Genomic DNA, 121,896 nt, shown 5'->3' with positions numbered 1-121,896 from the left:
AACACATGCAAGAAACACACTCCTACGCTGGCAGTCCCTATTCACTGCCATCCTCTAGGTTTTTACATCAGTACCAACCAGCCAGAGAGCAGCTCAGACCCCTGAACAAAACCTCTCTGTGTCAGTATGCAGCTGCAGCTTCCGAGATGCCCTACTCGGATACATGACCCAGTGTGGAGGGGCTGAGGACTTGAGCCAGAAAAGAGGGGGGGATCAAATTTTTAAGGACGCCCATCTGACGTGTCTCTAGTGTTGCATTAGGATCATATTTAAGCTACTTTACTGTTTACTTTACCCTGTTTAATTTTTTCCCTCTCACTGGCTTCAGCCCACCAATAGCAGGAAGGTCTGGTACAAAGTGTCTGTCATCACTGTCCACCCCCCTCAAGTTTGGACTGGTCCGTCGTTTCGCATCTGAAAAAACCTCATAGTTGGAAAAGAGTTCTTCATGTCAGGGACTGCTGTAGCCTCGGCACACTGATTACCGCAGCTCCTGGATAATCTAAGGTAATATTTTCCTGTTAAGTTTTATTCTTAACCCCTTCATTAATTATTTTACTGTAACATACTCCTAAAATCCTTCTTCCCTAGCAGCTCTCTGCACCTGTCTCTTCCTGAAGTATTTGTGTGTTCAAAGATAAACACACATTTTTGTGTTTACATTTAAAAACATCTCAAATCTAACAGTGAGAACGAGAACAAAAGACTTTGTCAGGTCTGTTTGGGGTCTTTTTAAGCAATATTAATTTCATTTAAAGCTTTCTTTCTTTATCTGTGCATGTGATATGTCTTGTTTTTTTTGTTTTGTTATGTTGTTATAGATAAGAAAATGGATGAGAAAGAGCTGAGTGATCCCTTGAATAACGTATCTGTGATTAAAGGTAAATATAGACACCACTGTTTTGAAGCGAATGACTTTGCATTGTTTTGCTCCTCTAATGGCTCCTACCTGACACAGCACATCTCGCTAACTGAGTGTGGAAAGGGGGGTGGAAAACCCTGAGTCACACTTAAAATGAGTGCCTGGCCCTGTAAGGACAGCTGGATGGCTTTTAGAGCTTACGGTGCTGTAGATGGCCTTGTTTTAGAGGCTAATGTCTCCTGTGTCAACAGCTTATTAGAAGATGGAGTCTCTTTGCACAGAGGGCATGTCAGCTGACTGATGTGTGTTAGCTATGACATTTAGGGTGACTAATAAGAATAGAATGCAAAGGACAGCGCAATGATGGCGCAATATAGCGAATATGAAAATCGACGGGGACATTCATGAGGAAAAAGTGCAAGCACGTTGGTGACTGAATCAATTTTGCATGATGAATGAATTTGTAATGCTTCACTGCACAATATATAGGGAGCACAAAGCAAACAGTGTCCTCACAACAATAGTGTATCTCAGTAATTCAGAGAGATGAAGATATTTGAGATTCGGCTGCATAAAGAATATATTTTAGCTGTAAAATGATCTCCCTTTATGATCAGCAGTTTTAAAGGGAATACTGTAGACTTTCAGTGCGAGTGGTGCTAACCCCCTGATTCAGTTAAAGAATGCTGTCACATTCAATGAGAAGGAAACAGACAGCAGGCAAAGATGGGCCACGATGGGTCTAGCCTTCAGCACTGGAGCTAAAAAAAGACTTTCTCCTACATTTTTTTTTCTTTCCTGTCGTCACTTGAGGCAGTGTGATGCTCAGTATTCCCAACTAGTCTGCAAGGTATTTTTACACACAGACTAATTCCATTACTATGCTGGCAGGTGTCATTCTGTGACACTAAGACATTTTTGCCGTAATAACTAATCTCGCTAAAGATAACATGTTGCACCCTCATTTGAAATACCCTTTATTCCCTGTGCTGTCTTTGTAGGGCATTCATCTTTCACACAAAGTGAATACAGACTGCATACTCACAGGGAGCCCACTCACTCGCACATGAAGGAACACACAATCACACTGTCCTCCCATGCTTTGTCTGGCACACAGCGGGGTGGTCATGTGCTCGAGTCAGAGGGTGTCACCAGCTCTCAGCCTTTGTTTCACACCGCTTCATTTTAGGGACACTTATCAATACCGCCTGCTAACATTTTTACAATCATGTGGATTTTCATGTGTTTATGTAGCCATGTTTGATGGATGTAGACACAGTTTTCACAATAAATATTGGATTTCAGGGCAGTTCAGGTTCTGGTGCGTCTCCATTTATGGTGCACATGCTTGACCTGTCCCCTGCCAAATGTTCGTTCTGGGATGAGGTCATCTCTTTTCCTAGCTGTGGTAGATTAGGGGCTCGAGATATTCACTAGGCATTTGCAAAGCACAAGTATTTGTGGAGCCTGTTTCCACCTCCAGGAAACACAACAGACCCTTGACAACGCTGGCAAGCCTATTCCCTTCGTGCATTGTTTAGTTACTATTAATGAGTAATGTAGAATCGCTACAGACTCGTATGTGGCTGGGGTAATGGATAATTTGGAATGAAAAGTGTAGATAAGACACTTGTTTCTATTTCTGGGTTAGCAATTATTTTATGTAATAGGCCCATTTTGAATATCTTGGGAAATCATCTAGTATGTCAGTCCTGGTTAAATATTTGGGACTGCAGTAAAAGTAAAACTGTCAAACATTTCATTATTTTTGTAGTTTTATGGCAAATGTATGGAGCCTGTCCATGTTAAGCTCATGACTCTTCTAACTGGGATCACCATTTTTTTTCTTCTTCATTAGATGATCTGACCAAGGCAAACATGGGCTCCTCTGGTGACTCTGAAAAAATCATTCAGCGCTTGACTGATGAACTTCGAGAGGCCAAGGATCTAGCTAACACAGAGAAACATAAATGCATGGAGCTACAAGGTGACACGCCACATCTCCAATGTTAAATAGGACCATCCAGTCCATTTTCTATTGCATTCACACATGTGTGCATGCACCCAACACCAAATAAATGACATGACTGGTACAATTAAATGCTGTGTAGGTATCCTGGAGGAAGAGAGAAAGGAGAAGAAAAAACATGCTGATGATTCTGCCAAACAGATAAAACTTCTTGAAGGTACATCTATCTGTGGATTAGAAGCATATGCATAATATTAATCTTTTTTTAAAATTGACACTGTCTCTAATTCAAACACTGACTCCGGTTTGGACAGGCCAGCTGCGGCAGCTCCATGATGAGATGGCTGTTCTCAGAGAGCAGATAGACGTCTCCTCCAGCTCACGCGATGAGCTACAAAGCGCACGTGATGAAGTGAAGTTGCTGAAACGTGCCCTGGAGGCAGCAGCTGCCGAGCGGGACCGTGACGTTGCTGCTGTCCAGTCTAACCTGGCAAATGTCTCCAATGATCTGGACAAATGGCGTCAAACGGCCAACAAGTACGAGCGTGACATTGACAACCTGCAGCGTGACCTTCAGCAGCAGAGCAAGCAGTGGCAGAAAACTGCAGAAATACAAGGTACTACACGGTGCCCCTGGTAGTTATAAACGCATGAAATGGAGCATTTGCACTGAAAATAATTCTTACATGGAAATGAACTGTGTATTAATAAATCAAATAATATTACCATTCCTTGTCCAAGACATGAGGCCTACTCGCTCTCTATGTATTTTGTTTCTAACAAGCAGACTTCTCTTCATACTTGTACACTGGTGATTCAAAGTATAACTAAAAACATGTTTTTTTGATAGTTTTTGCTTTATCTGTAGGCAAATCAAGGACATACAATCTGTTAAAAAAACAGTATTGTTACATAAACCTTGTTCGTTTTCTTTTTACAGCCAGTGAACTTCAGTCCATGCAGGTGGAGTGTAATGGCCTTCAGAAAGAATGTTCTGTTCTTCGATCTGAGAAACAGGATATTGTGAATAAGCACCAGAAGGAAAAAAGCAGTCTGCAGAGTGAATGTGCTTCCCTCAGGGCTGAGAACGAGGAACTCCTGAAGACTCACCAGAAAGACAAAAGCAACCTGCAGAGTGAATGTGCAGCACTGCGCACTGAGAAGGAGGCAGTGCTGCAGAAAAAGCAGCAGCTGGAGAAGGACCTTGCCAGGTCGGTGCACTGATCTACATTACTGGGAGCTCTTACCCCCACCTTTGTGCTCCCTCTGTCTCATCTGTTTTAATCAGCACCCACGTGTTTTGATTTACATGATACTACATAATTTTTTTCTCTCATCTTTTACATATTGAACTCAGTTTTGTTTTGCTTCTGGTAGTTTCCGTGACCAGAACACTGAGCTGAAAAATAGCCTTGGATCCCTTGACCAGACCAAGCAGGAGATGGAAAAGAGTCTGGTAGCCCTGCAGCTCCAGCACCAGCAGGATACCACCACACTGCAAACCCAACTGGATGAGGCAGACAGCCGCAGCAAGGCTCTGCAAAAAGAGGTACGCCCCTCAAAAGTTGAGACATCAACCTTAGGGGTCCAGTATCTTAGTGGGTGTCATGCAGATGAATACTTCTATCTCAAATGTGAAAAGTGAACCCTCTCTGACCTGGATGGCTTTTAATACAGTCCTGCAACTGACAGGCCTTATAAGCACACACGTGTTTTACTCATTAATGCTGTCCAATGTTGATTTGGACTTCAGTCCTGTTTAGTTTTCACTTGAATGTTTGCATTTTAGTTTTTCTAGCTAAATGGTAGTGGTTCTGAATATATATCTGTGGCAGAACTGCTCCAGTTTAGAGGCTATTGGAAGACTGCAGCTGCTGCCAGTGTGCTGCTGACCGTGCTGCTTTAGAGGGCCAATGCTGACAAGCTGTTGCAGTATTTATGAAATTACTTTGAGACACTGTGGGAAAGGGGAGGTTTTGAAAGTTTTTGAAAGAAAGTCAAATTACACTCTTATTACATTGAATGGCAAGTCACCACAAAGCCTAAGAGAATTAGAAATACAAGGACAAAGTATTATCAAGATGAGGCTTGAGGCTGCCGGACACTGGTGCCACCGGGCCCTCTGACCACCACCAGTAGGCAACAGGTGAAGTGTCTTGCCCAAGGACACAACGACCGAGACTGTCCAAGCCGGGGCTCAAACCGGCAACCTTCCGATTACAAGGCAAACTCCCACGATCAAGAGTTGGGAGCTAAATTTACATTTAGCTTTTTTAGGTAATGTAAAGTCATGATTTCTGGAAAATTCCCAGTTCTCCCATTTTTTTTCAGTGTTTTAAGTTTAAATATGAACACATCCTGGTTATGATAACACATTAGTCAAAACTTTTTATGTTGTTGCTTCAGTTTCATGGTCAAACTGCCATTTGACTAAAAATCAAGACTCAAGCACATATATGTGTAATTGGTGCTCTGATATGATGCGCTTCTCAGTTTTGTGTGATTTTAAAGTGAGCAAATTAAAATCACTTGATTTGTTTTTGGCATTATTAGCAGTAGCAATATCCAACAGAGTTACAAGAATCTGTGGTTTTTACTCAAATTATTAATGCAGGACAGTAAAATCAACTTGGAGCTAAAATAACTTTGAGCACATTGAGACTGAAGTGTCTTGAAGAAACCTTTTAATGCATTCATTTTATTTAATCTCATGTAACATAATTTAAAGAAATTTGCTGTTAACAACCAATTTACAAAAACAGTACTGCAAATTGTTGCCACTCAGGACATTTACAGCTGTATGAGACAGGCAGCTGCTCTCAAAGTCGTCTACTCGAGGTACTTTATTGTATTTCTTCTCATCATCTAAGATTGCGCTGAACACCTGATGATGGGATGATGAGGATAACTGCACTATTTTAGAAAACTATTTTAGAAAACATTCTCCCATGACTAAAAGTGTCTCTGAGTGATCATTGCTGAGAATTTAGAGCTTTCTATTTTGAGACGATGTTGGCGTCATCTAGGTCAGAACAAAGTCACATCCACCACAGTTGAATGGTGAAGCCATCACGGAGCCTTAATGACTTTCTCTAAAGCCTTTTAGACACTTGTGTCAATAAATCTATGACTCTTACTGACATCACAAAGAAAGCTGATGCTTCTTCCCAAAAAACAGCAACAACGAAAAAAGATCCCACCCAGATATTTCACAGGTTGCTGTGTGCTGTCCAGGGGCAATACCTACTCTGTTTGTATGGGGATCACTGGCTGCTGTCAGTTAATGAGGAGTGGCAGTGCTAAGTAGTAGAAAGCATAGTTGGGTCATCTTTGACCCAGTGAATGACTGAGGGGGGGAAGGAGGCAATAATGTTGTCCCTTATATAGACTGCACCTCACCCTAATTAGCTAATGTATAGAAAAGTCAGCAGTTAAGCACTGCAGGAAAGACTGGTTTATCTTGTAAATGGCAATAAACAGAAACTGTTCCTCAAAAGCATTACACAATACCATCAAACTAAAAACTTTAAATTAACCTAAACTGATGAGAGTGTATATTTGAATTAAATGTTTAATTTGCTTCGTGCAGTACGAGGAGGCTAGGACGGAGCTGTCAGAACTCAAGGAAAAATACGAGAAGGTTGAGCAGGAAAAACAATTGGTTACAGATGAACTCGAGGCATGCAGAGCCAACATGGAGGAACTGCAAGGAAAAGGGACAAAGGTGAGTACTGATCTATCAAACGCACAGCAAAAACAGGAAGGCATTTTACCCTAATATATGAATGGCATTGTGTATAATGATATATAAGAGGTTTAAAAAATAATCTATTGAGTGTGGAAACAATCATCTGCACTTTTATTTTCAGAGGCAATAACTTCTTTAGCAGTTTCTGTTTTGGGGGGGCATGGGCTTCATTTCCAATGTTTCCCTTATGTTCAGCATCTGTTTGCGCAGCATCTCCAGATATAAAAGATGAATCTTATTGTAAGATTCACAATTATTATCTCTTTTTTTTATTTTAGCACATATGCTCCCCTCTAGTCATCCAGTGTCTATTAGTGTTGCTTTTATCACACATATGGATTCAAAAAGCTGTGCCAGATGGCTGCTATTTAGTAGCTAAGCTGAGGTGAGAGCACCATGCAACTGTATCACTTCGATTTCAGATAATGGACTTAAATGCCAGGCATACCTGACAGCTTAAAACATCTTCAGCAAATACAAAAAAAATTGAAAAAAAAAAAACCTCAGCAAACTATGCTGTACAACAGGAAATAAACATGGCCGTCTATAGTAACACTGATATGTAGGATGTCAACTCGGTACTAAACACAACACACGCCCAGACACACAACTACGGATTTATGAGGCCATGAAGGTCCAGCTCCTTTGTATCTGTATGTGTGAACTAACAATGACACACTGACAGCCGTGTGTGACTGAGATTTGTATAAATACCAGTTACAGGCGTAGAGAACTGACTGAGGGATCTAATAATAAACCAACCAAAGTATGTCTCCCATTGCAGTTGATTACTATAATATCCCTTCCCTTCTGTAGACATCCCTATTGCTGCCTGTTCAAGCCATAGTCATCGGCCTTATCCTGGCTTTGCTGTATTGGTGCTTCGGCGCATTGTGGTAGCAAGGTACACATTACTCCTGTCAAGTTGGCCTACATCTTTTCATCCTCATCAGTGTCTCTTAGACCATTGCATGATTTAATCAGGTTTTCCTCATTCCTGAGAATGCCTTCCTCAGGGGAAAATCCCCCAGGAAAAAAAAAAAAATCTTCAGAAATCTAACCTCTCTAATCATACAGCTCCAACATCTGACATCTGTTTGTCCTGTCTGGATGGCTAATGCTTAACAACTGTTTCTCACAGTTGGTTTTTGATAATGCTTATCTTTATCTGCAAGCGCTGTTTGTATTTGTGCACTGCCTTGATCTCAGTGGCAAGCTCCCTCTGTCAAAGCTTTGGTGATCCAAAATGGGTGCATGTTTATTTGCTGTTGCTCAACTTTCTATTTCTGTGTTGCCACTTATTCCAGAAACCGTGGATGATCTGGGGGCCTGTGGCTGCTGTGGCTCTAACAGCTGTGACTGCTGCCGTGCTCTTCAGGACCTGAGGGCGACTCATTCAAGCACACACACGCACGCACACACACAAGGGAATCCATATTTGTCTTCAGGTGTCAGAACTTGCCCTCCTTATCATATCTGCACTATTAACTCGGAGGGCTCATATTTAACTGTTTAATTTTTAAGATGCTCTATTTTAGATGGCAGAGAAGTTAATAAAAGAATGTGATTTTTGTGTGCAAAGTAAGTTTGTACGTCCGTTATTTACAGGAAGTCTAGTCAAGTTTACAATTTTGATTGGGAATATGGATGAATGTAAAAAATAAATAAATATGCCACAAACTGAACTAATTATTAGTATTTATGATGATGTTTTAGGTGGATCACTCGAGCTCTAAATGTAGCACTTCTATGTAATTGTCATATTAATGGAGATTGTCACAATAACACCCCCTAATGGAGTGTGTAATGAAAGCCATAGATGGGTAACTGCATTAGTGATGGGAATTGCAAAGAGATCTGTTGGTGTAACTGTTATCTATGTGAAAATGGATAGCGTTTCAGACAGTATTGAGCTGAGCAGGAGTTTATCTTGTTTGTTTTTTCTCAGCAGAGAACTATTAAAGAAAATTGCAGAAACATACATTTAGATCCATTTTCTTCATTTATGTGGCCGTTGTCTAGAATGCAGTTGTACTTATCTGTATTTAGTTTCTGCTTTGCTTTTTTCTGTTTTTGTTTGTTTGTTTGTTTGTTTGTTTGTTTAACTTTTCATTTCAGTTTTATGATAATGAATGCTAAATTAACTTAAAGGGCAGGGTTCCGTGTGTGTGTGTGTGTGTGTGTGTGTGTGTGTGTGTGTGTGTGTGTGTGTGTGTGTGTGTGTGTGTGTGTAACGACCACTTAGATTCAGCTGGGAAATTGCAGAACTGCTTTTTTAACATTTGTTTCTTAACATTTTTGTGTTGTTATGGCATTAAAAAAACTAGCAAGGTTAAATTTGGTCTAATGGATATCTTAATAATCCTAAACTGTCCATCTATATGAAAGGGAAGTTGCTATTACACTCCAAATCACAACATAATGCAGTACAAGAGGGTAAATGCATTTTTAGGTATAATGTGCTTCATGTTGCCAATAGCCAAATTCATCTGCAGTCGATGTATCACTACTCTGAACTTGGAAATGTGCACGTAGTTGAAGGATGTATTCACTTAGTTTACCATTGCTAAAATTATTGCATGCATGGGGAAACCTAAAATGTATAATTAAACACATAGAGTCATTTCATTAGGCACACCTGTTCACCTGCTCGCTAACACAGTTATGTCATTAGCCAATCATGTGGCAGAAACTCAGTGTGTTTAGGCAAGTAGGCATAGTTAAGATTACATGCTCAATTTCAAACCAAGCATATGAATGGGTACAAAATGAGCTGCAGAGAAAATGCCTTGTTGAAGTCAGAGGGTAGGAGGGCAACCAGCTGTTACATCCAAGGTATGCAGAAGAACATCTTTGAATACACAACATATCAAACTTTGAAAAAGAGGAAATACTACTATTAAGAAACAGTAAATTTGAGGTCATCCTGATCATTCCTGCAGTTGAGCTAATGCGTGTGTGTTTGTTATTACAAATTGGAGTCTGTTGTATATTTATGATTTAAACCGCTCCAGCACCGTTAACATCTACAGCATCCTCTAATCTCTCAATTCACATGGGTCCATCAAAACTGAACAGAAGAAAATTGGAAGAAGTCTATTCAGACATGAGGTCAGAATTGGCATAACTAACGTGAATGGATGGATGGACAGAGATGAAAGCATCGATCCACCGTTTCTTGTACAAGTAGTTGAGATTGGTGGTAGTGGTGTAATAGCTCATTATTTAAACTACACAGCCTACCTGAATATTGTTGTTGGCCACCACTTTATTACCACACTGTACCCATCTTCTGATGGTTGCCTGTAGCAAGGTAACATACCATGTCACAAAGCTCAGATCATGTCAAACTTGTTTCTTGAACATTGCGATGTTCAAGAGTATGGACCATAATCTCTGACTAATATTTTCAGCACCTTGTTGAATCTATGCTACAGGGAATTCATTCTGAAGACAGTAGAGGTTGGCTTCTGTTTCTCCTAAATAACCATTATCTTCATCCATACATTCATTCATCCATTGTCTTCATGTAGACAAAATGTCGGAGGTCATGTTTTCTCTGTAGCATTTTAGAACATTGATATCGCTCCTGTCATCCAGGAAGGGTTAAGTTTGGTCTCATATCTGCTGTTTTTCCCTCCCTTTTCTATCACACTATGTGTTGCAGTTGACATTTAAAGAAAATGGTTAATGCTGAGAGTAATGTTTTGTTAGGTAAAAGGTGTGTATCACCTGAAAAGCATGCGCTGTTGTAAAGTCAACATGTAGACAGGCATCGGCCTGCAATTTACCTTCTATTTGCATATGAAGGCTTAGAGTGGCAGACGAGACTGATCAGTTTGAACATCATCCTGCTGTTTTTCAACAAGCAAAGCGAAAGCTGGTATCAATGTGGGAATTAAGACAAAAATCCTTATACATAGGTCATCTCATTTATAACTAGTCCTGCATTGTATAAGCTTTCATGATCATAGGATTAAATGGATTAGACAATGCTGGAAAACAGGACAAACTATGCCTGATTCTCCCAGAGCTAATAGATTTCACTTTTTTCACTTCTTTTTTTGAAAAACACTTTTGTTTTTGTTTGTTTTTTTCTTTTAAATTAGAGTTTCAGCTTATTTGCCACATTTTGACAAAATATACCTGGTGATGTCAACAGGATTATCTCTGCTTCAACTGAACACTACATAGCTGCAACACAGGTTGTGTTGTAAACTGTATTTAAAGGGTTAATTCTTTTACGGTTAAGGGCGTTTCCAAACGTATAGTCAGTTTGCTCTGATATGAATCAGTTGCAGAGTGGGGGAACTTGTTGTATTTCTCATCAGTTTCATTTCCTTTGAAAGAGGGAAGGAAAAATGTAAGCCAAAGTGCATGTATAAAAGCCGTGGGAGAACCTTTACTCTGCTCTTTAGTTAGATGTGTCTATCGTAGAAAAGATAAACACAGAAAGCTCAAATGAAGGTGTAATGCTAGTCCAGGTGAGACCATTGATTCTCTTGAGTTTAATTCCTCCACATCCTAGAATGCAAAGTTGGAGCACATCAGGGTTAAACAATGTTGCCACCACAAACAAACTGTTCCAGAAATTGTGACCAGATGGACCCTCAGCATCAGAGTACAGACCTTGCAGCTTCTGCTGCTTTGATTTTGACTTTTTCTTTTTTTTTTTTCACCAAACTTTATTGAATTGTATCATGGGAGTGTGACGCAAAACTACGGTGGCTGGGAAGTGCAAAGCACAACAAATTAAAAAATCACAACAAATTAAAAAACCACAACAAATTAAAAATCCACAACAAATTAAAAAACCGCAACAAATTAAAAATCCACAACAAATTAAAAAACCACAACAAATTAAAAATCCACAACAAATTAAAAAACCGCAACAAATTAAAAATCCACAACAAATTAAAAAACCACAACAAATTAAAAATCCGCAACAAATTAAAAAACCGCAACAAATTAAAAAACCACAACAAATTAAAAATCCTTGACGGAAAGGGATTGTCTGAAATACCGGAAGTGACACAGGGGGCGTGGCCAGGATTTTTGGTTGAGGCGCCATGTTTCTGGGCCGAACAAAGCGCTAGCGAAAGAGGAGCGAAAGTACACGGATAACACCAGCTATGGTTCGTACTTGCTGTGCGGTCGGTTGTAAAGTTAGATCGCACGACCGGCAGGGGAATAAGGTTAAAAATGGTTTATCTTTTCATTCTTTCCCCACCTGGAAGCAACACAGGCAGCTCATGTATCGGATGTTACCAAAAGAAGGCGTCTAGTCTGGATAGCAGCTGTGAGACGAGCTGATATCCAGTTCTCTTCCATCTCCAAATATCTGTTGGTGTGCTCCAGACATTTTCATTCCGGTAAGTTATAGATATGTTCATATCACTCTTTATCCGGTCTTTAAGTCTGACATCACTAGCCGTGTCTGGGCTCAAACTCCGCTGCAGGTCCATAAATCACACGATCACTGTGGCATTACTGAGAGTTGAAAACTATCTAAAGTCTTTCATCTGTAATAAAATGATCAGCTTTCTGCTCTACCATGTGTAACAATTGAGTTTATCATCCAGGCATCCATGAAAACGAAATTAGCAGGAAGTTAGCTCGCTAGCTTCCATCTAAATACAATATAGCATGTCCTGACTGAGGGATTTTGGAAACAAATTCAAACGTACAGCTCTGCTATCACTTCCAACATAAATGAAGACAGAAAACTAAACTGCAGTGACGTTTGTAGGGTACTGTGAGTAAAATGCGTTTGATTTTCCCCCGAACATTAAAAATTAGTGCAATCATAAATTCATTCATGAGGGACAAATTACAGTGAGAGCATGTGGAGGCTCTGGCTACGTTCACACTGCACACGAAAGCGCATCAAATCGGACTTTTTTGACCGTATGCGACCCATATCCAATCATGGTATGACAGTGTAAAAACAGCACAAATCCGATATTTTCAAATCCGATCTGGGTCACTTTCGTATGTGGTACTGAATCCGATACATATCACACATGTTTTAGAAAGCAACTACTGTTTGAATGGTCATGTCGCATTAAATCCGTCTTTTATGTCACTGACACAAAACATATGCCAATTATCAGCGCTGGAGAAGCATCCGAGAAGACATTGAGAACACATGAGCGCTTCGTGTCCATCCCGTGTAGATGTTAGTGAAACTGTTGGGAAGACAACGTGAACACTTTATTTATACTGTATAATCTGCAGATTCTGACAGAAATCTGCAACTATCCTTTGAAGCACCACTCCTCTCTAAAACGGCAATAAGGATCATTATTAGGCCATATGTAAATGACAAAATAACTTAAAGCAAAGTCTGAAACAAGTCTTTATATTAAGGGCCATCAGTCAAACAATACTGTTTGGTCTGGGTCTAAACAGAGCGTGTTGTGTGTGACATCTGCTTTTGCATATACGGGCCACTTTGAAGGTTCACAAAGGAGCGCGTTTGCTGTCGCATTTTATTTGTAGTGTGAACAAGCAGACAAAAAATCAGATTTAAATAAAAGAATCGGAATTGAGCATTAAGACCTGCAATGTGAACATAGCCATAGTGAGTTCAGTGCATTGATGTGACATTGTCCTGAAGGATTTAGTTATTCTCAGTGGTTAAAGAAATTGCAATTATTTATTCATATTTATTAGAAATAATCCTAATTACATATCTTGCTTCCATGTTTGTCCTGTATCACAAAAATACATTTTTTACTATAATACATTGATTAATGACCTGCAGAATCTCCTTATCATATTACGTATCCATAATTGTCACCTAAAGTCAAACTTTATGCTTTCTCCATCTTGAAAGTGATTACATCCTTGCATTACATACTTTAGTTTCATTTTCTGAAGGCAGGTTTCTGAAAGAAAACAGGCTGATTTGGAATATAACATGCAGCGTTCTATAGATGGATACATAAAAAAATGGAAAATTACATGTATGTGCTAACTTTCTAAACACTTTGTTACATTTATGATAAATGGATTTGAAAGTAGATAAAACACATTTATGTCGGCCTTGGCTCATTAGAGTCTTTGTCTTTAAATTAACTTTGTATGTTTCAGGTACTGCACTCTCAAAGACTGAATGAACCAGCATTGCAGCCATGGGTCATTGTGAGCATCACAGGGAAGGTTGAAGCCGCCCACTGCACCTGTATGGCCCACCTGTCGTGGAGACCTGCAGCCATGTCGCTGCTCTTCTTTTTAAAGTAGAAGCAACAGTGCGGATCTGTGGCACAAGGGCTGTTACAGATGAACCTGCATACTGGGTTTTGTTGGGTAATATGACCAAGATACAGCCAGAGGTTGGCCATAAGATAGACTTCTCCTCTTCAGCTGCCCAAAAACGGCTCTGGATCAAAACATAAACAGACCATCCGTATTGAAAGGTAAAAGTAGCCGTCCTCAAAAAAGAAAAATCCCACCTGCTACTGTGGAGGAGTTGTCACTGCTATTGGATACTTTGCTGGAACACAGTAAAGCTGTGGGTTGTGGGAATGACCCATAATGTTTTATATAGGGATCTAGATTTATGCCTGAAGTCCACTGCCATGTAAATAATTTGCATTTACTGAATATGTACTGACTGAGTACCACTGTTCTAAAGTTCAATAAAGAAACAAACTAATTTTTGCCTCTTTTTTATTGAAATCACTTTATAGAACATCACATCAGTTACAAAGTAGAATCCATGTCATTTATAGTTTACAAATGACAAAATGTTTACACAAAATCATGACAGCATTTACACGATATCACCCACTACTAACACTACTTAAATTGAAGTAATTGATAGTAAATTATCTTCTGAAAAATTACCGCTATCTATACAGCGCAAGACTTAAGAATATTTAACAGGAGCAAGTTTCATTTTTCCCTGGTTTTACTACCACACTGTTCACCAAAACGGCAGCAAACCTTCACCGTCTTATCCAGAAGGGTCACCTCTTCACCCTCACATGGAAGAAGTAATCTGATTGGCATGGTGGTATGTTTGAAGCAGGTCCCTTGTGTAGCGCTGGAACCCAGTCACGATGTTTCATCCATTTCATTGGCTGGTTTGCCTGCAATAATGCCAAATAATTAGCAAGTCTATAAATAGAACGTAGTTCTGCAAAATCACTCATTAGGATGTTTTTTTTCTAATTTGCTATGACCTCAGAGTGCATCGAAAAGAAAACTAATAGGCTATCTGGTCTTTAAGTGATGGCGTGACAAATCCTGCTTCCGGGCCTAAAGTAGTCTGCGTTTAATATGGGTTTTATGTTGTTAACATGTTTAATGTTTTGTATTGTCTTCTATTTAATCTCAAAAAGCTCCTAAAAACAGTCAGTGATCACTGTTGGGCTCCCTCGGCTTTTATCACCACTAATCATTGGAAAGCTCAGTTTTTAAAACCTTACGATGTAGCTACAGCCCAGCCCATGCAGCAGTATATGAATGACTAATCCTATTCATCCTTGTGGATGGATTATCTCAGTTGTTCTCCTGGCTGAAGTTTGGTCCGTTTACAGCATCCTGCCATGAGATTACATTTGTTCCTGACCACCGAGAATCCTCACGATAACTTTTATCAAGTGGAAAAAGTTAGAGTGTTTATATTATGCTCACATAGCTGTGTCGCTAGCGGTCACGTAGCACATCGTTATACACCAGCTAGGCAAACTTCAGTAGCCTACAAACGTCACTGCAGTTTAGTTTTCTGTCTTCATTTATGTTGGAAGTGATAGCAGAGCTGTACGTTTGAATTTGTTTCCAAAATCCCTCAGTCAGGACATGCTATATTGTATTTAGATGGAAGCTAGCGAGCTAACTTCCTGCTAATTTCGTTTTCATGGATGCCTGGATGATAAACTCAATTGTTACACATGGTAGAGCAGAAAGCTGATCATTTTATTACAGATGAAAGACTTTAGATAGTTTTCAACTCTCAGTGATGCCACAGTGATCGTGTGATTTATGGACCTGCAGCGGAGTTTGAGCCCAGACACTGCTAGTGGTGTCAGACTTAAAGACCGGATAAAGAGTGATATGAACATATCTATAACTTACCGGAATGAAAATGTCTGGAGCACACCAACAGATATTTGGAGATGGAAGAGAACTGGATAGCAGCTCGTCTCACAGCTGCTATCCAGACTAGACGCCTTCTTTTGGTAACATCCGATACATGAGCTGCCTGTGTTGCTTCCAGGTGGGGAAAGAATGAAAAGATAAACCATTTTCAACCTTATTCCCCTGCCGGTCGTGCGATCTAACTTTACAACCGACCGCACAGCAAGTACGAACCATAGCTGGTGTTATCCGTGTACTTTCGCTCCTCTTTCGCTAGCGCTTTGTTCGGCCCAGAAACATGGCGCCTCAACCAAAAATCCTGGCCACGCCCCCTGTGTCACTTCCGGTATTTCAGACAATCCCTTTCCGTCAAGGATTTTTAATTTGTTGTGGTTTTTTAATTTGTTGCGGATTTTTAATTTGTTGCGGTTTTTTAATTTGTTGTGGTTTTTTAATTTGTTGTGGATTTGTAATTTGTTGCGGTTTTTTAATTTGTTGTGGTTTTTTAATTTGTTGTGGATTTTTAATTTGTTGCGGTTTTTTAATTTGTTGTGGATTTTTAATTTGTTGCGGTTTTTTAATTTGTTGCGGTTTTTTAATTTGTTGTGGATTTTTAATTTGTTGCGTTTTTTTAATTTGTTGCGGTTTTTTAATTTGTTGTGGTTTTTTAATTTGTTGTGGATTTTTAATTTGTTGCGTTTTTTTAATTTGTTGTGGATTTTTAATTTGTTGCGTTTTTTTAATTTGTTGTGGTTTTTTAATTTGTTGCGGATTTTTAATTTGTTGTGGATTTTTAATTTGTTGTGTTTTTTTAATTTGTTGTGGATTTTTAATTTGTTGCGGTTTTTTAATTTGTTGTGGTTTTTTAATTTGCTGTGGATTTTTAATTTGTTGCGGATTTTTAATTTGTTGCGGATTTTTAATTTGTTGTGGTTTTTTAATTTGTTGCGGATTTTTAATTTGTTGCGGATTTTTAATTTGTTGTGGTTTTTTAATTTGTTGCGGATTTTTAATTTGTTGCGGATTTTTAATTTGTTGCGGTTTTTTAATTTGTTGCGGATTTTTAATTTGTTGTGTTTTTTTAATTTGTTGTGGTTTTTTAATTTGTTGTGGATTTTTAATTTGTTGCGGTTTTTTAATTTGTTGTGGTTTTTTAATTTGCTGTGGATTTTTAATTTGTTGCGGATTTTTAATTTGTTGCGGATTTTTAATTTGTTGTGGTTTTTTAATTTGTTGCGGATTTTTAATTTGTTGTGGTTTTTTAATTTGTTGCGCTTTGCACTTCCCAGCCACCGTACAAAACCATACAAGCAGAAAATGTACGCAACAGATACTCTTCTAAAATAGCCAGACAACCCCCTTAGTTATTTTCTTGCGATGAATAATTTTACGACTGCTTGTAGTTGTTTATTTTCCATGAAGAAATGTTACTGATCACTTCTGAACTGAGGCTCTAATGAAGGGATTCTTGGTCTTTTAAGCTCCTTCACTAATCGATCCATGCCTGTGTGGTTGTCTTTCTGCTGGGAGACTAACACTCACTGCAGTTACTCCCTTAAAGCAACCCAAACACTCACAGCTACTCTGTTAAGGATGAGGCTGAGTGTTTCTCAACACAAGTCTATTGGCCAATTTAAAATTTCACAATATTCATAAGGTCGTTGCTCCCAGCGAAACAGCTGACCTGTGTGAATGTGTCATCGTGACACGTTTTTGTGTCGCTACATTGCTTCTCTTGTTTCTGTTCTGCCAGCTTTGCTCCACCAAGTATTCCTCTCAGGACATAATGTGACGGCTAACGTGATGTAGTCAAAGCGAGCAGACTGGGAGCATCCCCTCCATCCTATATACACTCAAATATGAGAATCATTCCCATGCAAGGCAAGCCCCTCTGCGGCATTGCCGTGTCCATTTGTTCTGCTCTACTTTGTATGTAGGTCATCTGTAGTGGACCAGAGATGCAGCAGAGTGGCAGCTGTGAACTTCAGCCTTTTTACTCTGCAATCCTTGTTTTGTATTGGGTTCAGTTTAAATTTTGACATAGTTTGTGAATAACCACAATGATTAAACCAGTTTACCAAAATCACAGCATAATGAACAGCTCGGGCGTTTTTAGCAGATCTCAGAAGCTGAACGTCACTTTCCCAACAGCAGTTATCAGCTGTTTATTTAACAGCTGTCAGTACTGTGTGCTTTACAGACCTTTAGACTCTGATTGAACTGATGCACACAAGGTGATAAACAGAAAAACACTGCTGATTAATTCTAAATCAGAATCACACCCAGTGTTACTTTGCAAAGTTATTGCTTTTATTAGTTGAGCAGATTTAATCTAGTTGAAAATATTTGGAAAATGTAGTTTTAATTTTTAGGGTTATAATTTATTTTTCTGCTTCATGTTTTTATCTGTATATATTTTTGGCACATCTCTATGCATTGGATAAATATAGAAAAACAAATATAGAAGTGTACACAGCACTGGGGGAAGTCTGATGAGTCAACATCAATGCAGTAGGGCAGCATGTCTGCGAAGATGTGAAATTCTGTCGCTCACATCTGCAAAAGAAATCTGTATCCAATTCCCTAAAAGCCTCTCTCCCCACTGAACTGGAAGTGACGACATCTTAAAGTTAGGTCCTCAGGACACCCAGTGATCTGTGCAAAGGACCCTTGAAACTTTACCACACACTGCAGGAAACAGTCTGCCTCTATAATGACACCCAGTGGTCAGTTTTAGCTTTAAGCTTCAGCTTGTAATTTGATGTGGCTGTTTGGACTGGCCTTCCTCAGCCTCCACTCTCAGACTAACCGTGTCAGTAGAAAATAGTGAGTGCCACTGCATCTGACCAAACGAGGCACCTTTTATGAAAGTGCACATTTATTTCTGGGATTCGTCCCAGATGGAATTAAGACAGGTCTGTCATACACACTAAAATATAAATTTTTCAGTATTTAAAGTCTGATTCAGAACCCCAGTTTATCTTGTCTGCACAAAGCTTGGCCTGTGTGTTCACTTTAAATGATCGACCCAATGATGGAGTGGCCTATTTTACCCCGACGATGAGAATCAATGAGTTTATCCAGAGCAGGCATAATCTGAAACGAATAACTGCCCTCTGCAACAGGCGCTTTTCATTTTAGAAGTATTAGTTAACCACTGATACTTTCTGCACATAAATATAGCTGAAATAAATGTTGTAGAGTGTGCATGCTGTACAGCTATTTAACAAAATCACCTTTGATGCTCCCGCCTGAGATAGAAGAAAGAAGGAGGGGAGAATCATCTCAAAGGTAAGTTTTTACAGTTTTTTTTAGCATGTGTGTTTTGTTATAGAAGTGCGCTTTAGTTATTTTACAGCTTGTATCATGTTATTTTGTGCACATGCACATCCTAAAGACACCCCTTTATTTATAGTCTTAACTAAATATGGAAATTATGTGGAATTTATCTAACAGATTTCTCCCCAGAAGGACAATGCGTGAGTTTGTGTTCATTTATTTTCAGTTGAGCCATGGCAGCTGATCTGGATGTGGTGAACCTGTGTATTATTGCTGGAGGAACACTGGCTATTCCCATCCTGGCCTTTTTGGCTTCCTTTCTTCTCTGGCCCTCTGCATTAATTAAAGTGTATTACTGGTAATGTAGATGGCTTTCTTGTGCTGTACTTCAATTTATATTTTATACTATTCTATGATATATTTTTATGTGTCAGTCAGAATGTTTGGTTTGGAATGACAACTTAATCCAGGATGAGGTTTAATCACATTAATGATGTTTCTATTTGATTGAATCTCTGATTTACACTCAACAGCCACTTTGTTTGGTGCACCTTGCTAGTACTGGGCTGGACCCCCTTTTTGCCTTTAGAACTGCCTTGATTCTTTGTGGCATAGATTTAACATGATGCTGGAAACATCCTTGAAGGATTTTGGTCCATATTGACATGATGGCATCACATAGTTACAGCAGATTTGCTGGCTTCCATTACCCCACTTACTGGGGCTCTATTGAACTGGGATGTGGGGACTGAGTCATTTGAGTATAGTGAACTCACTGTAATTGGAGCCTGATTCGAGCTTAGTGAGATGGTGCATTATATTGAAGCTATAAGAAGATGAGTACACTGTGGTCATAAAGGGATAGTCATGGCAACAATACTCAGATAGGTAGCAATATTTTGAACAATGCTCAACTGGTACCAAGTGTGCCAAGAAAATATTCCCCCACACCACTGCACAACTAGCAGCCTGAACTATTAGTACAAGGCAGGATGGATCCATGCTTTCATCTTGTTTATGCCAAATTCTGACCATACAGTCTGAATGTCACAGCAGAAATGGAGACTCATCAAAGTGGGCAATTTTCTATTGTCCAGTTTTGGTGAGCTTGTGTGATTTTTCTGTCCTTAGCTGACAGAAGTGGCACTCAATGGGATCTTCTGCTGCTATAGCCCATTTGCTTCAAGGTTTGGCCTGTTGAATGTTCAAAGATACTCTGGTTGAAACAAGTGGTTATTTTAGGGGTTTATTTTGCCTTCCTATTAGTTCAAAGCTGTCTGGCCATTCTCCTCTGGCATCAACAGGACATTTCCACCCAGACAAATGCTGCTCATTGGATATTTTCTCTTTCTGACCATTCTTTCGAAGTCACTTAATCACCATTCTGCTCCATTCTGATGTACGGTTTGAGCTTTCGCATCTCACCCTGTGATGGCTGATTAGATATTTGTGTTAATAAGCAGTTATACAAGTGTGCCTAACAAAGTGGTGTATGTACATATTGTATACTGTACCTGGATTTTCTTTGCCTTTTCTTGTCATGCGCTTTGTGATTTCTAATTTGGAAAGGTGCTCTAAGGATTAAATTCATTTATCAATGACATTGTTGAAAACTGTGGCATTAGTTACCTAGCATACTTTGTTTAATGATATTTCTTGTGTCTTAGTTGCTGTGACTATCCAAGAAAAAGAATCTGCCTCATCATTAATCCTTTAAAGCATTTCAGCGAAGAAAGCCCAGATTTGAATTTTCATGTAAGTCTTTGTAGCTCAGATATGGTACCTGCATGTCTTCAGGTACTGGAGGAGGACTCTGGGCCTGCAGGTGGGCTATGCGGATTGTGGTGGTTATCGCTTTTGTTACTCCTACAGAGGAAAGCCTGGAATGAGACCTTCGATCTTAATGCTGCATGGCTTCTCTGCTCACAAAGACACATGGCTCACTGTTGTCAAGGTTCGGCTGACACTAGACATCGCATTTTACTTCCCATTAGCTCATGGGGCTAACACTCAGCTTAAAACTAATTAACACTCAAACTTTTTGTCAAAGAAATGCTGAATGTATGCTTTCAGTCAGACATCTATCCAATGGAGTTATGCTCCATCAGTCACATGATCCAAGAGAAAGACTGGAATTTATTTCAATTTAAACATTAATTAGAAATGATTTCATAAATACATATTGTGCTGTTTATGAAATTCTTCTTAAAACACCCTTTCTTGGCTTGAATGCATTTATCATATTAATGACATTAAGCGTTCTTTTTTGTCTCCTGCTGCTCCAGTATCTGCCAAAACATCTGCACATTATGTGTGTGGACATGCCTGGCCATGAGGGGACAACACGCACCAACATAGATGATTATTCCATTCAGGGGCAGGTCAAAAGAATCCATCAGGTACACCCAATAGATAGTTTTTAAAATATGTTGGTGTATTTGTCAGGTGCCTAAATCATTCCAGTAAAACTCTGTTTTTGTCTTTTGTTCTTCTCAGTTTGTGGAAACCATCCGCTTAAACAGGAAACAGTTCCATCTGGTTGGAACCGGCATGGGGGGAAATGTAGCCGGGGTTTATGCAGCCTGCTATCCCTCAGAAATCTGTAGCATGACTCTCATCTGTCCAGACGGTCAGTCAGTGTGTTTGTGTGTCTGTGTATGTGTGAGCCCAATCGTACTATGCTGTGATGAAATCCGTCTGCTGTCAAGGTCACTTTGTGGGGATTCAATTCTTATATGGTGAGAAAAAGGGAGTACGTTTTAGAGGGAAGAATTGTTTAGGCAACCAGTGCTTAGAGTTGTGGTAATTCTTTAGGAAATGAAAGGTGAGCGGTAGCTAACATTCTTTAATCCGGACACACAAAGACAACGGACAACCAAGCTTGTGGAGAGCCTGCATGTCCGCGGGACAGACGGTCAGCAGAGTTCTCACTGAGCCTAGCATGGCTCTCAGTTTAAATACCTTCTTCAGGAACAAAAGGCAGTACACAGCTGTTTCACACCTTAAGGTTCACACTCCCTTGCTACCTCCCAGAGTCCTTGAAGAGACAAAAGACTCTTCCTGTGGAGTGGTCTGCTCCCCCCCAACTTCCCTCTTACAGTATGGGTGTCAGACATGTTAAAATCCAGTGGCACCAAGGCATTATACAATAAAATAATGTGATTAGTACATAAGTAAAAGAAATTTCATTACAATCGCCACAATTTATTGTCCCCATATGAGGACGGGGGCTCTCTGGAGATTAAATAGTGCCTTTTTAATAGCAAACCGATTAATACAGAGCATGAAATTAATTTCGTGTCCAAAATCATCATTTTATTCTGCAGGAATAAGACATCCATGTGAGACCAAGTTTGACAATCATGTGCAGGACCTGGAGCACAGCAATTACACCCTGAACATCCCGCTGATCCCCACTACACCCGAGGAGATGGAGGATATGTTCAAACTGTGCTCCCATGTTCGCTTTAAAATTCCTCAGCAGGTCAGGCCTTCATTTCAAGTATACATTTTTTTGTTTTGTTTTATGCGCTAATAATTTGCAATCATGATGTAGACTATAAAAATAACAAATACAGAGTAGTAATCATCTTACTGAATTGCTTTGTTATTCAAAGCTTGGCTTATTTTGTGAACTTTCTGTTAAAGCTACTTTTTCGCTGATTAGATCCTTCAAGGCCTGGTAGATGTCCGAGAGCCTCACAACACATTTTACCAAGAAGGTCAGTTCACGTTGTACTGAAATATTTCAGTATTTTCCAATTTAGTGGAAAAATTCCAGTAAATTCTCTTTTTCTTTAGTTTTTATAGAGATTGTAGGTGAGAAATCAAGATACGCCTTACAGGACCACTTGCATCTAATAACCACACCTTTACAAGTGATATGGGGCAAACAAGACCAGGTAAACTAACACAATGACTCAGCAAATCCTCCAAGTACATAAATGATTACACAGCAGGTTTTGCGTCTAAACTAATCTGAAGATTCATATTCCAGGTGCACACGTGCTGTACACTGAAAGTGGTGGCTCAGGTTTTCTAGTAAAGAGAAACTTTATAGAGCAGGGGCGTTAAACATAAAGCTTGGGTGCCAGATTTGGGCTGACAAAGACTTCAGTCTGGCCCACTGGACTGCTTTGGGAAATATGAAGGTCGTAAATTTAACTGCATTTTTATACGTTTTACAGCTTTGGCTACTGATAAAGACTTCCCCCATGGCCATTTATATTACACCAAAGTAAATAAGTAACAAATAAAAAAATAAAATAACAGGGAAGTTCCTTTTTCCCACTATATATGGTAGAAAATTTAGGTTTTTCTTTTAATGGATTCACATACAAACTCTTTTTATAGTTACAGGATATTTTGAGCAATGAACTACCGTTACTTTTTTCTGTGAGTTTACATATTTATTATTTACTTAAAGAGTTGTGCAGACAGATTTATTTCATTTATTACAGGAGTGTTTCTTTATCATATAGAAAAAAGAGACATGTTGTTGAGATATATTTTTTCCTCTTGGATTAAATGCATAGATAAACTTCTTTACACTGACAAAAAGAAGAGTTTCACTGGTCCACACCACTTAAGATCAAAGTGAGCAGTGCAAAGTCAGTTTGGCATCCCTGTCATAGACATACTAGTAATCATTCTGCATTTGCTCAGGTGGTGGATGTCTCTGGAGCCGCAGTGATTGCAGAGACCTTGCCTGAATGCAGAGTGGACCTGCTGGAGAACTGCGGACACTCTGTGGTGATGGAGAGGCCTTCTCGGACAGCCAAACTCATTCTGGAGTTCATCATCTTGCAGCAAAATGCCAGAAGTGGCACAAAGAAAGCCACCTGACCTAAAGACTTTTCATCGTTTCTTGTTATTCTAATGCTCCAAGTGCTCCTGCTTTTGTAGAGAAGATGCAGACACTTCACAAAAATGTACAATTAAGATAGTAAGCAATTATTGAAGGCTTCCTGCATTTCTTCAGTGTGAATGAATCACATTTCTGTTGTAACACAAGCTGCATGACGATAATAAAACGACCATGCGTTTATGTGTGAGTGTGATTCACTGAGAGGTGCCTGCAGCTGCACCAGGACCTCCCTCCTCCTTGATCCTCCTTGTGTGCGCAGTCTTGGTGTAGCCCGGAGCCGAGCACAGTTACCCGGTGCGACCAGCGGTAAACATCAGTGACTCTCAAGCTGCACCGTTAGACACCAACCACAGGCTACTGCCGCTGAATAAAAATAAACACACAAGTACGCACGAAAGAGAGCAGGTAAGGCATGGTTTTAGCTCATGTGTCACTCACTGCTCGGTCCTGCTAAGACCCTGGCGTTAACCTTAGTAGTAAGAGCAGCTAATGGGATGCTAGCTGCGTTAGCTTGCTAACCAGAAGCTAGCAATTAGCTAGATTAGCGGGCTGTATGTTAAACTGTGTCTTTCATTGTGTTTCACGCCACACAGCTCTGTGTATCCGAGCTGGGTTTGTGATGTAGTAACGGTACTGAACTTAAAAATGCACTTCGGGGCTTGCTGTAGCAGCTTGTTAGCCAGTTGGCAGCAAATACTGCAAAGGCACTGTCGACTGGATATTAAAGAAACATTGGTTAGCTGGCTTCACTAGCATGCAGCGAACCCAATACACCTTAGTTAAATGTTGTAAGTAAAACAGGTCTGTGTGGGCAGGTTTATATAGGGTGTTTATCTGCGCCAGGTTTAAGTTTCAAGTTGAGTGCTTTTGTGGTTTCTGCTATTTAGTCCCGACTTTCATGCTTTGAAACGTGAAATGTTAAGTTTATATTTAAACAGGGAAGCAGCAATTGATAGAACCAAGCCTTGTATTTGCTGCTCTGCAACCAGCCACATTATAGTAGCATAACAAATGAGATGGGGAGTACTAAGGGTTGCTTAAAGGAAATTAAGAATGAGGACTGTACCGCGTACGTTATTTGCCTATAGATGAAATCTCAGATCATAAAACCAAATTCTGCGAGTATAATTTGCATCCGTTACTCTCTTACTTAGAATATTGGCTTACTTATACTTGCTCTATTACTTTAAGTATACAGAAATATGCAGATACTCTAAGTGTCTCCTTGTGGTAAACAAGTAGGGAAAGTGGATAGTAGTGCCTTATTATTTAAATTGGCAATTTCCTTTAAATTAACACACACACACACACACACACACACACACACACACACACACACACACACATATATATATATATATATATATATATATATATATATATATATATATATATATATATATATATGTGTATATATGTATATGTGTATATATGTGTATATGTGTATATATGTGTATATGTGTATATATGTATATATGTATATATGTATATATATGTATATATGTATATATATGTATATATGTATATATATGTATATATATGTATATGTATATATATGTGTGTGTGTGTGTGTGTGTGTGTGTGTGTGTGTGTGTGTGTTTATAAGCACTTCCTTTTTTGGCTCCTCCCTTAGAGGTTGCCACAGCAGGTCATCTTCCTCCATCTCACCCTGCTGCACCCTAACATCCTCCTCTGTTGCAGCAGTGCAAATTGTTTTACTACACTGGTAGTGAATATCAATGAAATACTGTATAGTGATATCTGGTAACATTGTTATTGTCATTTGTATTTCTTTAATCCCCAGTTGATCGCGTTACTTTAATGATGGTTTAAGGACATTACTGTTTTGATAGCGTATTCATATATTCCCTTTTCTGTTATTCTTGACCCTGATTGGGTACAGCTGGAGAACTATGTAAAAAAGAATAATGTCAGAATTTCCAAAAGAACAGCCAGATTAGTAAGGTATATAACAACTATCACGAGTAACTGTGGAGGCTAAAACAAAAGCCTGTCATCTCGTGTTTATGCAGAGTGGCTTTTGAGATTATTTTCTTTAAATTAAATAAAATCCATACTTAGAACTTCAGACTTGTGCTGAGCACACAAAGCACTTCAATGCCATGTTGGCTTTGGGATTAAGGTTCAGAGCTTCAGCTCCACCTGTTCCTGAATGCAAATTTAATAAAATCTTATCACAAGAGTCCCAACATCTACTAACATTCCAGGCTGCTGACTTCACAGTAAGAGGGTAAAGTCACATTGAAAATAACACCACTCAAATCTTTTGCACAGTCTGTTTATTTACGCTTACCCTTACTCAAATAAATCAAGGCATGCACACAGATGCTTAAGTCTGTACTGAAAAACCTCATTTAACCTAGAACAAGACTGTGTCCGTCTTGTTCTGCATATGAAGTCTTGTTACAGCTGATGTTAATATCACTGTTTTCTCACAGGTGAAATCAAAGTGAGCTGATCCTCATTCGTTCCCTCTCTATTTTGGTTCTGGCCAAGCTGCTATTCTTCTACAAATGGATAATGGAGACTGGGGCCATAGGGTAAGAGACACCTAAGAAACCTGACATGTGTCTGACAATGAAATTAATCACATAAACTTGCTCTGTTGCCACTTTAGCTGAAACTAGTCTAATACAAGGTAGCAAATCCTGCATTAATCAGTTACAATGCTGAGGCCTTTTTGCTGATAGATGTTTAAAAGGTTTTTGATTTATTTTTGGGGGGGCTCTAGATTCAATGACTTGTATTGTGTCCACTCATTATGTTTTACCATATTTTTTTCATTGTAAAAATTTTTTTTATATAGTTCCAATAGCATGAGCTTGACAGGTTTTTCTTTTCTTTTAGATGACTACTCCTGTTACCTTGAACGTGGGAGGCCACCTATACACCACCAGTTTATCCACGCTGCAGCGCTATCCGGACTCCATGCTGGGAGCCATGTTCCGAGGAGATTTCCCTACAACCCGCGATTCCCAAGGGAATTACTTCATCGACCGGGATGGAACACTTTTCCGGTACATCCTGAACTTCCTGCGGACATCTGAGCTTACCCTTCCTTTGGACTTCACAGAGACGGACCTCCTGAGGAAAGAGGCGGACTTCTACCAGATCGAACCTTTGATCCAGTGCCTTAACGATCCAAAGCCGCTGTACCCTCCTGACATCTTTGAGCAGGTCGTGGAGCTCTCCAGCACTCGGAAACTGTCAAAGTACTCAAACCCTGTTGCTGTTATCATCACGCAGCTAACCATAACTACTAAGGTTCATGCCCTGCTAGAAGGTATTTCTAACAACTTCACCAAGTGGAACAAACACATGATGGACACCAGAGACTGCCAAGTGTCATTCACCTTTGGACCATGTGACTATCACCAAGAGGTGTCCCTAAGGGTTCACCTGATGGACTACATAATGAAACAGGGCTTCACCATTCGGAACACACGCGTGCATCACATGAGTGAGCGTGCCAATGAGAACACGGTGGAGCATCACTGGACTTTCTGCAGACCCGCTCATAAAGTTGAAGACTGAGTTTGCGTAGCACAATTGTTATAGGTGACACTACTGCTGGATTTGTCTTTTATGTTACGCAAATCATGATTTTAAAAAAGGAAAATCCAGAAAGCAAAAATCAAAGAAGATGTGAATTTGGATTTATTCACCTGTTCGGGGCTACAACTTTGCCTGTGCTACCCCTACACATGTTTATTAGAGTGCAAGGCCTACCATAGAAACATGGGATTTTATACATATAGGGACATTGAATCGTCCCTATACTAAAATAGTGTGGGTAAATTATTATTATAGGAATAGCGGTGGCTTAAAAAAAAGTCTTTACAAATGAGGTCATAAAGAAGGTATGATTTGAGTCTGCCTATGCCGAGTACCTTAATAGTAAAAAAAAAATGCATTCATACGAAGTTAAGCCACAATTTCTAGAAAAAAAATAGAACTGTAGAAGGTAATTTAAAATTATTATTGACTCCAGACACATCACTAAATGTTTTTGTAAGATGTCAGGAGTATACTTTTTATAATACTAATAATATGAATAATAACTTATTTAGCTCAGTAGCTTCCTGGTCAGTTTCTAGTAGATCTTGAAATTAGTCTCTTAGGTCTAGCCCCTTGTATGGTACTATTTCTGAAGCCCCCAGTAGTTGTTGCATGTGTCTGACTGTTTTGTGTATGTATATTGTACATATCTCCTGTGCGCGGTTTAAAATACACCATACTGTTACTGTTCATATCACCAGTAATGTTTCCAGCCATCACAGCCAAAATAAACCCATCTGTGTATTTCATTTCATTAAATTTTCATAGTTTCTCATTTTAACTCTGATGGTTTAGATCTGATGTAATTTGTCAGTTCTAACATCAAGGCTCCGTGCAGTCGTGTACAAGGTCACTATAGCTGTTATTTGGAGGAAATAGAACATCTATGAAACACAATGATTGATCTGAATAATAAAGCGTGTATATATTTAACATTAGGTGCAATAGTTTTGCAAAAATATTTTTTAAAACTGATTTTCTTCACAAAACAAGCCATCTTGATTTAATTGTATATTCTTTTTATGTACATTGTAAAACCAAATACTCAAAGTACTTAAATTAAGTAATGTAACACTTTCACAAGTACCTGCTACTTAAAAAAATATAATTTAATTTTACTAATTTATTTAAATTTAATTGGCAGACCTCTTTGGAAGGGTTTGATTTCTGGGGTTGATTTGACCCCAAACATAAATGACATTAGTCTTTAGTGTGATATAACAGCTGGATTGGTTTAGATTCTGAGAAAAGACAATGGAGTAAAAGTAAAATGTCTGTCTTTTATCAGTTGCTCTTCCTGCACTAACATTATGCAAGGTTTAACAAATTATTTTTGTTTTTGGTTATATGTATTTTTTTTTTTTAAATGCACTCAGTGATCCACCTTCAAAGGGGTTCAAACAGAGCATGCCCAACACATTCTACGCCAGACTTAACAGCAGTCTTATTCGACCGATGATTTTTTTTCCAAATACTATACAGGTAAGTTTTGGCTGAAATTTTTAAAATTCACAAATGAAAGAGCTTTATCATGAACATCAAACTGAGATTTTGAATTCTAGCATTAGCCCAAGTTGTCTTAATTTTTTGCTTTCCTCTTTCTTTTCTCCTGCCTTAGAACTCAATCTTCAAGATCCACTGTATCCACTATCCCACCTCTGCACATATCCAAACCATCCCTCTCTATTTGTCACTTGGGTTGATTTGCTAAGTATTTTTTAATTTAATTATTAAACATTTTACTTTTATTTTAGTCAAATGTAATCAAAATATTGGAGGTGTGATAAGCTTCAACTTTTAAGTTCTACTAACTTCTTTGGGTTTGCAGTGTACAATTTCCTTAAAAACATGAAAAACGAGGTCTTTCTCACCAGTCTGATGTACATTTTCAGGTCCAAAATATAAGGAGATTTGATCATAAAATTAAGTTTTATGTTTATTGTATTTTTTGCCTACACCAGGTAGCATTTTGTTGTTGTTGTTGTTGTTTTTACTTCTCTCCACTGGCTCCCTGTGGTTTTGACCAAAAACTAGATTACTATGAATATACAATGAGAACTTCATTAACCTGGAGGGAAGTGCTTGTGCCTTTTGCATCCTCAATGCAATAGGAATAGAAACAGGAAGAGAAACAGAAACAATGTGTGCAGACTTGCAGTAATAAAACAAGATACAGATGAGAACTGTCAGTATGTGCATTAGTGCAAACAGGCAGAAAAGGACAGAGTGTTAATGACAAGTGATAAGAATAAATAACAAGTGATACTGTCGTAGTAGTAATAATAATAATCATCCCATCTGGTAAAGCACAGATGGGATGATGTAAGTGTACGGTATCATAGAGTGTCAATGAAGATTTGTAGAAAAGAACAGTTTTTTAAATAATATTTTTAATTTATCATTGCGTGAATTGTAAAAATGTGTAGACTATACACAGATTTTTTAAAAAGAGGTTTCAATATTTTATTAACTAAATGTTTGTCATAGCCTGCACCTCTCCCCTTATAGTCTTAATTTATTTCTGCCTACACCGTCCTCAGTTCCGTTAGCTATAGATTTCAAATCCAAAAAAGTGAAAGACGTGAATGAAAATAGAGACTGTAGCAGTGCCTGGATAGAGATGGATATGTTTTGGGGGCTTTTTGCCATTAACAAACAGCTGAATATTTCAATCTAGGCATTAATTCTCAATGTTTGTGAGACCAAAAGCTTTAGTACAAAAAGGCGATGTAATTTTGTACAGGTGTAACTGCATCTTTTCTTTGCTACAAATACAAGACTGTTTCATTTCCTGCCCTGTATTTATTCAGATTCAGCATCAAACTTACAAAAAAATAGTCCATTTTCATTCTCGTTTTCAAAAGTTTCAGAGAATGTGTAAAAAGCAATGGAAACAATAATATATAGTTAGATATTACATCCATTGTGTATTTTTCTGTCATGTTGTGCACAAAGGAGCAGAACATCGCCACTTGACATACACCGATACCACCCGGATGTTACGACTCTTTTTGGGTGCGTTGGTTTTCCTTCAAATCCTCGAGCTGCTCTCAGTTAGTCTGTAGATCCTTGAGTGTTCCGCCCGTTTTGTTTAAGCCAGTTTGCAAAATGAACGCACCCGACTTAGCACGTCCGTTGCTCTCATAACATTTGCTAAGGACGTGCTGCTCGTACTTACCCACGCTGTTCCTTAACAGTTCACCTTCAGAGTTTCTCTGGAGCGCCGTGGAAGTGTTTGTTAGGACACAGTTTGTGTGTCGGGATGTTTCACAGGAGTAAAACCATAAAAGACGTATTGAACATTGTCCCGGGGAAACGTCGCCTCGGTCCGTACAGGTTCCTTCCAATCTTCTTCTGTATCGGAGGAATCATGGAGTGGATCATGATCAACGTGAGGATAGGAGAAGAGACTTTCTGTAAGTGTAAGCCATGGGTTCACTCAGCTAGTCTAACCGACACGTTGAGTATCTATTTAATAGATAAGTTAGCTAGTTTTAATAAGTTAGGCTAGCTGTGTTAGCTAAAGGACAAATAAAAGGCGCCAGTGTGCTCTTCTTTCTAGAGCTTTAAATTTTGGTTATGTGCTAGCTACCGGTTTGGGAAACTACTCCAATGCTTGTGGTCAGTGCTCTCATACACGTGTTTACCTCGAGTTTATAGTGATCTGACACACTGAGGGTGCCTACAGTCAGTAGTTACTGTAGATAGTTGTAGGTACCTACAGTGTGTACCAACACTTTTGTCAACCCTTCCAAACGGGTCTAAAAGCAGTCCAATCAGAGAAGAGTTCCCATGTGATCCCATCAGAATCAGATGATTTTTATCAATGTTATTATATGTTAACAGTATGAAAACTGTGAGTTACAGGTCCTCCCAGTGGGAGGCATTTTTGAGCTTTCATGAATTCAGAAGGAGGAGAAGAGGCCAACATTACATTTTCAGAGCTGAAAAACATACACAACAAGTTTCATTATGGAATAATTATCCCAAATTACTGGGGATAACTATGTCGTAGAACAAATGGCCCCAATTTAATGCCTGTGACATAGAATAATAGAAACCGGCATCTGCAATCAGTTTTCTGTTATTTCGCTAAAGATCAAGTGTTTTTAAGCAAACTTTAAAAGGGTTTGCTCACCCTGTTGGATAGATGGCTATTCAAACCAAATTAGGCCATTTGACCTATATTTTGATGCGGGGCCTATCTTCTACTAGGGATTCCTACTGGGCCAAATCCATCCAGGTTGCCAGTCTTTTGCAGGGCTTACAGACACAGAGACAGAGTGGCTCACATTAACACCACCACCAGTTAACCTAATGTGAATGTCTTTGGACTGTGGGAGGAGGTCAGAGTTGCCAGAGGAAATACACAGGCACCACACTGCAGACTCCACACTGAAAGGCCCCAGTTGGCCGGTTGATTGGAACCTTTATGTTTACAGTCATATAAACAAGAAATCCTCACGTTTCGGAGGCTTGAGCTGACCTCCTAAAGAAATTAAGCAATTGTAAAAATATTCATTTTCTTTTAAGGGCAATGTGGTTACCTCTGTTGTCGCAGCAAGGAGGTACTGTGCTTGAATCTAACCTGGGGCCTTGTTCTGTGCAGTTTCTGTGTCTGCATTGTTTTCCCTGTGTGTACCTCAGCTTCCTCCCGCAGTCCAAAGACATGTGTGTTAGGTTAAATGGTGATTCTACATTAGCTGTAGGTGTTAACAATTTTCTGTCTGTATGTGTTAGATCTGCAACAGATTGGCGACCTGTCCAGGGTGTACTCGGCCTCGTGCCTTATGACAACTGGGACAGGCTCCAGTAATTATTGTAACCTTAAGATATTAATGTAGAAGCAGTGTTGTAATGTTATATCTGGGAGCTTTTTTAAACCACTTTCTGCTATAAAGTAGTAGTATATAAACAACTTCTCTTTTTTAAATAAATAACTTTGTTTGTGAAGTATTAATCTTTAAATAACTAGTAACCATCCATTAAATACATGTAATACTCTGTGTTTCCCTTTGAAATGTGGTAATGTTGTAAGTGGTCCAGTTAAGTACTTGAGTACAGTGGTTAACTAACAAATGCACTTGAAAGAACTAAGGAGTATACATGTGGTGTCAGAATCACTGGAAAAACAAGTTTCCACCTGGAAAAATTTATACGAACACCCACTCAAGTTGGAAAAACAGGCTAAATACCACTCAAAGACTGAAAAAATGCTGATGCACATGTTGCTGTGTTATTGATATATACACAAAACATGGAAGTTGTCAGTAAATGTCTCGGTGAGTGCAAAAATGTTATGATCTAATGGTGCAAACTGTTTTTTTTTTCTGCTAACATTTCATTTATAATATGTCCAGGTAGAGTTACGTAGGTTAGTTAGTTATAGGGGGGAACTATTTTCTAGCTGAAGAAAATGGACCATCCAGTGAATGGATGAAAGCAGGGAGCATTTGTCACAATGTTAGAGATGGAGTGAGCGGGGTCACTCAAAGTCTGAAAAGAAAAATGACTCCAGTGTGTTTTTACTCTCACTAAACCCATTTCTCATTATTCCAGATGTGCTGTCAGAACTAAAAAGGGCTCAAATCCTCTTGTGTTTAAAAAAAAAAAAAAAATCCACCCTGCACATATTATCCTGTGATATTGAGAGGCCATTTGGGGACAAAAGAAGTGTTTTTCTCTACTGAGGAGAAAAAACTATTCCCTGTGCTGTTTGTCAGCTTGGCAGTCATTTTGTTATAGATATTAGATATTGCCCAGATTGCCTAGAAATTCTGCAGGATAATAAAAACAGACATTTTCACTTGCAGTAGCAGAGGGAAAAAAGAAACACCAACTTTTTCCCTCTTCCTCTGCAAGTGAAAATGTCTGTTTTTATTATCCAGCAGTGAAAAAAAAGGTGGGTTTGTTTGGGTTTTTTTTTTTTGGGGGGGGGGGGGGGGGGGGGGTATATATTTTTTTAATCCAGAACCTTGGAACTGCCCCACCTGAGTGGTATGCACTCATTATTAATGTTATGCGGTTACATGTGTTTTTCTTTCCTTCTTCAGCAATCTGCTGTGCATGCTCACTTTGACACTGACAGTTTAGTAGCATAAACCAGTGTGTTTCTTACCGTGACACATAAACTGATAGTTGGCACATTTTCAGTTAGACATCAGTGTCAAGTATCCAGAATGCTTTCTCTGTGCAGTTTTTACTGGAGCCACATTTCAGTCTTTTGAATCTGTTTTCTTTCCAGATGATGTCTACAGAAGAAAACAGTCAGAACGAGAGTACCAGCAGAAGATAGCAGATGGATTGATAGTTCTCAATCAGTCTCCAGCCAAGTGAAAGATGATGATTGGATTATATGAGGACTTGACACGTCATCTAAAGACACTGTGGGACACCCATGCAATTATGAATGCTGCTAAAGAAACGAGTGAAAAGCTGATGGTGCAATGACTTCCAACATGCAGGTTTTATTATTTGTATAGTCTTCATTTGCAGCACTGCAGTATAAAGCAACAGGGTAGAAGAATCAGTTTCAGAAAGATGAAAATAATAACGACAAAGGCATTATTTATTTGTGGAAACCATATTGAGATCTCATCGTTGTAATGCCTCATATTAAAAAAAACAAACAAACATTGCATAGCACCAGCCAGAGAAACCATCTTTGCCATGTACCAACTAAAAAAATGACTAAAGGTGTTTTTATTTTGGATATTGCTTTTAAACAAAAAACACACTGTTTCATTTGTTGATCAAATCTTTTTGTTATAAAAGATTTCTAATTGTGTAAGTTTTCAACTGTGCGATATATATATCACTATAAAAATGTCACTTAAGAACTTTATTTTTCATTATTTATATTTTTTTCTGTGCACTAACTGTGCATCTTAATCCCACTCTCCTTCACTTTACCAAGAACTCACTAGAGCCCGACCGATATATCGGCCAGCCGATATTATCAGCCGATATTGGCTATCTGCCGATACGTGCATAGCGACACATTTCATTAACAAGTAAAGAAGAGGCATTATGATGTTGCATAGCTTGGCCATCAGAGGACACACCCCAACTTTCCTGTTGGCAGCATATGTTCGAAATGCGATGAACACAACAGCCAGCTGATTTGAGCAGAGTCGGACAGAACGTAAATCCACAACTTTGTCACATTACCTTAGTAAGGACTCATGAATAACTAGATATAAGAAATGCCAGGGAAATCTTTGTTTTGTCTGCCCAAAGGGGAAAAAAATATCGGCCGATATATCAGATTTTTAAATATCCAATTATTGGTATCAGTTTTAAAAATCCTATATTGGTCGGGCTCTAGAACTGACTCACAAAGTCTGCCTCAGTTTCTTTTGTGTTTCACTTGTACCAGCCAATAGGGAGAGACTGCAGACAGATGAAGCTGTTAGGGTGCTCCGACAGCTTCAGGGGGTTCCCATCCAGTCTCACCTCGTACATGTTGGTCCGAATGTAGTGGCTTGTGTTTCCTTTGCAGAATGTCTCATCTGTTATTGTTGAGATGTTGTTGTTCTGCAGGAGATCAATTCAAGAACACAACCTTGGCTACAACTTCCAGACAGAAAACAAATTTCATTTCTTCTGCAGAGTTTTTTTTGTTTGTTTTTTCAAAATAAATAACAGATGAACTTACATGCAGATGAACAACGTAAAGAGACTCTGGAAGATGGGGGACGGCTGTCAGTTCATTGTCTCCGAGATAAAGGTATGCCAGTCTCGTGAGTTTCTGCAACAACACAAGGCCACTATTTAACATGCGATGATGATTTCTGCAGGGGTTTAACATTAGGCATTTACTTGCCAACTTACTTTAAAAGCATTTGCCTTTACACCCTGGGTTTTAAGCCTGTTGAAATTGGCATTAAAAGTTACTAGCTTGGATGGCAGCATGGGAAGTTTGGTCAGTCTGTTTTCTGTGAGTTTGAGCTCCTCAAGATTGGGAAGTTTTGAGAAAGATCCGTCTTCTATCTCAGAGATGAGATTCCCAGACAAGTCAATTCTTCTTAAAGTAGCTGAAAAATACAAATAATGGAAGTAAAAACTTAAGAATGGCATTCACTGAAGAGAAGAATACTTCAAAGGATTTTTAAAATTATTAGTATTGTTTTACCCGTGTCTGCAAAGTCTTCCCTGTGTATTTTTGTGATTTTGTTGAAGCGAGCATAGAGATACGCCGTTTCCTTTGGCAGGGTTGGCACGGCTGACATGTCAGGGGACACGTCCTCGCAGTAAACTGATCCACTCAGACAAACGCACAGCAGACATGTTGGCAAAACTGAAATGATCACACATCTTTTCATCATATGGCATCATTTATATACACTTCTCAAAACAATCCCCCCCCCCAAAAAAAAGAAAAAGAAAACAAAGATCCAGCAAAACAAAAATAAATGTGGTGTACAAACAGGTCCTTTAATTACCTGAAACTAAACTAGAAACAGTTGTGTATGCACTTGAAAATGCACTGCACCTAGTTTAGCCGAGGACACTTGATCAGTCCCATTATTACGTAACATGAGCTTTAGCTCCATTCACGAAAATGTGGAAGAATGCCTTTGCAAGTGTTGCATAATCAGCTTTGAAAGAGTTGTGGAAAACTATTTATTTGTTTTAATAAACCTTACCTTCTGCTTTTGGAAGTACTCCACCATCAGTATCTGTGTCTTGCAGGACGCCATAGTCCGACGCACGTACCGTAGCTTTCTGCAAAAAGAAGAAATCATCTCAGTCAGCTCTCACTTTTGTGCATATCATCCTTGAAGATAGTTTTGAACCTCCCCCCAAAGCTTTCTTACTGCAGGTGTTCTTGCTTCCATGTATTCACCCTTTGCTGCAGAAGACACTATCCATGGGAGCATTACATATGTGAAAATTAAAATCCTTAATGGTATCATTGTGCCTCAGTGGCTGGAGAGAGGAGAACAGAGCTGTCTGCTAGGCTGAGATCTGGGGTACATCTGAGAAGGAAAATTTTCCATCCACTTTTATTAAGCTGCCAGCATACTGCTGAGTAAGAAAAGGAAACTAGTTTTAACTCAATACACGCTGTGTTTGTGTCACACCGACTGGTCCGGGTCACTCTTTAAGATTGTGGCGCCTTATTTCTGTCCAACAGATGAGCATTTAAAGCTCGATGGGGATGTAAGTGATGAAAACTTTGGATCATAAGAAAACCATTGAGTAAACCCAATGCATGAAACAGTTAAATTCTGTCGGTGTTACTGCTGTTACTGGGGGAACAGCTTGGTACTGGATGAAGGTATTAAATTTGAAAAACTGATTGATTTACCAGCAGTGAAGCAGAGAGAGCAAACTGTTGAGTATCTTTTTACTTGGATTGTTTTCCATCCATTTGGACTGCTTCTTTATCAGAAGTGACTCTCTTTCTGAATAACTGCTGTGGTTGAGGTTATTGTCCTGTGCCTGTCCACTAAAACGTGTCCCGATCAGTTCTATTGATTGTTTGATCACAACAGCTTGCCTTAACTACAGCCTCGCCCTTTCACATAGTTTGATAGTTACTGTTCCATCATTTACTAACTTAACTTCCAATAGATCAGACTCTCCAAATTATTCTAAGGTCCAAATAAAGCATTCATCAGATCAGTCCGTTGCAGAAGCTGCTCCTAAAACCATGAACAGCCAGGTTCTTCAAATCAGAACCTAATCTCCTCCCCCCCCCCCCCCCCCCCCCAAAAAAAAAACCCATTACTTCTTTGTTTTTTAAATAAAACTAAGTTTTGATATTTGCTTTTACTCATATTGCTCTACTGATTTGAATGGTTTTATTAATTATTTTGTTCTCTGAGCATTTTACACAAGACAATTGTTTTTAATTATTTGTAGAGCTTTATAACACATATGACATAGCCCCAGTCCAATAGGCATATGTGAGCTGAAACCTTGACGCTTGCTGTTGCTCTGGCTTTATAATGATTAGAAAAAATGGGATTAATTCATTCCTTTTTTTTCATTGAGCAAAGATTTGTAAATTTTAATTTGACACGTAAAATGAGATCGCTGTAGACATATATACACACACACACACACACAAGTACGCAATGGAGTGACAGGCCTTAGTACAGTAGTTGTAGAACATCAGTTATTAGGAAAAAAAATACATTACAGATGTAATTATCTGCATAATGATTTAATAGAAAAAGTATTATTAAACTTGCAATTTTAAGTGCACTTATGCAACACAGCCTGACCTCAGTTTCTACTGGAGTTGGGACAAAAATGATCTTATATGACTTAAGAAGGGTGGAGATGTACACACAGAGCCATTGAAGGTGGAGCGTGAGCAAATAGAGGAAACAGGAGTGCAACTAAGAATAATAAATACTATTTTGCTGTGAAAATAACAAGACTGGTTATGCTGTTGTGTTGACATTTACTTTATTAACACAAATAATTGGTTTAAAAATATGTAGAAGATGAATAATTTTTTACATATATAGAAAATTTACATTTATGTTTATATCTGCTGCTATTAACCTGCTGTCAGTCGTCAGTTTGGTTATCAGGTTCAAGCAAGCATCTGCACTCATTAAAATCTTGACTTGCTCAAGTGCCCTTGAGAAAAACGCTGACCTTGACCTTTGATCATCAATATGGAAAGTATTATTTTGTTTCTTTGTTTTAATTTAAACCCACATGAGCCTCCAATTATCTGATCATACATGTCTATAGTCTTGTAACCCATTTAAATGGTAAAGAGGGCTCCCTTCGTGCGGATAATGTTTATTTTGGCTGAATACTAAATCACAAAATCATCCAGTTGGCGACCTTCACATATACATTTAGCTTGTATACATATATAAGCTGAATGCATATATATGTCAATACTGTAGCAATGTAATGTAAGAGTATCAAACAGTTGAATTAATTCTGGATTAAGAAATACGCTTGGTTCCATTGCTTGTCTTTACCGTGTGAGCAGCGGCTGCATTACGTAAGGCAGATGTGCGGTGAGAAAAGAGGAAACAGAAGTGCCCGTGTAGCGGAAGTGGTACTGCCCTGAACGATACGCTGAGTGAGACGGAGGACGGAGGCTGAATCGTCCACAGAGCGAGCGAGAAGAAGAAAAAACAGTAGGATTAAAAGTCACCGCAATCGTAAGTGCAATAACCTCGAATGTATGAATATCGCATGTTAACACCAGGTTTTCATTGGTAGCTCGTTGTTCGAAAGCCTGTTCTATCGTGTTCGTTCGAATCCCACTGAGAAGCGAAACATAACGGCTAGCTCGTTTGGTGAAAGGCTAAGCTAGCGTTAGCTGCTAGCTTGCTAGCGGACGGTGAGATTCCGTGACACTTTGTTCTGACAGGCTCGGCAGCCAGGGCGGGCCCTGCTACAGCTACTTAAAACGAAATCAAAGCGAAAGTAATACTGTGCAGTTCAGTATTCCCCTTCGTTATAACTACTTAAAATGACAAATATTAACTGCCATCACCCAAACCGCGTATTTTTACATGAAAATTCGCGGTTGCTTTCCCTGGCCTAGCCGTGACTGTTAGCGGCAATGCTAGCGAACTGTTAGCTACTACATTCGTTTTTTCCTACTTTGGTTATCGCGCATACGATAGTTTAGCGGCTATAAATATGAACGAAAAATATGAAGTATTCTAACATGTACTGTCGCATTTGTTAGGCCAGTTTAGCCGCGATTTAGAAAATCTACTTTACTCGCTAGCCTTGCTAGCAACATTGTGGGAGGGCATTAAACATGACCCGGGAAGGCTTCCGCTGGTACAGCAAGTGTCAGTCGAAAGAACGTCAAGCGAGCCAAAAAGGCAGCAAAGCAAATAATTATACACGGTTTGACATATTTAGATGTGCGAAGAGTTCTGATTCAACTCGTGAATATGAAATTGGGTTGGGACGGTAAGGGCGAAGCAGGGTTAGCTAATAACTTGGCTAGCGGCTAACCATAGCAAGAGATGAGTGTGGTTGACCCACTTGCCAAAGGGCCCAGTTCACAAAGTATATCGTGTCAGTTGTCATTGAATTAAGTGTTTTCACTGGTTAAAAGACCAGGTGTGGCACGGCAAGGTGAAGCAAGTTCGTGTGAACTAAGATAACGCACACACCACACAGGTGTGAATGGCTAATGTGCCTGAAACATTCTTTCTTGTGTCTTGGTGAATTGCAACTGTAGCTGTTTCTAATATTGTCTTGTTTTCCTCAGTCTAGAAAATGGATAAGAGCGACCTGGTACAGAAGGCCAAGCTTGCTGAGCAGGCTGAGCGCTACGATGACATGGCTTCAGCCATGAAGGCAGTGACAGAGCAAGACTCTGAGCTGTCAAATGAGGAGCGCAACCTTCTCTCTGTTGCCTACAAGAATGTTGTAGGAGCGCGCCGCTCATCCTGGCGCGTTATCTCCAGCATTGAGCAGAAGACTGAGGGCAATGACAAAAAACAGGAGATGGCACGTGAATACCGGGAGAAGATAGAAGCTGAGCTGCAAGAAATCTGCAACGATGTGCTTGTAAGGATTTCTCATTATTCAGTCCCAATTTAGATTCTAATGAAAGTGGTACGTGTTATTGTGAATCTGAACAAATCTTTACTGCTGTTTTCAGGAGCTACTGGACAAATTTCTCATTCCCAAAGCATCTAATCCTGAAAGCAAGGTGTTCTATCTGAAAATGAAAGGCGACTATTATAGATACCTGTCTGAGGTTGCGTCTGGGGATAATAAGAAGAGTAAGTGAAAACACAGTTTACATCATAACTTTGTGTTTTACTGCAGTGTCCTTTTAAAGAGTGGTGAAAGTAACTTTAAGTTAATCAATAACGTGTAATCTGAAATCCCTAAATGTGTTGATTTAAAAGAGCAGAATCATGATGCTTTTTATCTGATTTTTTTTTAAATTATTATTCTGTCAACAGCTTTGTTTTCAGCAACAGCTGATTGCACTTTTTAGCAATAAAAAAAACCCTCCAAATAACAAACCTATGTAGTTGAACCTGACATACTTGAAGACAAGCTGAAAAGGCCAGAAAATTTTGTGGCAGGTCTACAGTAAATGCAGATTAATGAATGTTGCAATACAGTTTGAGATTATTCATAGTCTAATTTTTCTGCTTTTAAGTTGCTGAAAATCGGTTCATTATAGTTTTATTTATTTTTTTCCTTATGCTTTCACAGCTACAGTGGATAATTCCCAGAAGGCATACCAGGAAGCTTTTGACATTAGCAAGAGTGAGATGCAGCCAACACACCCCATTAGGCTTGGCCTGGCCCTCAACTTCTCAGTCTTCTATTATGAAATCCTAAACAACCCGGACAAGGCCTGTACCCTGGCTAAAACAGTATGTACTCTGGCTTACATGCATAGCTTTAATATGTCTTGGAGCTTTTTAACAAATGAATTGAGAGGGGGAGGGGGGATGGGGAGAGAATGGGGAGGAAAAAAAGCTAAAATATATGCTTTTGGTGCATATTTAATTTATTACTTACTTATGGTGTAAATCGCAACAAATGACTCTTTTCAGGCATTTGATGAAGCCATTGCTGAACTTGACACTTTGAACGAGGATTCCTACAAAGACAGTACCCTGATCATGCAACTACTAAGGGACAACCTGACTGTGAGTTTTAAGTTACACTGTTTGGTTTCAGATTGATGCGGGCATATCTGTCACAAGGCACTCTAACATTTGTCCTCTGTGTTTCCAGCTGTGGACATCAGAAAACACGGCAGATGAGGGAGAGACCGAAGGAGGGGAAAACTAATGGAATTGCACTGTTAATCCACCTACACTCTTTATCTTAAACACAGACAGCTTATATACATCCCCCTCCACTCCATCAGCCCCTCCCACTTCTGTATGACAAGCAGCCTGAATTGCTTCCGACCAACTAGTTTACCCCTCTCAGTTCACTGTGAGGTGACAGGGTAATTTTTTCAGTTGTTAGCAGATTCAGTCACTCTGTGGAAAATGTGTTGATTAGGAAGTTCACATTGCTGTTTTTTGTTTTGTTTTTTTTGTTTTGTTTTGGTTCTTTGTCGGCTTTGTGTAAGTCTGCGTGTCGCAAGCGTGAGTGGATGTGAGAGGTTGTGCGTATGGTCTGGGGTGGGGAGGGGGGGTATTGTGAAATCTAATCGTCCTTCCAAAGTCCTTGGTCCCCTGCTAGTTGTGCATTTTTCATCCCCCCCCCCCCCCCCCCCCCCCCCCCCCATTATTTTTTTTTCTTTTTGTTACGTTTATTATTTGTGATTCCTTGTGATATTTACAGGTTTTATTGTATGGTAATTAAACTGGCAGTTGATTTCCACCAAACACTGTGATGGTAGGCATTCCATTTGCTTCACAAGCCCCCCTCCCAAAAAACGTTTTTTGTTCAAATTCTCAGACATACAATCCTGTATTCAACTAACTGCAATTCTGCTGTGGGCTCATACAGAAAGGAGGCAGGCTGTATTGTGACACTGACATTTTGGTGTAATGCTCCTTGATCATGTTCACGAATTTCACAGTTTAAGCTCTGAGGGACCCCTTAAATTTGTCATGTTCAATTTAAGACATTCCACATTATTAGGCTTTTTGGAAAGGCAGTGCTTATTTTTTTTTTTTTTCTTTTTGAACTAGGTATGGGTTGTCATTGTAGTTTTACTCACTGTTCAGGTGCTGCTTGACCTCAGTACAATGGAAATTGTATGTGCGTAAATGTGGTTCCATGTATTTTGCAAGATTGACTATCATCTGTATGTAAAACCTACAGTAACCTTTTATTGATGTTAATTGAAAATGTCTTACCACACTGTATCAACCCTGCTTGCAAAATATTCCTCTTAAAGCGGTTGTTTTCTCCAAAAAATGTTTTTGTGCCTGGCTTTCTCTTGCAGCTTTTTTTCCCCCCTTTTTTTTCCTCCCCCATTTAGACAGCAGCATCTGCTTGTTGATGAAATCTCATGGAGAAAGAGTTAAACCATTTATTAAAAGGAAATAGTTAAATATTCATTAGTCTTCGCCCAGGTTCATCAATCTGGTGTTTAAAGGTAGCTGATGTTAACGGATTATCTAAAATCAGGTCTCCTTAAAAGGGTTCAGAAGGCCATTTCATGACTTTTGGAAAGAAACTCAGTGTCACAATACCATGTTATCACCACTACATTCCACACTCTTGTAGTTGAAGACACCATTCCACATTATAGCTGACAGTCTGTTTACTCTGGCAGTGCTCCAATGAATTGATATAATTTGTTGGGGGAAAAAAATTCATGTCAGTTTATTATTATGCTTGATGAAAATGCAGTTAGTGAATGTGGAACGAAGCCTGTCTGTATATCAGGTATCTACTTGCTTTGTTTTTACTGACAAGTCTTAATGGCTAAAATTTGCTTCTGTAACAGTCTTATTACCCAGTGCACACACGTGGTTGTGAAAATTTAGATTAGCTATTAAAAAAAAACGAGAAAAAAAGCAGTGACGAAATGGAGATAAACAATGGTTGGTGTAATTCTAGCTTTGTGTTTATGTATCTTAAAACCATTCTAGTTTCACTCTACATGTAAGAAATAGGAACGTGTCAAAACCATCCAGTGAAATAAAGTTTCGTTTAAGATAACAGGCAAATTACGTCTTCATTTTTGTTCACCAGGTATATTTAAAAATTAAAACGTAAAACAAAAGCCTAAAAAAACCTCTGAAATTTAGCAAAAAAGTACGTGAGGGCTATAATTGCCCTCTTGTCTATAAGCAATGGGCAAGCTAAATTAGATTAGCGCTTGATATGCTAATGAGAACTACTTTGCATCGCGGAGAGTGACGTGCATTTAATGTTTGAACCCCTCACAGCTTAATTGAAACTGTATTGCGCGGAGAGGAGGTGCAGGTGTTCCACGGCGCTAATTAAATCAAAACAAGCTCCCGCCCATGTGGAAAGTGTGCCGACGAGCTGCTTAACGGGAAATCTCCAGTACGACGCAGTAGCTTGAAATGTAAGTTTATTTAGTCGAAGTCACACGGTTCCTCATCTTAGCTAACTGTGATGAATAGTTCAGAAACAAAGGACACAGGCGTCAGCTAATTTTACTGCTTAGCTTTGACTCATGTGCTATATTTATGCTACGTGTTAAAGTTCCATAACTTAAATGTTTACCATGTTAGGAATTTTTAGATTCCAAAGTGTCCACATTCCACAGCTTTCTGTCTTGAAGTTGTCTTTGTATTAACTTTCGGATACGCTTCAATATTTTTATGTTGGGGTACTTTATCCACTCAGACACAGAGTTAACAATTTACGTGCTTAATGCAAACCTAATTCAGTCAGGCCTGGAGCAGGGCCTGCAGATTCTTTTGTGTTTTGATTCACGTGTTGACATTTTGGAGGCTGTGTAGTTTGTGACACTGTTAAACTGCATCATGCAGATCTGTTTTTGTTATTCGTTCCACCCCTGTTTGAAATAAATGGTTTGAACACATGTAGATGACATTGAAAACACATTAAAATTAATTTCTTTGACACTAAATCTCATAGAAATCAGATAAAACACAGTTAAAGGTATTGATTTAATAACATAACACATTTAACATAATTTCTTCTACTTTTGAGTACTAAATAAGAACTTCTCAAATGTGATGTATTAACAAAGAAAAACATGTCTGCCAATACAGATCAGTACAATGAAGCGCATCTAATTTTACTGGCACATTAGAAATGACTATAACAAGAAAAGAAACAAAACAAAAACAAGTCTAAATCACTCATAACTGTTTTTCTCCAAGCAGCTATTACCCAAAATGAACAGCAGTGGACCAGCATATCCTCTTGCTTCTCTGTATGTTGGGGACCTGCACCCTGATGTCACAGAGGCAATGCTTTACCAGAAGTTTTCTCCCGCTGGGCCAATCATGTCGATCCGTGTGTGCCGGGACATCATCACCCGCAGATCTCTGGGATATGCCTACGTAAACTTCCAGCAACCTGCTGATGGTACAGTACCAGTGTGGTTGATTTGTGACCATTTGCTGCTCAGTGAATGCTATAAAATGTTAAGACTTGTTTCAGTCTAATGAGAGCAAACTTTTAAGGTGATTCTAAAGATCACTGTCTTCGGTGCTGAATTTAAAAGTGGGAAGGACACTACACCTTAAAAACGATCAGCAAATTCATGATAATTGGGGGATTTGTGATGAAATGTTAGTCTATAACATGGCAGCAAAATCAAAGAAATGTCTAAAATTTCATAACTTTCCCTGAAAGAAGTCAGGAAAAATATCATGATTGAGTAAACTTAAATTATTAACCACATTTTAAACCTAAAGTACTGCAGAGTGGAATGAATTTACAACTTAAATTAGAGCATAAGCTTAATTCTCCATAGTGACACATGCAATGGAAATATAGTGAATATATGCTCCACTTTATTAGGTACATACGCCACTCCTTGTGGCAGGATGGATTTTAATGTTGTTCATTCCAAATTCTGACATTACAATCTGTCGTAGCAGAAGTCAAGGCTCATCAGAGCACGCAGTCTTCTGTTGTTCAGTGTTGGTGAGCCTGTGTGATTTGTAGCCTCAGTTTTCTGCTCTTGGTTGACAGGAGAGGCCCCTAGTTAACATGGTGTTTTTGGCCAGCTGTTGCTAACTGGATGGTTAGAGATGACTGTGTGGGGAAATTCCAGCAGAACACCAGTTTTCTGAAATACTCAGACCAGCCTGACTGCCGACTCTACCACATTCAAAGTTACTTAAATCACATTTGTTTCACATTCTGATGCTCAGTTTGAACTTCGGCAGGACATCTTGCCCATGTCTACATGCCTCACTGCACTGAGTTTCTGCCATGTGATTGAGGCAAATACTCAATTAGCCAAGGAGCAGTTGAACTGGTGTACCTAACAAGACAGGGGACTGTATACAATATATATTATATTACATAAAATTTTTGTAATTAATTTCTTTTAATTTTTCTGCTTTGTTTTAGCGGAGTGTGCCCTGGATACGATGAACTACGATGTCATCAAAGGTCGGCCAATCAGAATAATGTGGTCTCAACGCGACCCAGGACTCAGGAAATCTGGTGTGGGTAACATCTTTATCAAGAACATGGATGAGTCTATTGACAACAAAGCACTGTATGACACCTTCTCAGCCTTTGGAAATATTTTGTCCTGTAAGGTAAGTGACCTGGGCCGTCTCTCAGAGCTGAAGCAGCTGTTTGTGGAGTGTCTACTTTTTTTCTTTTTTTTTTTTTTTAAGTTGATGGTTACTGATACAACAAAAGTTTTGTAATTTGCACCGGTTATGTTTGTCTTGTAGGTTGTTTGTGATGAAAAAGGATCCAAAGGCTATGGATTTGTTCATTTTGAGACTCAAGAGGCTGCAAACCGGGCCATTGAAACAATGAATGGGATGCTACTGAATGATAGGAAAGTGTGAGTGAACTAAATATTCAATTGTTTACCACTGTTGTTTCCAGTCAGTGGTAAACCTACAAAAATAAGCTCAGGCAAAGATTAGAGCAGAATATGTACAAGGATCAGCCACAACATTAAACCACTGATACGTCAAATTATCTGCGGTTATGTGCTCACTTTTTTCTTTTCCTTTTTTTTTTTTTTTTTGTTCATTTTGAACTCATTTCAGTTTAAGGCTGAAATGAGCTGTTTTACATTATACATGATTTAATATAATCTGACGTTTACATGCGCCAGTGGATTTAATCAGAACTGTGTGACATCTGTAAAAACGATGACTAATTCACACATTTACAATCCTCTGTGGCTATCCTTTGTGGCTTTTCCGTGACTTTCTGTTCAGCAAAAAAGATTAACATGTACAAAACCAGTGCCTGATGGCCAAACGGCTCTCTGGAGACGAGTTTTACAATTCCAGAGTATATTGAATTTCCTTCATAAAACAGGCCCCAGTAGTTGCTGTAATTATGTGTTGCTCCTAACGTTTTTAAATGTGGGTGTTCACATTACTTGGTGGGGAAAAAGCAAGTCATTTTCAGTAGACGAGGCGATGTGACATTTCACATTGACACCAGACATTTGTTTCTGTGTGCTATGCTACAGATCAAACTTTAACTGTCATCAGCTCTTCGTGTTTTTGTGTAGCCTGCAATGGTTGGTGATTTTTATTTTTTATTTTGTTCTTACCTTTAAACCACTACTGCAATATATAAAAATATTTTTCAGATCATTTAAGCCTGTTTATTTGGCTCGAGGTCTTTTTATATGGAGCATTCCTATTCATTCTGATCTAAGGCTCCATGTAAACTGCCAAACACCTGAAGTGGCACTCAGTGACCCGGAGGACAAATCGGCGTTCCTCAAACTTCCTACGTCTCAGTTCAATTGAGCACCCACAATCTGTGGCAAACTTGGCTCCTTATATGGAAGACACACTCAGGGATAGGTCTCATGATTATGTCCCAATGGGCCAGTTGTTTTGGCAGCATAAAGGTGACATACACAATATTAATCAGATGGTTTTAATGTTGTGGGTGATTTTTAAATATATTTTAACTATTTAAATTGTTAAATACTACTGAAGACTCCACATGTTTTGCAGATGATTTTTCCATGTGTTGTTGTTTTGTTTTTGTTTGCTCAGTCAAAAGGCAGGTAAACGGTTGGAATATGGCATTGTCAGCTCAAAGGCCCGTTTCCTGGGAGAAAAGTGTCAGTTGTATCTTCTTAGGTCAGTGAATAGGTAGGATATCTGTCTAGGTTTGTTGTCTTTATCTGTATTATAAAATTATTTTAGGGCTAAGCAGGTAACAGTATTCATCACAAACAAACAAAGCTGTTTGTTTGCGATGTTCTTGATCTGTCCTAATCATTTGTCTTGTAGCCAAAGATAATTTAACATACTGTAATTAATTTCCTTTTATTTGTTCCTCGAAATGCTGTCTCTCTGGTTAACACTTTCAATGACATCTACAGATTTGTTGGCCACTTTAAGTCACGCAAGGAAAGAGAGGTGGAGTTTGGCAGTAAGGCTATGAAGTTCACCAATGTCTACATCAAGAATTTTGGTGAAGACTTCACTGATGAGAAACTAAAGGAAGTTTTCTCTGCATTTGGTAAGATAAAAATATTGTGAGCTTTTATTTTATTTTTTGTTCCTTTAGCTCAGTTTTGATCACTTTGCATCTCGTGGTCTGGTTTTGGTCTCAGGGAGAACTCTCAGTGTACGGGTCATGAAGGATGAGAAAGGCCGTTCAAGAGGATTTGGATTTGTAAACTATGCTCATCATGAAGATGCCCAGAAGGTAGTGTGGACCAAGTTTCTGTGTGCACACAGATCTTACTTCTCCCAACAAAAGATCACATGGATCATAATGCAGTCACTGTACACCTTGAATGAATCCTGTTCAGGAGTGTTTGAGTTAAGTAGCTAGTAAAGGGTGGCCTTTTTTGAATTGGAAAATATAATGTTGGTAAAAAATGCATAACCTTAAATTCTTTGAGTATCATAGTTTTTGAATTTCTCTTGAAAAGGTACATTGCTTCTGAAATGTATTCACTTGATCCACATTTTTGTCATTTTATAGCCTTATTCCTTGTTTTGCAAAAAAGTTTAGTTCTTTCAAATTTATTAAAAACAAGAAAAAATATAAGTACATAAATATTAAAAGCCTTTGCTCATTACTTTGTTGAAGCACCTTAGGTAGCAATTGCAGCCTCAGGTCTTTCTGAGTATGCTGCAGTCTTGGCACACCTATTTTTGGACAATAAGAACTTTTCAACGGACGACTGTGGTTCAGGGGGTTGGGAAGCTCATCTGTAACCGGAAGGTTGCCGGTTCGATCCCCCAGCTCTCTGTCCTGGTCGTTGTGTCCTTGGGCAAGACACTTTACCCACTTTACCCTACCGCCTACTGGTGTTGGCCAGAGGGGCCGATGGCGCGATATGGCAGCCTCGCTTCTGTCAGTCTGCCCCAGGGCAGCTGTGACTACAACCGTGATTTGCCTGCACCAGTGTGTGAATGTGAGCGTGAATAGTGGAATTGTAAAGCGCTTTGGGTGCCTAGAAAAGCGCTATATAAACACTATTTTGGGGTAGTTTCTCCCATTCTTCTTTGCAGAACCTTTCAAGCTCCATCATGTTCGATGGAGAGCATCAGTGCACAGTCATTTTCAGATCTCTCCAGAGATGTTAAATCAAGTTAAAGTCTGGGCTACGGCTGGGTCAGTCAAGGACGGTCACTAAGTAATACTGAAGCCACTTTTTGTTACGTTGACTGTGGGCTTAGGGTTGTGGTGCTATTAGAGGATGAACCTTTACCCCAGTCCGAGGTCCAGAGTGCTGTGAAGCAGGTCGTCATCAGGGATCTGGCATCTAGTCGTATTGTTCCTGTTGTTGAAAACCATCCCCATAGCAGGTGAAGAGCGGTACTTGGTTTTCTCCAGACATGATGCTCGGCATTCAGGCCAGAAAGTTCGATCTTTGGTTCATCAGACCAGAGAACATTGGTCTCAGACCTTTTGGCAGACACCAGGCAGGCTGTCATGTGCCTTTTACTGAGGAGTAGCTTCCATATAGACATTCTGCCACACAGGCCTGATTGTCAACGGCTGCAGAAATAGTTTTCCTTCTGGAAGGTTCTCCTCAACCCACAACGTTGGAGCCCCATAGTGACTATCAGGCTCTTGGTCACCTCTCTGACTAAGGCCCTAAGATTGACCAACAGCTCTATGAAGGGTCCTGGTGGGTCTAAACTTATTCCGTTTACGGATGATTGAGGCCACTGTGCTCATTGGAGACGTTTAATGCTGCAGAATATTTTTTGTACCATTCCCCCAGACCTGTGCCTCGTTGCAATCCTGTCTTAGAGGTCTACAGAAAATTCCTTGGACTTCACGGCTTGGCTTGTGGTCTGACACGTGCCTTTCCAAATCATGTCCAGTCAACTGAATTTACTAGAGGTGGACCCAAGTCACGGTGTAGAAAGATTTGACAGGCGATCATGCAAGGAATTTCACGAAATTTCATGAAAAATGAATTGAATCGGTTTTGAAATAACAAAATGTTGAACAAGTGAAGCACTTTGAATACTTTACAGTTGCACTTACACTGTACGTAACACTGTATGTTTGTGATCCCTATGCTATTTATTTTTTTCCCAGGCTGTTAATGAAATGAATGGAAAGGAGATCAATGGGAAAATCCTCTATGTAGGGCGGGCTCAGAAGCGTCTTGAGCGCCAGGGAGAGCTCAAACGCAAGTTTGACCAAATCAAACAGGACCGCATCCAGCGCTATCAGGTGCTGCTGGTTATTTTTGTTTGTTTGTTTGTTTGTTTGTTTGTGGGGTTTTTTTTTTTTTTTTTTTTTTTTTTTGTTTTTTGTTTTTTGCATGAAACCATAATATGAATACTACTTAATGGTTCTTACTGTTGATCATTTTGAATTAATTATTAGGTGATTATAGTACAATATTTATTGAATATTTTAAAGGCTTAGTGGTGCTTGTAATCCATTCATTTTCTCCTGCTTACCTGGGCCTAGGTCATCAGGGTAGCAGTCTAAGTAGAGACATACAGATCTCCCTGGTCTCTAGCTCATCTGGAAACAAACACCAAGTCATCTGAAAGTTAACTTTAGAGATTACAACTATCTAGGAATGTAAGGAGGAGTCCTAACTTGGCTTTTCAGGAGTCACCTGTGGGAAGACTCAGTCTCCTCCTTGCATTCCTAAATAGTACATTATCTGATATTAATTTACACAGTCTTGATGTTCTCATAGTAAAGTCAAACATTGTCTTGAAAATCATTCCAAATGAAAGTAGAAAAGTTGTCATTTATCCAAACGGTATATGTGGCTGTTCAGCATGAAGCTCAAGTTATGGTGTTTTTTCCACCATTGTTTTTCAGTATTGAGTATTTGGTGTTTTATTCTTTTGCTGACATTGCCAAATGGTTAAAAGAATCAGAAATACTCTTTTGTTAGATTGATTTATGCGTGTCATGAACTGGATAGGAAGCAGACCTGTCCATTGGGCCATCCCAACTAGAAAACACAGGCATTGTTTTATAAATAATCAAGTTTGTAATAGCAACAAAACGGAATCTAAAGCAATCTAACAATTTTGGGTAGTGCTTTCTCTTAAAGTCAGATGGGAATGTGTCATCCAGCTATGAAGGAGTGCTTAACTAGATAACTGAATAACTGGAAGCATGATGAAATAGCTTAGCAGCATTTAGCCTACAAAGAAAGAATTTCAGAGCTGATTGAATTTCATGTGTGAGAAGGAAATTCCTTTGAAATGTTTTTAGCCTGATAGGCTTTAACTTGTGACGTTGATCCATTGAATGTATGGCCATTTTAGTGTTGATGGAAAGGCTGAACAAAGCATCTTACTCAAAACTGTAAAATGGTATTTTGATCATCTTTTAGGTTTGTGTTTTTACATTGTTGAGCTTGAGAAGACAGGAACTTAACTCTTTAATTCCAGGGGGTGAATCTGTATGTGAAGAACTTGGACGACAGCATCGACGATGAGAGACTTCGGAAGGAGTTTGCTCCTTATGGCACCATCACCAGTGCAAAGGTGAGGTAACAGGATAATGTCCCACTAAAGTAATGAAGTTCTTTGTACACAAATCCATGAATGCCCAAACCTTTTTTCCTTCTGGAAAGTTCCTGTTAAAATCTAATAGCTTTGATGGCGAGGGAATGATTTTTGAACTTGGTGGTGTGTTCACAGTAGCTGCGATGCTCTTCTGTGTTAGCAGTAAGAAAGTTTTGTGCCAAAATAATGTTTGTAAAATTATTTTCCACAAAGGTGCTTTACAACATTTCAATAATGGATTTATGCAGATTGCTGACATGAATTCATTTCTGTTCATCTCATGAAAGCACTGTGGCTCAGGAGGTAAAGCGGGTTATTCATTAACTCGAGTATTGGTGGTTCAATCCCTAGGTTTTTATAGTGATATCAAGTTGTTGAGATGTAGGTATTCCTAAAGACATATGTGAAAAGGGTGTTTCTGAATGTGGACTTTAAATTGTCTTGTTGAGGAGGGGGGGTTTATCCCCTCCCCATACAGGATGTATTGAGTGCCGTTAAAGCTTCTTTATATAATGTGTCTGGTTTGACCTTTTTGTTTTCTTTAGTGCTTTAGTGTTAGGAACCTTAAAGATTTCTGACTGTGAACGTTTTGTTTCCTGTAGGTGATGACAGATGGCTCCCAAAGCAAAGGCTTTGGTTTTGTCTGTTTCTCTTCCCCTGAGGAGGCAACAAAAGCAGTGACTGAAATGAATGGGAGAATTGTTGCAACCAAGCCACTGTATGTGGCTCTGGCTCAGCGGAGAGAGGAGCGTAAAGCAATTCTAACAAATAAGTACATGCAAAGACTTGCTACTCTGAGAACCATGGCCAGCCCGCTAATTGACTCATACCATCAGTCTGGATATTATGTCACATTACCACAGGTAGGGCTCTTTAAACGGTGACGTTGGGAACAAAATAGGCCATTTTATTAACGCAGCAAAATGTGTCATCAAAATGTTAGAAAAAAAAAAAAAAAGAACAACTGATAAAGTCTGGGCAGACTTTATCAGTTGTTTAAGTCTGGGCAAATTTGCATCAGCTCCCAACGTTCTGACATTTTGAAGTTGCACCAGTGCTAATATTTGCATTATATCTGCAGCCTCCCACGCGCTCCTTTTACAACCACACTGCTGTCAGCAGTGTGAGACCAGTCCCTCGCTGGACAGGACAGCCACCAAGACCACAGGGTGAGGGAATATCTGTTACACTTGTGTAGAGATTTAAAATAAATAAATAAACAAACAAAAAAACGTGTTGATCTGTAAAAGTTGTAGCGAGGAGTAGTTCCTCAAGGATTAATTTTTCAGCTTGACAATGATCCCAAAACACACTGGCAGTGCAGTAAAAGCATACCTGGATAGAAAAACACACAGTGGAACAATACCAGTCAGACTGGCATCCTCAGAGCCCGGACCTCAACATTATTGAAGCAGTGTGGGATCATCTTGACAGGGAACAGAACAAAGACCAAAAGGCAGCTAATGGTGACTCAAGAGTTTTGCACAGTACTGTATGATATAACTGTTCTCTACATGTTTAGGCCCCTACACCACCCAGCTGGTTTCTGGCTCTGTCCCCCGACGTGGATCGAGCCCCATCGCTACAGTCAGACAGGCTTCCACCCAGGCGCCACGCATCGTAACCTCCACACAAAAGACAAGTGAGCTCCTGAACTATGGCAGCAGACAACCTGTCTCCTTCTGAAATGTCCCATTCACGTGGATGGTGCTGACTGTCTCTTTAGATGACATTGGAACCCAGACTGTAGGAGGGCGCACTGACATTGCCAATGTGGCCAGAAGCAGCCAGTACAAGTATGCGTCAGCAGTGAGGAACCCTCAGCAGGTTGTTACTGTGCCTGCACCCATGCCTAGACTACAGGTAGTTTGCGCACTGTGATCATTTCTATTTTTAATACTTAGCGAGGACCAAGAAAAATGTGTGAAACCCAGACAGCAAGTTGGAGCACTGAGGGTGCACAGTGACTTGCAGTGTAGTTAGTTACTTAGGTTGAAGTTAAATGGCAACCTTATTTTAGATTGTTGCTGAATATAGGCTTAGATTCACTTAACAAATGTGCATTAATAGTCATTGGAAAATGTAAAAGGCAGCTAAGGAAAACAACCCTTCTTCTACTTCATTTTGACATGAGTTAACCAGTGATAATACAAGCTGAAAATGCTAGACATCTGTGGGATTGTTTTGTTCTGTGAGTGGGTGTGGATATCTGCGTGGGTGGTGTTTACAGCTATAATATGTTTAAGACACAAAATTTAGGCGATTGGCATCTGGATGTCTTCAGGTTGTTGCTGCGCCGGTGATGGAGCCACCAGTACACATTCAAGGCCCAGAGCCGCTTACCGCCTCAGTGCTAGCTGCAGCCCCACCAATGGATCAGAAGCAGCTCCTTGGTCTGTCATCACTCAGTTCTGCCTGTTTTTTTTTTTTTTGTTTGTTTTTTTTCTGCTATGCAGATTGAAACAGCTTGTGTATATTTGTCTTCATTCCATTGTCTCTGCTGTGACACACAGGGGAGCGACTGTACCCACTGATTCACGCTCTGCATCCAAACCTGGCTGGTAAAATCACTGGGATGTTGCTGGAGATCGACAACTCAGAGCTGCTGCATATGCTGGAGTCGCCCGAGTCCCTGCACGCTAAGGTACATTAATGTTCATGTTTTTCTGTGAGCTGGTCTGCACTGTAGACTGTATATAAAGATGGATGATAAGCCACAACTTCCTTCCCCTGTACAACAGTGAAACCAAAATAGCTCGAAAATAGGTGGTGCTGGTTTGTTCTAGTGACAGCATTTGCACATTGGTAGCGGCAGGATGTCGGAGTCATACCTGTAAACCTTCGGTTTAACGTCTAAACCTCAAGTGGGAGAAGCATTTCTTCCTTTTCGTCTTTTTGACAGCCCATGCTGAAATATTTTTTTAAATACTTTTGAATTCTGTTTGCCCATCGCTGTCATTATTCCCTTTGAAGTAGTTTGAGCAAAAGGGAAGTCAAGGTCTACTTGTTTAGCTCCACATCTTCATCCTTCCTCATGTTATAGGAAAAAGATTTATTTTAGTTAATGTGCCACACATGGTCCAGTTTGATCTCAGAATATTCTCTGGCCACTTTATTAGGTACAATTTAGTTGTTAAACAAATATCTAATCAGTTGGTCACAGTCAGTCAGCCTAATGCATATAGGTATCAGAATTTGGTATCAACAACTTGAAAGCATTTGACCATTGTGCCTTATATCAGCAGTTCAGGCTCCTGGTGCTGGTGAAATGGTGTGTGGGATATATCCTTGGCAAACGTTTGGTCCCTTAATACCAACTGAGTATGGTTTAAAAAAATGCCTACCTAAGTGACCATAGTGTACATATCTTCTGATGGCTGGTTCCAGCAGATTAATGTGTCATGTCACAAAGCTCAGATTATCTCATATTGGTTTCTTGAACCTGTCAATGAGGCTACTGCTGTCCAGCGATTATTTTACTAGGGGGGAAAAATGACCCAATCTGGTCTTTAAGTGATGACATGGTGAATCCTGCTTCCGGACCCAAACTACCCTGCATTTAACATGTTTTAATGCTTTGTATCTTGTTCTATTTAATCTCAAACCCCCCCTAAAAACAGTAAGTGATCACTGTCTGCCTCTCTCAGTTTTTAATACCGCTGTTCATTTTAAAGCTCAGTTTTTAAAAGCTTACAATGTAACTACAGCTCAGCCCATACAGCAGTATATTAGTGACTAACGTCATATTGTGAATGGATTATCTCAGTTGTTCTCCTGGCTGAAGTTTGGTCCATTTACAGCATCCTGCCATGCGATTGCATTTGTCCCTAACAATCGGGAACCCTCACATTAACTTTTACAGAGTAGAAAAAAGTTAGCATTCATCCTCCAGCTTCAGTGTTTATAATATGCTAACATAGCTGTGTCACTAGCGATCACTTAGCACATCATTATATACCAGCTAGCCAAACTTCAGCAACCCTACAAATGTCACTGCTGTTTACTTTCCTGTCTTCATTTATGTCGGAAGTGATAGCAAAGCTGTACGTTTTAATTAGTCTCAGAAGTCTCTCAGTCAGAACATGGTATATTATATTCAGACGGAAACTAGCAAGCTAACTCCCTGCTAACTTCTAACTCCGTTAAATTTAATAAATTCTGTTTTCATGGATGTTAAACGTAATTGTTACATCTGGTAGAGCAGCAACACTGATCATTTTATTACAGACGAAAGAATTTAGACAGTTTTTTAACTCTCAGTGATGCCACAGTGATCGTTTGACTTTGGGACCTGCAGCGGAGTTTGGGCCCAGACACGACTCATGACATCAGACTTAAAGACCGGATAGCTTCCTCAGTCATCTGGAATGTCACTACATCATCCAGTTGGGTAAATTAGATAGGTCTGAGTCTGATTTGTAATTTTCTCCTCTTTTTGGATTTTTATGTATTTATTGGAGAGAAGGTCGATGCTTGGTAAGCCTTCAAGTTATGGTAAATTGATTTTTATCGCATAAAGAAGACTGCCAAGCAAGACATTTTTGCATTTCCAGTCTTTGTCCTAATATAACACTTTTCTGGCTGTTGCCTGACATTTATCAGAGGTCAGTTGTTTCAGTTTGTTTTTTTTCCCCTTTTTAAATCTTTCCACTGTTTGGGTCAGGTGGATGAGGCGATTGCAGTCTTGCAGGCTCACCAGGCGAAGGAACATTCTCCTAAGCAGTGAAGAGGCCTTAAAGGTCAGCAACGACGTCTTTTGTTTCTCTGCACCATTATATTTACAACATACAGCGTTCAGGTTTACACTAGCAAGTAGCTCTCTTCAGTGACAGTATAAATCAATCAGTTGATGCTGCTTTTCAGAAATGAACCTGCCATAAATTGTAGGTGTTGTTTGACGATACAAACCTATGCTAAATTCCTTGATCCGAAGTGATACAAATGCCTGCTTCAGTTTACAGAATTTCTCAAGTAAAGTTTGTGAAAGAAATGTCAGAGGCTGTGTTTTAGTGAGAATGAACTAGAGGAGAAATTGTCTTACTCGCATTTTTTTTGCAGATATCAACAATTCTCTGGAGGAGGGGAAATTATAAAATGAGCACACTTTGGGGAAAAGGAAGGAAAAAGTTCTATGAAGATTAAACCAATGATGTGAAGAGACAGAAGATGAAGCTGTTTTGTTGTTGCAATACTTTTGTTAGATGATAAAGTTTCCAATATATGCATTAAATCTGTGTTGTGTCATTTGTCATTTTGAGAAAGAGTGTATAATTATTACAATGGGTTTTAAAAGTGTACTGAGCACCTTTCCCCTGCCTTGAACACAGTCCTGCACGCTGCACAAGCGGCCTGCTCTGTAGAAGTAGCAGAGCAGTTTACAAGGTAACATTTCTTAAGAATTAAGCTGCATCCACAGAGGAAGCGACTAGCAGTGATGTGACGACCAGAGAACCCAGGAAGTCAATAACATTCAGCGACTTGATGGACCTATGGATGAAAAAAGCTCTTGCGATGTGAAGTGGACAGGTCCTGAGACTACTGGCGAGAGTGCAGAATACCACCGAATGACATATAACCTGTTGGTAAATACAATGGTGCGCGAAATTCTTGACTCACTGCTCATTTCTACATATTTTGGTAGGAAAATGGGAAGTATGACTTCCTGTGTGGGTGCTGCATCATAAATCTCATCTGTTGCTAGAAAGAGGAAGCTTTCCTGTTGTAGCATACCCGAAGAAGCATTGGATTCATTAAAGCACCATTGAAAGCAAAAGGTGTGGTATGTGTCACAAGGTTGGCAAACATACACAGCAATAGTGAAGTAAGCAAATGGCAAAACTAGGGTGAGGCTAAATAAAACTAAATATTTATGTATCATTAAATATGATCTTGATCTTGGGCAAGGTGTGTCAAATATATGGCTGGGGAATACATAAATTTCAGTCCTAAATGTTTGCATCACATTTTTTTGTGTGTAATTTTTAGTATTAAATTGGTGGTGTGAGTAAGTTTATTTATTTTTTTTACTTCTGGGACCAGGTCTGAGTAACGGGCTTTTTCTGTAATTTTGTGTACTCTGTTAAATAATTGAACTTATTTACACTACAATAAAGAGTGCCTTGAAGGCAATATTTTGTGGTCCATCCCACTTACGGTTTGACTGGCCATATATGGCCCAAAGAGTAACATGGACAAAATATATGAAAGTCCAAAACATATTGTTTACGTGTTTAGCTAGGTGCAAAGTTTTCATTTTGGGATTCTGCTCGCGTAGCTTTACATAATTTAGAGTTCAGAATTACTATTGTATATTTCACTGGAGGCCTTTACTACTAAGCCGCATTTTGTCCTATCCAGGTAACGTTGACGTTAACCCGGAGTTTAACGTAGTGGGATGTGTTCTTACCGGGTTACCGCGCCATGGTAACGGTAACAACAGAGTCATGGATATAACTCGAGGGCTCTTGGTAACAGGTATGAAATCACCGCCTACTGACCAATCAAGGCTCCGGAAAATAGCGTCACCATTTCTGGAAGATTCTGGAAGGGCCTCTACAGGGAGAGTAGGAGGGACTAAGGTTTTACAGTTACGTCAAAAGTCTTTGCGTTTCCTTGATAATCAGTAATAAGTACTGATTCGTAGACGCAACTGTGTTGTTTTATTCGTTAGTTTCTTTTATCGGCAAACAAGTATTGTGTAGTTGCTGACAAATTTGTACATAGACTAACCTTTACTCTTGAACACTTGAACAGCACAGACTCTCCGGTTTAAAAAAAAACCTGGAACTGTCGGGAGTAGGTTGTGTTCAGAGGTTCGGTTTAAAATCAGCTGAATCCGCATTTTCACAGATTATTATATGTGCCTAACTAAAACCACTGAATGAAGCTCAAACTATACGGGAACTGTCACGGGAATGCGCGTGTATTCATTTGTTAATTTTGAAAATGTATAAAATTTTTCTATGGTTGATTCTCTTTACATCAATGGAATTGTAGGTTAGCTGTTAAATCAAATTAATTTTACTTTAATCTTCAGAGAATTGATCTGAAGATCGTCTACTTTATTAGGCTGTGGGACAGTAGGATTTCATGTTTAAATGGATCCAGTTTAAAGTTAGGCTACGTTCACACTGCAGGCGAAAGCGCATCAAATCCGATTTTTTTGACCCTATGCGACCCATATCCGATCATGGTATGACAGTGTGAACGGCTCAAATCCGATATTTTCAAATCCGATCTGGGTCACTTTCGTATGTGGTACTGAATCCGATACATATCCGATGTTTTATTAAGCGACTGCTGTTTGAATGGTCAGGTCGCATTAAATCCGTCTTTTACGTCACTGACACAAGACAGACGCCAATTATCAGCTCTGGAGAAGCGCCCGAGAACGCTTCCTGGCCATCCAGTGTAGATGTTAGTGAAACTGTTGGGAAGACAACGTTGGAGAAACGTGAACATTTTATTTGTACTGTGTAATCTGCAGATTCTGACAGAAATCTGCAACTATCCTTTGAAGCACCGCTCCTCTCTAAAACAGCAATAAGGATAATTATTAGGTTATTTACATTATTATGTAAATAACAAAATAACTTGAAGCAAAAATTGGGAAAAGTAAAGTCCGAAGTCTTTATATTAAGGGCATCAGTCAAACAATATTGTTTGCTCTGGGTCTAAACAGAGCGCGTTGTGTGTGACGTCTTCTTTTGCGCATGCGGGCCGCTTTGAGGGTTCACACTGGAGCGCGTTTGCTGTCGCATTTTATTTGTAGTGTGAATAAGCAGACAAAAAAATCGGAATTGAGCATTAAGACCTGCAGTGTGAACGTAGGGCACAGCGTACCGAACAATCAAACAACCCCCTATGAGAAGGAACCTGGCCACAGTGGGAAGAAGAAAAAACCTCCCTTATAACAGGAAGAAACCCCAGGGGAGCTACCTGTCATTGTTGGAGGGGGTGAAGGAAGACAGGAGTTTGTCTTATTTGCAACAGTGTTGCATTTTTCTGTTCTTTATAGATTTTTAATCACCATTTTACCATTATCTGATGTCTCTCGGAGTAGGTGGCAGTCATATGGATCATTTTCTGTGGAAGAATCATCATATGACCTGTGAAACACTCCTTTTAGATTCGATACTGCTAATATCACACACTGGTTATCAACTTGCTAAATTAACCCAACTTCACGTGACCGTTTTTCCGATTGCCCATCCAAGGGGGAATTCCCTAGGTATGTTTAACTTTGTTTAGGTGGTAGAGAGCCTTGTCTAAAGACAATCATCCATGTGTGGGTTTTTGGGAAATGTATATAGCAGGGAATGAGTAAAAACATTGGTCCAATACTGTAATTAGGACTTTAATCACAGAGGCATTAACCTGGCATTGAAAACTCCCCAAAATGGTAACAAAAAGAAAATGAACCATCAAATTTGCCAAGTTTATTGGGAGCCTTCATACAAAAATGAAATTATGGCTGTATAAAGTTACAAAGGATTATTGTCGATGTACTTTTGGCATTTAAGGCCTATCATCCCAACACTTTTTTTTCTAACTCTGCACTTTTATTTGAAATCTAAAAGTTCTGAATTTAAACAAGCAGATATGACAGTAATATTTAAAAACATGTAGACCAATAGATATCTGCAGATTACTTCTCAGTGGTGGTTTACAACACAAGCCCACAAAAAATTTGAAAAGCAACTAAACAAAAAGAAAAAGAAAAAAAATTCCCCCAAAATGGTGAACGTGAACTTGAGGCCACTTTTATTACACACAGCCAACTAATTTCAATGCAAATGTTTCAATGACATTTTCATGAATGCAAACAAATGTATTTACAGACTTCAGAAGCTTGTCTCTGACTATCGGCGTGACGGCATTAGAAGCTGCTTTGCTGTTACTGAATCAGGGAAAAGGTTGTGGTAGGTTGGTAAAGGAACATAGGCAGCTGTTATCATTTTACCTGTGAAAGAAAGACAAATGTAAACATTAGAACCTACAGTTTGATCGAGAATCTTTAAAAAAGAAAAAAAATTAATTTTACTTCCTTGAATTAGAACTAAGAAATTTGCAGCTTAAAAACTAGTTAATAGCTGCCAGCTTCAGCAGTGCTGCATACCTGCAAACCAGCGTCCATGAAGTGCATTTACAGTCGCCATGGCTGCTGGTATCGAGGGACACTTCACATACACATTACCCTATGTGAGCAAGAGAGATATCAACTTTACTGCTTGTGCATTTCAAAAAAAAAAAAAAAAAAAAAAAAAAAAGTTGCAAAACAAGCTCAGTGATGTTAAAACTCATTTATCTCGTTTTAATCTTCGACTTACTTGAGGAGAGTTCTTGTCGACATAAATGTGAACGATTCCACCGTGTTTGTTGCATTCCTCAATCACATCATCTTGGATTTCAGCTGCCCAGCTGGGATCATTTTCCCTGCAAAAATAATCAGCAATATTAGAAATCCAGTAAAATGTTCCGCTTGACTCAAAAAGTTTGAATTTGAACTTTTAAATAGAGTTTCAAATTTTAAAACCAGCTGAATGCACATCTTTTGTACTTTCAGATGGGGACAAAATTCAGAATTAGCCTGACAAATAATCCACAGTTGGATTTTGCCCCATTACTTTTCTGTTAAGTCATTTCAAAAGAGATTTCTTCACTGACAGGAGGAACTGAGACCACAGACTTGTCAGCTCGCACACTGCAGAGCTCGAGCGTGTGACCAGTTTATTCTTTCGTTGTTGGCTTGTTTTCGGTTCAGCACTTGCCTTGTGTATATTTTCTGTCTCAAACTTTTAAACAGAAAGTTTGCAAATTAAAAAAATAAAATAAAATAAATAAATAAAGTTCTACGGATAAGAGAGAAGCATTTTGAATACACGAAAGTGTTGAGAGTAGAGAAAAATTTAAAAAAAAATTATGAATTAAAGGATTGACAACATAAGAATCACTGGACACTGATGTTAAAAACTCAGATCTCTACTAAATTGGTTGCAACACAAATGAATTACATTAAATGCCTCATTTAATACAGTCAGATTCTTCTTTGATAGTGAAAACTTGAAAAAGCCATCTGACAATATGCTTTGCTCTCAGTCCAGGGATGCAAGGGCTTAAGACAAACTTAAAGTGAACTTATTTGAAGGATAATGTCCTTACGCTTGTGGGTTGAACAGGTTGGACAGCTGAAGGCAGTGTGTGGCCAGTGGCTGAGATGGGAGGTTCAAAGCTTGGCTTGGAGCTGGAGTTGGAACAGCTGGAAGAAAAAGAAAAGTTGTCACTAAACCTGTGGCAAGAAAACATATCAAATACTAAATATCTTCCATCATCTAGGCTCACCTGCTGGAGCGCCAATGCCCCCAAAGGGTATGGAGCCAGTCATCTGTAGAGCCTGCTGAGCAGCAGGTGGGATCTTCAGACCAGTCCCTGTTGAGAGAAAGAAGTTGTTTTGCATAGGGTTAATTTTAGACACTTAAAGGCAGCAGAAGTATGACACGTAGTGTGGCCTGATGAGGACAGAGAAACAATCACTTTCATTCACATGGTCATTTCCCTCTGCCAAAGACATGTAGTTGGTGGGGGAAAAACAAACAAAAACAGGTTTCACAGCCATGTGATGACTCAAGTTTGATCTTGTCTTTCTAGGCTTAAAGCTCGAGTTACACGTCTGTAGGAAATCTACATCCTAACTCATATCGTAACTGGAAACTCCTTTTATCCCTGCACCATGCCATTCAAGTCATCGTGGTATGGGCAGACCTAACAGGTAGTTACATTTCTTGGGAGGTGCATGTCAGGTTACATAGAACTTTGCAGTGAAAATTGGTTCCAGTTATGGTGCGAGTTATGGCACACCATAATTCACGTGTTAAAAAAAATAAATTGGACTTCTCAGTGTGAAAGTTTCTGGAAAGCAAACACTGTGGAATCAAGGCAGGACATTAAAATATATTTAATAATGTTTAAATAAATGTAGTTTTACAGTAGTTTAACAATGAGGTAGTAGAGAAAAAAAAGGCAAAGAACAAAGAAGATGAGGAGGCTAAAGCTCCCACCTAAAATTGTCTACTAGTGCCCCCTGCTTTCTGTCCTTATGGTAATACAGTGATAGGATTAATGTTATTTTGGAGTATTACATTTCTAAAAATTGTGTTTGAAAAACCAAAATTAGGTCACTGTAAAGTAAAAATACTTAACCACTCATTCTGGCTCATTCCAGTATAATAAATGACCCTAACACTGTCACATATTACATGTATGCCTGTGGTTTGACTTATCACTTTGCTAATAAGCTGTTCCTTCCTCTTTTATTATGACCAGGAATTTTCCAGGAATGGATATGCCTGCCAAGTGCCATTACAAACCTTCTGCTAGTCGAGCCATCAGCTGTAGACGCCCCGTAGTCCCTAGGTCAATACCAGTCCTCTCTAGTTCGTCATTATCCAGGAACGAGCTGGCTGTTGAAGAGTCTGAGCGCTCTGTAACATGCCCCACCTTCATTGGCCGTCCGGCTAGCTCAAAGCCATTCAGCTGCTCCAATGCCTTTTTTGCACATTCCGCATCTGCAAACTTCAGAAAGTTAAAAGGTTACAAAGTGAACCCAGCAGCAAACAAAAAGCTACCAAAGACATACAAAGGCTTTGTTTACCGATATGAAGCCATATCCTTTGGATCGGCCAGTCTCACTGTCCATCATAAGCTGGATTCCTTCTATCTATGAAGAAGAAACACACGTACAGATGATTATACTACATTCACTTACATACATTAAAACAAATTAATCTTTGCAGAGTTCTCCTGACCTTTCCAAAGGGCTCAAAAATCCCTCGAAGCATTTCTTCAGTAATGTTGAAGTGCAGTGAGCCCACATACAGGCGCATCGGACCCGAACTGCCCTTCTGCAGATTATTGGCAGCAGCTGCTGCTCTATTTTTCTCTGCCTGTAATTAGAAATAGAGATGACATGATTAATTCAGGAATTTTTGTGTAATTACATTAAGTAATGTCAAAATGATAAAGGACCTTAATGCAGAATCAGCATTTGCTTTAATGCAATCTGAATTACTTAAGTTCTGTTAATATTTTAAGTTATTTTTCATTTTCTGGTCTGTTTTTTTAAATTGATAAAAATTATGTTTTGTGTTTTTTTTCCCGAAGTTCTTGGTATGGAGTTCGCAACATGGCAGCTAACTATTAATATGTCCGGTCAAAGTGAGCAGAACTAATCCACTTGTTCTATATTCAAGTCCACTAAAAGAAACAACACTGACCTGAGATGCCTGGACGATGATGGGCACTCCTAAAAGCCTCTGGCCAGTCAATCCAATTGCCAGAGGTACAGAGGAGGACTCCACAAACTCTATGTATGCAATCCCCTTCGATCTCCTGGAGTTTCTGTCAGAGATTATTCTCACATCTCTAACCTATAGAAAGAGAACAGTCACATTTTCAGAGCCAATTCCTGGATGACATTCATTCGGAATTTACACAAACTGAAAGTCAACTGACTTTTCCAACGGCTGAGAAGAAATCCTCCAGGTCCCGAGCTCTGATTCTTGCAGCAAGCTGCATACAGAAAACAGTGCGGGCATCTCTCTCCTCTGGTGTTAGATTGTCAATTGGTGCCCTTAGGAGGAAAAAGACAAAAAAACAAATGTTAATCACAAACCAATAACAAATGCTTAAAAATATTTTAAAACTTTAAAGCTGTGATAGTATAGAAACCTAAAACAAAAACCATAACCAGAAGATTTGGAGAACGCATGTTTTCTTTGTTCTGGCACCCCTCGAGATGACAGACTGTAAAGATGACCACTTCTGGCCACTAATATTGCTGCTGCTGATGTGGGAAACTGAGGCTGAACTGGGAGGATTTATTTATTTATTTATTTTTTAACTCAAACACTCAGGGACAGGTAAGGTTTAACTTGAGAGGTATGGCAGCTTTGCTTGCTAGGTCTGTCAAGGTAGGCAACTGAAGAGCCGACAGACAATACTTATACTAATGTAAGTCACTGAAGGACCTCATAAGTGTTCTTTTTGGTGTTTTTTAACGGTCTGTCTTTGACTATTCAAAGCCTGTCGTTAAGGAAGATGCATTTGCAGCACTGTGCTACCTGCTCCTTTGCTTGTATGCCCTGCATGTCTTTCTAGCCGAGTGTAACAGTATTTTGAATTTTCAAATGTTTGGTGAGTCAAGGCCTACGAAAAATCAGAAGATGTGTGCATGCATAAAAACCACTCACGTGACTGTTTTATCTTACCTAATGGGGCTCTTTTCTTTTTTGAAGGGGCTCCGACTTCTGGAACGTTTGCGACTAAAAAACAAATAAGAATTATTATTTTTACATTTGGGGGGGGGGGGGGGGGGGGGGGGGGGGGGGGGGGGGGGTCATGTTCTTTTCACACAAACAGGCAGCCAGCTTAAAATTACACAATATAAATTAAGTACAACAACATTAAAAAGACCTAAAAAACATACAATTTCAGTACCCAATAAAGTTAATGTAATATTTTTCTGACTAGCAAGCGTAAAAGGTCACATACATCGGACTCCTGCGTGCTCTGTACCGCCCAGCTCGATCTTTGCTTCGGGAGCGGCTGCGATGGCGCTCTCTGCTGCGGCTTCTTTTTCTTTCCCGGCTCTTGCTCCTCTTCTTACTCTTCTTTCTGTCTTTGCTTTTGCTTCTGCTCCTCTTCTTCTTGGAGCCCGGGCTCCGGCTCCGACTCCTCCTTTTCCTGTAAAGCATTACAACAGTTCTGTTGTTGTACACACACTTTAAAGCAGAACTTTGTCTGATTAAGCACTATTTAGGGTAACATGATGGATAACCAAAACTTACTTTTTGCTCTGGTCATCGTGTCCATTTGCATGAGAGGACTTGTTCTCATCCTAAGCAAGGTCGATAGAAGAACATCATGAGGACGTAGATGAAACATTTCATGTCGTCAAGGTAAAGGGGATGGGGTGGGACAAGAGAAAATGCAGAATATATTCAATTAATAAAAATACAAACTTCCTACAGTCATGTCTGGACAGTGTCCTTCCACCACCCCAATAGCTTCCCATCCCACTCCATCCTTTGTTTTTTTTCCCCTCTCTTTTACTAAGCTGCTCAAAAGTTAATGCAACAAAGCAAAGATAAGGGAGAGTTTCCAACATATTAGCTCAGTTCAGGAAGCTGACAATAGTCAGGTCATCTCCACCAATACCCTTCTAATAGGTCGTACCAATGCCACTATTTGTGCCTAAACATGTGACCACGCATGGCCCATGGCCACTAAAAGAGATCCTGTGTGGTTGGTGTCAGTCCAGAGATCTTCACCCATTTTCGTTCTTGGACTGTAAGAGCTCGATGCCACCTCTGTCACACATCTTGCCCTGAAGCAAACAGGGATTCACACTTCTTAGTAATATTGACGCCCAAGCAAATAAATAAATAAAGATTAATTCATCCACGTGTTACACTACCATCATCTTTAGTTTACAGTAATACTTACAACCTTTTGACTTAAGGAATTATTAACTACTGAAAGTAAATCATTTTATCATACAATAAAAGGCAGATGTAGCTATTTTACAGTTATTCTAGAAATATATCAATATCTGTGGTGTTCTGTAGCATGCAAAAATCAAGATGCTGATTCACATTACAGTTGGCTAAGGCAAAGAGGCAGTATTCATATTTACCAGCGAGAGAAAAATAACTTTTCACCGATAATTCTGCTGTGGAACTATGACAAAAATGCAATCGCTGGATTTTCAAGAATTTTGCTGCATTATAACTTCAGGAATTACGCCACTCACAGATTGACACAGACACAACTACATACAAATACAACTGCGTGAGGAAATTATACTTTAGCACAACTTTATATACTGATTCTTGCTAAAGACTAGACTTGTTAATGCTATATAACAGAAAAATAATGTTGAAATCACACACACACACTGAGGAGATTTTTAACAATACACAACAGTTTTCCATTTAAAAGGCTCTTATCGAAAAAACCCTGCACATTCATAAACAGCGACAACATACAGATTGTAAATCTGAATACTGCCTCCTTTGCTGGACAAGTAAAGATGGGCTTATCAACCATTGGCATTCACCTTGTAGCAACCGAATAGGGATTGGATGTTCTGGGTTGAATCTCTTTTAGTCCTAAAGTGAACCACAGTACATCAGTATATGCGCAATAACTACCTTCCTTTTTTTCACAGTTCACAGTGGAATCAAAGATGAATTCATGGGAGTAGAGGTGAGATATCATTAGGGAAGTCTATAAAGAGAGATAGATGTGGATTTATTTATAATTCTGTATTGCGTCTTAAATACTCATTCACACCACACAACATTCAAGTTAACTTTGTCACAGTAGCAAATATAAAAGGTCTAAAAATAAAAAGGCCTAACAGCAACACAGGCCTCACTTCTCCAACTTTTAAACCCACCTTTCTGTATGGAGCCTCCAGCATGGCCTCAACGTCAAAGTCATCAGCCATATTGATCCTGCAATAAGAAAGAAAAAGGAAGAAAAACAAGTCAGTGATCCGTTTGCGCACGAGAAACTGTAATACCCAGAGTAAACGCTACAAATATACACGGCGTGGTAACGATGAGTCCTAGATTTTCTTATTAGTATCACGTACTCAACATACAATCCGTTACATGATCGATTGATACTGACAATATAAGAAAAACATATTTAATTGTACTCGAAGAACAACAAATCTTTCTAAAATCTTAACGTAGCGCACGCGTGTACCTCGAAACGTAGCTAATGCTAACTAGCCACCACGACCGTGCTTTCAAAAGGCCCGCACTGAATTTATGCTGACCATTTTGATAATGTGAATAATAGCAGGCTTGTAGATATGCAAACCTATAATCAACCAACCACCATTTTAACGTGTTTTACACGATTCCAGATAATATTTATGGCGGAAAACAAAAAGAGGCGCTTAGGTTCTAATACGGCTACAAAGCTAACGGCGCTTCCGCGATAGCGAGCGAGCTTCATTAGCCAACATTGACGTTACCGTGTAAAATTGAAGGAAATGTTGTGCCAAAGTGAAAATATCACGGAAAACGTTCTGCTGTAGAGAATCCTCCTCGACGCCTCTCTCTTTGTAGATTACACAAAGCCAAGATGAAGTCACAATTTCGGAAGTTATATAACCTCGTTTTAGGAAGTCCCCGTTGCAGGTCGTGGCCTGGTACCTCGCCGCTCTCCTTCCTTCTTCTTCGTGTTCTTCCTCTGCTATGGGCATTTACTGCAGCGGTGACGTTTGGTGCTGCGCTGCTGCCACCTACTGGAACCGAGAGGCCCTTTAACCGCTTCTTTGTGAATTCTGAGTAGCATTGTATCGGTGCAGTCAATAATTTATAGAAATGTGATTAGTTATGTATTATATGCACATATCTATTTAGAGAGTTAAACATTGAAGGCCTAGATGTCAGAAAAGTTAAGTATTAATTATCCCAAGACGTTTGGTGAGTTTAGAAAGACATTTACTCTGTCACTATCTCAGGTTTATTCTAAGTCAGTAGGATTAAAACAAAACATTGTCAACTTTGTAAAATACCGACTTTAAAATCTTCTTCTTCATAATATGGTTAAGCTCACATCTTCATATCATCCCACTCCTTTTAAACTCTATTCATTTTAGGCTACTATATTTATTATCTTGTATGTTTTTAGGCGGGTTAAGATTTTATGCTTGTGATAGAAGTTAGTGCCTGCAGGATGTTAGACTTACAGTATTGATGGAATGACTTGTTATAACCTTCTGACCACTGATCCTCACTTTAGTCTGTAAAACACTACCTAGGACCCCAACACAACACACAGCAGCCAGTTTGACAGCTCTGTGTTGCCATCTAGTGAACACTGAGCAAATCCAACTTCTTTGACATCCAAATGTTTCCTGTTACAGATCAATAAGTTATCAATATTTTCAAATCTATTTTCTAGATAATGATTGCTAACACATTTTAAAATATCAATACTGGACTACTTACTTTCAGCCCTGTTTGAATAGTATTGTATATATAATATTTTATACCAATTCTGTTGCTTATTGTTAATGTGTTTACTTTAAACCAGACATGTCAAAAGCCCGGCCCAGTGGCCAATCACAGCCCTCGGTCAGCTCTCTCTATGGCCTGTCATCACAAACAGAATTAATAAAGTGTCATTTTAATTTTTACCTAATTGTGGCAGCACCATGCAGTGCTGCCAATGAATGTATAAAGTTTTATACACTCAGATAATACACACAATAGTGAGTCTCTTTTAAATTTAACCCGAGATACTGAAATTCAGCAGCTTCACTGTAGTTTTAGTTATTCCAAACAGCTTGATCTTCTTATTTTCTCTCCATATGTGAATGAAAAGTAGATTTATTTTGTCAAGGCTTAAACACACATGATCACAGTATTGAAAACTCTTCTGTTATTGAAAAAAAAGCACAATATTTATGTTTCAAAAAGAAGAAGAAGAAAGAAAGAAGAAATGTTGGCCCCCGGGTGAGTTTCTGTTAATAAATATAGACACCGCTGCTCTAAACTGTTTATCTTGTTCCCCTGTAGACCATTAATTAGTAATATTACAAAGGTTACAAAGGTTGGTAGAAAAAAACAACAATGTCTGATTTGCTCTTTAACACACAGTTTCTCAAATGTTTACATGCATGGAAACGAATAACATCATTACCATCAATAAAAGGCTGTGCTGGACTGTATCATCACTGTGATCACCAGTGAAATATCATTTACAATGAAATTAATATAAAAAAAGAATAAAAAAAATACTATAACATAGATTTCCATCATTGCAATAATTTTCTTTACTCTCAAACAATAACATAGGCTCATTTATATATATTTCCTGCATCATGAGAGTTAAATGCACTGACAGTCCTTGGCTGCTGAGCATCACACAGTAGAGTCTTCTACACTATTTGTGTTGCTGTGTTTAAGTCTGACTGGTGAATCATAGTCCGGAGGAACTTCAAAAAATGGCTCGTCATCAAAACAGAAATCGTCAGACGGAGATGCAAAATATGGCAGCCTCAAGACAAAGCCTGTGAGTATGCCTCCCAGCGCTGACAGTCCTATGGTGGAGAATATAGCTGCAACCTGGAAGAGAGCCTGTTTTTGGGCAGTCCTCCCCAAACCTGCCTTTAAACCGGGAATCACCATCCGTAGCTCTTGTAGCTTGGGGTCCCCTTCCACTGGTGCTCTGTGGGCAAAGATCTCATAGAAACTAGGGCCGTAAACCTCCTCACTAGCTGTCAGTATGGCACATATCCCTGCAGTGCAGGATATAAGTCCGGTTAGTCCATGCAAGTTGTGAATGCCACACTGATCTTGGATCCTGAAGCGTCGCGCCAAGATGGGGCTCAAATACTTGTAGCCCAGCATGCATGCAACACACCCTATTACACCCAGAGCGTATGCAGCTGCAGGTGATATCATCATATCCACAGATGCCCCGACTGTCACACCTCCAGCCAGGGTCACATTCTGAATATCAGCCATGGTAAGCTTGCCATTTTTATTCAGCATAGCAGAGAGTGCAAAGGCTGTAAGTGTAGAGGCACTTAGTCCAATGAAAGTGTGGAGGATAGCCCTGTGCTGATCGTCTCCTTTCAGGACTAAAGCTGAGTTAAAGGAGGGCCAGAACACCCAGAGGAACAAGGTCCCCATTAGACACAGGATGTCAGAAAGGTAACTTGTGTTCTCCTTTGCATGGCCTTCATTTAGACTAGGCCTGTACAGCACAAACGTGACACCCAAGCCAAAATAGCAGGCAAAGAGATGGATGAGAATGGAGCCTCCTGCATCATTGATCTTCAGATACTTAAGCACAACCCATTCTGTGACGGCAAACACAAGAACCTCCAGCAGAGCCATGACCAGTATCTGCAAAGGACTGGTCTTCCCCAGCACTGCCCCATACGATATCAGCACCACAGCACAGGCAAACTCTGCATTTATGAGATTGATCACTCCGAGGTGGATCTTACCATCATGGCTGAACTGGAAGTAGCCCTGCACCAGAATGGCCCACTGGATGGCAAAAGTAGCTGTGAGGAAGTTGAAAACCATCCCCCCAAAACCATAGAATCGGAAAAATGCCAGCAGGCACCCGAAACCCACGAATATCATGAAGTGTATGTCTGTAAAGAAAGGGTAGTCCATGTACACTGCATTGTGCATAGGGTTGGTCTGATTAGTCTGAAATTTGGCATCAGCCTCTTCATCATACGTAACAAATGCTGCATACAAGGCAACAATAATCACCTCTGTGATGAACACAAAAACAGGCAACCGCACTCGAAGACTGGTCGATTGTTTCTTCATGCTGACAGCTCTTTAGAGCGAGTGACAGTCATTTCTTTTGCACCCTGGTTTAACTCTGTTTAGATAAGGAAGGTCAAAGGCACTGGTAAACCCACTGAAACACATCAATATTCTCCTCCCCGGGAAATGCCACTATGTGGACTTTGCTCATGTTATTAAGACATGCAAAGTCAGCATTCTCTTTTCTTCGGTGTGTTGAAAACCCTCTTTTTTTCCACAGCTTTCGTGTACCCTGTAACAGACAAAAAAAAAAAAAAAAAAATCTATTTGAAAGTCCCATTTGTGAAAAAAAGTGAGTCTCGGTGTTACGGGTGTAACATACAGAATGTTTAACTTCTAGTCACTCTCTGTAAATTAAATATTCTTTTAAGTAATTAAATGTTCACGCCCTCCAGGATTAAAGGATAATTCTGCTTGCATGATCCAGCTGATGGACAACAGCTGGTGCACGGCCAAAATGTTCCAGATGTGACTTATGTTCTGCAATTTTTTGTTCCAGGAGTCTGAGTGCATCCACATAAATTTATAGAAATACATTAAATCTTGCCTTTGATATGTGCCCTTCTCATTATTAATTAAAAAGACCGAAAATAAACATTTTCAAACAATGAAAACTAAACTGAAAATGAACTGAAACTGAACTGAATTAAAAACAAAAAGTCAAAATGCAATTAGATTAAAAACTATGTAGAAAATCCCAAATTATAAGAACTCTGGCCAAAAGGAGATGCACTAGAAAAGATGACAATATTTCAACTGTTTTATTAAAATGACTTTAATCTTGTGCCAACATTTGATTTTGTTTTTACATACAAAATGTTTTCTTTAAACCATGATATGATTGCGCACATGGTAGATAAAATGAAGTGCCTTAAACCTATAAATCTATAAAACCGGTACTGAGACACATGACAGTTGTTATCCCTACAACTAAAATCACAGACGTGTATTACAAATGTCCCATCATGTTGCTGTCTCACACTTCAACATGCTCTACACACAAACACAGGTGTCAAATACACACACAGCTACACACTCTCTCTATCTATGAAACTTCTAAAAATCTAACTCTAAATTTCTCCATACTATAGTCACCCACAGTGACCTGCAACCATAATATGCCTCAAAAATAACTTCAGTTTTTTTTGTTGTTTTTGCTAGTTATTATATAGTTTTGCACTCACACTTTTCAGTTTTGGAAACATTGAGGGCTGTACTACAGAGCCCTTGAAGCTGAAACCTTTCAAAAAAAAAAAAAAAATCTTGTGTACACTAGACTAGGATGCACACAGCCACCATATAATGGAGAGAAACTAATCAAGTTTAAGTTTCACCTCAAAATATCTTCAATGAATATACTGCTGCTTTTGCACAGAGAGAGGACAGAGAGAATCAAGTTAAGTTTCAAAGATTCCCCGAAATGTAATTATTAAATGCTTAGTTATTTAGGGAGTTAAACATTATAGGTGTCAGGAAAGTTGAGCATTAATCATCCCTTGAAATTTGGATAGTTAGATATTTACTCCAAAATATCTAATGTTCAGTCTTAGTCAGCAGGAACAGAGTGCAATTTTAACCTCAGACTGGCTACAATGTATTGCTGCTGTTACACACAGAGAGGATTGTCATCAGCAAGAATCACTGGCTGTGCAGCATGCAGTCCTCAGCAAGAATTTCCTATTATGGTATTCCTCAGGGAAACTAAACTGAATTAGATGAGTGGTCTTCATTATGTGCTGGCTCTGGGCATGTTAAGTTGTAACTGATCAGTTGCACTAAAGTAAAACTAGGACACCACCCACTTGGTTGCTTGATGCCCGGTGATTGCATTGAACTTTTACTTTCAGCGACTGATTGCAAATAGTTGCAGTGACCAAGTGGCTGCGTATAGGTTGAACTTGCAAAACCCTCAACTTCTGGGTGGTCACTGTCACTTTTGATTACACGATTGCACAGGCCTGTCTCCAAGCAATCACTTTCAAACTTTAATTGACTTTATTAGTGTCATACTGCATCAATATTAACCAAACAGAAAGTAATTACGAGGTTTTATGGATGTGCTACAGAATCAAAAACATATTTACAATAAATCAGAGGAGAACTAAAACAACTTTTTGAAACCCTTAGGCTAATTTTCTTTATGTCTTTGTGTATAAATTACTGTACAAAACCATTAAGTCAAGAGGAAGAACTCAACTAATATCAAATTCTCTGTGTACTGTATAGCCTACATACATATTTGGAGAAAAGAACTATCATTACTGAAAACACTGTTTCAATACTGACATTATAAACTATGCACATTCTGGGGCAGTGGCCCTATCTTACTAAAGTTTTACAAAATTGTTTGAGTTTAACAAGTCAAAAGCTCTACCAAAAACTTCATGTCTATGCCATTAAATAATTAAAATGACTAAAGCATACTCAAAGAGAAGTTAAATATATTTTATATACATGGTCACACACAAAAAGCCCATCTTCTGATAGTCAGGATATTTAATGCCTAAGTCATACTAAAAGTTTAACATGTACCTTCTCCAATTCCTCAATATATCTTCTATTTGTCACTCTAGATTTTCTGCCTTTTTAATATAGCAGCTATTTCCTTCACGTTTTCATTTGGCCTGCATAAGCACAATAGCAAATTTAATTGATAAACATACATTTAGCATTTTGGGAGCTGCTCTTATTTGTTGTCTCTTACTGAGATCTACAAGAAGATCAATGCTGTTCTCCTGTCTGTCAGGTAATTATTAAAGCCAACAGAGAGTTAGTCTGCTAGCTTGGTTGTCTGGTAAATACTAGCAAACAAACAGCCTTCTGTGAATGTAACAAAACCCAGCATACTAATGATGAACATTGTTTGGTATTTTAGAGACTTTTGTGCAACAGCAGCCTCTACAAAGTTGCTGCTCCCAGCATAAAATCTGGCAAATGACTACATACAAAATGGATTAAATACAATCAGCAGTCACTTCATTAGGTACACCTGGGAGGTACCAGGTTGGACACCTTAATTTTTTGTGGCATAAATGTAGCATGGCACCAGGAACGTTCCTCAAAGATTTTGAATGTTCTGCTCCAGCAAATCCCAAATGTGTTCTGAGATCTGGTAATGGTGAGGAGATTCTGAATGCAGTGAGCTCACTGTCATATTCAAGAAACCAGTTTAAGATGATCTAAACTTCCCGTTGGAAGCGGCCATTAGAGGATGGGTACCCTGTGGTCATAATGGGATGGACATGGTCAGCAACAATACTCAGGTAGGCTGTGGGGTTCAATGATATTAAGGGCCCAAAATGTATAACAGCACCACCAGCTGCCTGAACCATTAACACAAGGAAAGATGAAACCATTCCTTCTTGTTGTTTATGCCAAATTTTGACCCTACCACTTGAACGTTGAAGCAGAAATTGAGATTCAACAGAACATGCAATTTTTTTCCAGTATTATCCAACTTTTGTGACCCTGTATAAATTGTTGCCTCAGTGTCCTATTCTTAGCTGCCAGGAGTGGTCTGCTACTGCCTTCAAGGTTTGATGTGGTGCGCATTTAGAGATGCTCTTCAGCATATGTTGGTTGTAAAAAAAAGAGATTGTTTGATTTACTGTTGCCTCCACATCAGCTTGAAGCAGTTTGGCCATGCAACTCTCAGCCTGGCATCAACTAAGCTTTTGCTGGGTAGACGTAGAATCATGTCTATATGCCTGAATGCATTAAATTGCTGCCATGTGTACCAAATAAAGTGGATAATTATTGTATTAAGCGGGCTTTAGGTGGTCGGACAGATTATATTTTCTTACGGGCTACTATGTAGGCTTAGCATCAAGATAAGAAAAATCAATAAGCCTATTTTTCAAAATGTGAAACTATTCCTTTCTGTGCACTTGTCTTACATAAAATGCACAGTTTTAATATATTTTTGAATAAATACATTTATTTTACATTTTCTTTAAATCTTTTTTTTTAAATATAAGTCTTCTCTAAAATCTTTTCATTTTCTTTAAAAATCTTTTTTCCCTGAAACACACAATGAAAAAAAACCTGAAATAAAAATGTATGAAATGTTGATTTATTTAATAATCTATTTTAGTGCTTCTAATGTCACAAAACAAAGGATAACACAGAGATGATGACGTAATTTTAGGAGTCTGTCACAAATCAATTTGATCCCACTGTTTTTTTAAATACTTATAACCACACTAGGAACAAAAACAGAAAAAAAGAAAAACAAAAAAGACACACAACTTGTCATGTGAATAAATATATACATAACATCAATACTACATGACAGAAAATAAATAGAAGTGGTAAAGCAATGACATAAAGCCAAAGGGAAAGCACTGAAACTGCAAAGCTGATTTTAACATTTGGCAAACTTCTACTTTATCAGGAAAACTTTCAGTTGTCTCTTGTGTTTGTAATTAAATTCTCTAAAACTGTTGAACTGTTCTTGACCTGATGAGTCAAGAACAATGACCTGGGTGATAACAACTATGTACTCAAGTTAATCACTGGAGTACACGATTCTGTGTACTATGTACTCTATAGGTTACCTGGAACCTCATTCAGCTGAGTCTACATAGTATTTCACCTGAAAACTCTTGAGTACAACGTGTGGTGGCAGGTGACAGAATGGATGTGTCAGAAGGGAGGAGAGGGCAGAGTCCATGTATGTACTGTTGTGAGATCATGAAGGCAGTTCAAGAGTAGATGGTGATGACTTCGCGTCCACCTCCACGCACCAGGAGTACCCGATTGAGACCTTCAGTGAGCACCTCAAGAAACTCCATGTCTGGGAAACAATCGCAGTCAAGGAGTTTTTTTTTTTTTTTCTTTCCATATTCTTCTGGTCATTCGCTAGCTTTATATGACGCAAAGGTCCATTTTCATCTTAGTGAAGTGAAAGGACTACATATTTAAGGAAAGTGCAGCAGCTTACATCATGCTCAAACTACATGGGACCATTTTCACCAATGCTGTGCAAAAACAAAATTCTTCAAATTAACTTGATGTTTTACCCCACTTACCCTTTTACTACCCTTTTACTTCATGCTAACAGAAAAATGCTTTCTTTCCATTTTATAATTATGACAGTCTGTACAATCAGCTACCAGAAACTTTTCTGTAATTTTTACAGTAATGTATTTATTTTTACTAGTTTGAGTCCACAGATTCATGCTTTCATTCATTCTTTCTTTCATTTATTACAACATAATTTGTTTATCATGCAGATGCCTTGTCAAAGGGTCACATAGATGGGAGAAAGATGATGATTCGATGATGCGAGCAGCATGACTCCTATTTCAAGTGAGAAATAATTAAAATAAGCAGTATGTCCTCATTCCCAGGGTACCATATACTGAATTTTTGTTGCTAGAGTGTCAGAGATGCCTAAGTGTCCTTTGATACTGGGACCTCAACAGACACATAGTATAGACCCTTTATCAGTACCAATCAGCATCACTGACTGGACAGACTGAGCTCCTAAGCGTCAATTCTTATAGTGCAGGGCAAAATTTTTCCTTTAATCCAAACCACGATCTTTAAAAAATCTTGACAAGTAGTTTTAATACCAAAGATTAACCAAACATTGACTGAAAGCAAACCTAAAAAAAGAGCAAAACACTAAGACAAAAGCTGTGGTCTCCTGAGGGGTGCACTATGAAATGAGATTAATGGATTAGCGAGGTAATCCTACAGCTTTCAGTGTAACAAATATGGCTCTCTTTGTACCTAGATCACAGGAAACAGAGGGCTGAAATAGGCAGAAAAGACTTTATTCAGAATACTGGAAGGGGACCTAGTTTTCCTGGCACAAATTGCCATGCAGCAAATCCCTTACTTCCAGAGTCGTAGCTTACACGTTACTTCTTTTCCATAATGGACTTCAGACATCGTCGTTTTGCCCTTACCTAGGATCCTTGAAAGCTGGTATGTCCTGCTCTGAGCTTTGACCTTCCTGATCTATTGTCTGCACCTCCACCTTATCTCCTGACAGCACCAAATATCACTCTCCTTCTACAGTTCTAAGTAACAATGTTGCTGCCTCTTTCAACCGTCTGCTTAAAGAAAAGTCAACAACTGAGCCTGAAGCAGAAAGCCTGGCCCATTATAATTTCCTTTTACTATAAATCACTTTCTTTGAAACTGCAAGATGGCTATGCTGCAGAAATAATTTATCCTTAAGTAAAATGATGATGTGAACTGAACTAAGACATATGAAGAACAGTATGTGAGATGTAGGATACAGTTTTCTTCGCCCACACGGTTCTTTGGTGGTCCCGGCATGTTGAGCAGGACAAGTTTTGCCTCTTTGGACTTCTTCGTGATGACCTCATTGAGCCTCATTGCTGTATGCATACGCCTCACGTCCGTCTGGTTCCTGAGGCAGGAAACATTGGGTCACAGCAGGTTTCATTTTTAAATCGATCGCTTAGCTCAACTCACTCACTCATGTCTAAAAATGAAAATACTTACAAGTTCTCCCATTCCCTGCAGCATGTGTAGAAGGAAACAATATATGGTCACACAGAAGGCTACATTTATTGGTGGTTAAATCTTTTATATTGACTGAGTACCTTTAGAAGTGAAGAACTGTAGTAGCTTTTAATTTCCTGATATGCATATACACTGTGATTTTGAGCATGTAACACCTATAAACACCTGTTGCTACTTGTGATATCAAGGTGACTGGATGGGATATCACATCATTTATAAATACAGACAGATTGTCAGTCTGAGTCTGTGAGATGAGCAAATGAGGGCCACTCATCTACAATATGTCCCTTTGCAATAAGGGACTCGACACAACTAGATGCATTCTGGTTATACTCTTATATAAATGCAACGTTTCTGCTTGCATGTCACTGCAGATTATATCCAGTATTTGTGGATACATTTATGTATGCTTCCAACACGACATGCTTTCTGGACTCTGGATGTAAGTAATGTGAATTTCTGTGTATGTAGCCAACATCACAGTTCATTGTTGTATTACCATAAAACATATTGCATGTATTTCCTAATTTGAACCCTTTCAACTGCAAACTGATAGCAGGCTGACTCATTCTTATTGCCGTTTTATCAGTGAGGCCCTGAAGTTACGAGTGATTGCCACATCTGGTGCTCTTCTTCAAAGCAACTGTTTCAAAGGCAACAAGATAGCAATTTCATTGTACCCTCTCACAGTAAAATTACCCCTATTTTCCCTAGTGTGACTGAGCATTGCTGAAGGGATATGCCTTACAATATAAAGCACCTTAGGCTAACGGTGATGTTGTCAACTGACACTGTATAAATTAAATTTAACTGAACTACAAATACACAAAACATGACAGTAATTTGGTGTGCAATTATGAATCAGATGAAATGAAAGAAATGCTCTCACACCATGCATAACGATCATGTGACAGAAGATGAAAAAACTGCAGAACTAATTCTTTTTCATGTCACTGTTAAGTTCAAAGTTTTGTTTGCCACAGTCTTGCTTTAAATCCTGTAACATGGGTCGATACACACAAATATTTACAAATGACTGTGTGGGTCATTTGGATTGGCTACAACATTACAGTCACTGGTAAAGTGAATCATACTGGCGTTAACGCTTCCAAACTTGATCCTATTAAACATCCAGAGGATGTGCCAGAACAAGCCTGTTGCACAGAAACCCCACACCACAACCAACAAGACCCAACATCCTGCAGCCAGACATCCCAGAGGCCACACGTCCATGCCCTGATGGATCAGAGCTGTTAAAACTCTGGCTGATCTTACTATCCTGGGCGCGATGCCTGTTTCCTGTGCAGGATTGCTGAGCTAAATTAAGCTGACAGATCACTCACGGCTTCATGTTGAAGAAGTCTTTGCCCGCTTCTGAGGTCGCTGTAAGGAGGCTCTTCTCCTTTTCCGCACCCTTGTTGTCGGGCCAGGCGACAGCACCACCTGCAGGCGCAGCAGGGGACGTGGGGCTTGTGGGGCTGGTTGGTGTGGAGACATTCTTACTGTGGCTCAGCTGCACCTGTTTTGGGTTGGAGACGACCCCAGGCTGACAGACAAACACCATCACATGACAGGGTGATACAGAGAAAAGAGATGCTTGTAAGGAATAATTGAGCAGCAACTAGAAAATCTAAAACCTGGCATAAAATGCAACAGGTGTTTGAAGGAAGTGAGGACAGAAGTACTGTACATTACACATTGGAGCAGCTTTACCTCCTCTTCTAGTTTTTCTGCTGCACCAGCTCCCTCCTCAGCGCTTCGCTGTGACCGCAAGGCAGATGGATTTTTACGCCGTATGGACCCACGGGATGAATCTGTAATGCTCTGGATCTGTGAGAAAAAACAAACAAAAAAACATCATCTGATTCCTTTATTCCCACTGGAGTTCATTTTTTTCTACCCGCAAATCAGTGTAAACATGTACAGACACAGATACTTCATCATGAAGCAGTTCCTTTCCTCAGAGCGGCTATTTAATGCCCATAGTGATAATGAAACTGTGCTTTGGCTGTCAACGTAACTAAAATTAAATTTGTTTTTCCGGTTACAGATAGTATGAAGGTTCCTGGTTTACCTCTCTCTCCATTTCATTCTTGGTCAGATGCATTTGTTTGAGGATCTGTGATCGCTGCTCCATTATCAGTGTCTTCTCATAGGTATAGGCTGAGATGTCACCGTCATGCTGTAAAGGAAAAACACATGTCACATGAAATCCATGTATTACTTTGGAATAACGGTTTGGCCTACGTAAAAAAAAAGGGATCCTTCAAGAAACAAACTGTTCTTTTAGGCCGCTCCTGGCAGGATTTGTTTGTGAGCTCAGAATATGTGCCAGACAAATCTCTCACCATCTCAACCACTTCCACTACGGCGTCAATGCGCAGGTGATAGAGGAAGGTGATGAGGTCTTTCTTCATCTGGATGCTGTTGTCATCCATCTGAGCTACAGTGAAAATACGCATCTTGCACTTCCTCCACACCTATAGCAAGAAAAAAATAAGATAACGACGTAACCAATGTGCCTTGAAGACAGTGGGTTTTTTTCCAACACACTACACTGTATCACACTTAACTTGTGCTCATTTAAGTGAAAAGAATCCACAGTTTCTTGTTCCTCACCTTATGCTGGCGCAAGAGGAAAGGCAGAAGCATTAGCATGCCTCCATCGTGGACAACCCACCACACGTCAATGTGGCCTTCAGTGAAACGCTCTCCATTGGATGGATAGCTGGAAATATTCTTAGGAACCAACAAGGCTATACTGGCTATAGTTGTCTCTCTAACCACCTCTACAGAGGAACAGGAGAAAAGTAACACGATGGGGGGCAGAGCAAAGGATTACCTATCTTTTTTACCAAACTTTTTCAATGCCCCTGACTTGGTATTTAATATTTGGTATAATAGTTAATGCTGATGTTTATTAACAACTAAGAGAGCTTCTATTTCACTTGATAACTTACCAATGAAATTCCTAAATTCCTGGTGGCACTCAGGCTGTTTCCAGTTACGGGGCCAGCTGACCATCACCGTGTTGTGCTTCAGACCTCCAAGTCCTCCAACCTGAATCAAGTGGGATGTTCCATCTCTGAGGTTGGAGGAGATGACAACCTGAGTGAAGCCCTTTACTTTCTCTGTCTCCATCAACTTACGCAACGACTGCAGGGACACAGATAGAGGGCAGGCGCAGCTGTTAGAGAAAGTGGCGATTCTTCTGTGCATGCGTCAGAAGTTTAAGTGTGTGTTAAAGAGTAACAGACCTGATCTGCCTTATGAGCTTCAGTGTAATTGTCAAGGAAGGTTCCTTGAACACAGGTGCCAACAATAGTCAGACCCTTCCCAGCTTTTAGCTGATTGGTCAGAGATAGAAGACGAGGCTGCTCGATGTTTTGCTCAGCGTCCATACTCACTAGGACCAGGATCTGAGGCCTAATAACAAACAAAATCAGTCAGTGATAATCACAGGCAAAAGCCAACCAGCTCTTTTAAAGATAGACTGAGCTGACCTCCAGTTCTTTGTGTGTGGTGGTCCCTCCTCCAGCCTCATCAGAGCAAAGCGAGCAGCGCTGAGCGAGATCCCACGTATCCCATCACCCCACTCCTTCTCAGCTCTATCTCAAAGCACATTAAATTATTAGCTCTGGTCATATCTACAGCATCCTGATTCATAAAAAATAGACTACTCTGTGACTTTTATCAAAGAATCCTTTCTCAAATGATCATTGATCAAATTATTATTACTTACCCACAGAACTCAATGTATTTGTAGATGCAGGTGGCGATGCCCATAGCCACAATTGCATAATACCAGGAACACATGAACATGAGCGACAAGCACAGGCTCATACCCAGGAAAGACAGAGCCCTGCAGGGGACAGGACGTCATATGTTTAGTACCCAGATTTCTGCCAGCTTCACACAACTGGCTGATTAATGGAAACATTGTAAAGAAGAAATTTTTAAGCTCATCATGGAAGATAAACACACAAACTTCAGGTCTTTTTATGGAGATTCTCACAGGGGTGTGCTCTTTACATCAAATCCAGAATCTGTCTTTAAGCGGAGCTTAAATCCTGGCATCATATGTGATGAATATCTATGACATCTTTGGGATAGTTAAAGGATTTTATGCATGTTTGAATCACTTGTTTGTTTCACATGTACTGCAAGTATAAACACATTATGTGATACACATCTCTGCCAGTATTTTCAGTGTTAAAATGATCAACAGGCAATATCAATATGCAAAGAAAAGCAGCAATGTGTCAGCAACAGCACCGAGGAAAAAGACTGCAAACTTAAATATGACTGCAAATGATCGAGTATTTAAAATACATTTTAAAAAAGGATGTGCAAAGTTTTAAATAATAATAATATTTTAATATAATAATATAATATTTGATTTGCTACACACAAAGAACACCAACATGCATTTTGGTGTGGAAACTCAAAGTACATATCAAAGTAAATGTACATTTCAGATTATAAAACAAATGCAAGAGTTTTTAGAAAGCTTTCATACTCTGACCCACAAACTCACCAGTGGTAGAACTTAAATCTCGGTCTCCAGTTTGGGGTCCTCAGCAACGTCTGCAGGGCGCAGGCGAGATTGACGAACATGTAGCACATCAAGAAGAACCTAAAGAAACAGATGAAGGGAAAGAGAGAAAACAGAAGAGTAAGAACAAAAACCACAAAAAAGGATCTTAGCTTTAGTTGTTGTGTTTATCGGTGAGTAATACATGGAGAGGATTGGTGCGACTGAATCCAGAGAGGCAATGATGATGCCAATCTCACAGATGCTAGCTGTGAGTAGAAGTGCCCACGTGGGCTCCCCGTTGGCTTTACCGTGCCCAAAGATCTGCAACAACACAAGTGACATACAAATAATAACGTCATATTTACCACTTAACAATACTTGTGTCTTCAGTTTTAGTGTGAGTTTAGTTTCTTTTAGTTTAAGTCTTAGTTTTAGTTGTTATAAATTATTGTTGTATGGAGAATATATTTCAGTCTCAATAAATACGTCTAGTTGTTAGTTTTCACAAGTTCACAAAACAGTGTCAGTTAGTTTTAATTTTTTATTTTAGTTAACTAAAATGTTTTTCACATCTAGTTGCAGTTTTTTGTTTAGTTTTAGTCAGCTATAACAGCCTAGAGCGGGGACAAGAATATCTTCAAGTCCCCACAACATTTCTGGCTCAGTTGGAAGCTCTGAGAGGTCTGTATTTAAGACGGAGATAGATTTGTGTACTCACTCTAAGGAAGGGGATGATGCCATCCCTTGAGATGGCCTGGAGGAGACGGGGAGCTCCTGTCAGACTCTGAAGTCCCGCTCCGCAGGTGGAGAAGAAGGAGCCAAATACAATAACCCACGGGGACGGCCATGCTAGCGTACCTATTACAAGGTTGCCACTGACCCCTTCGCCAAACCTGCAGGAACATGAAGACAGAGCTCCTGTGTTAACACAGTGAATGCAAATTTCCTACCTTCTTCCTTTCTGACTTTTTATTGGGCCTGTCAAACTTTTTGCTGTCACGGATCACCGTTTACAATAATGTTAAGGCTTATCTTTTAAAAAAATAACTCTAACTGCAAACATTTTCTGAGTATAACGGTCCTACATTAAATTTAATAGAAGTAGACTTACTTGTCTCTTAGGACGACTCCTTCTATACAAGCACCAAACAGCACCACACAGGACATGTCTGGGTAAAAAATGCTGATAAGGACCACACGATTGAAAATATTTTAAGAAAAGGTAACGATAACTTGGGAAAAGTTATATTAATGTTTATTTTTAACCGGCCTTGGTTCACTGAAGGATACACACAGTTGACGTGGTGCTGATGGCTGCGATGGTGCCAATAGGGATTGACTTCTGAGCGTCACGCAGATCTCCGGAGCGGTTGGAGCCAGCCATAATACCTTTGAGCAGAAGGTTAAATAATCGGAAGAGTTGTGACTTGATAATATTACAATGATCAGGTTCTCAGAGGATATAAACGATATATGTACATAAAACAGAGCGTGAGAAGGGTAATTCCTAACTTCCCCCTTTATGGAATACTAAGCACTTTACTGACTTCAGTCATGTTAAAGGTGCTGTTTTCTTTGGCCACTGGAGGGCAGCAAAAACAAACTGTGAACTCAAGACTGACAGGTCACCAAAAAAACAGCAACAAAGTGGCACGGAGAACTTGTAAGCAAATATTTTCCCATTTATACATCCGACAAGCATAAAAATAAACATTAACATTTATTTGCAACCATCATCTCTCACACCTGAAAACAAAGTAAACTGTCTCCACCAACCCCTGAGGAAATCTTCTGGCTCCCTAATGCCAAATTGGACCATGTTTACCACAAAACTTTGTGTGCTGCCCATAGGAAAAGTTAAGAGTAGAAACTGCTGTCTGCTAAGCAGGAAAGTGATTAAAGTGGTTAGACAAAGCCAAAACAATTTTTAACATTTCCGAGCAGGCATTAAGAGCACTGCAGGGTCTGGTGCATATTACATGCAGTTATTTGACCCAAGTTAGAGGAGTTTTCCAGACACCTTTGATAAAAAACACACAAACAAACAAAACAACAAACAAAAACACAAAACATAATGGACCTCTTTAGCGTGCCTGCCTGGGACTAACCTGTGACAGATGGGAAATAAATTCCCACCAGCAGAGTGAAGAAGCTGGTGATATCTGCTAGAACGTAGCGGTTTGAGCTCGTTGTGGGACTGTCTGGATCCACGTCAGATACAAGTCCACGCTTTTCCAGAAACATCCCTTTCTCCAGATAGTTACCAAACAGGTTCTCTGAGAGAAAGAGAGACCAAGTTTAGGAATTTAATCTTTAATACATACTGAACTGTAGTTGGCCAAGAACCCAACAGAAGGTGGTTTACACTGAAAAATTTACCTGCCAGGATGCCACTAGTGACCCCTGGAATACCTTGTATCTCTGTAACATTGTTATTGTTGAAGTATTCGTCACAAGTGGCATTGAGGTACTCCGAATCACAAAAGCTCCTCCACAGTTTGGTGGTGACAGTCTCGTTGTCTATCTCAATGACCTTTGCACAGACATCATATCCTTTAGAAAGAAGAGTTCGATTTCCCAGCAGACAGACGCTGCAAAGACAGCCAGCACAGGGCATACCTGTCACGTAGGAAAATTCGACATCGTTATGGATTTGTACCAGTGAATAAAGAGTCACTTACGGAAACACAGGGGGGTCAATGGCAGTCTTGATGACTCCAGCATAGACAGACAGAATAGAAAGTATGACACAGGCCAGGAAGACCAGTGCCAGCTTATTGACATATTTGACCCCCACAAACACCACCAGTGCCATGAAGCTCAGCACAATAGTGCCGTACACTCGCATGTTGTTGAGCAATGCTGCCTCTGCCTCGGGGCCCTCCAGGCCCTCAATCTTAAAGATGGCTGCCTGGGGAACAATATAAATCTGAAAGAGACAAATTAGTGGAGGAAGAGAGGGTTAGAGAGGGTGAGAAGAATAAGATAAAGTTTGCAGAAGTATTGTAGAGAATCTACATATAAATATGTTTATGCAACTTATTTTTTTGTTAATAAAAAACAACGTCATGTGATATATCAAAAATACATTTTATTATTTATCCTTCTAGTTCTAAAAAAGCAAAACATTATCATTATAATGTTATAAATACTTTATTAGGTACACCTGGTGACTGTGTATTAACACATATATGTTATCAGCCAATCACATGACAGTAACTCAGTGCATTGAGACATGTAGATATGGCCAAGATGGCCTGCTGAAGTTCAAACTAAGCATCAGAATGGGGAAAAATGGTGATTTATGTGACTTTTGAACTGCTTCACAACAGGTGTCTCCTCTCCTCCTGTCGGCTAAGAACAGGAAACTGAAAACGTGGACAATACTGGAAAACATTGCTTGGTCTGATGAGTCTTGATTTATTCTGCAACATTGAGATTTTAGGGTCAGAACTCGGCAACATGAAAGCAACATGCAAACATCAATCCAACCTGCCCTGTATTAAAGTTCAGGCTGCTGCTGCTTGTGGTGCTGTAATAGTGCAAGTATTTTTTGACACACTTTAGTAAATGAATGGACCATGTCACATCATAAATGATGACAGTGTTTCCATTTTCTGATTGCTGTGTCCAGCAGGATCTCAGAAGACTTAAATCTCAAACTGTTTGGACTCTTTGCGATGTGGTGGAACAGATTTGGATCCTGGATGTGCAGCTAAGAAATCAGCAGCAACTGTGTGATGCTGTGATATCAATATGGACCAAAATCTCAAAGAAATGTTCACAGCATCTTGTTAAATCTTCGTCATGAGGCTAGTCGGTGTTCATAGGTTTATGTTTTTTTCCCTGAGAAATCACATCATCTGTCAGTTTGGCAAAAAATCAGTCAGCTGCTATGCAGAAAAAGGAAAATGTCACCAAATCTCTTCAATTGCATTATTTTTTCAGTAATGCAATTTACCTCACCAAAGCACATTTGTATAATTTTCATAATAATGGAAATAAAGAAAAGAAAAACACACTAAAGCAATAAGAATAAAATAAATTAACACATTAAAAAAAGTTCACTGGGTTAAAAATGACTGTACTGTGTGAATGTGAGTTATTTAGTTTAAAGCGGGAGAGTAACCTTGCTTTTTTCCCTCCTGTCCCCTTCTTGCCTGATACCCTTTCATTATCATTTATTGGTCATGTTGTGCGCTAATGATTCCTGTTTTACAGCCAACGTTTGAAGACAATTTAGCCGGAAGATCACAGGTGTAAACAACCAAATTAACAACATGTGGGGTACAGATAGAGTTCAGTGGGTTGAGCAGGCGGCTCATATGCTGAAAGGCTTCTGCAGGGGCCCAGATTTGATTTCCCACTGAACAATTTCCTGGATGTCATTTCCTCTGTTCTCTGTCCCGCTTTTCCTGTCTGCTCTCATGTCCTGTCATAAAAATAATAAGGGCCAAAATACATCTATAAAAAATAATAATAATGGATCTCTTTCACTTAACTAACACATTAGCTACAAGACCAAACCAGTAACAGGACCCCAAAACTAACATAACTGGAATTCAGCCTTTATTAGCTCCAGCTGCGCTTTTCCTGTTATTATATTGCAGGTATATGAGAAAAACATGAAAAGCAATATAAACCTGTCATTTAAAAATTCAATCGACTTACCAGCAGAATTTCAATACAGCCGAGAATGTACATAGCACCCGCAAAAGTGGTGCCCAAGTAGAAGCAGATCCCGACAGCACCGCCAAACTCGGGCCCCAGAGAGCGAGAGATCATGTAATACGAGCCTCCAGCTGTGAGTGGCAAACACACACAAGGCTCAGCACACCGCTCTGTTGCACACAAACATACTAATGCATGCCCTCAGATATCCACTCACCTGGTACGACTCCATTTGTCGCAATGGCACTCATGGAGATGGCTGTGAGCATGGTCTGAAAACAGCAGCAGACAACAGGGGAGGATTACAGGACTCTGAAAGGCAGCAGGTGGGCAAGTCAAATTAAGGAAGGCTGACAGGGAGGCGCTGATGAAATGAGGGGAGGGTAGAGAGACCCCCCCCCAAAAAAAAAAAATAATATAAAACATCCAGCAGCACAAAAGTCTGACTCATCTGGTCATGTTGAACCATTCCTCACAGGAATGACTGGTTAGGCACATGCTGTCACTTCAGGTACAGTCTGTTACAGCAGAGCACGGTAGTTAGATACACTTTTCACGGTACTTGTCTGTAGTTTAACTCTTTAATATTTGAGTTTAACAGCATACTGCTACAGCAACTAGTAGTCCAAGGTTATACTTATAAAGCCCAGACATGATCTATTAGTGATGTCAGTGTGGGTGAAATCAAATAAAATCCAGACATCTGCTTTTAACGCCCCTGAAACTTCCAACAAAGTGCTGGCAAAAATCAGACAAGCCATCTATTTAGGTTTGTTAAATCTTATTTTTAGACACAAACTAATTATATTAAGATTCCAATGGTCAGTGTCTTTCCTTACTTAAAAAACTTGTTTCCCTTTTCCTTTCTCTAATATTTTGAAAAACATTTCATGTAATACATTTTAAGCCCCCTTTGTTGATTAAGCCCACATACAGGGAGAAATATGGTGCTGAAAGCCTGTTAGTGGGTTTACTGGCAGAATGCCGTTTATCAGGATTTACTATGTCACCTTCAGCAGCTGCACAATGGAAATTACATTCACACAGCCTGTTTTACACTGATCAGAAACAATATTAAAGCCACCTGCCTAATATTTTGCTAGCTCCCCCCTGGACATAGACATGGTATCTGCTTGGTCTGCACAAGCAGCAGAATCTCCGCCTGAAAGACCAGAATCTGCAGTTCCAGTATTGGCCACTTGAGGCTGGGTCCCAGTCAGTTCTCACAGACTTACATATTAAAAAATGTTTAAAACTTGGTACAAAAGTGTTTTGGGCCTCCAAGCATTGTTTCCCTCTTTATAATGACTGATTTTTTTTTTTTTATATCTGACTAGAGTGATTTTTCAGCTGTAGCCATCAACATTTGTGGTGTTAGTGCCTTCTGGAGCCTTTTGAGTGAAACTATTTTACGGCTAATATTGCTTTCTCTGTGGTACAGACACTGCACTAAAGTTTTGGTGAGTTGAATTCTGCTATGTTTAGTTTGTTACTGTTGCTAATTAGCTTGGCTCCAAACAAGCAGTATGATAACAACCGGCGGTGGCTGCATTCATCTTTTCTATACAATCTACAGGTCTCCCACAATGTTTAGGTAGGTTGCATGTGACAAATATCCACATGAATAGTTCCCAACAGTTGGATGCACAGTAAGGAGGTATTCGGTATTTTCCTGTCATTGATGTTAGAGTTGTGATATCTCGGTGATCAGTTATAAATGCTTGCAAAACCACTTTTTTTCCAGATTGATAGGCTGAGTGCCTTTAGTTGACTGATTAATCTTGAATGCTGAACAGCCAGCAATCAGATCGGCGAGGCTCAGAGCACCCCCAGAGGAGGAAATCCTGCAGTTTTACTCACTGTAGAACAACACATGAAGACGATTATAAACGAGCCAAAGACGCCTCCAATCCCAACCATCCATGTCATCCGCAGGAAGAGGATTACCCCAAAAATATTCTGGATACACGGCAAGTACACTCCCATTAGAGTGCCCAGCTGAGGTGCCTGGAAAATACACAAAACAAAATAACAAATTAAAAACTTTATGATACAAAGTGCACTAACTCCTTTTTTCTGGCTAATAAGTCAGTTATTACTTTGTTGTTCATTCATTCTGTTATTACATTTATTGTAGGAAAAACAGCTTTTGAAAAAAGTAACACTCCATAATTCATCCCACACCTGTAATTATATCTACCTACAAATATTTGAACTTACACTACAATAGAGGGCAACAAGTCAGGTTTAAACAGGAAACAAATAATTATAATGTAAGTAAATTTAAGTATTGCATAAGTGAATTTAAGAAAAACAAACAATATTTCCCTGACTTATATTGTAAGTACAGTGTACTTTTTGGGCCATATTATCAGGTTGCTTCCCTTAGGAAGAGAAGACACTCCTTTCCTGTATACTTCTTTTGAAAGTAAGGTTTAAACGGTGATTGTGAAATAAATAAATATGAACGTAGACTTCGCTACATCATTGTAATGTCACATAGACCTGCAAAGTTTGATGGCATTTATTTTTCCTTGTAAGGAGAACAGTCCTTATCACATTTATGCAAGTACAATAAAAGGACAATCAAATAACAACGGCAACATAATGAATATTAGATAAAGATGTAAAAAGGCAAGGTTAATCGACTCCGTAATATGGTTCTAAAAAAGTGCAGCATTTTTAAAATGTAAGATGAGGAAATATTGTTTGTGTCTTTGCAAAATTGCTATGAAATTACACACTAACTAAAATGATTTATGCAGTCCCTAAATTTACTTACACCATAATTGTTTCTTTGTTTCTTGTAAAAACCTGACTTGTTACACCTTTTTCTAGTGTGCCTACCTTTAAACATTTGTAGATAAACATAAATTTACTACATTATAATTTAATACCACCTGGACCATTTCACCTCTGGTGTTAAAAAGTGTCCTTGATGCTTTCTTTTCCAATCTTCCATAAAATGATGATAAAGGTTTTGATGCAATTTAAAGCTTATTTCCTGTGTTAAAAATGCAACAAAACAATATCATTTGTTTATGAGGTGTTGAGTGACGCAACACTTGAAGCAGATTTGGAATATATTTAAGAAAGTAGAAAAATATTGACTCTATTGTGAACTTTTACTGATAATTTAAATTAATAAATCATAGTCACTTGTATTTAAACATTACTATTGCAGTACAAATGGTTAAACTATGAGAACTCCCAATATCATTTACCATGTGATTTCACCAGCCTGTATTTAATTCTCTAAACATTTTTTTTTTTAAATTTTTAAATTTGGACAACCTGAAAAAACAGGTGTGGTCATAATAAAAAATATCCTTTATTATGTCCTATATTATAGGATTAGGATTTTTTAATATAAAATTATTAGATACATTTGATTTGACATATATTAATTATTTTTAAATTACGTGTAGGGAGTTTGACATTATAGGTATAAATAGTAAAGAATTCACTGTTTTATGATATTTTCTAATCATATTATATGATAGTATTTTGACATTTTTACATCTGTTTTTGTTGCTGCAGAGTGAGGTTAAATGGGTCACATATATAACATACTGTACCTTGACAGGTTTTTTAGATGGACGTGACCCCTCCTCATTATTCTCAGCCTCTTCGTGCTCTTTGCTGCCCGTTGGCAGGTTGGAGTAGTTAGCCAGAGTGCTGAGCAGAGAGGAAACCATGGGACTGGTATCCATCTCTTCCTGCAGTGCAGTACAAATATATGCAAAGTTCAACTTAAAAACATATATAGTCACATTTCTGACCTTAATAACACCACTTAAGGACAGCAGCCTATATTACAGGGCAGTGAAGAGTGCGCCCACCTCAAACAGAGCCATGTTATTGCCATCATACTGCTGGCTCTTATCCATGTTAGTGGCTGCACTGCTGTTGATGAAAGGACTGCTCTCTTTAGGGTTCCCATCTCCTGAAACACAGAAAAGCCAACCGGCACAGTCAAAGTCGAATCTTAAGTCATGTTAATAGCACCATTGTGGGTTTTGACGTGGTGACGTTTTGAACTGAGGCCTCGGGTTAAAGCGTCGGATCCTCATTTATAAAAAAGCTTAGTTACTCTCAAGAGCATTCCCTGATGGTGTGCTTTGCTTAATTCATAAAAGATGCTACACGTAAAAATCCTTGATTAGTCAAACCGTGTCTTGTAACTTATACACCCGTGACCAATAAATGTCAGATTAGTTTAAGCTGACACCACCTGCTTTGAGTTTTCTCCTTATCAATGGCAGCACAAACGTGACCACCTGCATTGATGCGAATTAGCTAAGAGAGAAGGGCACAGGAAAGATAAAGAGAAAGGCTGACAACTTCGAGAGAGGTGGGAGGGATTTTTTTAAACAGGACCAAAGAGGCTTGAGACAGTGAAGAGAAAAAGAAAGCTAAAAGACTGAAAGGAAATGTGCAATCACAGCAAAATATCCAAATCTCAGCCAAATCTCCAAAGAATACAGATGCAATGCCAAGTTTCACAGCAGCAGATTAAATCCCAGTTTGGCAAGGACTTATTTATTCATTTATTTTCGGTTTCAATGTTTTAATGTGCAGCCAATGTTCTGCCAAACCACTAGGCAGAGTTGTACATGCAAGCCACATCGCCAAAAAAAGTTTTGGTCTTAAATGTTTTATTTGGATTTCCCACACTGCCACTGAGTTGTCACTTTCAGGGCTGTAAAACAAACACTGTGAGGCTCAGAAATATATGCAAGAATAAATCAAAAGATTCATTATTTAGGTTTTATATCTGGATTTATTTAGTTTAATCAACTGAATCACATTACTATAATTTTTGTTTTTACTTCGGTGCAGAATGTGAGCTTTATGTGGACCAACCTAAGCGTTGTAGAACATGCATTTTATATTTAATAATAATACTACTAATGTGATTCTTATTTAGAGTGGCTCTCAGGAAAACTGAGTTTTACCAATGAAGTAGATTTTAGCCAGGAATAGTAATGGATCAAAAGAGCAAAAGCAAACAAAGTACATCTCTGAAATCTCACTTTGTATTAAACCAGTTTTCCATGTCTTCCAGTAATATAAGAACAGACATGGTTATTTTTTTAATAATTTAAAATAGTTCCCTCAATCCTTTCTTTAATTCAGAACACATTGAATCTGGGAAGTACTTTAATTGAATCATCAAATTATAATAATGGTCATGCAAAGTTCCCTTCAGGCTTGGGTGCATATGTACCCCAAACAGCAATATAATTTATAAATAGCAGGAAAATGATTTACAACATGTATAGGTTTTTCTTAATGTTATAAAAATAATTTTAAAACTAAATTTTAAATTCCCAAGCTTGAAAATTTGCAAGCAAACTGTACCAACATACCACTTCCTGAAAAGAAATTACTAAATGCTTTAAATGCGAATAAAAGAAGAAGAGATAATAAAAAAGGAAGATAATGCGGTACACCTGCTCAACTGCTTGTTAATGCAAATATTTAATCAACACATCTGATGGCAGCAACTTGGTTCACTTAGGCATGCAGACGCAGCCAAGATGACCTACTGAAGTTCAAACTGGGCATCAGGTGAAGAGTGATTTTAGTGGGCTTGAGCTGTTTTGAGCTGATAGGAAGGCAACGAGTAACTTTAATAACACTAACAACATCTAAGCAAGAAACAGATCAAAATTCAGGCTACATTGTGTATTGTTTCACTAATTTGGAAAACAGAAGAACAGAAAAACATTATCTGGCCAAGTGAGTCTTGATATCTGCTCCAATACTTGAAATGACAGGACCAGGAAAGAATGCTGGTAGCACAGTTACAACAGCCTACCTGAGTATTGTTGCTGACCGTGCCCATTTTTTTATGACCACAGTCTTCTGATGACTCTTTTCAACAGGATATTACACCATGTCACAAAGCTCAAATCATCTCAAACATGAAAGTGAGTTCACTGGACTCAAACAGCCCCCACAGTCACCAAATCTTAATCTAGCAGAGCACCTTTTGGATGTGGTGAAGGAGGAGATTTGCATCATGGATGTGCAGCTGCAAAATCTGCTGCACATCATTGATGCTAGTTAGCTAAGAGATTTTAGTCTATGTTTTAATATGGATCAAAATCTTAGAGGCATGCTTCCAGCTTCCAGAATTAAATCAGTTCTTGAGGCAAAAGGAGTTCCAACCTAGTGTTTACAGCGTTTACATAATGAAGTGGATGGTACACACACACACATATGCGTGCGCGCGTGCGCACACACACACACACACACACACACACATACGCGCGCGCACACACACACACACACCTCTAATATCTCCTTTTGTCCACTGAGCTCTTTGTTGGAGTCCTTGGCCTGTTTGTTTTTCACTGAGTCACAGATTTTGATGATTCGTGTCTGATCCTTGGAGTGGCTATGCTGCCGGTCATGCAGCTTCAAGGCCAGTTAATATTGTGTCATTTTGTAACAGCGGAGATTGGCTGAGCCTGCTTTTGCCCCACGAGTCCCAGGAGAGACATTCTTCGGGTGATAGCAGAGGAACACTGACAAGTCACTTCATTACACAAGCCCGAGCACGCTAAAAAGTCATATCATTATGGGTCTTTTTTGTTATTTCTAACTCCAGCGGTTATGTTAGCATTCTGAAACAATATTAATAATGAGATGAAAAACACATCTTCCATTCAACATGTGCATGTTGTATTTTCCACAGAAGGTTAGAAGAACACATCAACTAAAATGCCTGCAGCATGAGTGCCCTGTTAATCCCACGAGACCTCTCTACAGATGGACAGGGTTAGAGTGTACAGTGATATCACAAGTCGGTACGATGCATGTTTGTGCAAGTAGAAATGTAATGCATGAATGCATTCCGGCTGATATTAGCATTAATTTTTTTATTCACAGCAGGTTAGATTTAGAAATGAATCACGATTTGGGGCAACTGTTTCCCATGACAGAAAATCCTTATTGGAACTTGCATTTAGTCATTTTTATAAAGTTGGACATAATAACAAAAAACCTCCCAATGCAGTGGAGACTTCATCTTATTGAGTATGATGAATGGGCAGGAAAACATTTGCATATTTGCCTTCAAAAACTCAAATAACAAATAACTGCTTTGTCTATGAATGGTGCTGAGTAAGTGATGTGCAGTATTTTTGTCTGTTGCTGTTTTTAACAGCCTTTTCATTGGAAAGAGCTTCCTGTGCCTGGAAGTAACCAGCGCTGAGCTCTGAGAATGAACCACAGAATTAAAATTGGAGGCTGTAAAAACCAAAACAAAGAGGCTATAAATTTTGGTAACGCTAAGAGGAACTTCAGTGTTGGCTGTTAGTTCCTTTGTGTCTGCCTATATTTGTGATTAATTTAACAATGAGTAATAGTCATCAAAAACACTATGAAAAAAACAAACTAAAAGCCCTAAGCACAGGACTTTTAACAGTTGTTATTTCATTACCGTATAATCATGGCTATAAGCCTCTGAAGGTACAGTCAGATGTTTTACAAAACCTCCCCTTGATAGTCACAAAGAAGGAAAGTGACCTTTGGAACGAACTTAAATTTACGGTTATATTTAGTTTTTTTGCACACGCTTTCTGCTACTCCAGAATCCCACACCTCCTGCATAACAAGTCATATTTTTCACATCATGCCTGTTGATGGCATTTTAAGGCCCGTTTCAGTCATGGAGAACCACTTGATGTGAAAGCATGCAACTGCACAGTTAAATAATCAATACAATCAAGTCGACTCTTCCAATTCCCCAAGCTGCAACAGTAATATACACCAATCGTTAAAGCAAAGTGGAGAGTCAAATGCCAGCCAAACTGCTCTCTCATGGCACATAATCCCTTGAACGGTGGGCCGCTGTCCTAAAGACGTGTTGCCTGTCACACTGGATTAGAAAACATTTTGGTTGTAAGTTGTTAAGTTTTTATAGGTCTTTTTCTGTGCCTAAACACAACATGTTCAAAACACGTGAACATTAAGTCCATTCTTCCTTCTGGACGTCTTTAATGTGGACTTATAACTCCAGTAAAAAAAAATCACAGTATCTGTGGTTAAACACGAAGAACTATCCCAGACTGTGCAGATGTCTAATTAAGATGACTTTGTTACCAGGTGTTGTGACGTTAAGCTTCATGCTGCAATTCTGTTTATTTCCACTTATGGTTGTGGTTTAGATTATGTTAAAGCCAACCACCTGAGTATTCTGTAATCCACCAGGATTTTTAAATCTGCATTTAAAGCTTGTTTCTGCTCTTGGCTTAGAATAAAATCAGCTTTAAAAAAAAAAAAAATCAATTTAACAATGTTTTACTTAAGGCCTTTGTGTGTGTTAGCATGTGTGGGTGATGTGTTTTGCATAATTTTTTTTTTATACTTTTCTATTTCCTGCTGCTTTGTGTGCCATTCTGCTCTTTGCCTCATCTGGTAAACCTTAAAGAACTAAAAGTGTGTCACGTTTGAGTCACGGTCTTTGGTCTTTGTTCTGTATCATGTCCTTAAATGAACAGCCCTTAAATATTTCCAACAAAGCTACATGTCAGAAACAGCAAGGACACAAGGGATGGATGCCCTGACCATGGGATAAACATCCTTTACTGCATTTTTGGGCCATTAAATTTGCTTGTTTTCTTTTCATTTTGATACTCTGCTTTTTGTCTTTGCTTTTCTTTTCCAAAACTATTTTCATATACACAGCTTAACTTCTTCCACCGTTGTAGTGCATGACAAATCCAAAAGTCAACTATAATACATTTGCAAGCTGCAGAAATAAAACTTTTGATATTCCTGTCCTCAGATTAGTCACATTTCCCTCCAAATCCTTACAGCAAGTAACTTTACAGTGTTGTCGACCAACTGTGTCATACATGGCTGCTAAAAAACTGATCTATAGCATGTTTTTCTGTCACAAAGTTTATTTTACTTTTGCACATGCTGCAGCTTTTTATTTTAAGTTCTGCAAGAACTGTTATTTTACGAGAGCTGTTGAAATGCTCCCAGAACCGACCATTTCAGTCAATTTCAGAGATCAAATCTGTATCACAAAGGTTAAGCAGAGGACAGGTTTCTGTAGCTTTTCAAACATCTCTACTGCTTTTCTTATGGAGCACTATTGGTTGTTTTGATGATCCCTTAATTTTCTTTCTGATACCACTCTGATGAAATTTTGAGCTACTTTGGTTAATTTAAATATTTGGAAACTAAGTCCAGGTGTGCTTGCCTTTTGTGCAATTTAGAAAATGTCAGCATGCTATCATGCTACACTAAGATGCTAAACTTCAGCTCTTTAGCAAGCTAGCTAGCTGTAATGATGATTTAGCACAGAGTACTCACTCAGAGCTGTTCAGATGGTTCAGATTTGTTGAGCAACAGAAAGTTGCTTAATACTTCAAGGTATGCTTCTTATGCCTGAGGGTGCACATACTAGGGGATTACTATCTGTCTGCTCAGTAATCCTGCAAAGGTAGGACACTGTTCTTTACCTCTTTTGAAAAATCCTCCTACCCAAAGGACAAAGCTCCACTTTCCATATGAGGACTCAGTTGTGTAAAACCCTCTGTAGACCCTCTGAAGCAGAATTCAGACGTAATGTCTACTAAATGTTTCAGACATACATTCACTGTCATTGGGTCAATGACATGTAGTGCTAATACTTCAGTAATTGCAAACACTCCCTAATGGGTGATAGATACAATCAGTTGCAACGTTTATTCTGACGATAGACCAGTACTCGGTGTCTCAGTGATGGTGTGGGCTCTGTAGAAAAGCAGCTAACCCTAGCTTTTAACAAATGGTGGTAACTGACACAAATTTCTGACTCGGTAGTAGAGTTGTTGCAATTAATTTTCTTTTGATGGATTAGCTGCTTCCTAATCCATTAACAGCCATGTTTAACACCTGAGATGTTCTGGGAATTGCCAAAATAGGAGGAGAGCTCAGGGCCTCTTATGTTATGACTGGCTTAGGAACTTCCAAATGGATAGAAAGATTAAGCCTCTACTGCATTGGAGGTTGACCTATAGTGTAACAGGCGTTCTTCACTGAGAGATGATCACATTATTTCATTTTCATCACAGTGCCCCTTTTATCAAATATCCCTTGGAATATATCATTCATTTTCAGATTTTACTCGTGGTTCACAAAGCCTTTAATGGTACTGCAACTGCTTGCACAAAGTGTGAGCCTCACTAATCCTAAATGTCAGTGCACATCAGTTTTATTGGTGGACAATTGAGTGGCTGTAGCTCAGGAGGAGAGCAGGTCCTCTGCTAAGCGGAAGGTTGATGGTTCCATCCTTGGTTGTTCCAGTCTGCATGCCAATTATCATTGAGCAAGGTACTAACACCAAGTATTGCTCTTCAGTTCATCCACTGGAATGTGAATGTTGGCTAGAAAGCCCATAAGCATAAAAAAAAGTACTTGGGTGAATGAGGCATATTGTATAGGGTGCTCAGGTAGAGCAGGAGCAGGCTGTTAGGTACCCGGAGGCGCGTGGACAGCGGTTAGGTCGAAACCGCCAGTCCGTTTACAATCATTCAGTCTGGTAGAAATTTGCTTCATTTTCTTTAATGTTTCATTACACGTTGTATTTCAGTGATACACGGCACAGGACAAATTTGCAGATTGCAGTTCATGTAGTCGTGATTCAGAAGAATCAGTTGTTTTCAGAAGCGACCTCAGTCAGTCAGTCTGACAACTGAGTAATCCTTTTGGTCTCACTCTGTCTGAAGATTTTTGTTTGAGTAAATGGTTACAAGTTAAAGCTTGACACTAGGGCAGGGCAATATGGCCAAAAATATTTATCACGATATATATTTGAAAATTTGCGATAACGATATAACTGACGATATAATTGACGCGAGACAAAATACTTTACAACTCCACAAGTTTATTAGTGCAAAAAAACCCAATCAATGTATTTTCAGTTAAACAAGCAGCTGTTTTTTATGTGCATTAAAGCTATATAAAAATTTAACAGTGCAAATGCAAATTCCTGGCTGACAGTTCAACCAAAAGGCATTTTCAGTTGAAACTGGCAGACGTATCCTGAGCATAACCATGTATAATATCCACAAAACTTAAAAAGAGGTTATACACACACAATACGGTAATATTATATTGAAGCACAGTACGTATTACGGTTGCTGTAATGCTCTGACAATCCATCAAGCGTTGCGGCTTGGTAGCTTAACGAAGTTGTACTAAAACTTTTTTGACATATTTTTGAGCGCCGTGTATCACATAAAATCAGTTCGGTAATAACGACGGCTAACTTGTATGCTCTACCAAAAATTGTTCCTTGGTGTGTATCTGACGGACGAAAGCCAAACCAGTTCCACACCACTTTAGTTTCGCCATTTTGTTCAAACCAATTCTGGTTCATCTGTTTCATTCAACGATCCACTTTCACCCTTCTAATTCTCCGTCGCCGCCATGCTTTGTCCGCCATGTGCGTATGAAAACCGTTACAGTGCGAGTGCAGTTCGCAGCTGAGTGTGAAGCAGCAGGAATGAGGATCAGCACCTCCAAATCTGAGGCCATGGTTCTCAGCCGGAAAAGGGTGGAGTGCCCACTCCGGGTCAGGGATGAGTTCCTGCCCCAAGTGGAGCAGTTCAAGTATCTTGGGGTCTTGTTCGCGAGTAATGGGAGAGGGGAGCCGGAGATCGACACACGGATTGGTACTGCGGCCGCTGTGATGCGGACGCTGCACCGGTCCGTCGTGGTGAAGAGGGAGCTGAGTGTAAAAGCGAAGCTCTCAATTTACTGGTCGATCTACGTCCCTTCCCTCACCTATGGCCACGAGCTGTGGGTAGTGACCGAAAGAATGAGATCGCGGATACAAGCGGCGGAAATGAGCTTCCTCCGAAGGGTAGGGTGAGAATAGAGATAGGGTGAGAAGTTCAGCCATCCGGGAGGGGCTCAGAGTAGAGCCGCTGCTCCTCCACATCGAAAGGAGCCAGCTGAGGTGGCATCTGACAAGGATGCCTCCTGGGTGAGGTGTTCCGGGCATGTCCCACCGGGAGGAGGCCCCGGGGTAGACCCAGGACACGCTGGAGAGATTATATCTCTCGGCTGGCCTGGGAACGCCTTGGTGTTCCCCTGGATAAGCTAGAGGTGGTGGCTGGGGAGAGGGAGGTCTGGGCTTCTCTGCTTAGGCTGCTGCCCCCGCGACCCGGCCCTGGATAAAGCGGAAGAAGATGGATGGATGGATCATTGCCTAACATTATACCGGTATTACCGTGAACGGTATGATATGGCCTAGCCATACTTGAAACTAACCCAAGAAATAACTTAAAGATACCAAAGTGAACTCATAAAGCGGTATTCCTGCCGGCCTGTGCCATTTAGAATTGCTTGCATATATTATTGCTTCATGACGGTGAGCATGCTTAAACAGTTAGGGATCATTATGAGACAACATTTTGGTTTATTTTTGTGCCTTGTATTGAGTAATCTGGAATCAAAGATCTTTGCCTGGCACACAAAGAGAAAAGACAATATATTGCTTGTTACTCACAAACTGCTGCAGATTATACTTAAAATAAGAACAAATCAAAAGCTTTTGAAGGCGATGACATCCTTTGCTTTTCTCTGTGGGAAAGTACATAAAGGTACCCCATAAAAAGCCAAGGACCTGAACTGTATGGTATTCTTTAAAATAAAACATAAATATGACAATTTTTTAAATGCTGCTTTTCCAATCTAAACCTGAAAGGAAGGATGGCACAGACTGTGGCCATGTGTGGAGTCTCATGCAGAGATGACAGTCAAGACAAGTCTTTATGGAAGTTTGGGAACATTCACAATAACCTTGATATTAAACAGTGATTCAGGAGTCGTGCAGTCTGAGATCTCAGACGTTGACTATTCTAAAACTTTAAACTATGCAAAAGAAATGGGTGCAGCTGGCAAATGTCTATAGTTTATGAATGCAAATTAACAAGTAGAATGAGCTTGTGCTTTGCCACACTGAGGGAAAGTATCCTTTCAGAGCACAGAGGGTCACAGAGAGTCGTTATTACGTTAACTGGCAAAGATTTCCTCTGTTCTTATTACAGGGTTGAAGAATCCCGATAATGACATTCTAGTTGACTAGAAGGTTGTGAAAGAGGTATGAGGTGTTGTCAAGGATGTCAAGTGATTTGTTCAACATCTTTTGCTCAGTAACTAACTGTAGGGGGTTCAGGTTAGTCCCTAGCAGTGAGCCAGCCTTCAAAATCAGCTTGTTAAGCTTCCATAGCTACAAAGAAACTTGCACCAGCAGTCTAACAACAGGTGTGAACATTTTACTGTATTCATTAAATGATCTAAGCTTCATCGGGAAGTAAAGGATGCTCTGTCTTTTCCTATAGAGAGGCTCAGTGTTACACTTGTGGTGAACAGCCAGGTATCTGGTGCTCTGCACCTCTACTGGCCCACTGGTTCCCTGTACTTTATCTTCTTCTTACCACTGATACACCAAAAAACTGTAGCATCACCTGGTCAAAGGAGTTTGCAAAGAATAACGTCTGGACTTCTTTAAGTTGCTTGAAGACGTTTCACCTCTCATCCGAGAAGCTTCTTCAGTTCTAAGGTCAAATGGCCGAGAGTCCCAGATTTAAACCCAGTGGGAGTATCCCCCCAAAGAGGGACAAAGGACCCCTGATGATCCTCTAATCACATGAGCCAAGGTGTGAAAGCGGGTGTGGGTCCCAATCAGCCAGGGTTTCGGGTGAGCTCATTGTGAAACCTGGTCCCACATTATCATGCGATTTCCTGAGGTCAGATGGCCCAGGATGTGAGTGGGCATTAAGGCGTCTGGGGAGGGAACTCAAAACTGGATTATAGATGGCAGACAGTTGGTGTCGTAAACCACCGCCTCTGTTCAAAGATGGTCGCTCACAGTGGACATAGATGGCCTCTTTCACTCCTCTTTCAAACCATCTGTCCTCTCTGTCCAAAATGTGAACATTGGCATCCTCGAAAGAGTGACATTTATCCTTAAGATGCAGATGGACTGCTGAGTCTTGTCCTGTGGAGGTGGCTCTTCTATGTTGTGCCATGCGCTTGTGAAGTGGCTGTTTGGTCTCTCCAATGTAGAGGTCTGGGCATTCCTCGCTGCACTGTACAGCATACACCACGTTGTTAAGTCTGTGTTTTGGAGTTTTGTCTTTCGGGTGAACCAGTTTTTGTCTGAGTGTGTTGCTGGGTCTGAAGTACACTGGGATGTCGTGCTTGGAGAAAACTCTCCTGAGTTTTTCTGATACACCGGCTACATAGGGGATGACAACGTTGTTGCGTCTGTCTTTCTTATCCTCCCTCGCTGGTGTCTGATCTTCTTTTCTGTGCCTCTTTGCTGACTTTATAAACGCCCAATTAGGATAACCGCATGTTTTGAGTGCTTCCTTTATGTGTGTGTGTTCCTTCTTTTTTCCCTCAGGCTTAGAGGGAACATGTTCTGCCCGGTGGTGTAGGGTCCTGATTACTCCAAGTTTGTGTTCCAGAGGGTGATGGGAGTCAAAGAGGAGGTACTGGTCCGTGTGTGTGGGCTTCCGGTAAACTTCGATGTTGTGGTTGCCATTCTCTTCAATGTGCACAGCGCAGTCCAGGAAAGGCAAACAGTTATCCTTTGTGTCTTCCCTGGTGAACTTGATGTTTTTATCCACGGTGTTAATGTGCGCAGTGAAGGATTCCACTTCTTGTGTCTTGATTTTGACCCAGGGTCGTCTACATATCTGTACCAGTGGCTGGGTACTCTTCCTTTGAAAGAGCCAAGTGCCTTCCTTTCCACTTCCTCCATGTAAAGGTTGGCTACAATAGGTGACACGGGGGAGCCCATGGCACAGCCATGTTTTTGTCTGTAGAAGCATACGTTGTATTTGAAGTATGTTGTGGTAAGGCAGAGGTCTAACAGTGTGCAAATCTGATCGGGTGTGAAGTTGGTCCTGTCTTCCAAGGAGCTGTCTTCTTGTAGTCGTTTTCTGACAGTCTCCACTGCTTTCGTGGTGGGTATGCAAGTGAAGAGGGAGACTACATCAAAGGACACCATGGTTTCATCTGGATCCAGGGTAAGTTTCTGGACCTTGTCGGTGAAGTCGGTGGAGTTCTTGATGTGGTGTGGGGTGTTCCCCACGAGAGGTGCAAGGATGGTAGCAAGGTGTTTCGCAATGTTATAAGTGGCTGAGTTTATGCTACTGATTATGGGTCTGAGTGGGACCCCTTCCTTGTGGATTTTAGGAAGTCCATAAATGCAGGGTATGGCATCCCCTGGATAAAGGCGGTGATATGTAATGCGGTCAATGATTTTGTCCTTTTCAAGGTCTTGAAGGCAAACTATAACTTTCTTTTTGTAACTGCTTGTGGGGTCTCGCTTTAAAGCTTCGTAGGTGTTGTTGTCACTGAGGAGAGTAGTGATCTTTGTGTGGTAATCTGTTGTGTTTAGGACCACGGTGCACCTTCCCTTATCCGCTGGTAATATAGTGATGTTGTGGTCTTTGCTCAGGGAAGCGACGGCCTTCTTTTCTTGTAATGTAAGGTTAGACGGAGGGACTTTGGCACTGGAGAGGGTGGCTGAGACTTTCATCCTGATTTGCTCTGCTTCTGTCTGTGATAATTTGTTAATCCGTATGGCGGTTTCTGTGGCTGTGATGAGGTCCACTATGGGCAACTGTTGCGGAGAAATGGCAAAATTGAGTCCTTTGGCTAAAACCCTCTTTTCAGGTTCAGTGAGATTCCGGTCTGAAAAGTTCTTTACCCATTTCTCCCGACTGTCTTCAGGTGTGTTTTCTTCTCTGAGTTGTGTGGGTTCAGACTGAGGAGTGTGGGTTTTTGAAAGCAAGGTGTGAAATTTCCTGCGTTGTCTTTCTTTTCCTTTAGAGTGTTGGTCCCGCTGAGCCTTGTCCACAAACTTGTAAACCTCTTCTAGGATTGGAGAGGGTAGAAGGGTTTCCAGTTCCTGCAGAGTCTGGCTGATCTTGATCTGGAGGGCATCTATAGTGAAATGGACCTGTCTTATCCTTTCACTTAAAAGGTGATTTTGTGCTCTCTGTAGAATCAAGTCTGCTCTGTGTCCCCTGACAGTGGATCCAAGGTGCAGGCTCTTGGGAACAACTCTGCTTTGTCTGCATCTTAGGTTGAAACGAAGGTGGTTCCTATAATCCGCCAGTTTCCTTGATTCCCTTTCATATTCCCGCACCAGTTGAAGGGTGTTCCTCCCAAAATGTACGGCAATATGTCTGTGAAGGTTCTCAGTCATCCAGGTCATCGTAGTCAAAGGAGTTTGCAAAGAATAACGTCTGGACTTCTTTAAGTTGCTTGAAGACGTTTCACCTCTCATCCGAGAAGCTTCTTCAGTTCTAAGGTCAAATGGCCGAGAGTCCCAGATTTAAACCCAGTGGGAGTGTCCCCCCAAAGAGGGACAAAGGACCTGAGAATTTAAATCAAAGTTATACTGGATGTCGCCACTGTACAGGGTGAAGAGAAAAAATAACTACACAGTCTCCTGAGGGGCTCTGGTCACTGTAAACACGCTTCCATTCAGTCCTCCATTCAGATGTTAAAGCAACCAATCTATAATCATTGAGGGCAAATGGAGTCAGAATGTTTTCCATAATCCTTCTGCCTACACTTGACACACGTATGATTAACTGATAAGAAATAATCAGATCAGAAAGACAACGTTGTTGGAGAGGAAGATGCTTATATTTACACAGCAGCAAGCAGAGCTGTGATGAAATTTGACCACAGTGTGCAGATGAAAGGCAGTGGGTGGTACAGATTTGTACCCTTGATGTGACATGGTTATTAAAAAATGAACAGTTTATACCGGCTTTTAAAAGCTTAATAGGACACAGGCTCAAGGGGATTATCCAGCAGCTGCTGAAGGCCAAAGAGAAAAGCAGAAATTAACTTCTGCATGTGAGAGAACTGCACCAATCAGCTGCACAGCAGCCTCACAGTTACATCAGACACACACACATTCCTCCATCGTTTTCACCTCGCATGCTATAACCAAGGACTTAAAGCTAATTCCATGAAGTTATTTGCGTAATTTAACTCTGTTTCCTCACCAAGAGCTTCTGTCACTGTGTTGCACATAGAATTAAATTAAATTATTTCTATTAAAAATTGATAATAGTTAAAGGTTAACCTTCCACTGTACTTTTATTTTAAACATCAGTGAACTACAGTGTTTGTTAGTTTTAGCTCATAATGTGGTTTTCCCTTCTTCTCCTCTCTTCTCTTGGGAGGGCACCGATATGCCATTTCATATGTACTAAGTGAGACAAGATCATTTGCCGTCTTGCCTCAGTGCTTTTAATTTGTAGTACATTGTCTGGCACACACACATATAATATAACGTTCTGCTTTATTTATTTTATTATTTCTTTATTAAAGACTGCTGCCAATTTACTCCAATATCCCATAGAAGTCAGTGAAATAAGATATTACAGGGATTATCAGGAGGATCTTCAGAGTGTGATTTAAATATGTGAAATGATAAGGTACAGGAATTTGGCTTCTCAAAAGCAGCCAGGCATCAAAATGAATGCTGAATTTCCAATACAAGGCAAGCATGGCTTCAGTGTTGTCTGTGGGGCAGACAGCATTGGTTTCATTTTACCTCTTGACTTACATTTTGTCTGGTACAGGTTCACATGCTTCACTGCATGTAATAACTGTGCATTTATACTTTGATAAAATATTAGCAAAACTGATAACTTCGCCTCACATCTAGAAGGTTTGAGTGCACTGGCTGGCTGGAGCCTTTCTGTGCAGCGGTTGCATGCTCTCCCCATGCCTGTGTGGGATCTCTCATGGTACACTGGCTTCCTCCCACAGTTCAAAGACATGCATGTTAGGTTAACTAGCAATTCTAAAATTCCTGTAGGTGTGAATGTGACGCCTCGGTGAAAGCGAAAGTGTCGGCTCTGCAGATTGGAGACCTATCCAGGGTTTAAACTACCTCTCACCCCATGATCGTTGGGATAGGTTCCAGCAAATGGATGAGGCAAAACGATGGATGGATAAATGGATGGATGAATCACAAAAAGCTTGTTAAGCAGTATAGACACCAAAATAATCGTCTGAGCCTATTGCAAGCTTGTATATGCAGTGAGTACTTGAACTCATAAAATCCCTCATGTGTTTGCATTAAGCTCCATTGTTTGCTTGGCTGTAAATTCAGAAGCAAGAGTCCCAAGATGCATAAATGTAAATACACAAACTTCTATCAACTTGTCAAAAGATCTTAACACTTTGACAGAAATAAGGGAGGTATAAACAGAACACTCACTTCCAGATGCAAAGCTTTTTTGTGTTAAACAAACCAATCTCGTTGCATATGAAATCAATTTACACATCTCCTCCTCCAACACATACAAGTATTTGGCAAACAGAACAAAACTTGGTTACATGGTGAAAATTGACATTCCCTGTATAACTCTGCAGCTAATGAGACCACCATGTTCATGTGGTTGTTGACACTTATGTAAGCCACCAGAGATTCGAATATGGTGAGAACGCGCACAGGAATACAGACACTACATGCTAAAGTGTTGTATTATATATGTTGTATAAATCTATCTAGCCAGCCATATACTTGTTGGATCACAATTACCGCATCTATTAAAGCAAGTTTGCCATTTGGGGAAATGCAATTATTTGCTTTCTTGGTGATATTTGAACTTAACTTAGCACAAAGAGGGAAAAGAGGGAAACAGCATCAATGCTCTGTACAACGGGGAACAAATTCAGACACCAGCACTGTTAACCTGACTTGCCATCTTTGCAAACAATTTAAGTGTAATATCACAACCATGTGCAGGGAGCTTGTTATCTTGTTGCCTTGTAAACAATTGCTGTGAAGATGGGGCCCAGATCTGTGACTTTTTGCAATCAGTTGGTTTCTTCAAAGTGACTTTGTTGCATCAAGACAGCAATCGAACTGCCCTAGGACGTAGTCAGTCTGCTATCAGTCTGCTATCAGTTTGCAGTTAAATGGGGTCAAGCTGGCAATTACATGCAATCTGTTTGTGATAATATGGCCATTATCTGTGATAAATCAGCAAAAACTGCAAATCTGTTGCTCTCTGCTGCAAATCTGTTGCCATCTGTAAACAAAGAGATTCACATTTGAAACAGAATTTCAGAAACAAATAGTAACATTGTCCCTGCAAGACAGCAATTTAACTGCAAAAAGTTATAGGTGCTCTGCAATTTGGCTTTTATATAAGGATATAGCAAATCAGCTGGAAAGCAGGAGGGTTGGAGACGCCTTGCAGACGAGTTGACTCAGAGTGATCTTGTTGGGAATCTGTCTGCATTTCTTTGCCAATCTGTCTGAAAGTGATTGCAGTCAGGCTTCCATTATTTGTAAACAGGTTGCCTCCCACCAGACGACCTGCGCGAATTGCCTTGTCATCAAAAGTGGCAACCACTGATTATTTTCCCAGTCACAAGGAGGTTGGCGTCCCAGTTTTACTTTCTGTGACTGTGCCATTAGTCAACTACCTCCTATAGCTGTCTATTAACTGGTTGTTTTTTTACACTTAGATGTGATGGTGGTGTTAATCTCCCCTCGTATTTCTTGAGAGAAACTGTAAAAAAAAGTGCATTTTGCAAAAGACGGAACTTTTAAGTTTGAGTAAAATTTGCCGATAGTTCTCAAGAAAACAGTTTGGTTTGGTTTTAGGAAGCTAGAACTGCTTCATTAATTCTGGCCATTAAGTCTGGTCATTTTATCCTTTGTAGTAAGTGACTGTGTCCCACCAGTGTGGTATTATTGGGCTGAGCCATGTTGCTGAACAGTCTTAACCCAGTTGAGACATTTAAATAAACAGTTACAGCTTTTATTCTTATAAGAACTGGTTTCTATTTCTTTATCCCAGTTCAGGTCTTTCTACCCTTAAGTCGCTTTGTCAGGGCAGGCAGTAATGACAACTGTAGCTGAAATAAAATTAACTTTGCTATTGTTTTACGTGTTAGTTTTACATTAATTTTTTGTGTATTAGAAAGGTAGAAAGACGCATATGTTTATAGAAAGTACTGTCATAATGTACCCTCTGATTCTCGCTCTGTCTGAGGTTTCCACCTAAGATGGGTGCCTCATTTGTTACATATCACTCCTCTTCGCAGATCAACACACAGAAGCTGAAAGTGTGACAATGAGAACACTGAGAAACAAAGGGTGAAAAAAATGATGTAAAGGTAGGTGGGAAAACACACATATGACCTCAGTGGAACAAGCTCTAAAGAAAAGTTTTGCTTAACTGTGCCCTCAGCTTACTAGTTTCAGAAAAAGAAAATCAAAGCTGAAACAGAAAAGGATGACTCATCTAAACACTCAGCTAGTTTATTCTTCTCAGCAAGGGAATATCAAATGATTCATCCACAACACTTCAGGTTGTATGAAGGTCAATGAGGATGATTTTATCATATTACATGGAGGATGTCTTATTTGTTTCCCTCCCGTTTCTGTAAGTGGGTTCACAGACATAAAACAGGTGTTGATAAATGAGGAGATCTAATGTGTGAGTCAGAGCGCACTTCTGCATAAAAGATTTTTTATAACAAATGGAGTTGATAAGTGACAAGAATGAATAATAAAGATGAATAATTCAATGACATTAAAGAAGTACAGGAAAGTGTTAATAAGGATAATAATCTTACAGCTGCAAGTAGCATCTCAGCCATTAGACTTCGTTCTGGACAAAGTCAAACAAAAAAGAATAGAGTTTAATTTTTATCACACTTGCACTAATATGCAAGTTGTCCAGGTGATGACAAACGACACTCACTGTGGCCTGTAGGCTGACAGAGAAATGCCACAGTGATGCACGAACACCAGAGTGTTACCCCCATATTCAAAATACACAGAAGGTGCAGTTGGTTTCTTTCAGAGATGCAAGGACAGCAATCTCTTTTTTTTATGCATACAAGATAGTGAAAGTGCTTTGCCACTGGAAAGAAATACAGATAATAAACGTAAAATGAGCTGCTGTCCACCCAGCTTTACTTGACATATTGTACCTTACCAAACAAAAGCAGGTGCAACAGGTTTATATAACAAAACAAAGTTATAAGTTTATCAGATAACAGAACAATGATCGCTTCTCTCTTTTACTCATCTCCAAAATTTTCCTCATAACTACTTCGACTGCTCACTTGTATCAGGCACAAAACCTCTTGATAGCTTTAGCTTCGTCCGCTTTTCCAGTGTTAGCTTCTTTAAAATGTCCATGTTTAGCTCAACAACGAGTTTGAAGTGTTTGATTAGTCTTGCTGGTCCACCTGCGGTTTACTTGACGAACTTTGTGTCTTCACTCACAGTGAAAAACGCTGATCATCCGCTGATTCAGATCCCTTGATGGTCAATCGGTCCATCTCTAGTTTGTAGCAATTGTAAGACACATTTCTCACTGGTATCTCATCACATATGCCATACTTTGTTAAGGCCCCCTTGTTGTTACATTTTAAAGTATCGTGTAAGTATCTTATTTGTATTTGCAGGGTTAGTAATAAAAAACCTGAAATCCATTTCCTATACCTAACCCAGCAGTTTTGGGTGCCCATGGCACCCCACCCAACAGCAGATTATTGAATATATAAAATGTAATTAACTTCTAGCAGTTTTTTTTTGTCTCAAAACCATTACAACAATATATTGTGATAGAGAGAGTTTGTGTAAAAGATGTTCTCAGATTCCTCCACAGACAGGGTGATGTGACTGGACTGCTGAGAGCGAGCTGTGAGAAGGAACATGATGGGGAAGAAAGGATTAGACCACTCTGTATTTCATAATCTCCAATCTAAGATGACTTGGTGGGAATGTTGTTGTAGCTCAGTGGGAGGATTAGAAAAGAGATGTGTCACTATTGCCTCTTCGCTTTCTCCATTTCGGGCACTCTGTTTCTGGATCTCCTACTGTTGACCTCTGAGATCGTTGTCTCAATAAGCTTCAGTGAGTCAGTGGTTGTTGAAAGTAGGTGTCACTGAACAGAAGGGCCTAACAATAGTGAAAATATTCTTACGACAACAGAGAACTTTGTCTTTCCAAATGCTTAAAACTAAATGAATCTATCCAGTCACCGGACACTCAATTAAGACTGAGAACCATTTACACCTATAGCCAAGAATTGAAGAATTGCCAGGTAATCGTGGGCAAAAGTCAGAGGACCTTGAAGGAACCCTCATAAGAAAATCGAGAACTCCACACAGAAAGTCAGCCAGTGTCTTTTTTGCTGTAAGGCAACAATGCAAAATACTAACCGTTGTGCTTAAGTGGGGATGTTTCTAGGAAATCAAAATACATAATAAAAAAAATTATATTATTGGAAAATCTTAAATAATAATAATCATAATAATAATAATAATAATAATAATGTAGAAGACATTGAGAGAGATTTTCAGGCTTAATTGCAGCCTTATATCCTATTGCTGATTTATTCTGTAAAAAAACTCAATTTTGTTGCATAATAGTTTTGCATAGTTGAAAAAAATTACTTATGCATGTTTTACAGTCAAAATGTAAAGTACCTAGAGCAAACATTTTCATTATGTGTCACTTTTTAATAATCATGCATGTTGTATCATTGCCATAATAATATAATTCATAATAATAATGTAACTGCAAAATTATCACTAATTGTTTAGTTCCTTTTGTGTTCCCCTCTTGTCCTTCGGTCCTTCTGTTGTGTTAGTTACTACCTCACCAGATCTTGTTGTGATGTCCTGACTGTGTCTTGCCCTGTGGTCGGGTAGACCTCTAGAACTGATTTTTGGACTTTTTTGTGCTCCTATGTTTCTTCTTCTCAGTCACAGAACAGAGCAGGACAGCATGTCAGAAAATCCCTGAGATAGCCTTTCTACCTGTTGCTCACTGTTCAGTGACTTGTAACCACCTTGTTATTACAGCCGCTTTAATCTGCAAAGTTTGACAAGGCAAACCAAATGGCGAGTGTATTTTCTGTTTATTAAAATGTAAATCAGCTGAGGATACAGCTGTGAAATTTCAGGGAAGCAGCAACATTAAAATCCTTCATATGGTATTAAGAGGTCAGGTTTATATAATGCAGCACTATGAGATAATACCATGTATACTATTTCATAGCTGCTTGTGTCCACTATAAAGGAGGGGAGAAACAGTGCAAATGTGCCAGGTGACCAGATTGAGTCCATCAGTGGACTGTAGTTTTGTTAGTGAGGGCAGAAAGTGCACATATGTAGCTAAGGTTCACTCTAATGGAGCAGATCAAAATTACTTATGCCCATCTAAACATAAAAAATCGCTAGTTAACAAAGACTACCACTTACAGACATGACTGATTTGCATTAATCTTAGTGCAGGAGAACAAATATAACACATATCAAAGGAACACAATAACAATTTGGTGCTTGTCTGCCTTCTGAAAGATGCCCACTTACATGCTGATACACAGTTTCAAACAATAAGTCAGAGATGGCTTGGCAGCCCTGTGCCCCTGCTGAGCTCGACAGACTCCTAGACCACTGAGACTACAGGGGAAATTCAAAAAAGGCTCAGCCGAATGAAAATATAATCTGATGCAATGTAAGCTGCAGCTAACACAGAGCCGATAGTGCCCGGGGTTAACTGTCAGTGGATGAAATCAGACTGATGTTTCACTCTGGCATAAAACTGTTCCAGCAAGTGCTCAAACTATGCTGCTGTGAACTCTCTCAAACAAACCCACACATGCAGAGCCAGTTTATAATGTATGTATAATCTTGCTCTGATTGTAAATTGGCATATTTAGCAAAAATGCCAGCGCACACCTTTAAGTACAATCAACCGATTTGTGTCTTGTGTGGTTTGTTGTGTCAGCTGGTAATCAGTCACCTGAGAGAGTGACAGCGGGAGCAGCTCAGAGAAGCAATTTAATCAGAACGATCGCGTTGGAAGTTTGGTTTTTTTTGCAGATACAGCAGTTAGGGCCTTCAAATAATGAATTTTGATGTCATTCTGACTTCATAGAAATCACCATGAGCTGATATGGACCAACAGTTCTGGTGACAGAGGCAGAGATGATTAGCAGCAACTGGAGTCTTGCTTTTATGGAAAACTTTAAAATCAATTAACCCTCTCAGGCTCAAATTAAGTTTTAGTTACAGGAAAAATCTGATATTTGGGGAAAATTATCAAAACCCCCCCCCCAACTCATAAAATATGTATGTGGGGTAATCAGGTTGTTAGTTTTTAACTGTTGCTGTCACGGCTGCCAAGGCGAGCCGTGTGGTGTTGGAGGAAAAGGAGGACCCAAATGCAGGCAGTGGCTGATGATTCGAGTGACGTTTATTTATAAGTGGTGGAGTGGCAAAAACAGGCAGTAAGGGAAGAGAATTTACAGAACAAACCTAAACTGGGAAAACTAAATGACAACCGGAGAACATACGAAACGGAGAGAGAGGCAGAAGAGAATTTACAGAACAAACCTAAACTGGGAAAGCTAAATAACAAACCAGAGATCATATGAACGGGGTGAGAGGCAGAGAGACGCAGACGAGGAACAGGACACCGCGGAAACACAGACGAACCGGCAACAGGCAGGCGAACACACAGGGCTTAAATACACACACCAGTAATCAGGGGATGAGAGACAGGAGGGCAACACACCTGGGAGAAATCAAGGCTGACGGGACAGGGGAAACGTAAACTGAACACACTCACATGAGACAGAGACCTTCAGAATAAAACAGGAAACTCACAGACACAGAACTGGACAAGACACTGAACTAAGCAGACTGATTCACAAACAGACAGTGTGACACCATGGACAAACAGAGGGAACACAGAAGTGGGAGCAGGCAGGCAAAGAACAGAAACCTAACACATGGCAAATCACAACAGAATACATACTTCCAAATGAACAAAAGCATAAGAAAACACAAAACACTGAGCCGGTAGGCTCAGGACCATGACAGTTGCAAATCGGCAACGACTGCCTCGAGAGGGTTAAACGGCTTTCAGTTAGCTAAAAACAAAAAGACAGACAAAAAGCTTTCAGCTGCAATAACACACACTAAAAAGTGCCAAATGAACACTCACATCTATTCCTCAGTAACTGAACTAAACAACGTGTATGTGGTTGCTGGTTTTGGTGCGTTCCATCCAAAGATACAATGTGGTGGCTTTACGTAGCTTTGCTTTATTCTTTAAAAGGTTTACAATCTATATTAGTTTTCGTCTATGAGTTTCATAGTAAGATGCTAACCTCTGACCTTCATTTATCTCCTGTGCCATCTGCTACAGATGATACAAACAGCACTTTGGTGGCTGTAGCTATAAACCCTGCTGGTGCAGTAAGATTTGACTGGTTTGATAACAATTGCAGTACACACAGAATTTAACGATATGTAAGCGACACAATGATAATATAGTCTTTCTGTCATGTTACGATTAATGTTGAGAGACAGTTGATGTCTGTTTATATTTGCTTAGACCTTCTGTGAGTTTTGCCTCGTTACGTAAGTGAATATTTTCAGTCTACTTTTATTTGCCAACAGTGGACAGAGGAGATATTATCAGCTATAATTTTAAGGAGTAGACTGCTACATACATGTTAAAGCATCAGTGACAATAAACCTGTCATAAATATATTTTTCTGAATGGAGCCATATTGAGTTCCTTTAATTTAGATAATTTAATTACATTTACTTTGGAACACATTTACAGGCATTTATTTACATGAAAATTTGAGTGAAACTGAGTTATGAATGTAATTTATGTTCGTTACAGACAAAGCTAAAAGAGGGTTCATCAGTATTGAGCTCAATATTTACAAATATTTTTGTACAACATAAGAAGATTAAGTATTTTTAAACCTGCAGCAGGATCGATTCATCTAAAAATAGCTTCCTCATCTCACCTCAGCCCCCCTGGTGAGCTTATTGATTAGAACCCATTAATTCTGATTGCCAGTGGTCAGTGTGAGGGCTCCAGGGGGCTCATCAATCCATCCACTTGTTCTCACTTTAAACTCGCCACAACTATAATGAGATGGTATTTATTTACTTCCAGGTGTTGTCCTGGCTTGGACAGTCGTTATTGTATATAGTGTGGCTCTATAAAAGTCCAGCGGGCCTGCACGTGCACCCTGAATGCCACCTCATTATTTACCCCTGTGGTGTGATGGTGTCGCTCACAACATGACCTTTAAAAAGCAAAAGGTCACCATCCCTCTAGTGCACAGGGAGTTAAAATTCTAGCAAAGCCAGGATCTGCGTATTTGTATATACATACATGTATGGATTTATGAGTCTACAAAGAATTGAGAAAAACAAGCTAGCCATGTCCTTCAGGAATTCACAGATCTGGGGAATATACCTTCACCTTCTAGTGTCAAAGTGCATATTTATATAAGTGGAAAGAGAAGGCCTGGATTTGGCATGAATTGGTGGAATGCTGATATAAGCCTTTGCTTTTAAACAGTGAATGATGAATGAATTCAGATTAAAACAGATAAAAAGTAACTTTGGACAGTGTACACAGATCTTTGAAGACTAAAGCCATTTTTTTGTGTGAAGCAGTTTTCGATGTAAAGGATTTGCTTATTTAGTTATTCTTCCAAAGAAGAATATGACATCTACGATATATTTTTTTTTAATTTGAAAAAAATAAAAATAAAATCATTTTCCCCCCTTGTTGTTGTGTTCATCACCTCTAATTTTGTGAAAAAATTAAGATTCATCTCAAATCTCATCATAAATATCTTCCCCAGTATCGAAAAACACATATAATAGTATTTGTATAAAACATGTAGCCAGTGAATATGGCTTAGAGATTATCTTGATGCTCAGCTCTTAGAAAATGGAGAAACAAACGGAGTTTACGCTCAGTCATAGTGTATAGAGAATAGAAATAAACTGTTCTTGTAATCCAATTTTCTCCCCTAATCTTTTGAAACAACAGGCCTTGAGTGGAGTGCCAAATCAGCCCAGATGAATAAATCAGAATGAAATCCTCATGTGGGTTATTTTCTTCCTATTACACATCAGAGTTGTCGCCTATAATGGTTTAACAAAACCCATTATGTGACTTTTAAAAGAACAAGTATATTTAAGATAAAGACTCTGAATAGGGCCATACCAAATTAAATTAACAGAATTCTTCAAAATAAGGAGCCACAGTGATATTGCTCTGTATGTAAATGACAGGTGTCATATTTAAAGGAAATACACACTAAGATAATTTAGGTCTAAATGACTGAAACTCAAATGGCGTGGATACAGACTTAACATATTGTCAAATATTTAAAAAAAACCCTCACATAATTAAAAAGATAATTTGTCTTAATAACAGGTGCACGATTAATCCTGTTTTACATAATTGGTAGATGGCTCCCTGATGACGGTGCACACGTGAACACAAACACAGTGGGAAAAAATTGTTACAACCAAGGCTGCAACTTAAAATTATCGGCATGAATAATTAATGTCCAAAAATGGGGAAAAATGCCAACTGTGACCAGTGGTCAGCATTCTTATAGTGTTTATACCAGTAACATATTTAAAAAAAAGAGGAAATGAATTTCAGCAAATATGAAATGTTAAAATAAAAACCCAGTCTGCATTTAAACACTCAGAGCCATACACTTGCAAGCTTATGAAAGGCTGACATTGCCCCTGGGTAAGATGTTCTTGATGGGAAAAGACATGAATGAGTTTGAGAAAGAAAGGCTGTTTTTTCTGGCTGCACTCAAGTCTTCTGGGAACCTTTTTTTTTTGTAGAACCTTTTGTATAAATCTACAGTTGTAGGATGAACTGGACCACATTTGAGTCACATATATCACTGAGCTTCTGACTAAACCAGCCTTTTTATTTTTTTCGAAAAGCAGCAGCCAATCAGCTAAAAAGAAGCAAATTTCTGAACTATTTAAGCAGATGAAGGTTTACATATGAAATTCAGGAGGTGAAACGCAGCAGAGCAAAGTGAAGGTGTAGCAGACTGATCTTAGACACCTCCACTTGGACTTAATTTAGTCCTATTCAGACATTTAACCTAAAAATAAACCAGTTACTATCTCAAAGGTCTCATGCAAATACAATAAATGACTCAGATTTATGCGTTTCTGCATTGACATCATTTTGTTTCTCTAACTTTCATTAATTGACATGTGCACGCTCCCTTTCAGCACCCACGCTGAGACTCGCACACAAACGCAAACTGATGCACCGAGGTCCACGCACTCACACACACACACACACACACACACACACACACACACACACACACACACACACACACACACACACACACACACACACACACACACACACTCCCTTCTCATCATTCGGCAGAAGGTTTCGTCACTCACCCTGGCTGTTGGGTCCCCCCTCTCCCTCCTCGCAGTCCGTCATGTTGTTTAGCATCCTCTGTCCTCCTCAGGCTGAGCGCACTGAGCGGCACCGCTCTTGAGCTTGTTGCTGAGTAAAAAGCTCTGGGTGGGCAGCAGCCAAAGACAAGTTGCGCTTTACTCGTGCGTCTCGCAGCTCCTGTCCTCCTGCCTCTGGCTGCACGAGAGAAAGGAAAGCTGTGTATTTGTATTCTTTTAACTTGCGTGACTTCCTCTGTCTCTCTTTGGGAAGAGGATAGAGAGACTGAGAGCGGCTGCAGGGTAGAGCTGATGATAGTGCTCGGTGTCACTCACATGCACGCTCTCTCTGTCTCTGCACACCACTCACCCCCCCCAGTCAGTTTAAGCCTGATGAATACATTCATCATGTATTCAGAAGGTATTATCCTTCTCTTCCTCCCTCCCTTTTCTCTCCCTCACCCACAGTCATCATCATCCATCTCATCACGAGAGAGACGGACGGAGAGGGATTGAGAGACAGAGAGGATGCACATCAGATGACAAAGTATTGCCTCCTGAGATTAAGCATTGCTTTTGATGTTCTTTTTAGACAGAAGTCGAGATTGCATTACTGTCTGTTTGTTGCTCTTTTGTTACGGTTCCCCTTGCACCGTTTTGAAATATTTACCTATGTGGTCGTAGCCCATTATTTGTATGAGAGCTACAGGCTGCACTTGCATATCTCTAAACTTAAATCTGTTTCCACACAGGCTGAACTGTCCTAGGGTGCCAAAAGACTTTTTGTCTCCTAGAAAACTGTGGAAGATATACTATTGCAAAAGTTTTTCTATATATTTTGTCCTGCTGAAAATGATCTAAGGAAATTTATAGGTAGTAATGAAAACACCCTCTTTTAAGAGGTTTATCTACTTATGTTTTAACCTCTAATAGACCATTTATGCCAATTATCTTTAAATGTATTCCAACTTTACCAAGTCTGGGCTCTTCTGGTTAGGAATCACATTTCAGTTTGCTATTATCATGCCCCTGTGGTCATGAAAAGACTCCATGTTTCAGCGAAATGGCAATTTTTTGAGGAATGCAAAATAACACGGCTGCAGACAGAAATATTTAAGAATAGAAAGGTTTGGTTGTGGCAGAGGAGGAAAAAGGGATGACAGCTAATCAAGAAAATATACAGATGATTAAGTGAGTAATGTAAAGAATCACTGGAAAAATTAGGCAATTAAGGAAGACACTAACAAAAAATGCATGATGTTGATGGTTAAAAGTAAAAAAGAAAACCCAAACCTGTGGCTTCATTGATGATATATTCTAATCTGAACTGTGTATAATATCCTGTACTGAAATTTAGAGAGCATCACTAATCCACACCACCTGCCTGGTATGGCAAAAAACACAACTGGCATTTAATGGATGAAATGAAGAGAGAAAGGCTTTTTTTAAAAAAAACAAAAAAACCAACCATTAGTACTCTTGACATTATGTCACTGTGAACTGTGTGTCCAACTCTGGTTAGATGATCTCTGAGGTTTGGCAGATGTTCACAGAGACTTTATCCTGACAACAGTATCCAGAAAACAGCTACACATTACATCATGTTCACTCTGGCTCATCTGATATTTAAATGAAAAAAAAAAATCTAACTCCACCATGACTAAAAGATGAGAAAAAGAAAATTTGAATGTTGGAAAAATCAAGTGGTGGAGTGAATAATAATGTCGCAAGCATGAGAGAGAGCGTGCTTAAAACACATGGGGTTATATTAGATTATAACCACAGAAATTATAAAGGATGGATGAAACCAACATGAAAGTGCCTTGGACTTGCAGCCATCAGCAGTTGAAACTGCTGGTTGCAATAAATGATCATATAGAAGTCTATGGAAAAAAAAGCCCTCTGCTCTGTAAACACTTAGACCTCAGTCACACAGGTCTTCTGGTCGCTAAGGAAAGACGTGGATCCCAGTCGGTGACTCGTTGCTGAAGGTTGCTGACTGTTGCCAGATGAAATCCTTTGCAAAACCATCTTTATGATCCCTTTTTGCTACTAATAGATTGTCGCAGGCACATTTTCAGAGAAGACACCAACTTGTCTAAAAGACTCGCTATTTAATCTGTGGTAGTAAAACCACAAAAAAAGGGTGCTGCACATTGGAAACATTTACCTTCAGAGTAAAAGCTGTGCCTCACTGCTGTAACAAACATATTTCAAAAGGTGCAAGTTTTACTTTGAAGGTGAACATTCTCCAGACAAGTTGGCCATTCAAGCTACGGGTGTCCAAAGCAGTCTGCTAGTGACCAAAGCACTTGCAAGAAGGTATTTGGTGCAGTGCTCGTTAGACCAGTTCATGAATGCATTTAGAGAATTTGACCAGCCATTGCTGTGTCTGTCGGACATGTCACGCAGTTTTCTTCTTAGAAAAAAGTCGACAATTGGACCAGGATGGTGACAACAACAACACTCAACTTGAAGATTCGGAACAGGACTTTACAATCCAAAGGGGTTGAAGCAGTATAAAGCCCAATGGCTCACAGTAGCTACATCTTTTGTGTCTTTTGTATTTACATGTTTTATACTGTCTAGTTATGCAATAGATTTGCATAACATATTTGTGCAAAAGCATTTCAGAAAGGGGAGGGGGATAGATCAATGGTGCACTCAAACTGTGACATAGGAAAAGAGCAGCCCAGCCTGATCTCCAGTGGTTTTATGATGTCACTCCTGCTGTGCGTACTGAGAGAACAAAGCCACTCCCATCAGTAATGCAGTAAACAGTAAAACCTTCAATCAGAGATGGCAGTGAAACATCCTGGATTAAGTTACACTTTGAGCAACAAAGTAGAGTTTAGGTCCAATATTTACTTTTCTTTAAGCTCTGTTTTGGTCTCCATTGGGGTTTGAGATGATATTCGTTTTTTTCTTAGCCGTTAAATGCGTCACTGTATTCATTAACCGCGCCTGTCTGCTGTTTGGTGCCAGGCCCTGTGAGAGAGTGGTGTTCAGAGTGTTTTTCGTGTGGTTCTTTGAAAATGGACGCCTGCTGTGGCTGAAAATGATCAGATGAAAGCTGTGAAAATGAATCAAAGCAGTAAAGTTGTGGGGTGTAAAACCCAAGGCAAAAAAAGGCTTCTATGGAAATCACGGGAACTGAAAAGTTAGGTGATACTTTTTGTGGGTTTGTCACCTTTTGGTAGCCAGTAGGTAATTTAATCAATATTTCATATAAAATATTTCATCTTTAATTACATTTCAAGTACAGGCATCATTCTTAAGGCATCGTACTTTGCACTCCCTGTTATATACCGTAAATATATACAAATTGTGCGGGTGACCTGTCCCGCCGCTCCCCTGACTTGTCAGTAAGAGTGGGCTGTTGGCTAGGCTTTGACTGGCAGAGAGCCTGAGAGCCATCTTCATCTGGGCCAAGCGGCTTTAGCTCTTAACCCACGGGCAGCTCTCTCCCCTCCCGTCCCTCTGCCTGCTGCTGCTTCACATGTGGCTCTGGATACTAGAGTTCACCTATGTTTCACACCTATGTTGATGTGCAAAAGCATGCGAGCACATTCAATTTAAACGTATGTTTTCTACAAAGAAAGTATGCACGCACACTCTCACACACACATACAAACACATTTCTACGCATGCAGACTTCAACACACTGGAGTGAACTTTCTGATGCCCTAATCCTGCAGATTAAGGCCAAAGAGAGCTGGGTTGAAATCCACTTTTACTTTTTCCCTGATCAAGCACAGGGCCTGTCCTACTACTGTTAGCTTCAGTCAACTCTGTCACCCAAGTACTGAGGTGACATCTAAATCATCTTGCACCTGAAAAACACTTACACTAGCTGCTGATCATAACATACAGAATCATAATCAGAAATACTTAATTAATTCCAGAGCACAAGAACGAGGGGGAACCTGATGGGGTTGGCATAAAAAAACTGGAAGAAAGGAGACAAGCAACACCACCTGAGGGATTTCAGCATAGGAAATATCACCCTAATAAGTGTAGTTACCAATCATTAATGCACACAAGCTCATTACTGGTGAAGCGAGGCATGGCAGATTAAATTTAATCATTTATTTAACAAATTAAATAAAAAAAAAAAGACTACAGCATCAGAAAGATTTAAAGATTTAAGAGCCTCGCCTCTCTCTGCCCCTCTACCTTCTAAAAGAAAAACTCACAAAAAAACAGATAAATAACCTAATAAAGAGAGGGCAGCTCAGTTAAAAATATAAAACACAGATGTGATGAACAACTTAAAATATTTTGTCAAGCTAAAACACAATTAAATAAGCCAAAGCAAGACAGCAGTAGGGTAGGATCACCATTAAGCATTAAACAGCCAAACAACCACGGGAAATTAATGTGGTCCACAAATGGTAGGAGCAAAATGCCAGAACAGACTGAACAATGGGCCATAGGTGCCACTTAAGTCAAGCTTTGATTAAGAAGCTAGGAAACAGTTCATGTTCATGCTGCGTTCACAAGCACTACTTATTAATTAGTTTATTTATTTATTGGAGGGATGTAGGATGCTCAGCTCATGAAGAGAAAGAAAAATTCCTTCATTGCTTGCAGGTTACCTTTGGTACTATCAGCTGCACTGGCCCTACGTTACAGATTTATGACTAATATGGTGCTCTGGGAGCAGTTTGTAGGATGGATATATGACAGAGGTGTTTTGAATTTGTCAGCAACCTGGAGCCATTCAAAGGTGGAAAATATCTTTAGACCTTTTCTTCAAACCATCTGCCTGCTATCACCTACAATTTATTACCCTAACCCTAAAAGCACCACACAGCTTCAAGAGACCTGCGTCAATAATATGACCTGGCTTCCTGCTGTGGCTCAATAAAAAGACTACAGGAGTGGTGAGAGTAAAGCAAACTGGTAAAGCTGTGGGTTGGCGTTATTCTGGGGTCAAACCATATCCTGACCAGTATTTTCCTTATATGCCTGCCCTCTGTCCGATCCTATTGTATCACAACAAGCAGTTACCTTATTGTAACCTAACCTATGCCCTAACCTCACATAGCGCAGTTGTATGAAAACCTTTTTGAAGGGAAGAGCAGCAGGTTTGATCAAGTTCAATCAAAACAAAGCTGCAAAGTTCAGTAGAAACCTGGTCCTACATATAGTAAGTGAACATGTTTTCCATTGTTTGAAATTATTATTATTCCTTACTGAGTAAAGGCTATCTGCTGTTGCCATTATTAGATACTACAGTAATGACTGCATATGGAAATAATCTAGATCATTTCATTTCTTATCACTGTTTTTTTTCTATTAATGGTGGTGACTGATGACAAATTATCACTGATTATATGCTGACACTTTCATGATGTACTAATCGCACTTTCAACAAAGGGAGAGCAACTACTGAACATACAGCCTCTCTGGGACTGCAAAACATCCCCTTTTCTTTGTCCTTGAGAGTCTTTAATGAATCTTAATGAATGAAGGGGGATTTTGAAAATGAGTTTAATCACAGTGGCTGAGGGATGAAGTGGCATGTAAGAAGCCCAGTTGATGAATTATGCGCAAGGCCAAGCTAATAGTGTAATTGTGTATGTTCCATCTCTCCAAGGGAGGCCAAATTTCACGTGTGTCCAGAGCTCCTGCTGGCACACACTGCTGTTTAATGCAGCAGCTGTAGCACAGTACAAGCAGTTTCCCACATTCGTTAAAGTCAGGCTCTGTGATGCCACATAAGTTAGCCATTTGATTTCAAACCTTTTTCATTTTCTTCATGCCTATGGCTATAAGCTGTATGTTTTTTTGTTTTCACGGACTTGTCCCCCAGATGACCTCAGATCCTTGCATATGGGATTCTAGAAAATATGCCTGAAGGGATTTAATAAAAAAGAGGGGTCACTGTATTGAACAGTATGGATTTCACATTGTCACATAAGTATCAAGTGACTTGTAAAAGGAGTTTCTCTCTGCTGTGCTCTCTGGATGAAATGTTTGAAAATGAGATTGAGAGAAAAATCTGACATCTTGAAAGTTGCAAAAATATTTGTTCAGTACGTTTGCTTTAATTTTTACGACAACCCAAGATCATGCTACACATTGTAACAGGAACTTGCACAATTCACACAGAACTACTATGTGGTTGATTTACAATTGAATGATGTCAGATGTTTGGCTGCACAGACTCTCTGCTTTCTATATTTTATCTCCACTGTCTAGAAAAGAATGTGAAGGCATTGTTGATATGATATAATATATCACTGAAGAAAAAGTATCCAATTTCTCTTAGGTAACGATGGTATAACGATATATTGCAGATGATGCAACAATCCAGTCATGATTTATTACTCCACAGGTAAAGCTAATAAGAGTTGGATGGCAAAAAACAGCTGAAAGAACAAAGTTAGCATGGTAAATCTGGAACAGGTCAATAAATCCTTTTTTTTGCATATAAATATAAATTAAAATGATGTTCAGGATATGAGAAAGGATCTTTTTCTTGCTCTCCTAATATTTTCATGAGACAGTTTTGGCTCTTAAATTAAAATTCTAGAAACATGAAAAAAAATAAATAAAAGAAAGGCGGTTAGCTGTAATAATAAGCAGCACATGGACAAATTGCAGGGGCAGCACGGTGGCACGGTGGTTAGCACTGTTGCCGCACAGCAAGAAGGTCCTGAGTTCAATTCCTACATCAGGCCGGGGTCTTTCTGTGTGGAGTTTACATGTTCTCCCCGTGTTTGCGTGGGTTCTCTCCAGGTACTCCGGCTTCCTCCCACCGTCCAAAGACATGCAGCTTGTGGGGATAGGTTAATTGGATAATCCAAATTATCACTAGGTGTGGATGTGCGAATGAATGTGAGTGCGAATGGTTGTCTGTCCTTGTGTGTTGGCCCTGCGACAGACTGGTGACCTGTCCAGGGTGTACCCCGCCTCTCGCCCTATGACAGCTGGGATAGGCTCCAGCGCCCCCCGCGACCCTGAAAAGGATAAGCGAATGGATGGATGGATGGACAAATTGCCATGCTCTGTGTAAAAATCTGTGGATTTCTCTTAAATGTCAGTGACATTAAAACAAACGATCATACTAAAAGGTGCTCATGTGGCCTTAAGATTGTTCACGATTCAGAACAAAAGTGACACGCTGCTTTATCTTTGGTTGGCTGTATTACACAAATAAATGAGAATAAAATCCAGTGAAAAGTCAAGAGAGCTCCCAAACTGTCATATTCTGGAGAAATAAATCCAGTTTGCTATCAAATTAAAGTTTTGACTTCGGGAATATAACCCAGTCACGAGGAGACTACACGCCAGTGTATTCCTGCTGCTGACTTTCATCAGAAAGGGCAACAATGTGGATGCAAAAAGGATGATGATGAGTGTTTGTGTGACAGAGAAGGATGCTAGAGATCTGCTGTTGTAACCTCTAGAAGGATCAACTGAAAGATGAACAAGTAGAAGTAGTTTAGGAGTCTAAGGACTGCATGGTCAGCGGTAATTGCATCAATGAAAATGTAAAAAGCATCAGCATAGCAAAGCAGTTTCATAGCACTGATT

The 121,896-nt window shown here is 39.5% G+C and overlaps 10 protein-coding genes across 16 annotated transcripts; 6 read left to right on the top strand and 4 right to left on the bottom strand.

Annotated features, from left to right (window-relative positions):
- Positions 1-351: 351 nt before the first annotated feature.
- Positions 352-8,560, top strand: slmapb (sarcolemma associated protein b). 4 transcript variants are annotated; one of them, XM_063464154.1, is made up of 11 exons: positions 358-507; positions 595-715; positions 822-881; positions 2,721-2,849; positions 2,974-3,048; positions 3,146-3,448; positions 3,772-4,042; positions 4,209-4,380; positions 6,421-6,555; positions 7,396-7,483; positions 7,887-8,560. In XM_063464154.1, the coding sequence occupies exons 3-10, from the start codon at positions 830-832 to the stop codon at positions 7,477-7,479; spliced, it is 1,221 nt and encodes a 406-aa protein (XP_063320224.1). In that variant the 5' UTR covers positions 358-507; positions 595-715; positions 822-829; the 3' UTR covers positions 7,480-7,483; positions 7,887-8,560. The 4 variants fall into 4 exon arrangements, with proteins under 4 accessions (XP_063320223.1, XP_063320224.1, XP_063320226.1 ...); XM_063464153.1 differs by lacking the exon at positions 595-715 and having other exon boundaries at positions 352-507; XM_063464156.1 differs by lacking the exons at positions 595-715; positions 822-881 and having other exon boundaries at positions 359-507.
- A 10,200-nt stretch (positions 8,561-18,760) lies between these two features.
- On the top strand, positions 18,761-23,982 carry abhd6b (abhydrolase domain containing 6, acylglycerol lipase b). Its single transcript, XM_063464178.1, has 9 exons — positions 18,761-18,957; positions 19,172-19,303; positions 20,743-20,899; positions 21,231-21,344; positions 21,442-21,574; positions 22,272-22,429; positions 22,613-22,667; positions 22,747-22,847; positions 23,611-23,982. The coding sequence occupies exons 2-9, from the start codon at positions 19,179-19,181 to the stop codon at positions 23,788-23,790; spliced, it is 1,023 nt and encodes a 340-aa protein (XP_063320248.1). The 5' UTR covers positions 18,761-18,957; positions 19,172-19,178; the 3' UTR covers positions 23,791-23,982.
- A 67-nt stretch (positions 23,983-24,049) lies between these two features.
- kctd6b (potassium channel tetramerization domain containing 6b) lies at positions 24,050-29,178 on the top strand. 3 transcript variants are annotated; one of them, XR_010091917.1, is made up of 5 exons: positions 24,050-24,217; positions 26,272-26,373; positions 26,681-27,391; positions 28,768-28,873; positions 29,010-29,174. XR_010091917.1 is itself a non-coding variant. In XM_063464063.1 (4 exons), the coding sequence occupies exons 2-3, from the start codon at positions 26,347-26,349 to the stop codon at positions 27,365-27,367; spliced, it is 714 nt and encodes a 237-aa protein (XP_063320133.1). In that variant the 5' UTR covers positions 24,050-24,217; positions 26,272-26,346; the 3' UTR covers positions 27,368-27,391; positions 28,768-29,178. The 3 variants fall into 3 exon arrangements, 2 of the variants coding, with proteins under 2 accessions (XP_063320133.1, XP_063320132.1); XM_063464063.1 differs by having other exon boundaries at positions 28,768-29,178; XM_063464062.1 differs by lacking the exons at positions 28,768-28,873; positions 29,010-29,174 and having other exon boundaries at positions 24,051-24,217; positions 26,681-28,383.
- A 1,258-nt stretch (positions 29,179-30,436) lies between these two features.
- LOC134618585 (ubiquinol-cytochrome c reductase complex assembly factor 5) lies at positions 30,437-34,142 on the top strand. The gene is made up of 2 exons (XM_063464048.1): positions 30,437-30,807; positions 33,636-34,142. The coding sequence occupies exons 1-2, from the start codon at positions 30,654-30,656 to the stop codon at positions 33,725-33,727; spliced, it is 246 nt and encodes an 81-aa protein (XP_063320118.1). The 5' UTR covers positions 30,437-30,653; the 3' UTR covers positions 33,728-34,142.
- A 194-nt stretch (positions 34,143-34,336) lies between these two features.
- ognb (osteoglycin, paralog b) lies at positions 34,337-36,355 on the bottom strand. The gene is made up of 6 exons (XM_063464047.1): positions 36,211-36,355; positions 36,040-36,118; positions 35,526-35,690; positions 35,225-35,427; positions 35,049-35,141; positions 34,337-34,927 (listed from the first exon to the last, which is right to left on the bottom strand). The coding sequence occupies exons 1-6, from the start codon at positions 36,307-36,309 to the stop codon at positions 34,757-34,759; spliced, it is 810 nt and encodes a 269-aa protein (XP_063320117.1). The 5' UTR covers positions 36,310-36,355; the 3' UTR covers positions 34,337-34,756.
- Positions 36,356-38,403: 2,048 nt separating this feature from the next.
- Positions 38,404-41,595, top strand: LOC134618305 (14-3-3 protein beta/alpha-A-like). The gene is made up of 6 exons (XM_063463654.1): positions 38,404-38,532; positions 39,606-39,907; positions 40,002-40,125; positions 40,571-40,734; positions 40,918-41,013; positions 41,102-41,595. Exons 2-6 carry the CDS (start codon positions 39,614-39,616, stop codon positions 41,156-41,158), a joined length of 735 nt encoding a protein of 244 aa, XP_063319724.1. The 5' UTR covers positions 38,404-38,532; positions 39,606-39,613; the 3' UTR covers positions 41,159-41,595.
- A 2,574-nt stretch (positions 41,596-44,169) lies between these two features.
- On the top strand, positions 44,170-56,122 carry LOC134618753 (embryonic polyadenylate-binding protein-like). Its single transcript, XM_063464305.1, has 15 exons — positions 44,170-44,362; positions 45,359-45,552; positions 45,694-45,809; positions 47,328-47,467; positions 47,562-47,656; positions 49,514-49,651; positions 50,842-50,937; positions 51,561-51,821; positions 52,040-52,127; positions 52,481-52,600; positions 52,685-52,821; positions 53,243-53,351; positions 53,472-53,602; positions 55,622-55,697; positions 56,017-56,122. Exons 1-14 carry the CDS (start codon positions 44,170-44,172, stop codon positions 55,682-55,684), a joined length of 1,881 nt encoding a protein of 626 aa, XP_063320375.1. The 3' UTR covers positions 55,685-55,697; positions 56,017-56,122.
- Positions 56,123-59,381: 3,259 nt separating this feature from the next.
- On the bottom strand, positions 59,382-67,215 carry LOC134618636 (RNA-binding protein 39-like). Of its 2 annotated transcripts, none has more exons than XM_063464115.1 (15): positions 67,004-67,215; positions 66,416-66,473; positions 64,803-64,852; positions 64,507-64,698; positions 64,224-64,277; positions 63,469-63,586; positions 63,231-63,383; positions 62,763-62,900; positions 62,609-62,674; positions 62,325-62,529; positions 61,300-61,386; positions 61,120-61,216; positions 60,288-60,393; positions 60,077-60,155; positions 59,382-59,920 (listed from the first exon to the last, which is right to left on the bottom strand). In XM_063464115.1, exons 2-15 carry the CDS (start codon positions 66,464-66,466, stop codon positions 59,820-59,822), a joined length of 1,497 nt encoding a protein of 498 aa, XP_063320185.1. In that variant the 5' UTR covers positions 66,467-66,473; positions 67,004-67,215; the 3' UTR covers positions 59,382-59,819. The 2 variants fall into 2 exon arrangements, with proteins under 2 accessions (XP_063320185.1, XP_063320186.1); XM_063464116.1 differs by having other exon boundaries at positions 67,144-67,198.
- Positions 67,216-68,900: 1,685 nt separating this feature from the next.
- LOC134619244 (ammonium transporter Rh type B-like) lies at positions 68,901-70,331 on the bottom strand. The gene has a single exon (XM_063465013.1). It carries the CDS (start codon positions 70,329-70,331, stop codon positions 68,901-68,903), a length of 1,431 nt encoding a protein of 476 aa, XP_063321083.1.
- Positions 70,332-71,105: 774 nt separating this feature from the next.
- slc12a5b (solute carrier family 12 member 5b) lies at positions 71,106-114,712 on the bottom strand. Its single transcript, XM_063465445.1, has 26 exons — positions 114,355-114,712; positions 89,883-89,986; positions 89,619-89,759; positions 87,901-88,047; positions 86,258-86,312; positions 86,041-86,171; positions 84,051-84,298; positions 83,749-83,960; positions 83,478-83,645; positions 82,660-82,758; positions 82,481-82,538; positions 82,088-82,262; positions 81,572-81,690; positions 81,370-81,468; positions 80,575-80,694; positions 80,336-80,440; positions 80,090-80,258; positions 79,793-79,988; positions 79,452-79,621; positions 79,181-79,312; positions 78,907-79,014; positions 78,546-78,662; positions 78,176-78,378; positions 76,812-76,826; positions 76,583-76,716; positions 71,106-75,126 (listed from the first exon to the last, which is right to left on the bottom strand). The coding sequence occupies exons 1-26, from the start codon at positions 114,407-114,409 to the stop codon at positions 75,035-75,037; spliced, it is 3,372 nt and encodes a 1,123-aa protein (XP_063321515.1). The 5' UTR covers positions 114,410-114,712; the 3' UTR covers positions 71,106-75,034.
- Between the last annotated feature and the right edge of the window lie 7,184 nt (positions 114,713-121,896).

The sequence above is a fragment of the Pelmatolapia mariae genome, linkage group LG20 (assembly GCF_036321145.2).
Source record: "Pelmatolapia mariae isolate MD_Pm_ZW linkage group LG20, Pm_UMD_F_2, whole genome shotgun sequence".
Taxonomy (NCBI): Eukaryota; Metazoa; Chordata; class Actinopteri; order Cichliformes; family Cichlidae; genus Pelmatolapia; species Pelmatolapia mariae.
This window is presented reverse-complemented; position numbering and strand designations above follow the sequence as displayed.

Coding starts and splice junctions, on each gene's coding strand:
- slc12a5b (XM_063465445.1), bottom strand. CDS start 114,409: ATGCTAAACAACATGACGGACTGCGAGGAGGGAGAGGGGGGACCCAAC. Junction 81,691..82,087: donor GCATCATCCCCTTCCTTAGA/GTGAGTACACAA, acceptor GTGTTGTTGCAG/ATCTTTGGGCACGGTAAAGC. Junction 81,469..81,571: donor GTCGCACCAATCCTCTCCAT/GTATTACTCACC, acceptor CTGTTTCTTTAG/GTTCTTCTTGATGTGCTACA.
- ognb (XM_063464047.1), bottom strand. CDS start 36,309: ATGATACCATTAAGGATTTTAATTTTCACATATGTAATGCTCCCATGG. Junction 35,428..35,525: donor GGAAGACTTTGCAGACACGG/GTAAAACAATAC, acceptor TGTATTTTTCAG/CTACTTTAAGAAGAATTGAC. Junction 35,142..35,224: donor TAAAGGCAAATGCTTTTAAA/GTAAGTTGGCAA, acceptor GTGTTGTTGCAG/AAACTCACGAGACTGGCATA.
- LOC134618585 (XM_063464048.1), top strand. CDS start 30,654: ATGTTTCACAGGAGTAAAACCATAAAAGACGTATTGAACATTGTCCCG. Junction 30,808..33,635: donor GATAGGAGAAGAGACTTTCT/GTAAGTGTAAGC, acceptor TTTTCTTTCCAG/ATGATGTCTACAGAAGAAAA.
- LOC134618753 (XM_063464305.1), top strand. CDS start 44,170: ATGAACAGCAGTGGACCAGCATATCCTCTTGCTTCTCTGTATGTTGGG. Junction 44,363..45,358: donor CTTCCAGCAACCTGCTGATG/GTACAGTACCAG, acceptor GCTTTGTTTTAG/CGGAGTGTGCCCTGGATACG. Junction 45,553..45,693: donor GAAATATTTTGTCCTGTAAG/GTAAGTGACCTG, acceptor TTTGTCTTGTAG/GTTGTTTGTGATGAAAAAGG.
- kctd6b (XM_063464063.1), top strand. CDS start 26,347: ATGGATAATGGAGACTGGGGCCATAGG. Junction 26,374..26,680: donor ATGGAGACTGGGGCCATAGG/GTAAGAGACACC, acceptor CTTTTCTTTTAG/ATGACTACTCCTGTTACCTT.
- slmapb (XM_063464153.1), top strand. CDS start 830: ATGGATGAGAAAGAGCTGAGTGATCCCTTGAATAACGTATCTGTGATT. Junction 2,850..2,973: donor TAAATGCATGGAGCTACAAG/GTGACACGCCAC, acceptor AATGCTGTGTAG/GTATCCTGGAGGAAGAGAGA. Junction 3,049..3,145: donor ACAGATAAAACTTCTTGAAG/GTACATCTATCT, acceptor CGGTTTGGACAG/GCCAGCTGCGGCAGCTCCAT.
- abhd6b (XM_063464178.1), top strand. CDS start 19,179: ATGGCAGCTGATCTGGATGTGGTGAACCTGTGTATTATTGCTGGAGGA. Junction 21,345..21,441: donor AGGTCAAAAGAATCCATCAG/GTACACCCAATA, acceptor TGTTCTTCTCAG/TTTGTGGAAACCATCCGCTT. Junction 21,575..22,271: donor GACTCTCATCTGTCCAGACG/GTCAGTCAGTGT, acceptor TTTATTCTGCAG/GAATAAGACATCCATGTGAG.
- LOC134618636 (XM_063464115.1), bottom strand. CDS start 66,466: ATGGCTGATGACTTTGACGTTGAGGCCATGCTGGAGGCTCCATACAGA. Junction 64,699..64,802: donor CACGATGACCAGAGCAAAAA/GTAAGTTTTGGT, acceptor AATGCTTTACAG/GAAAAGGAGGAGTCGGAGCC. Junction 64,278..64,506: donor AGAGCACGCAGGAGTCCGAT/GTATGTGACCTT, acceptor TTTGTTTTTTAG/TCGCAAACGTTCCAGAAGTC.
- LOC134618305 (XM_063463654.1), top strand. CDS start 39,614: ATGGATAAGAGCGACCTGGTACAGAAGGCCAAGCTTGCTGAGCAGGCT. Junction 40,126..40,570: donor GTCTGGGGATAATAAGAAGA/GTAAGTGAAAAC, acceptor ATGCTTTCACAG/CTACAGTGGATAATTCCCAG. Junction 41,014..41,101: donor TACTAAGGGACAACCTGACT/GTGAGTTTTAAG, acceptor CTGTGTTTCCAG/CTGTGGACATCAGAAAACAC.
- LOC134619244 (XM_063465013.1), bottom strand. CDS start 70,331: ATGAAGAAACAATCGACCAGTCTTCGAGTGCGGTTGCCTGTTTTTGTG.